The sequence below is a fragment of the Dryobates pubescens genome, chromosome 4 (assembly GCF_014839835.1).
Source record: "Dryobates pubescens isolate bDryPub1 chromosome 4, bDryPub1.pri, whole genome shotgun sequence".
Taxonomy (NCBI): domain Eukaryota; kingdom Metazoa; phylum Chordata; class Aves; order Piciformes; family Picidae; genus Dryobates; species Dryobates pubescens.
The window spans coordinates 18,740,532-18,878,571 of NC_071615.1; the positions used below are offsets into that span (position 1 = coordinate 18,740,532).

General features: G+C 59.7%; 1 protein-coding gene across 2 annotated transcripts; it reads left to right on the plus strand.

Moving 5' to 3' along the window:
* The first annotated feature begins 10,385 nt into the window (after nt 1–10,385).
* On the plus strand, nt 10,386–107,281 carry NTN3 (netrin 3). Of its 2 annotated transcripts, none has more exons than XM_054161367.1 (7): nt 10,386–10,524; nt 22,940–23,935; nt 36,129–36,317; nt 47,027–47,176; nt 49,399–49,452; nt 55,500–55,574; nt 56,690–57,052. In XM_054161367.1, exons 2-7 carry the CDS (start codon nt 22,969–22,971, stop codon nt 57,016–57,018), a joined length of 1,764 nt encoding a protein of 587 aa, XP_054017342.1. In that variant the 5' UTR covers nt 10,386–10,524; nt 22,940–22,968; the 3' UTR covers nt 57,019–57,052. The 2 variants fall into 2 exon arrangements, with proteins under 2 accessions (XP_054017342.1, XP_054017341.1); XM_054161366.1 differs by lacking the exon at nt 56,690–57,052 and adding an exon at nt 107,236–107,281 and having other exon boundaries at nt 10,508–10,524.
* The last annotated feature ends 30,759 nt before the right edge of the window (nt 107,282–138,040 follow it).

The window sequence follows — 138,040 nt, forward strand, 5'->3', positions numbered from 1 at the left end:
TCATCCCCCTCCTAGTCCTGAGCTTCATCCCCCTTCCAGTTCCCTCCCACTTTTCCTCTCCCTCTCTTGCTTCCTTTTCTCCCTCTTAGCCCCAACCCTTCCCCTCAGATGCTGGCTCCCCCCAGCCCTCCCTGTGGCTGGGGGCCAGGTACCTCCATCACTTACTTCCCAGAGAGACTCATTTCCAGGACAGCTTCAGCCAGAGACCTTTAGTCAGTTCAGCAAAGACTGTACTGCTTGCTCTGTGTGACAGAGCCACATCAAGTGACCCCCCCTAGGCTTCCCCTGGTGGGAGCTCAGCCCCAAGAGCAGCAGTGGTGGCTGGGTGGAGAGGTCACCTTCCCAAGCAGTGGCTGGGGCCGGAAGGGAGCAGCCACAGGAGAGCAGCATCCACCACAGCCTGAGCACCCTGGCCGGCTGTGGCCACAGCGAGTGCCACAGCGAGGGGCTGAAGCTGCCGCGCTGAGGGAGGGGCTTTGGAAGGTGGGCAGAGCTTGGGGAAGCCCTGCACATCCCATCCACACAGCTGCCTTCAGGGAGCCTCCTGCTGCACCCCGCCGCTGGCGGCAGGGATGTCCTCCGCGCTCCCCGCTGGGTGTGCCGAGCTGGCAGGGACAGGGGCCGGGTCCTGCCGGCACATCTGGCTCACCAGGTGCTCCTCCAGGAGCTGCCTTCATCCCTGTGGGCCTGCCCGTGTGCCAGCACTCCCCAGGAGGCCAGGGCAGCAGGCACTCAGCACCGCTTCCGATCCCTGCGCCGCAGGGGGGCTGCTGCCCAAAGGCTGTGGAGTTGCAGGGCCCCAGGGCTCTGCCTGGGGCAGAGTTTGAGCACTAACAGCTCTTTGAACGCCTCCAGGGATGGGGACCCCACCACCTCCCTGGGCAGCCTCTTCCAGTGTCTGAAAACCCTTGCTGGGAAGAAGTTGTGCCTTGGGTCCAACCTGAACCTCCCCTGAGGCTGTTTGCTTTTGTCCTGTCGCTTGTTGCACGTAAGGAGAGGCTGACCTCCCCCTGGCTGCAGCCTCCCTGCTGCAGAGGGTGATGAGGACTCTCCTCAGCCTCCTCCCCCGACAGTTCCATGATCCTGTGTCAGGCCTTGCTGCTCAGGGACCTGGGCTGGCACCTCTGTGCTGTGCCTCCAGGCCCAGCAGCAGGCTGGGGACAGACCAAGGGCTCCCCACACTGAGCCTGACTGAGCAGCAGAGGTGCAGCTGGAGCTGTTGCCACTTCTGGAATCCCAGCCCAAAAGCACCCAAGCACTAAGGGCTGAATTGCTTTGGAGCAAACACGAACCAAGCTCAACCTCAAGCCCAGCCATTCCAGGGCCAGCCTAATGAGCTGCTTCTGGCTTACAGAACAGCCTCCATCTGCCAGGCAGCTGTGTGCACCTCTCACAGAATCACAGGCAGGGGTTGGAAGTGACCTCTGGACATCCTCAAGTCCAACCCTCCTGCCAGAGCAGGGGCATCCAGGGCAGGGCACACAGGGACACATCCAGGTGGGCCTTGAAAGTCTTCAGAGCAGGAGACTCCACAACCTCTCTGGGCAGCCTGCTCCAGGGCTCTGCCACCCTCACAGGGCAGTTCTTCCTCATGTTTAGATGGTCAGGTTTGTGCTCAATGCCTCTTGCCCTGTCCCTGGGCACCACCTAGAAGAGTCTGGCCCCAGCCTCCTGACTCCCCTTAGATGTTTGTAAGCATTGATCAGAGCCCTCTCAGCCTCCTCTTCTGCAGGCTGCCCAGCCCCAGCTCCCTCAGCCTCTCCTCAGAGCTGCTGCAGTGCCCTCAGCAGCTCAGTGTCCCTGTGCTGGACTCTCCCCAGCAGTTCTTTGTCCTTCCTGAGCTGGGGAGCCCAGAACTGGAGGCAGTACTCCAAGTGAGACCTCACCAGGGCAGAGTAGAGGAGGAGGAGAACCTCCTTCTACCTGCTGGCCACACTCTTCTTGATGCACCCAGGATGCCATAAGAGCAGACTCTGGCTCATGGTCATCTTATTGTCTACCAGGACTCCCAAGTGCTCTTGTTGGAGCTGCTCTCCAGCAGGTCAGTCCCCAGCCTGCACTGCCCTGTGGGGTTGTTATTCCCCAGATGCAGAACTTCACACTTGCCCTTAGTGAATTTCCCTGGGAACATCCCTGTGGCACCAGGAGCATTCTGAGCTCCAATTGCAACCCCAGCAGCCACCTTTGCTGGTGCTGGTCCTCAGTATGGCCAAGGTGTTACCCATCAGTTGGCACAGCTGAGATTTGAGGAGGAGCAGAGGGCTGGAGCTGCTCTGCTCTGAGCACAGCCTGAGAGAGTTGGGGTTGTGCAGGCTGGAGAGGAGAAGGCTCCCAGGAGACCTCATTGTGGCCTGCCAGGATCTGCAGGGGGCTCCAGGAAAGCTGGGGAGGGACTTTGGAGGGTGTCAGGGAGGGATAGGACTGGGGGGGATGGAGCAAAACCAGAAGTGGGGAGCTGGAGATTGGCTGTGAGGAAGAAGTTGTTGGCCAGGAGGGTGGTGAGAGCCTGGCACAGGCTGCCCAGGGAGGTGGTGGAAGCCTCCTGCCTGGAGGTGTTTGCAGCCAGGCTGGAGGTGGCTGTGAGCAACCTGCTGCAGTGTGAGGTGTCCCTGGCCATGGCAGGGGGTTGGAGCTGGCTGAGCCTTGAGCTCCCTCCCAGCCCTGACAGTTCTGTGGTTCTGTGATTCCTCCAATGCACAAGGACTCCTCCCAGCTCCTGCAGATCCATGGAGTGAGCTTCAGGCTGGCAGGCACCTGACTGGAGCTGGGAAGTGAGAGCAGGCAGGAGTTGAGTCACCTGAAGATGCTGAGGTTCCTGCTGAGCTTTGTTGGCTTAGCAAACACCAGAATAAGGAGGTGGTTGAATCCCCATCCCTGGAGGTGTTCAGAAGCTGCAGTGAGGTGGTGCTGAGGAACATGGTCTAGCACCAGCCTTGGCAGAGTTAGAGAAGGGTTGGACTGGAAGATCTGGCACAGTGGCTGCCTCCTCCCTGGAGGTGTTCAAGGCCAGGCTGGATGAGGCCCTGAGCAGCCTGTGCTGGTGGGAGGTGTCCCTGCCCATGGCAGGGGGCTGAACTGGATGATCTTTGCAGTCCCTTCCACCCCAACCCATCTGATGATTCTGTGATCTTCAAGATCTTCCCCAGCCAAAACTCTTCTGTGACTCCATGACCAGTGCTAAGCCAGAGCCGCTGGCTTCAGGCCTGTGGCAGCGTTTGGGTCGCTGCAAAGCAGCTCTCCAGGGTCAGAGGAGATGCTCTGCAGCGGAAACCTTTGCTCCGCACCCTCCCTCCCCACGCCGCTCAGCGGAGGTGCTGCCGGGGGGCAGCTGAGCCACGCGTGGGGCGTGTGGAGGCTCCCGCAGGGCGCAGCGTCCTCCCGCCGCTCCCCCTCCCGAGGACGGGGACCCCAGGGTGCCGGAGCCTGCCCCCCGCCCCAGCCCCGCCGCGCCGGGGCCGGTGCTGCGCCGCAGAGGTAGGGGAACGGCACCACCTCGCGGCCGCCGGCCCGGCCCCGGGCCCGACACACGCGTGACCCTGTGCCTGCCGTGGGCAGGGGACACGCCGGCTGCTGCCAGTGCAGAGCAGGAGGTGGCCGCAGGCTGGGCTGAAAGGTGGGGTGAGGTGGGTCATGGTGGGGTGCAGACATGGGAGCTGAGGCTGCACCTTGAGCACTGGGTTCAGGTTTGGGTCCCTCTCTTCAAGAAGGACATTGAGGAGCTGGAGCAGGTCCAGAGACGGGCAACAGAGTTGGGGAAGGGTCTGGAGAAGAGGGCTGGGGAGGAGCAGCTGAGGGAGCTGGGGGTGGTGAGCCTGGAGTAGAGGGGAGACCTCATTGCTCTCTACAGCTCCCCAACAGGAGGCTGCAGCCAGGGGTGGGGTTGAGCATTCAAGGAAGAAGAAATAACCTCAGGTTGCTCCAGGAAAGGTTCAAGTTCCATATCAGAAAAGTTTCTTTGCTGCCAGAGGGGTCAGGGATTGGAACAGGGAGGTGGTGGAGTCCCCATCCCTGGAGATGTTCAAGAAACAATTAAAAGGAGCAGCTGGGGGCAGGGTTTAGTGGCCATGGTGGTGTTGGGTTGATGATTTGACTTGATGATCTTGGAGGTCTTTTCCAACCCAAACAATTCCATGAGTCTATGATTCTGTGAGCCCTGGTGTGGCTGGAGAGGGCCAGGCTCAGGGCTTGCAGCTCAGAACGCTGCCAGGAGAGGGAAAGAGGCACAAACTCCATCCCTGACTCCCACTGACAGCTGCTCAGTGCCCAGGGCATGTCTTCACCATGGCCATCAGCAGAGAGGTGCCAGAAAGAGACTCAGAGAACTGTTTTGGTTGGAAGAGACCTTTAAGATCTCTGAGTCCACCATGAACCCAGCACTGCCAGCTCACCACTAAACCATGGCCCTCAGCACCACACCTGCATGGCTTTGAAACCCCTCCAGGCATGGGACAGCTCATTTGGCTTTGAAACCCCTCCAGGCATGGGGACAAATCATTCATCCCAGGGCAAGGCAGCCACAGGGGAATGACATAGAGACAGGTGGAAGAGCAGGATCTGAGGTTCCTGCAGAGCTGCAACCTGCTGGGGGCACAGAGGATATTTAGGGAGGTGTTGTACATCTTTCCTGGCCTCTGCACCCTCCTCCTCCTCCAGCATCCCTCCAGCCCAAGGCTGAGAAGGGCAATGGCACCAGCACCTGGCCTTGGCACAGACTGCTGTGTGCTCAGCATCCCTCCAGCCTCCCTCAACTCCATCTTGCTGGGGAGACTGCAGGGCAGGGTGTCCCTTGCTCTGCCCATGCTTGGTCTTGTGCTCCAGCTCCACACCTGTCCCATGCAGGGCCAGTGCACAGCATCCTCTGGGTGGGAGAGGCAGGGTGGGCAGGGACACCTCTGAGTAACATCCCTGCAGTGCTGCTGTGTGTTGGACCTTGCTGTGACCTGGCACCTTGTTCCTTTACCCCAAGCCATGTTCACTGCACACCTTCCAACCCTGTCCCCACCAGGCTCTGGTTCCCATGCCTGCTTGTGCCTGGAAATGGTGGCTGTGTCATGACCTGGGTACACGTGAGGCTCGAGCCCCAGGTGCTTGGCTTTCCCCAGGAGCTGACAGGAGGAGGCAGAGGTATCTCTTTTTCTGTCTGTCTGTGCTTCTGTCCCACTGATTTTGCACAACCAGGGGCAACCAGGCCTGAAAAACTCACTGGGAGTTGTCCCCATCAACCCTCCCAGGTGGCAAAGAGCTGTTATGGCACAGAGCAGTGCTCCTGGTCCCCAGGAGTGGCCCATTTGGACTACCCCTACACCCCAGGGTGCACAGGCAGCCTGGAAGGTCTCTGTTCTCCAGCTGAGCAGAGGAAGAGGAAGGACCCAAATGCACCTATTGGACCTGCAGGAAGGGTCTTGGTGAGCAGGTGACTCAGGGCTGGAGGGACAGACCCCTAGGGGCTCACCATAGAACCAAAGAATCAGCCAGGCTGGAAAAGACCTCAGAGATCATCAAGTCCAACCTGTCACCTAGTACCTAACACCTCCTGACAACTCAACCATGGCTCCAAGGGCCACATCCAAACCCCTCTTGAACACCTCCAGGGATGGGGACTCCACCACCTCCCTGGGCAGCACATTCCAGTGGCCAATTACTCTTTTTGGGTAGGACTTTCTCCTCACCTCCAACCTAAACTTCCCCTGGCACAGCTTGAGACTATGTCCTCTTGTTCTGGTGCTGGGTGCCTGGGAGAAGAGACCAACTCCCTCCTGGCTCCAACCTCCCTGCAGGGAGCTGGAGAGAGCAAGAAGGTCTCCCCTGAGCCTCCTCTTCTGCAGGCTAAGCAACCCCAGCTCCCTCAGCCTCTCCTCACAGGGCTGTGCTCCAGACCCCTCCTCAGCTTTGTTGCCCTTCTCTGGATACTTTCAAGTGTCTCAATGTCCTTCTTAGATTGAGGAGCCCAGAGCTGGACACAGGTGAGTCCCATGTTGGTGACATGATGCTGGTGCCATGATGGAACAATGACAAGATGCCTGGAGTGAGGAACACCCCATGAAGCAGGGTGTCCCTAGCTGCTGCAGCTCCTGAGAAGAGCACCTGTCAGCTCCTGGGGACAGCTGGGGTGACCAGCAGTGCAGCAGAGACCAGGAGTGGGGACAGGCTCTGAACAGAGTGCAGGAAGGGTGAACTGCCTGCCAGAGGCTGGCAGCCTGGCAAAGGAGGCAGGTGAGGCACAGAAAGAAGGGAGTGCTGAGAATTATGGACTCTTCCCAAAGATGATCCAGTGGCTAAAATGGGATCCTCTTCCCTCACAGCACTGGGGCAGGGGCTACTGAGACCAGCCAAAAGGAGAGTCCTCCCTTCTGCAGCAAACTTCTGCCTTCTCCAGTGAAGAGATTAAAGAAGGGCTTAGGGAAGGCAGCAGATGGGGTCTCTTCTCTTCCTACCCAGCAAGGTGAATGGAGCTTGCCTGGGAACGTGAACCTGCTCTTTGAGCCTTTCCTGCATGCTGGGATGCAGGGGCAGTGAGGGGGCTGCTGCCTGGTGCCAACCCATTCTGCTTCCTCTGGCAGGGCTGGGCCCATCAGGACTGGCAGGCAGTGCAGCCTTAGGGCTCCTGGCTCTTGTATCCCTCTGTTTTCCTGCTCCCTCTTGTCCTACCCCATCTTCAGGCAGGCAGGAGGGTGACCTATAACATGCATCTTGCTTGCCCAGGGGTCTGGGACAGAATTAGAGCCTGGCTCATCCCCTGCAGCAGGTTGGGTTTTGCTGGGCATGGTTCCCCACTGCACAGACACAACCCTTGACAGCCTCAGGGTATGCCAGGGGAGGCTCAGGTTGGACATGAGGAGCAATATTTCTTCCCAGCAAGGGTTCTCAGGCACTGTCCCAGGCTGCCCAGGGAGGTGGTGGAGTCCCCATCCCTGGAAGGGTTTAAAAGATGTGTTGGTGTGGTGCTGCGGGAGGAGGGTTAGCGGCAGCGGCTCAGCAGCGGTGGTGGGGTTGTGAGCCCTGCTGAGTGGTTGGACTTGATGGTCTCAAAGGTCTTTTCCAGCCTCGACAGGTCTATGGTTCTGCGATTCTCCGATGCCTAGGCAGGGGAAGCCCAGCAGAGGGCAAGCGACGGCCGCGCATCGTCCCCTGCTCCACTCATCATCCCCCGGACAAGAGACTGCTCCGGGGAGACCTTCTGGTGGCCTTTCAGGACTTAAACGGCCTATAAAAAAGCTGGGAACAGTCTTTTGAGCAGGGCGTGTTGTGACAGGACAAGGGGTGATGGGTTTCCACTAAGTGAGAGAGATTCAGGCTGGACACAGGGAAGAAATTCTTCACTGTGAGGATGGTGAGATGCTGGAACACGTTGCCTGTGAAGGCTTTGGGTGTCCCATCACTAGAAGTGTCCAGGGTCAGGTTGGGCAGGGCCTGATCTACTTAAAGATGTCTCTGCAGTGGGGCTGGATCAGATGATCTCTAAAGGTCCCTTCCAGCCCAAACCATCCTGTGATGTTGTATCACAGCTGCCTCCCTGCCAGAGCCACAGCTTTTGCTCCAGCAGCTCACAAACATCTGTGTCCCTCCAACAACCCTTGGTTAAATGAGAACCTGGGCTGGCAGCAGGCATGGAGCCTGCACATGGCAGGAGGAGCAGGAAGGGCTGTGCACACATAACAGGACCTTGAAGGGGGCAGAGCCTGCTGCAGACCCCAGGGTGAGAGAAACAGCACAGAGCATTCATCATCTTCTCCCACCAGCCCTCACAAACCTGCCCAGGGGTGCAGTGCTCCTTGGACACATGGGTCATGGTGGTCATGGTGGTCATAGTGATGCTGTTGTGCTGAGGGACACCCAGCAGGGTCTCAACAGTTCAGCTCCTGCTACAGTGGCTCTTCCACTCCTGCTGATGTCCTCAGCATCCCCATTTGCCACACCCAGATCCACACTTTCTCTTTCACTCTCCATCCTGCAAAGAGGGAAGGTGCAGGGAACAGTGGGGATAGGGAACCAGGAAACAGCTCCTAGCCATCTCAGCTGGGCTTTCAGTGCTGTGAGGCCTGTGGACAGCAGTCCCAGGACTTCCCTGTAGCATGGCCAGCACCACCAAGCTCCTGTTCAGGTCCCAGGGCTGAGGGTTAAATATCATCATTTGAGTGTGAAAGAGAGCAGAAGCACCAAGCCTGCTCTGGGGCTGCAGGTGGTGGCACAGCCCCGCAGCTCAGCACTACCCTGGGGCAGCCAGGCCAAGCTGGCTCAGAATCATGGCTCATGTGCTTTCTGGTGAGGAAAATGCCTCCAGGTCCATCCCTGGGACAACTGCTGCTTTGGATCACCTCAGGATCATGGAGCTGAGCCCCTTTTGGCCCATGGCCTTGGTCAGCCCAGCCTGCAGTTAGCTCCACACCAAAGTCCCAGATCATCACTGGCCTCACTCCCATCTGGCCCCACACAAAGCCAACACTGGCCCTGCACTTAACCTCCTCTCTGGGCAGCTGAGGCTTTGTGGCTTGGCCTCCTGGATCTCCAAAGGCACAAATGTGCCCAGGAGAGACAGGGGGGCTACAGTACACCTGTGGCATCAGACTTAGAGAAACTTGAGGTTCCCCTGTGCCTGGCCCAGGCCTTCTCTGCCCTGTCACCTGGTGGCTTTGCCTTTGTTTATCCCCATTCCTGCTGCTGGAGTAGAGGGGAAATGTTTTGTGCAACAAAGCTGAGAGCAGCAAACAGACTTTCCCCTGGGACTGGTGGCCAGCTGGGGTCTCCTCCTCCTCCAGCATCTGCTGGCCGGCTGGGCCAGCACTTCTCCTGCAACCTGCTGCCCTGAATCAACAGGATGTGGGGAACCAGGGCTCCTCCGGCAGCAGGAGGATGCTGGGCAGGGGCCTTGAACACGGTGGGTGAGCACCACACTGGCACCATGCCCTTCTCTCCCCTCTGGTACCCTTCTAGGGGCATCTGGAGAAAGGATGTCCCCAGGCCAAGCTGGAAGGTGTGGGTCTGCAGTGCTGTGAACAGGACCACAGGGGGGGCTTGGGGGAGGGGTCTAGGGCCAGATTTTCTGCTCCACTCCACCTCACACAGATGCTGATTACAAGTTTCACCTTTATCCTGCCCCACTCACAGGTGGCCTGGCGATGATGGGTGGGGGGGACACACAGATACTCTTTGGGGAGCCTGGAGGCATCTGTGCTGGGCAGCCTCCTGCAGTGGAAGTGCCCCCTTTTCTCCCCCTCCCCACCCCCTGCAGTGGAAGTGCCCCCTTTTCTCCCCCTCCCCATCCCCTGCAGTGGAAGTGCCCCCTTTTCTCCCCCTCCCCACCCCCTGCAGTGGAAGTGCCCCCTTTTCTCCCCCTCCCCATCCCCTGCAGTGGAAGTGCCCCTGCTTCTGTCCCTCCCCACCTCCCCGACCAAAACCCAAAGGCCGAGGCTGGCCCCACGTGAAAAGCCTCCGCACCACGGAATGGAGCAGCCTCCATCCTCCTCCCTGCCTGGTAAATCCCTCATTTCTCCTGCTTTAGGAAGCAGGGGCAGGATTATCCTCCGTGCCTTCCTTGCGGCACTGGCTGAGTCCTTGGCGGCCCGTCCCTGCCTCTCCGCAGCCAGCCGGGGCGGATGGACCCGCCGCGGGCAAAACCCGCTCCCGGGGCCGCGGTGGCCGGGCGGCAGGTGGGAGCTGGCGGCCACCGGGGCACCTCCGCGGCCATGCCCATTCCGGGGTGGACTGTCGAACGGTGGTGGAACGGCCCCTGCTCCCCGCTCCCCTCCCGTGCCGCTGGGCTCCGGCCCCTTCCCGCTCCGCTCCGGTGCCGGCGGGGCGGCGGCGGGCGGCGGGAGGCGGAGGCAGGGCTGGCAGCGGCGCGGCGGGCGGTGCACACACGCACACACCTCCCTGCATGTGATTAAATGGCTCGAAATCTGCTTCTGATTTCCTCGGGGAGGTGACTTTTCCCTTCTTTTCAAGCCGGGATTTATTGGAGCCTTTTTACTCCGCTTCCAGCCAGTGCTCGCGGCTCAGTTTCTCCACTTCTTGCCCTTTTTTTCTTCTTCTTCTTCTTTTTTTTCCCCCCTTTCTTCCTTTTTTCCCTTTCTTCTAATTTATTTGTTTTGGTTTGTTTGTTTTTTCTCTTTCCTCTCCATTTCTCCCCTCCCTGCCGCCTCCCTCTCTCCCTCCCTCCCGCAGTCGGAGCAGCCGCGGGCGGTGCGGCGGAGCGGGAGCGGGCGGGAGCGCGGCCGGCGGCGGGCACGGCGCTGGGACCCGCCTGCACTACCGGCAGTAGCGCTCCCGCTTTGCGCCGCTCCACCTTCTTTTCCTTTCTCTTTTTCCTCCCCTTCCCTGGAAATTTGTTATTACTTTTTTTTTTTCTTTCTTCTTCTTCTTTTTTTTTTTTTTTCCCCCTCTCTTCCTTTATTGCCTTGCGATCAGCCCCGGGCAGGGGGAAGCTGCCCCCCGCCCCGCTGCTGCCGCTGCTGCGCGGCCCCGGCTGCTGTCGCCGCCTCGCCCCGGACCTGCCGCCCGGACTGGCCCCGCTACCTGCCCTGCCCGGTAAGCAGCCGCTGCTCCAACTTCCCAGCGCTGACGGCCCCGGCTCCCCGCTCCCCTCCCCGCCGCTGCCTCCCTCCTGGCCTTTTATTCTCCACTTCCTCCCCTCCCCGCTCCTTTATTTCCATCCTTTCACCGCCGAAAACGGAACCTCCCCGCCGCGGGGCCGGGAGTGCCGCCCGCTGCCGGGCACGGCCGAGCCCCGCTGCTGGCCCTGGTGCACCTCCGGCCGCTGCTGCTTTGGCCCTGACCGGCAGAGCCTGGCGGGGAACGCGGGGTGTTCGGCGCTGTACCGAAACCTGGCGCTGTCGCAGTTTCCCCTTTGCCCGGGAGGACCTGAGCCACCCAAGGAGCTGAGCCCCAGCCCCACGGTGGGTGCGGGTGCAGAAGCGGGAGCTGTGCCAGGCTGCTGCCCGCCGTGCCAGCTCTGGCTGAGCAGGCACGGGGCACACACGTGCTGTCCCTGCCCACATCTCCTGCTGAGGCCTTGATCTGCTCGGAAGGTCTCCCCAACCACAAAGCCAGCGGGCACCTTGGCAAGGTGGCTTTGCCCATGCCACCAGCTCGGGCTCGGGGCCCATGGCCGGTCCTGCCCCAGCAGAGCTGTCTCAGAGAGACTCTTCTGCGGGGCGGCTGGCAGGGTGCCTTCCCTCCGGGAACAGATCCTGCAGGATACACTCAGCTGCACTGCAATGCTGAGGCCATGCCGAGCGGGACCTGTCGGCACCCACCAGCCGCTGCCCAGCCCACAGCTGGGGTGGGGGTTGGTGCTCCTGGGCAGGGCACGGGCAAGTGAGCGGTGGCACAGGGAGAGGCAGGCTGGGCTGCTTTCGGTGGGCCTGCTTTTGCTTTTCCCTAAGAGAGGGTGGATGGAAATACCCTCCCCTGGGTAAGGCGTGATGGGGATGTGGTGCTCGGCAGTCTGCTGCCTGCCTTGGTTCTCACCAAGCAGTGCTGAGGGCCCTGTAGGCAGGAGAGGGAGCTGGTCCTGCTGGCTTGGTGTTCAGCCAGGCAGTGCTTGTGGCGGATCCTTCTCCCCCAGCTGAGAGCACCTCGTGAACGTAAGGGGCATACGCTGGGCTGAGCATCCTCACCTCTGTTTGGGTCAGGCCTGCAGTTGGGCTGAGATGATGCTGAGCGTAGACCTGAATGTACAAACCCTGGGCAGCTGGAAACGGCACAGAGCCTTCTTCTCCAGCCAGGTTCTCCAGCAGGTTCTTCTTTGCTCTCCAAGCTAGGGGAGGCTGGAGCTGCCTGTGGGCAGTGCAGCAGGGCTGTGGTTTGAGCCCTGCTCCCAAGGTGTTGGGATGAATGGAGGCAACTTACTTTCTTTTCTTTCTTTCTTTCTTTCTTTCTTTCTTTCTTTCTTTCTTTCTTTCTTTCTTTCTTTCTTTCTTTCTTTCTTTCTTTCTTTCTTTCTTTCTTTCTTTCTTTCTTTCTTTCTTTCTTTCTTTCTTTCTTTCTTTCTTTCTTTCTTTCTTTCTTTCTTTCTTTCTTTCTTCCTTCCTTCCTTCCTTCCTTCCTTCCTTCCTTCCTTCCTTCCTTCCTCCCTTTCTTCCTTTCTTCCTTTCTTCCTTCCTTCCTTCCTTTCTTTCTTCCTTTCTTCCTTCCTTCCTTTCTTCCTTTCTTTCTTTCTTTCTTCCTTCCTTCCTTCCTTTCTTCCTTTCTTTCTTTCTTCCTTCCTTCCTTCTTTCCTTTCTTCCTTTCTTCCTTCCTTCCTTCCTTCCTTTCTTCCTTTCTTCCTTTCTTCCTTTCTTTCTCTTTCTTTCTTTCTCCTTTTTTTTCCCTTTCCTTTTCTTTTCTTTTCTTTTCTTTGCTTTTTCTTTTTTCTGCAATATCCCATTTACAAAAAGAGGGAGCTGCTGTGCTTTGCTGACCACCTGGTTGGAGTCAAGCCGGTGGGAGGACAGGAGGTCCAGCAGTCCAAGTGCAGGGTGGGCTGGCAGGGTCTTAACATCCCTTCCTCCTTCTCCTCCACCTGCACGTGGAAGGAGGAAGAGGAGTTGGATCTCTGCAGAGAAGAGGGCAGATGGAATGCCAGGTTGGAAGGAACATAGGTGAGCCTGCAGCTGGGGGTGAGAAGGAAGCCAGGCCTAGGGATGCAGCTCAGCTATGCCTTGAAGCAAGGAGCCCACCAGAAATGCAGGCTGCTGGGAGTCCTGGCTGAGGAGCATTGCTGCTAGTCCCTGGGCACCAGAACATGATATCTTAGAATCATAGAATTGTTAGGTTTGGAAGAGAACTCAAGGATCATCCAGTTCCAACCCCCCTGCCATGACCAGGAACACCTCACACTACAGCAGGTAGCTCAGCACCACATCCAGCCTGGCCTTCAAAACCTCCAGGGATGAGGCTCCCACCACCTCCCTGGGCAACCTGTTCCAGTGTCTCACCACCCTCATGGGGAAGAACTTCTAACTAACATCCAGCCTGGGCCATCTGGAGCAGCAGTGCCACCTTGGGTGGCAGCTGGTGGCCGTGTGGCTCTGAGGCAGGGTTTCCCAACCCTTCAGGAGCTGAACACCAGCACAGGCCCCTGGGGCACGTGTCGAGATGCCTTCACCTTCCTTCGGCGGCCGCCGTGCCGAGGGTGTCTGCGCCACCTCTGCCTCCCGTTTCCCCCACCCTGTTAGTCAGGCCCTGCTCCATAAGGAAGCAATTATTTGGTGCCCCCAGCAGCCCCTCCCTGAGCCTGCACAGGACACTCTTGCTCCGCATGGAAACGCGACAGATTTTCCATGTTCCGCCTTGCCCCGTGATGCCGAGGAACGTACGTGCCGGCCTCTTCCCAGCGCTGCAGGCTCGGCTGGCACGCAGCCTCCAGCAGCCTCTGCGACACCACCGCCACCCAGGGCATGAAATATTGGACCCATGGCCGGGGGAAAGGGGAAAGGGGAAGGGGGGGAGGGGATGGAGCAGGGGGGGTGGGAAACGAGATGTCCAAGTGCAGCCCGCTTCCGGCCCCGCTGTCGTGAGCCGTCCTCTGTCCGATGTGAAGGACCTTTCAGAGCCGGCCAAGTGTTGTCATTTCTGAATACCATTTTAAATATTCATCCCGGGCCATTTTTCAACATCTGTGCCCAGCATGTTGGGAAAAGGCAGCAAAGGGAGGTTATGGAAACCAGATCGCTGTATTTCCGTGTGGAGTGGAGAAGGGGCTGAAGCAATGAGGGCTCCTGGGCCAGGGCTGCCTGAGTCCTGGGCATCCGCTGGGAGCGGCCGGAGGAAAACCCTCTGCACCCCGAGGGATGCTCTCTAGAGCACACAACAGAGAGGAGTCGTGGGGTAGGAATGGGCCAAGGGATCGGAGAGCTGAGATGGGGTTAGAGTTGGAGGCACTGGAACTGGTTCTCCAGAGAAGCTAAGGGGGCTCCAAGCCTGGAAGGTTTGACAGGTTGGATAAGGCCTGGAGCAACCTGGTCTAGTAGGAGGTGTCCCTGCCCAAGGCAGGGGGGTTGGAACTGGATGATCTTTAAGGTGCCTTCCAACCCAAGCCATGTGCCTGCCCATGGCAGGGGGGTTGGAACTGGATGATCTTTAAGGTGCTTTCCAACCCAAGCCATGTGCCTGCCCATGGCAGGGGGGTTGGAACTGGATGATCTTTAAGGTGCTTTCCTACCCAAGCCATGTGCCTGCCCATGGCAGGGGGGTTGGAACTGGATGATCTTTAAGGTGCCTTCCAACCCAAGCCGTTCTAGGATTCTATGAATGTGACAACTTGAGCAGCAGTAGCAGAGGTTATTCAGCAGGGTAGTGTCAGTGCAGCCATGCTTTCAACTCCTGCAAGGCCAGGGGCTCCAGATGCCTCCTTGAGCTGCAGCTGTGTTGAGAGGACAAGGAGGAGATCTTCACTGGCCAGGCAATGCACGAGAGAGTGTTGCAGCAAGAGATTCAGCTCCAGAGCATGTGGGTGACACCCTCCTTCAATCTCCTCTCCTAGGAGCAGGACCACCTCTGACCTGAGTGATCTCACCAGGGCTGCTGACGAGCAGAGCAGAGCAGAGCAGGCAGGGGGGACCCAGCAGGACCCCTGTGATGGATGTTGGTCCTGCCCTCCCGTGACCAGCGTGGCTCATGAGCTAGCAGAAGGGGCGAGCCGGGCTGGATGTGAGCGTCCGGGCTTTGACAGCTCCGTGCACATGGCTGAGCAGCCCGGGGACTGTTTGCTTCGTGGTGGATTCCTCTTTGCTCTGTTGTTGTTTTCGATAACCTAGGAAATCTGGGCTGCCTTTCTGCCTTTTGTAACATCAGGCTGCGACTAATTCAAGCCAGGCCAGATCCTGACCACAGGTATGCCAGTGTAAATTTGAATGGAGTCGCTTACGTCTTGGTTTGGCCCGATCTGAATGGAGTTACTTCTGGCTGATGCCAAGGGGGCTGAGGTCAGAATCTGGCCCATCCTTTCCTGCATGCAGTGTAATTTGTATGTGTCTCTTGGCACCACTGGGATATCGTATGGCTTGTGTAATGCTGGCTCCAGCCTGCCAGAGCTCCTTGCAATATCCATGGCCGGCGGTGCCTGCTGCGCCGAGACGCGGCTGTGCCCACATCAGCTGCACCTACTTTGGGGAGCAGGAATCATGGGGGGGGGGAGGGAGGGGATGTCTATACAGAGCGGGCCCCAATGCACTCAGAAGCTTCTGATATTGAAAGATCAGAAGGCAGGAGGAAGCTCATAAAGAAGAGGGAGGCATCTCCTCCCTGCCATTAGCCGCGTCCCCAGTGGGCACTGCTGGCTCCATTAGTGGCCGGGAGGGTGATTGGTGCTGCCCACCCCGCTGCGGCCCTCCGGCCTCTCCCTGCCACGCTCCCTCCCTCCTTCCCTCCCTGCCGCCGGAGAGCCCAGCCCGCTCCCAGCCCCTTGGCTGCCTGGGCTTTTTCCTTTCATTTTAAATACTTCTCAGCTGTGTTTTTGTGTCCCAGTGACACATGGAATGATTTATCCGTGGCCGGAGCTCACTCTGGTCCTGATGCGTTCTGCTCCTTGGGTGGGGAAACGAAGCATCGCCCTGCTGACATCGGGGTGTGTAGGGGGGGAGGGACCGGTGCCCACGAGGAGGAGAGAGGTGGGGGGGGGGTCCCAAGAACTCCCCAGGATGGATCCTGTTTGTGAGGCTGGAGCAAATCTGCAGTGGATGGCTCCCACAGCACGTGTGGCAAGGGAGCATAGAAACATAGAATCATAGAACCGTAGCATCAGGGAATCACAGAATGGCCCAGGCTGGAAGGGACCTCCAATGGTCACTCAGTCTGACACCTCTGCAGGCAGCAGGGACATCCCCAGGTAGATCAGGTTGCCCAGGGCCTCATCAAGTCTTACCTTGAATATCTCCAGGGAAGGAGCCTCAACCATCTCCCTGAGCAACCTGTTCCAGTGTTCCACCACCCTCATGGTGAAGACCTTCTTCCTCTGCTCTTCTTCCTCTGCTCTTCTTCCTCTGCTCTTCTTCCTCTGCTCTTCTCTAGTTTGAAGCCATTGCTCCTTGTTCTGTCCCTGCAGGCCTTTGGAAACAGTCTCTCCCCACCCTTCCTGTAGGCCCCACTCAGGTACTGGAAGGCTGCTATCAGATGTCCTCAGAGCCACCTCCTCTCCATGCTGAACACCCCCAGCTCTGTCAGCAGGGATGCCCACATTAGAAAGGGGAATTGATGATGTCTGGTAGCAGGTACGTCCTGGTTGAGGGCCCTGCTCTGGGCCTTTGTGCCCAGGTACAGCTTCTCTGAACACATCAATTCTTCTGCTTCTTTGGGTTTTCTTCTGTACCCTCCTGCTTGGAGGACACCTAGGCTGCTGGTGAGATTTACCAGGGGTGGCACAGCTCTGGGGCAAGCAGTCCCTGTGGATCAGCCCTATGCAAGCCCTATGCAAGCCCTTTTGGATGCAGGTACTAGATTTCATGTACTTGGTTCCTTTGGTCCTTACCTGGGGTTCTTCTGCCCACTGCTCCATGGTTGTGCCATGCCATGAGGAGCCTTTTGGTGCCCCTGTTTGTGTGGATTACTCTGTCACTGCTGGCACCCAGGGACTCATCCCTGTAGACAGCACCTTGTGAGGAACGGGCATCCCCATCTCAACCAGTTCCAAGTCAAGCCATGAGCTTCCCTTTGGTGATGTGAGCATCCCATACACCATGCTGCCCTGGCCTGGAGGAAAAACCCATCCCACTGCACCGTGCCAGTGATGCTGGAGGGGCCCTGGGGGAGCAGTGCCGGTCCCTGGCAGGAGGAGAGCACCATTTCCCTCTCATCCACTTTTCCTCTCAGGCAGTGCCGGCTGCTCGGCTTTAGCCATCAGCTGCTCTCAACCCCCCACGTGTTTCGGTGGCCGCAGCAGACGACAGAGCGCTGCTGGGGCTGCTCATGCTTTCCCCCCTCGGCTTTAATTAGAGCAGGCTGCTCCCGTGCAGCAGAGGTCCTGGGATCAAATCTGGCTAATAACCTCCTTCCCTCCCCGCTCCGTGTTGTTCCACTTAATCCTGTAATTACCTCTGCAAAGCTGCCGCTGCCCCGGGGCTGCTGGGTGGTGACCCTGGGCCTGCTGCAGGCACCAGCATCCGTCTGGGGGGAAGTTTGCTCTCTCTTTGCCCTGGCTCACCTGCTGCACCTGCCTCCTGCCTTCAGTTTTGGGGGGTGGGGCCTCAGCACCCACCCGATGGCTCGGCACCGGCAGACCTGGAGCTCCGGGCACGCAGCTGCGCCTGGCACCACAGCACCGCCTCCCAGCAGGGCGATGGGAAGGGGAACCCACAGAGGGCTGGAGCGCGGCCCCGAGCAGCCTCCCGCAAGGCAAGGAGAGGCCGCCGGTAGCCCTGGGAAGTGTGTGGCTGTAAGGGTGGAGGGGTGTGGAGGCCTTGGATGCGGTAGCTAATTTTTCTGAAGCACTTCTGAAGTGCTGGGGCGGCGTGACTTCCTTCCAAACCGCACGGCTGTTAGCGTTCCCGGAGCCGAGCGGCGAGGAAATCGCCCACCTCAAAAATGCAGCCGCCGCTGGGGACGAGCCAGGAGGGCGGCTGCTTCCTCAGGAAGGGTGAGCCCCACGCCAGCGTGGCCCCCCCCAACCCCGTGGGTGCTGCTGTGGGCCACCCGAGCGCCTGGCTGGCGACACCTTAGAGGTGCTGGCCCTGGCACACGCACCCCATCGCTGACGCCCCTCCTGGCGCTGGACTGGGCTGGGTTGGGCGCCGAGGAGCTCTGCCTGCCTGCTGTCAGCAGCGTCTCCCCTTGATCCGAACCGGGGCGGGGCGAGGGGGCAGTGAAGATGGGAAGTGCAAAAAGGCGGGGGGCAGATGGGGGCCGAGGAGAGAAAATACCCACCGGCAGGCCCCTCTGGCAGCTTGCCCGCAGTCCCGGGGTCACGCTGAATATGCATAAAAAGGAGCAGATTGCAGCTTGCCCTCCTCTCCGAGGCGGAGGTGAGGCCCGCGGAGACCACCGGCCCCGGCTCTCTTTCAGCAGGATGCTGTGGGGAGCGGCGAGCGGAGCGTGCGAGCCTGTGTGTGGTCTGCCCATGAGAATCATTTCCATTCATGCCCGCCCGCCGCAGCGCCGGCGTGCTGCTGCCACAGCGTGGGCTCCCCGCCGCAGCCTGGGCTCCTTGTGCCAGTGTGGGCTCCCCGGGACAGCGTGGGCTCCCTGCACCAGCCTGGGCTCCTTGTGCCAGTGCGGGCTCCCTGCACCAGCCTGGGCTCCTTGTGCCAGTGTGGGCTCCCCGGGACAGCGTGGGCTCCCTGCTCCAGCCTGGGCTCCTTGTGCCAGCGCGGACTCCCTGCACCAGCCTGGGCTCCTTGTGCCAGTGCGGGCTCCCCGGGACAGCGTGGGCTCCCTGCCCCAGCCTGGGCTCCTTGTGCCAGTGCGGGCTCCCCGGGACAGCGTGGGCTCCCTGCCCCAGCCTGGGCTCCTTGTGCCAGTGTGGGCTCTCCGGGACAGCATGGGCTCCCTGCACCAGTCTGGGCTCCTTGTGCCAGTGCAGGCTCCCCGGGACAGCGTGGGCTCCCTGCCCCAGCCTGGGCTCCTTGTGCCAGTGTGGGCTCCCCGGGACAGCGTGGGCTCCCTGCACCAGCCTGGGCTCCTTGTGCCAGTGCGGGCTCCCCGGGACAGCATGGGCTCCCTGCACCAGCCTGGGCATCTTGTGTCAGTGTGGACTCCCCATGCCACTGTGGGCTCCTTGCATCAGCGTGGGCTCCCCGGGACAACGTGGGCTCCCCCATGCCAGTGATGGGCTCCCTGTGACAGCATGGGCCCCTTGTGCCAGCCTGGGCTCCCCATGCCAGTGTGGGCTCCTCGTGTCAGCATGAGCTCCCCATGCCAGTGTGGGCTCGTGTCAGCATGAGCTCCCCATCCAGTGTGGGCTCCTTGTGTCAGCATGAGCTCCCCATGCCAGTGTGGGCTCCTGTCAGCATGAGCTCCCCACATCACCATGGGCTCCTTGTGCCAGCATGGGCTTCCCTGCCACTGTAGGCTCCCCACATCACCGTGGGCTCTTGCCCTAGCATGGGCTCCCCTGCCACTGTAGGCTCCCCACATCACCATGGGCTCCTTGCTCCAGCATGGGTTCCTTGCACTAGCATGGGCCCCGCACACCAGCAGAGGCTCCTTGTGCCAGTGGGCTCCCCACACCGGTGTGGACTCCTTGCACCAGCATGGGCTCCCCATGCCAATGTGGGGTCCCCACAACAGTGTGGGCTCCCTTAGCCAGCATGAGCTTCTTGCACCAGCATGGGCTCCTTGTGCCAGTGTGGGTTCCCCAGCAGCTGCTCCCTGGCAGAAGCAAAGCCCCAAGAAGCTGGGCACCCAAACCTCCAGAGGCTGTGCTTCGATATGGGTGGCAGGATGGACAGTTTCCCACCAGACTGGGGAGGCCAGGCAGGAGGTGCTTGTGGCCTCCATATGCCCTGAAAGCAAGGAAGAGAGGTGGTGGAGTCTCCATCTCTAGAGACCTTCAAAACCTGTCTGGATGTGTTCCTCTGTGACCTTCTCTAGGTGACCCTGCCTTGGCACAGAGGTTGGACTCAGTGACCTCCAGAGGTCCCTTCTAACTCCTAACATTCTGTGATCCTGTGAACCCCCAGCCCTGGTGCTAGACCTGCTGCTCCAGACCTGCTCAGAACATCTCAGAGCATCTCTGAGCTCTCCCCTGGCCACCACTGGGTGCTGGTGCTGTCTGCCCTGGGCAGAGGTTTGCCCATACCTATGTGTCTTGCCAAACAGGGAATTAAAAGGGCTTTGCAGTTGGCATGATTGAGCCTGGCCCTATTCCTGTCCCCTTGCTGCCATGGAGCAGAGAGGAGGTCAAGGAGACTCCTTCCTGACAGGGTTTATGGGGTGCCTGGTTTGCTATAACCAGTCTGCCACTGGAGTAGATGGACACGGATGCTGAGGCACGCCTGGGGTTACACTTCTCCCCTCTCATCACAGAGGTCCTCCCACAGGGTTGTCTTCATGCCAGGTGCTGCCCTAGGGCTGGTGGGATGGGAGGTGGTGGTGGCTGCACCCAGCTGGGTCCCACTCTGCAGGGTGTGTGGTAGGATGGGGATGATGAGGGAGCTGGCAGCACTACAGGACCAAGGGGGCCTTGCTGGTCCCACCAGGATTGTGCTGAGGGGGTTGCTAGGCACTGTCCTCATTCAACAGCTCCTGAGCAGGCAGATGTTGGGCAGCTTGCAGAACTTCTGCCCAGGATGCAGCTGCCTGCAGTGGGGCTGGGGTTCCCCACAGAGCCCTGTGGGCTGGTGGCAGTGAGGGATGCTCTTAGCCACCGTGCTGATCACTCTGCCCAAGCTGCTCCTCCTTCTGCTCCTGCAGCTCTCACCTGCATGCCACAAAACTCGAGCAGGGGGTTCCAGGGGCTCTGGGTGCTTCAAGGACAGCATCCCTTGGCTTGCAGCCTGCCAGCTGCCAAGCCACCGAGCCATGGGCTGCTGTGTCCCCTAAAAGCTCTGCAGCACTACCAGATAAAGGGGGACACGCTGATGGGGCAAGGCAGAGACCACCACGGCAGCTGCAGGTTTCTCAGCAGTGAGCATCAGCAGTGAGGGAACAGTGTGGAAGTGGTAGTGCCAGGATTTGTCCTGGGGGAACGTGTGCAGGGATGGGCTGAGACCCTTGTCCCTGCTCCCCCCTCGGCAGGCACGGACTCCGGGGCTGGCTGCTGGGCTGAGCATGGCTGGGAAGGGAGGAGCTTCCCCCCATTAGCGGTTTGGCAGCCCGGGGTGAGGCAGCTTTTCTTCCACAGCCACGGCTCCTTTTTATTGTTGAAGGGGAAAAACAACAAAGAAATTCCTGGACCCAGCCTCCTTCTGCTGGAGTGCGTGGCTGGAGAGGCTGGAGCAGCACTGGGGAGCAGAACATCTGCTGTGCTGGGTCGTGCTGCTGGCCCAGGGCTTTGTTCCTGAGAGGGAAGCACAAACCCAAGTCATCCTGAAGGTTTTACTGGTGGGATCTCATCTGCCTGCCCTGACTGGGGCATGGGCAGGCAGAGGCCAGAGAACCTGGCTTGTTGGCTCAGGTGGGCAGTGCTCAGCTTGAGCCCTGCAGCCAAGCCCATGGGATGGCAGGGCTGATGCTACCTGCCCTCAGCTCAGGGGTCTGGCACCAGCCGCAGCACACAGGGCTGTTCTCCAGCACAGGTCTGAGTCCTGCATAATGCTGATGATGGGGCATGGCCTATCTGCCTCTTGAGGGATGCTCCTTCTGTGGCCAGAGCCAGCAGGAAGGGACATGACTTCCAGTCTCTCTTCCATCCTTCCAAGCCACAGAGGTGGGAGATGGGCCATGACCCCTGGGAGCCACCCAGCCCTGTGCTGGGAGAGGAGCTGAGCCAAACCCTGTGTTTAGTCCTTGTCTCTCCCTCCATTAATAGGCCAGACCCAGAGCTGGGTTTCTTGGAGGTGAGGCCAGAACAATCTCCTTTGGGCAGTGGGAATACTTGGGGAGTGTGAAAGGATACCTGAAAGCAGGCTGTGGTGAGGCTGGTGGTGTCCTCTTCTTCCAAGTAACTAATGACAGGACAAGAGGAAGTGGCCTCAAGCTGCACCAGGGGAGGCTTAGGTTGGAGATTAGGAAGAATTTCTTCACTGAATAGGTCAGGGATTGGAACAGGCTGCCCAGGGAGGTGTGGAGGTGTTCAAGAACCAAGTAGACGTGACATGGGCTAGGATGTGGTCATGGAGGTGTTGGGTAGAAGGTTGGACCTGATGATCTTAGAGGTCTTTCCCACCCCTAATGATTCCATGATGGTGGGGTCTGGAGGGGATCCAGCCCCTGGCTCTGAGAAGCCACCATGCCTGTGGCCAGAAGGATGCTGCTGGGACTGTGACACGGCAGGCAAAGTGGTGCTGGAGGCAGGAGCCTCAGGGCTTCACCCTGGTGAGCTCCTGCCTGTTACAAAATCTTCCCATAAGGTCTCGGGGTCTGCAGCTACTGTCACAGCTGAAAGGTCATCCCAGCCCTTCCACATCACCTGTCCTCTTCAGCTGTGCAGGGACAGGGGGATGTGAGCTGTGAGTGGCAGCTGGGCCTGCTGCCAGGCATGGACATTCCTGCCATAGAATCACAGAACCGACCTCAAGGATCATCCAGCTCCAACCCCCTGCCATGGCCAGGGACACCTCACACTGCAGCAGGTTGCTCACAGCCACCTCCAGCCTGGCTGCAAACACCTCCAGGCAGGAGGCTTCCACCACCTCCCTGGGCAGCCTGTGCCAGGCTCTCACCACCCTCCTGGGCAACAACTTCTTCCTCACAGCCAAGCTCAATCTCCCCACTTCTAGTTCTGCTCCATCCCCCCCAGTCCTATCCCTCCCTGACACCCTCCAAAGTCCCTCCCCAGCTTTCTTGGAGCCTCCTTCAGATCCTGGAAGGCCACAATGAGGTCTCCTGGGAGCCTTCTCTTCTCCAGACTGAACAGCCCCAACTCTCTGTCTGTCCTCACAGCATAGCAGCTCCAGCCCTCTGCTCATCCTGGTGGTGCTTCTCTGGACACCTTCCAGCACCTCCAGATCCTTCCTGTAATAGAGGCTCCAGAACTGGACACAGTGCTCCAGGTGGGGTCTCAGCAGAGTGGAGTACAGGGGGAGACCTGAAACAGTTTGTAAGAGGCTGGGGAAGGGCTGATCCCTGATTTCAACCCTGATTGCATCCTCCTCCTTCCAAAGCTCAGCTCCTTCACCATTTCCTGTGGCATTTCACTGCTGCTGAGTGGCAAGGGACTGGTGTGGGTAAGGCAGAGCAAAGCAATCACCTCCCTGCCCTGCTTCCAGGGTGCCATAGTAGACATGGGATGGGGAAGTGGGCACAGGTCAAGGGCCAGACGTGAGGGTGTTCCCCATCCCTTACCAGCCTCCCCACGTGGGCTGTGCCACGGCCACGCTGCTCCCGGTGGGGCTGCCGCTGCCATTCACTCTCTTTGCTCTCACCCCAGGGAGGAGCCCCTGCCCTCGCCCCGGGAGGATGGAGGTCCTGCAGCTCCTGCGCCTGCTCCTCACCACCACTATGCTGGGCCTCTCCCAAACGGTGAACCCCTTTGTGGCCCAGCAGACCCCCCCAGACCCTTGCTACGACGAGAACGGGGCCCCTCGCCGCTGCATCCCCGAGTTTGTCAACGCCGCCTTCGGGAAGGAGGTGCAAGCCTCCAGCACCTGCGGGAAGCCCCCGACGCGGCACTGCGACGCCTCGGACCCCCGCCGCGCCCACCCCCCCGCCTACCTGACCGACCTCAACACCGCCTCCAACATGACCTGCTGGCGCTCCGAGACCTTCCACCACTCGCCCCACAACGTCACCCTCACCCTCTCCCTGGGCAAGAAGTTCGAGGTGGTCTACGTCAGCCTGCAGTTCTGCTCGCCCCGGCCCGAGTCCACCGCCATCCTCAAGTCCATGGACTACGGCAAGACCTGGGTGCCCTACCAGTACTACTCCTCCCAGTGCCGCAAGATCTACGGCAAGCCCAGCAAAGCCACCGTCACCAAGCAGAACGAGCAGGAGGCCCTCTGCACCGACGGCCTCACCGACCTCTACCCTCTGACGGGCGGCCTCATCGCCTTCAGCACCCTCGACGGGCGGCCCTCCGCCCAGGACTTCGACAGCAGCCCCGTGCTGCAGGACTGGGTGACGGCCACCGACATCCGCGTGGTGTTCAGCCGGCCGCACCTCTTCCGTGAGCTGGGCGGCCGGGAGGGCGGCGAGGAGGAGGGAGGCACCGGCTCGACGCCCTATTACTACGCGGTGGGGGAGCTGCAGGTGGGCGGGCGCTGCAAGTGCAACGGCCACGCTGCGCGCTGCCTCCGCGACAAGGAGCAGAAGCTGGTCTGCGACTGCAAGCACAACACCGAGGGACCCGAGTGCGACCGCTGCAAGCCCTTCCACTACGACCGGCCCTGGCAGCGGGCCAGCGCCCGCGAAGCCAACGAGTGCCTGGGTAAGGGGGCTGGAAATGTTTGGGGGGCGGGGGCTTTGGAAACGCTTGCAATGTCTGAGCCAGCTGAGGTGCCAATGTTTTGGGGTCTTTGGGGCTGGTTTTTTTGGTTGGTTGTGTTTTGGTTTGTTTTGTCTGGGGCGGAAAGCCTAAAATGGGTTATGGAGGGAGGGAGGAAGGGAGAGAGGGAGGGATGGGGAGAGGCAGAGGGAGCTGGGGTTGCTTAGCCTGCAGAAGAGGAGGCTCAGGGGAGACCTTCTTGCTCTCTCCAGTTCCCTGCAGGGAGGTGGTAGCCAGGTGGGGGTTGGTCTCTTCTCCCAGGCACCCAGCACCAGAACAAGAGGACACAGTCTCAAGCTGTGCAGGGGGAAATTTATGCTTGATCTTAGAAAGCTCTTCCCAGCAAGAGTAATTGGCCATTGGAATGTGCTGCCCAGGGAGGGGGTGGGGTCAGCGTCCCTGGAGGTGTTTAGGAAAAGCCTGGATGAGGCACTTAGTGCCATGGTCTGGTTGATTGGTTGGGTGATCAGTTGGACTTGATGATTATGGAAGTCTCTTCCAACCTGGCTGATTCTGTGAAGCGCTGGAGTGTGCTCGTCCTGAGATGCCAAGGAGCATCCCTCTCACTGGGAGGTTTGGGGAAGGCTCAGGCAGCTGCCTTGTCTCTGCTGTGGGTGCCCTTCCAAAGGGGCAGTGGTTTGACCATGAGCCAAAGAACCCAAAGGCTCTGAACACCACTGGTGTCTTCCAGCTGGGCAGCAAATCTTGGTGTGAGATCACAGAACGTCAGAGCTCGGAAGGGACCTCCAGAGACCATCGAGTGCACTGCCCCCCCTGCCAAAGCAGGGTCACCCAGGGTAGTCCACGCAGGAGTGCACCCAGGTGGCTTTTGAAAGTCTCCAGAGAAGGAGACTCCACAACCTCTCTGGGCAGCCTGCTCCAGGGCTCTCTCACCCTCACTGGATGCCTGTGCTGCCATCATTTCCCTTAGGCAGCAAACCAGCTCTCTGGCACAGGACTGGCAATGGTGGAGGTCTCCTGTGTGAGATGTGCTTTGGGGCAGGGAGGAGGCAACAGAACCTGCCAGGGGTGAAGGTAGCCCTTGAGATACCCCAGTTCACCATGGCTCTAGGAATGGTGCTTGGCACAGCGGTTTTACCTTGCTTGGCCTTGCAAAGGTTTCCATCCTTTGAAAATGTCATTGGAACAAAACATTTTAGGCTGGAGGTGAGGAGAAAGTTCTTCACAGAGAGAGTTAGCTGTTGGAATGTGCTGCCCAGGGAGGTGGTTAGGGTGTTCAAGAGGGGATTGGATGTGGCAGTTGGAGCCATGGTTTAGTAGTCAGGAGGTCTTGGGTGACAGCTTGGACTTGATGATCTTTGAGGTCTTTTCCAACCTTACTGATTCTATGATTCCCAAACCAGCCAACTGGCATGGCCTGGCTGTCCTGCTTGCAAGTTTCTGGGGGATTCTGCTGGAGGTTTTTGCTTTTTTGCCTTGATTTGGGGTGGGCCTGGGAGATGCCAGAGCCCCCTGCAGCTTTAGGAGAAGGGGGAGCAGGCTCTTCCTTCACCGGGACCAGCGCCTGGGTCCCAGGAGGTGGCAGCAGGGTGGGGACAAAGGAAAGCTGTACCCATTAATCAGCCCCTGGAAGGCTCAGAGGATGAGCCAGGGGTCAGAGGGACTTGTTGGTATCAGTGATCAATGTCTTGTTGAGGTCCCAGCTGCTGGCTGTAATGTGCCGGTGTCACCCTGGGTTTCTCCCGAGAGTGGCTGGAAAGGCAGCAGACCCAAAGCAAGCACTGCAGCCGATGCCTCCCAGCACCTCACCTCCTGTGGGAAGCTGCCAGCTCTTTGGGCTCAGAAAGATGAGGTTTGGAGCAAAGAGCAGAAAGCCACCCCTCAGCTCTGCACCTTGCCTGTGGCTGCTGCCTCCAGGTCAGGCAAAGGAGGGCTCCAGCTGGTGGGTGAACCCACGGAGACCCCCTGGGACCAGAGGAGGACCCAAGGGCTGGCTCCCCTGTGGCCTCTCCCTCATGCCACGTCTGTCCCTCCACTGAGCCCTGGCAGCATGGCAACGCTGCCGGCACAGAAGGGGTTAAACCAGAGGGCGCTCATTGCGAGGGAGCGTCTGCAGATCTATCCTCCTTGTCCGTGGCAGGGGGCAGGTCCCACTCTGCAGGACATCCCTGCCCCCAGCTTCACCACCTTTTGGCCAGATGGGGCTGCGAAGGTAGTGGAGGGGGAGCAGAGGAGACAGGGGCACAGCACGCTCCCTTCAAGACACACAACCCCCCCCCCCCCCGCGACAAACCCCTCTCACAAAGCCCCTTCCCCAGCTGCGTGTGAAAGTGCTGCCCGGTGCTTTGCTCCCCTTCTTTCTCGCTTTCCCCTCTCGGGCTTTGTGCCCTCTCTGAAGGGACCTGAAAGAGCTTCTCCATCAGCCGCCTCCAAAGGGCTTAGCGCCTGAAAGCTGGATTAGCTCCCCCGGCCTTCCCCAGGCTGCCTTTCAACAAAGCCACCTCCCCAGCCCGCACCAACAGCCGCACCAATTAGCACCAATTAAAAGGAGAGGCCGCCCGGGAAGTTGCCTTTGCTCAGCCCCGGGGGCTGCGGGCTGGTGGAATCTGTCCTGTGGCCCGGGATCCCTGATGCCGATAGCGATGCTGTCACCTGGGGCTGGAGAGGGGGGAGGAGGAAGGGGGCTGGATTCAGGAGCTGGGCAGTGCTGGCTGAGGGTCAGGGCTGGGGACTGCTGAGGTTTTAAGGAAGCCAAGGCCTGGATCCTGCCCTTGGGTCACAGCAACCCCAGGAAGGCTCCAGGCTGGGCAGAGTGGCTGCAAAGTGCCCAGCAGATAAGGCCCTGAGGGTGCTGGGTGCCAACAGCTGAAGAGGAGCCAGGGGGTGCCCAGGGGGGCAAGAAAGGCAGCAGCAGCCTGGCCTGGAGCAGTGATGGTGTGGCAGCAGGAGCAGGGCAGGGATTGTGCCTCTGGGCTGGGAAGGCTGCAGCTTGAATATTTGGCTCAGTTTTGTCCCCCTCTTTCCAAGATGGACATTAAAGAGCTGGAGCAGGGCCAGAGAAGGGCAACAGAGCTGGGGAAGGGTCTGGAGAAGAGGGCTGGGGAGGAGCAGCTGAGGGACCTGGGGGTGTTTGGTGTGGAGCAGAGGAGGCTCATTGCTCTCTGCAGCTCCCTGTGAGGAGGCTGCAGCCAGGTGGGGCTTGGGCTCTTGTCTCTTTGCTGCAAGAGTGGTCAGGGACTGGCAGAGGCTGCCCAGGGAGGTGGTGGAGTCCCCATGCCTGGAGGTGTTCCAGAACTCTGTGGCCATGGCTCTTGGGGACAGGGTTTAGTGGCCATGGTGGGGTTGGGTTGATGTTGGACTGGATGACCCTGGGAGGGCTTTTCCAACCCAAACAATTCCATGACTCTGTGATTCCATAAAGTGGGTCTGGGTGGAGCCATGGGGCTGGCACAGTTCCAGGTTATGCTGGGATGTCACCTCTTGGCTCTGTGCTGCCCAGTGCCCTGCATGGTGCATGGGAGCCTGTGCCAGCTCTGGGGACAAACTGATGGCCTGTCCCCTATCATGCTGCTGGGACATCCATCCAGGCAGCCCAGGATGAGCACAAACTTTTCTTCCCTCACAAGAATTCCTGCCTCTGGCTGGGGCAGGGAAATGCTGAGATGAAACAGCCCAGTGATAACTGAGGTCTGAGGGTGGCATGGTCCCACCACAGCGGCCATGGGGTGGCCATGGCGTTTGTGGGGACGTTGCTGAGCTGCAGCCTTGCAGGGATCAGTGTGACTTTGGCAAGCAGGAAGGCTTGGGATTGTCACAGCCAGGATGGCTGCAGTGGGTCTGCCGTGCTGCTGGCTTGGCACAAGGGCACGGTGCCAGCACGGTGCTGCAGGGCCGGGGGCCCACGCCAGGTGGTTAGAGAACAATGCCATCAGCCCATGGGCACAGGAGGCTCTGCTGGGATCCCAAAAAAGGCTCTGTGTCCCGTGGGGAATTTGCCCTGCCAGCACTGGAATGCTCTGTGTGTCCCCTGACGTGCCCTGCTCCAAAGGAGGAAAAGAGAAGGACAGGGGAGAGAGAGAGACCTGTCCCCATCCGTGTGTGCCCAGGGCGGGCTCAGTGAAGGGCAATGCCAGCAGAGTGCCCAGCAGGAGCAGGATGGCCAAACTCCTGTCCCCCCAGGTGATGCATCAGGGTGCCACCTGGCATCATACAATTGTTAGGGTTGGAAGGGGCCTCAAGGATCATCTAGTTCCAACCTCCCTGCCCTCTCCTTCCCACCAGCGCCGCTGGTCCCTGCCTGCCCAGGCGGGGCGGCGGGGGGCAGCTCGGTCACCCCTCGGCAGGCTGTCCCCAGAGCCCCGGCCCCGGGGGAAGCGGATTAGCAGAGGGCAGCCACTGGAAGTAATGGATGCAGTGGCTGGGAATGCGGGAGCTCTTGTTCCCATTGTGGCCGCCGCGGCGGGAGCGCTCCCGGAGCACCGGCAGAATGTGCAGGGAGCGCTTTGATCCGGGGCGCTCGGCGGGGAAGGGACTGCGCGCTCCCGGGAAGACTTCGCTGGCTGCTGCTCGCTCGGCTCGGTGCTGGGAGGGGGGGCTCTGGTCACCCAGCTGGGATGCCAGAGCCTGGAAACACCGATCCCTGAAGTGCAATGGGGTGTAGGGGGGGATCCCATCTGCTCCCCCTGTGTCCTTTGCTCTGGGCTGCACCTCGAATCCTGGGGTCAGTTTTGGGCTCCTCACTTCGAGAAGGACCTTGAGGAGCTGGAGCAGGTCCAGAGAAGGGCAAGAGAGCTGGGGAAGGGTCTAGAGAGCAGGGCTGGGGAGGAGCAGCTGAGAGAGCTGGGGGGGTTGAGCCTGGAGAAGAGGAGGCTGAGGGAGACCTCCTTGCTCTCTGCAGCTCCCTGAGAGGAGGCTGCAGCCAGCTGGGGCTTGGGCTCTGCTCCCTAGGCTCAGGTGGCGGAAGGAGAGGCAATGGCCTGAAGCTGTGCCAGGGGAGGGTGAGGTTGGAGAGGAGGCAAAATGTCTTTGGTGGCAGAGTGGTCAGGGCCTGGCAGAGGCTGCCCAGGGAGGTGGTGGAGTCCCCATGCCTGGAGGGGTTGCAGAACCCTGTGGCCAAGGCACTTCGTGCCATGGTTTAATGGCCATGGTGGGGTTGGGTTGATGTTTGGATTGGATGCTCTGGAAGGGCTTTTCCAACCCAATCCATTCTGTGATTCTATGACTCCTGTTCATGTTTCCTTTCTATTTTCTATCTCAGTGCTTCCCAGGGAAAAATTATCTCAGGAATCTCCCAGTGAGCTGCCCCAGGCTGTTTTACCCCAGGGAGCAGGATCCCTGCTGCTGGTGGTCTTTGGCTGTAGCATCTGCAGCCCCTTCCCTTGCTGCAGCCCCCACAGTGGGGTACCCCTCACTGTCTTCCCCAAGGCTGTGCTGGAAACCAGCAGGTTCCCAGCAACATTTGCCACAGGGAGAGCAGGGGTGGGTGAGGGCTAGGTGATGCCTTTTGCAGGTGGACAAGAGGGCAGCATCCCCCTGCCACCCCTGCCTGGGCACCTGCTCCCCATGGGGTGCAGCATCCCAGTGCATCTGAGGTGAGGCAGTCACAATGGTGGAGGAGATGAGCACTGACTGAACATCCTGAGTCCTGCTGCCCCGGGATGAGGCTGGAGTGGCACAGCTTTGCCCCTCACAGCCCTGTTCTTAGCTCACAGCACCTCATGGAAGACTCTCTGCCTCTGGTTCTTCTCCTGTTGTTTAGAGGCAGAGGTACAAGCCCCTGCCCCACTCTAGGGACACCTTTCCATGATGGAGGGTTGGTGTGGACAGGAAGGAAGCTAAGATGAGGGCCACTAAGGTGCTGAGGGGACTGGAACATCTCTCATTCAAGAGAGGCTGAGAGCTGTGGCTGGTTAGCCTGGAGAAGAGGAGCCTGAGGGAGTCTCTAAGGGGTGGGTGTCAGGAGGATGGGGCCAGACACTTCTCAGTGCTCCCCAGTGACAGGACAAGAGGCAGTGAGCACAAACTCGACTGTGGGAAGCTCCATCTAAACATGAGCAGGAACTTCTTGGCTGCAAGGGTGGCAGAGCCCTGGAGCAAGCTGCCCAGAGAGGTGGTGGAGTCACCATCTCTAGAGGCTTTTGAGACTCACCAGGATATGTCCCTGTGTGACCTGCCCTGGGTGCCCCTGCTCTGGCAGGGACTTGGGCTGGATGATGTCTGGAGATCCCTTCCAACTCCTACCAGTGTGGCCTCAGTTCCCTTTCCTGGGGTGGAGGTACAGCCCCATCCTGCCCCACCACCCTGCCTGAGCTCTCCTCCAGCCAAAGCAGAGGCGTAGCTCCAGTCTGCTGTGGGTTGGCAGCAGCAGCAGCTCTAGGGTTTCACTGAGCCAGCTGCCTTCCCTTCCCTAATTATTCCCAGGGAACTTTTAGGGGTGAGGAGCCCCACTCCTGCCCTGCCAGCTCCATCTCCCACTACATGTGTGCCCCAGTACATGGTGCTGCCCATCCTGTGCCAGATCCCTGCCCCAAGCCCCCTTCATGCCATCTCTCCAGGCTCCTCCATCTACAGCATCCCAGAGGAGAAGCAGTTGTGGCCGAGGCCTGGGCAGGGGTTCAAACCCCAGCAAGAGAAAGGGACAGAAGGTTGATCCATTGCAAGGTGTGGGTGTTTTAATTAGTCTATTATTGCAAATTATTAGATCTTGTGATTGTTTAATTGATCATATGATTGTTTAATGGGGCAGGCTGCACAGGAGCGGAAGCGAGCCGCCACCTAATTAGCCCCAAACTGTGTAATTAAATGCTTATTAATACCCCCTGAACAGCAGGGAACATTCAAGCCTCTAATTAGTGATTAACAGGAGGCCGACAGAGCCTGCAAGCCAGGAACACTGTGAGCATTGAGCTGGGCCAGGGGGGGCCCTGCCTGCCCCCATTAGTGCTGGGTGGCTGCGCCGGGAGGGCGCGGGGACGGTCACGCCTGCTGCTGTGACCCCAGCCACGAGCAGGGGACAGCCACCTGCCCCAGCGTGCTCAAGCCCAGCCAGGGCCCCCCACCCCGTGTTGCCTGAGCAGCATTGCTCCACAGTCCCAGCTTGGCACCTGCTGAGATGGCAGCAGTCTGTTGAGCAACAGCTCGCGGTGGGCGCCGTCGCTGCCTGTGGGCAGAGAGGACAATCAGAGAGTCACAGAATGCTCCAGAAGGGAGCTCCAAAGCTCATCCAGTCCACCCCCCTTTCAGTCAGCAGGGACATCCTCCACTAGATCAGGTTGCCCATGGCCATGTCCAGGTGGTGGAGTCCCCATCACTGGAGGTGTTTAGGAGGTGCTTGATAGGGTGCTTGGTGCCATGGGTTAGTTGATTAGATGGTGTTGGATGATGGGTTGGACGTGATGGTCTCGAAGGTCTCTTCCAACCTGCTCTGGTCTGGTCTATTCTATTCTGTCTCCAGGGATGAAGCCTCAGCCACCTCCCTGGGCAATCTGTTGCAGTGTTCCAGTAGCCTCCTGGTGCAGAGCTTGTTCCTCACATCCAATCTCAATCTGCTCTGCTCTAGGTTGAAGCCATTGCCCCTGGGCCTGTCCCTGCAGGCTTTGCAGTCTCTCTTCATCCTACTTGTAGTTCTCTTCAGGTACTAGAAGGCTGCTATTAGGTCTCCCTGGAGCCTTCTCCAGGCTGAACACCCCCAGCTCCCTCAGCTTTGTAGCAGAGGAGCTCCAACCCCCTGATCATTTCTGTGGTCCTCCTCTGGACCCTCTCCATCAGGTCCAGGTCTCCTTCCTGTATTGAGGGTCCAGAGCTGGACACAGCCCTGCAGGTGAGGTCTCAGCAGAGCAAAGTGGCAGAATCACCTCTCTGGCTCTGCTAGATGCTGGGCAGCAAGAGGAGGTTTCTCCCCAAAGGTGGCTTCTGGGAGGATTTGTGGCAGGTTCCCAGGGAAGGGGGCCCCATGATGGGGACATGGCAGCCAGGAGGGCCCCAGCCCACAGCAGGGCTGAGGAAAGGCCCTGGCCAGTTACTCTTTCACCAATTAAACTGGAGGCAGAGAGGGACACGCCAAGAGCAGCGAATAATTTACCTGACCTTTCTCTTCCACTGCCCACCCACATCCCCTCTGGGCTGCCATCCCCTCTCAGTGCCCACAGGATGCCAGGGACTCATGGGGGCAGCCCCAAGCACTCTCGGTGGGACAGCAAAGCTGCCTTTTGGGGTCACCCCACTGGCATTTGCTGGTACCAGGGAATAGTGAGGCCACTGAACCCCTCTCCTTTGCTCAGCTACACACAAGTGCCTCAGCTTGGTGGCATGAGCCACCCTGGCTGGTCCCTGGCCCTTTATCTGGTGAGTGCAAGAGCAGCCTGGATGTCAGGGTTCTCACTACCTATCTCCTGGCTCCAGCAAAGCCTGGCTGAGCGTGGGCATGCCTGTCACAGCAGTGTCCCTTTCACAGCAGTATCCTGGGCTGCCAGGGACCATGGGCTGTATTTCACAGACCCCCAGCAGGGAGGGGCTGGAAGGGAGCTCTGGAGCTCACCCAGCAGCTTGCCCAGCAGCACAGTGCCCAGGGGGGGTTGGAAGCTCTCCACACCAGGACACTCCACAACCTCTCTGGGCAGCCTGCTCCAGGCCTCCAGCAGCCTCACCCCAAACAACTTTCTCCTCCTGCTCAGCTCCAACCTCCTGCCTGACACTTGCTGCCCCTTGCCCCTTGTGCTGGCCCTGGGCAGCACTCAGCAGAGCCTGGCCCCAGCCTCTTGGCCCCCACAGCTCCTTTAGCTCTTGCTGAGCATTGCTCAGCTGCCCTCTGGGGCTGCTCTTCTGCAGGCTCTCAGCCCCAGGGCTCTCAGCCTTTGCTGCTCCCAGAGCTGCTTCAGTCTGCATTTGCTGTTCTCCCTCCAAGGTGCCACATCCCAGTTCTGAGCCCTGTGTCACAGTTTATCTCCACAGTCCTTATTTTCCACCAGCACCAGGGAGGAAAAACAAATGGCCAAAACAGTCACTGAAAGGGCAGCAGTCCCCAGAAGCAGCTCCCACCACCCCAGGGGGTGTTTTGATGCCTGCCATGGGGTTGTTACACTCATCTCATACACAGGGGAGCTCAGGGTAGGAGCATGTGGTGCCAGCACTAACCTTTCACTCACCTGCTTCACAGTTACAGATTGCATTGGGTGGGAAGAGACCCTCAAAGCTCATCTCATCCAACCCCCCTGCACTCAGCAGGGACACCTCCAACTAGATCAGGCTGCTCATGGCCACACGGAGTCTGATCTTGAATCTCTGCAGGGATGGGGCCTGAACCACCTCTCTGGGCAGCCTGTTCTAGTGTCTCACCACCCTCACTGTGCAGAACTTCCTCCTGATGTCCAAACTAACCCTTGCCCTGTTCCAGTTTCAAACCATTGCCCCTCGTCCTGGCACTCCAACCCCTTCTTAACTGTCCCCCCCCAGCTCTCCTGGAGCCCCTTCAGGTACTGTGAGGCTGCTCTGAGGTCTCTCTGCAGCCTTCTCTGCGCCAGGCTGAACAGCCCCAGCTCTCTCAGCCTACTCAAGGGTTCTTTCTGGGGGCTGGGGGCTGCCCTGGCTTTCTTCCCTCCACGTCCCCCAGGCCGCAGCAGTGGGGTGGGCGAGGGCACATTTGATCTGCGTGGGCTGAGGCTGCTGCCAAGGGGAGGCAACTTCACCAGCTGCCAAGCCAGGCCCCAGCACTTACAGCTGGGCTGACACCTTAATGAATTTCACAGCATGCCTGGAAAAACTCTCACCCAGGCTCAGTGGAAGGGCTGGGGAGGGGGCTGGGCTGGGGAGGGGGCCGGGCTGGGGAGCCAGAGGAAATCTTGTTCCCATTATCCCTGTGCCAGAGCCCTCAGCAGCAGCAGCAGCAGCCTTGGCTTTGCCTTTTCATCTCCCACACGTGGAGTCTGGTGGGGGCTGCCTGGGGCTGCTGAGAGGACTGGGTGTGCCCTGGGCTCATGGGGGCACACAGGGCTGCGTGGGCACCACAGCGGGGTGTGGGGGGCAGGCTGTGTGTGCACACCCATGAGTGGCTGTGAACCTGAAGGCTCCCAGGTGTAAGCATGGAGTCATAGTCACAGACTGGTTTGGGTTGGAAGGGACCTTCAAGATCCAGTTCAACCCTCACATGGGCAGGGAGACCTCATTGCTGTCTACAACTCCCTGAAGAGAGGTTGTAGCCAGGAAGGGGTTGGTGTCTTCTCTCAAGCAACCAGCACCAGAACAAGAGGACACAGTCTCAAGCTGCACCAGGGGAAGTTTAGGCTGGAGGTGGGGAGAAAGTTCTTCCCAGAGGGAGTCATTCATCATTGGGATGTGCTGCCCAGGGAGGTGGTGGAGTCCCCATCCCTGGAGGTGTTCAAGAGGGGATTGGATGTGGCACTTGGTGCCATGGTTTAGTCATGAGCTCTGTGGTGCCAGGTTGGACTCAGTGATCTTTGAGGTCTCTTCCAACCCTGGTGATTCTGTGACACCTCCCACCAGCCCAAGCTGTCCAGGGCCTCATCCAAGCTGGCTTTGAGGAGACATCCCCAACCAACCTCCCTGGGCAACCTGTTCCAATGTCTCCCCACGCTCACTGTGGAGAACATCCTCCTCATGTCCAACGACCTTGATCTAGTTTCAACCCATTGCCCCTCATCCAATCCCCAGAGGGCCACCAGAGGCACATCTGTGTGCACCTGCTGGTGAGTGCACACTCAAGTGTGCACCACTGGGTGTTTGCTGTGCACATAGAACCACACACCTCTGAGACCCTCGAGTCCAAGCACTCACCCAGGGCTCACAACCCCAACACTGCTGCTGAGCCACTGCCCCAGCACCACCTCCCTCAGCACCACCTCCAGGCTGGGCACCCCCCTGGGCAGCCCGTTGCACACACCTGTGTGCAGATGTCTTGGTGTGTGGATGTTGGGGTGCCCCTCTCTGTGTTCATGCTCAGGTGTGCACATGAGCTGCTGTGTGTGCCCAAGCACCTTTGTGCCCTCTCACAGTGTGTGGGGGGTGTGCACCCATCTCCTCTCTGGGCATCTTTGTGGGTGTACCTGGGGCAGAACCTTCGCTGTAAGGAGTCTGGCGGCTGCGTGGTCGAGGCTGACAGCCTGTGAGGCTGCAGGACACACGGCCTGTGAGGCTGTCACATCCCTGGCGCAGGGCAGGAGGTCCTGCTGCGAGGTCTGCCAGGTTCTGTCACCAAAGCCAGCTGCTAGGGAAGGCAGAGGGGTGCCAACAGGGCTGCAGGTGCCCGGCTGGTGTTGCCAAGCCCCTGCCCCTCTATCCCACACTTGTCTGCCTTCAGCTGAGCGCTGTCCCTGCACGTGCCCTTTCTCCGCTGCACCAGCCTCCTGGCACCAGCCCCTTGGGCCAGTGGATGCTGCACATCTGGATGGCACACTGGGACCAGCCATGGCCTGGTGAGGCCACTTCTGGAATACTGTGTCCAGTTCTGGGCTCCTCAGGTCAAGAAGGATCTCAGGGACCTGCTGGAGCCACAAAAATGCTGCAGGCAGTGGAACATCTTCCGTATGGGGAGAGCCTGAGGGAGCTGAGGGCTCTGTAGCTCAGAGAGGAGGAGCCTGAGGGTGACCTCATTCATGTTGGTAAAGCTGTGCAGGGGCAGTGCCCAGAGGCTGGAGCCAGGCTCTGCTGGGGGATGCCCAGTGCCAGCACAAGGGGCAGTGGTGGAAGCTGAGGCAGAGGAAGTGCCATGGAAACAGGAGGGAACATTTTGCCACTGTGAGGGCGACAGAGCCCTGGAGCAGGCTGCCCAGGGGGTGTGTGTAGAGACTCAAAATGTGCCTGGATGTGTTCTGTGTGAGCTGCCCTGGGTGACCCTGCTCTGGCAGGGATGGGACTGGATGAGCTCTGGAGGTCCCTTCCAATACCTAACGTTCTCTGCTGCTCTGCTTCTCCACCGGGATGTGCTGCCCAGGGAGGTGGTGCAGTCCCCACCCCTGGAGGTGTTTAGGAGGAGCCTGGCTGAGGCCCTTGGTGCCATGGTTGAGTTGCTCAGATGGTGCTGGGGGAGAGGTTGGACTTGGTGATCTCTGAGGTCTCTTCCAACCTGGTTAATTCCATTCCATTCCATCCCATCCCATTCTACAGTGGGGCAGCTGCAGCCCACCCCAGCTGCTCACCTCCCTCCTCCTTCCCTCTCTTGCAGCCTGCAACTGCAACCTGCACGCGCGGCGCTGCCGCTTCAACATGGAGCTGTACAAGCTGTCGGGGCGGCGCAGCGGCGGCGTCTGCCTCAACTGCCGCCACAACACCGCCGGCAGGCACTGCCACTACTGCAAGGAGGGCTTCTACCGCGACCTCAGCAAGGCCATCACCGACCGCAAGGCCTGCAAAGGTGAGCGGCAGCTCCCCCTGCCCCAGCACTGCGGCTCCCCCTGCCCCGCGCTGCGGCTCCCCCTGCCCCAGCACTGCGGCTCCCCCTGCCCCAGCACTGCGGCTCCCCCTGCCCCGCGCTGCGGCTCCCCCTGCCCCAGCACTGCAGCTCCCCCCTGCCCAGCACTGCAGCTCCCCCCTGCCCAGCACTGCAGCTCCCCCCTGCCCAGCACTGCAGGCTTTCCTTTTCTCCAGGCTGAACAGCCCCAGGTCCCTCAGCCTGACAAGGACCTGGGCTGCTCAGGCTGCTGCCTGGGAGCAAGGCAGTACCTGGGCGGTGGGGGAGAGGCAATTGGTGCTCCCCACTGGGAGGCTGAGGGCTGTCAGTACCTGATCCTGGGTTGCCTGTCTGTCCCAGGAGGATCCTGCTGTGGCTGCAGTTATGGTCTCCACAGTTGGTGTTTGGAGAGATGCTGGGCAGGTGCTGGAGAAGGCAGAGGCCTAACCATGCTAGAAAGCTGTCCCTGGTCTTGGCTGGGCCATAGACACACTTGGAAGAGTTCAGCCTGCCCATGGTGGTTTTCCTGCCCTCCCTCCAGATGCTGCTGGGGTTTTTCACCTCCCTGCTGTGGAACAGGACCCCATGGTGTATGTTGTGGCTGTGGGGTGGCTCTGGGGACCTGTTTTGGGGACAATGCTGAGCACTGTGGCTCCCAGTGCCTGCAGACAGGGTGGCTTGTCTCTGAGCTGGCCAGGAGCCATGCTGGCTCCAAGCCATCAAGCTGCAGCTTGACCTTGGAAGGTCCCCAGCCTGTGCTCTGTGTCGTGGGCCCTGCATCTCTCCTCTCCCTCCTCTAGCTCCTGGCTAAGGCTGTCTGGTTTCTCTTCTCTCTGCCTGCTCAGCCTCCTCTGTGGAGCCTCAAACCAGCAGTTTCACCCAAGAAGCTAAGAAAACACCTTGCCTGTCCCCAGGGACTGGCAGGATCCAGGCTGGAATGCTGGAGCAGGCAGGAGGTTGCCCACATCTCCTCTGAGGCTGGGAATTCCTCTCTGATCCTTTAGTTTTTTCCAGCTCAGGTTGCCAGTACCTCGTGGAAGGGATCACAGCTTCCTGGTGCCTGTGGTGCATTGCACAGCCCCATGGGCACTGAGCACTGCTGCTGCCAGGATGTGAGGCTAGCGTGTTTATGTAGGGCCTGCAGGAACTGCTGCAGCTGGGTTTGGACCAGGATAGAGTCCTGCTCCTGGGGAGGAACAGCCCCATGCAGCAGTGCAGAGGAGGGACTGACCTGCTGGAAAGCAGCTCCATGGAGAAGGACCTTGAAGTCCTGGTGGGCAGCAAGTTCCCCATGAAAGAGCAATGTGCCCTGGTGGCCAAGGAGGCCAATGGTGTCCAGGGGGGCACTCAGAAGAGTGTGGCCAGCAGGGCAAGGAAGGTTCTCCTCCTCCTCTACTCTGCCCTGCTGAGACCACATCTGGAGCATTGTGTCCAGTTCTGGGCTCCCCAGTTCAGGAGGGACAGGGAGCTGCTGGAGAGAGTCCAGGGGAAGCTGTGAGGATGCTGAAGGGACTGGAAGAGCTGTGTGATGAGGAGAGGCTGAGAGCCCTGGGGCTGTTGAGCCTGGAGAAGAGAAGGCTGAGAGGGGATCTTATGAATGTCTACAGCTGTCTGAGGGGTTGGGGTCTAGGAGGGGCCAGGCTCTTCTCAGTGGTGTCCTGTGACAGGACAAGAGGCAATGGACACAAACTGGAACCCAGGGAGTTCCAGCTCAACAGGAGAAACTTCTTTGGTGTGAGGGTTGCTGGAGGCCTGGGGCAGGCTGCCCAGGGGGGTTTGGAGTCTCCTCTGGAGACTTTCAAGCCCCACCTGGCTGTGTTCCTGTGTGAGCTGCCCTAGGGGGGTTGGACCTGATGATCCCTGGAGGTCCCTTCCAACCTGCTCCATTCTGTGACTCCCTGCAGGCTCTGAGCTGCTCAGGGCCAGTGGTGAGGGAGGATGTCACAGCCCTCTGCTCACAACTGGGGACCTACAACATCTGCAGACCGATCCTGCTGAGCTGTGTGGACATGGCCGGGGCTGCTTGGAGCAGAGAAGGCTGAGAGGGGATCTGATCAATGTCTACAAACATCTGAGGGATGGGGGGCAAGAGGAAGGTGCTAGAAGAAGGTCCTGTGATAGAACAAGAGGCAATGGACACAAACTGGAGCCCAGGGAGTTTCACCTCAATATGAGGAGAAACTTCTTTGGTGTGAGGGTTGCTGGAGGCCTGGGGCAGGCTGCCCAGGGGGGTTTGGAGTCTCCTGGTGTGGAGACTTTGAAGCCCCACCTGGCTGTGTTCCTGTGTGAGCTGCCCTGGGTGACCCTGCTCTGGCAGGGGGGCTGTGCTGGGTGATCCCCAGAGGTCCCTTCCAACCCCTCCCATTCTGTGAGTCTGTGGTTCACACTGTGGCCACAGCCCCCCCAGGCTGGGCTGTAGAGCTTCCCCTCTCAGGTGCATTGGTGTTGGCTGTGGCTTGGTTTGACCCAGGCTGTGAGAGGTAAAGTCCTGCTGCTGCCTGTGCTGCAGAGCCACCCCTGCCTCTGCCCACCCTTGTTCCCTTGGGAGAGATGGAGAGGAATAAACTTCCTACATCTTCCCACATCCTCAAGAAGGCTGGGGAGGGACTTTGGGCAAGGGCTGGGAGTGCCAGGCCCAGGGACAACGGCTTGGAGCTGGGAGAGAGGAGACTGAGAGTGGAGAGGAGGAAGAAATTCTCGGCAGTGAGGCTGGGGAGACTCTGGCACAGGCTGCCCAGGGAGGTGGTGGCTGCCTCCTGCCTGGAGGTGCTGAGGGCCAGGCTGGATGAGGCCCTGAGCAAGCTGTGCTGGTGGGAGGTGGGCTTGGTCTCTTCTCCCAAGAAAAAAGTGATAGGATGGGAGGAAATGGCCTCCAGTTGCTCCAGGGGAGGTTTAGGTTGGACATGAGGAACAATTCCTTGCCCAGGAGGGTTGTCAAGGCCTGGCCCAGGCTGCCCAGGGCAGTGGTGGAGTCCCCATCCTTGGAGGGGGTTAAAAGCTGTGGAGAAGTGGTGCTGAGGGCCATGGTTTGGTGATGGGCTTGGCAGTGTTGGGCTCATGGTTGGACTCAAATTGCTTGTAGGTCTTTTCCAGCCTAAACAGTTCTCTGGTTAGGGTGATGGAAAGCATCTCAGATCCAGGGTGGCTCCTCTGGAGGGCATGGGGTGGGCAGGGCAGGGCAGCCCTGGGGTGCCCAGCAGGTGGTGGGACAGGGTGAGGGCTGCTGCTGTGTGCAGAGGGAACCCCAGCAAGCAATGCCCAGGCTGTGGCAGGGCAGAGGAGCAGGGTGCAGCAGGTCCTGCCTGGCAGACAAGCATCCCTCCCCTGCCTGCCCCTGTGCCAAGCCATGGGCAAGTCTCTGCCAGCCTGGCCCAGGCTTTTCCAGAGGGCTGCCAGGGCTTGCCCATGGCTTGGAGATGCTGCAGAGGCTCAACCCCACCAGATGAACACAGGCACCAGGGCTGGCCCCCACTGTGGGGCATATGTTGAGAAGGATCTGGCAGCGAAGGCACTGCCCAGGGCCTCGGGAGCCAGCTCCTGGCACTGCCCCAGGGAACAGAGGGAGCCAGAAAATCCCTTCTGCTTCTCTGCTGCCCCTCCCCCACTGAAGCAGGAGTGTTTCCATCCCTTCCTTGTGCTTATCCAGAGGTGGATCCATTGGGACTGAGAGCTGCCTGGGGCAGGGCCAGCGCTGGGATCCTGCCTGCCTGGTGCCATGAATGGGAGCGGGTGCTGCCAGAGAGATCCATGGGTGCAGGGAGAGGTGGCATGGGGGTGCATGGGTGCAGGGAGAGGTGGCATGGGGGTGCATGGGTGCAGGGAGAGGTGGCATGGGGGTGCATGGGTGCAGGGAGAGGTGGCATGGGGGTGCAGGGAGAGGTGGCATGGGGATGCATGGGTGCAGGGAGATGTGGCATGGGGATGCATGGGCAACAGAGCTGGGGAAGGGTCTGGAGAAGAGGGCTGGGGAGGAGCAGCTGAGGGAGCTGGGGAAGGGTCTGGAGAAGAGGGCTGGGGAGGAGCAGCTGAGGGAGCTGGGGGGGTTGAGCCTGGAGAAGAGGAGGCTGAGGGAGACCTCCTTGTTCTCTGCAGCTCCCTGAGAGGAGGCTGCAGCCAGCTGGGGCTTGGGCTCTGCTCCCAAGGAACCAGGGACAGGACAAGAGGCAATGGCCTGAAACTGTGCCAGGGGAGGGTTAGGTTGGAGAGGAGGAAAAATGTCTTTGGTGGCAGAGTGGTCAGGGCCTGGCAGAGGCTGCCCAGGGAGGTGGTGGAGTCCCCATGCCTGGAGGGGTTGCAGCACCCTGTGGCCATGGCACCTGGTGGGGTTGAGCTGCTGCTTGGCCTGGCTGCTCTGGGAGGGCTTTTGCAACCCAAACAGTTCCCTGATTCTATGATCCCCTGCTGGCAGCTGAGCTGAGCCCTTGGCCGTGGGCTGCTGAGCAGGGAGGTGAGCTCTGCCCTGCAGCCACCAACCCACCAGCAGCCAGCATGACCATGGGCCTCTGCAAGCTGGGAAAGCTGGGAGGGTGGGCAAGGCAGAGCCTGCAGGGTTCACCCAGTGCTGGTGCCTGAGAGGTCACAGCAAGGGTGGCCCTGCAGGGCTCCCTGCAGCTGCAGCACAGCTCTGAACCCTGAGCTGTCTCCAGTGAGAAGCGGTGAAGCAGCAGCAGCTGAGCCTTGCGACGCACAAAGCCCTCAGCACGAGGTGCCAGACCCCTCCTGGCAAGCATCACTCCAGGAGTTAAGCTCCAAGCTCCTGAGCTGCTCCTCCATGCAAGGCCTGCAGGCCAGCTTCTGGCAGCAGGGGCTGCGAGCGGCGGCAGGCACGGAGCGGTGCTGCGCCCCCAGCACTGCCCTGGGGCTCCCCAGCCGCAGCCCCTGAGGGTCACCTCGGGACAGGGAGGGTTGGGGGGGCTGCAGCTGAGCACTCTGAAGCAGCTGAAGGTGCCAGAGGGTGGTGGTGGCAGGGGTGGCCAGCCAGGCAGGGCACACACAGGCCCAGCGCTGCCAGCTCTCAGCCCACACCGTGGGCTCAGGGGGTGCCAGGAGGGGCTGGGGCTGGGCATGAGCAATGCTTCCTGCCCCAGAGAGCTGCAGCAGGCTGCCCTGAGCGCTGCTGCAGTGCACAGCCCTGCAGGGCACGGGAAGATGCAAGGGCTGGGCTGCGCCTTGACCTCAGGACCCCTGGGGATCTGCTAGGGGTAGACCATGCCTTGGCCTCAGGACCCTTGGGGATCTGCTAGGGCTGGACCATGCCTTGACCTCAGGACCCCTGGGGATCTGCTAGGGCTGGACCATGCCTTGGCCTCAGGACCCTTGGGGATCTGATAGGGCTGGACCATGCAATGACCTCAGGACCCTTGGGGATCTGCTAGGGCTGGACCATGCCTTGACCTCAGGACCCTTGGGGATCTGCTAGGGCTGGACCATGCCTTGACCTCAGGACCCTTGGGGATCTGCTAGGGCTGGACCATGCCTTGGCCTCAGGACCCTTGGGGATCTGCTAGGGCTGGACCATGCCTTGGCCTCAGGACCCTTGGGGATCTGCTAGGGCTGGCCCATGCCTTGGCCTCAGGACCCTTGGGGATCTGCTAGGGCTGGACCATGCCTTGACCTCAGGACCCCTGGGGATCTGCTAGGGGTAGACCATGCCTTGGCCTCAGGACCCTTGGGGATCTGCTAGGGCTGGACCATGCCTTGACCTCAGGACCATTGGGGATCTGCTAGGGCTGGACCATGCCTTGACCTCAGGACCCCTGGGGATCTGCTAGGGGTAGACCATGCCTTGGCCTCAGGACCCTTGGGGATCTGCTAGGGCTGGACCATGCCTTGACCTCAGGACCCCTGGGGATCTGCTAGGGCTGGACCATGCCTTGGCCTCAGGACCCTTGGGGATCTGCTAGGGCTGGACCATGCAATGACCTCAGGACCCCTGGGGATCTGCTAGGGCTGGCCCATGCCTTGACCTCAGGACCCTTGGGGATCTGCTAGAGCTGGACCATGCCTTGACCTCAGGACCCCTGGGGATCTGCTAGGGCTGGCCCATGCCTTGGCCTCAGGACCCTTGGGGATCTGCTAGGGCTGGACCATGCAATGACCTCAGGACCCCTAGGGATCTGCTAGGGCTGGCCCATGCCTTGGCCTCAGGACCCTTGGGGATCTGCTAGGGCTGGACCATGCAATGACCTCAGGACCCCTGGGGATCTGCTAGGGCTGGCCCATGCCTTGACCTCAGGACCCTTGGGGATCTGCTAGGGCTGGACCATGCCTTGACCTCAGGACCCTTGGGGATCTGCTAGGGCTGGACCATGCCTTGACCTCAGGACCCCTGGGGATCTGCTAGGGCTGGACCATGCCTTGACCTCAGGACCCTAGGGGATCTGCTAGGGCTGGACCATGCAATGACCTCAGGACCCTTGGGGATCTGCCAGGGCTGGCCCATGCCTTGACCTCAGGACCCTTGGGGATCTGCTAGGGCTGGACCATGCCTTGACCTCAGGACCCTTGGGGATCTGCTAGGGCTGGACCATGCAATGACCTCAGGACCCTTGGGGATCTGCTAGGGCTGGACCATGCAATGACCTCAGGACCCTTGGGGATCTGCTAGGGCTGGACCATGCAATGACCTCAGGACCCTTGGGGATCTGCTAGGGCTGGCCCATGTCTTGACCTCAGGACCCTTGGGGATGTGCTAGGGCTGGACCATGCCTTGACCTCAGGACCCCTGGGGATCTGCTAGGGCTGGACCATGCAATGACCTCAGGACCCTTGGGGATCTGCTAGGGCTGGACCATGCCTTGGCCTCAGGACCCTTGGGGATCTGCTAGAGGTGGACCATGCCTTGACCTCAGGACCCCTGGGGATCTGCTAGGGCTGGCCCATGCCTTGACCTCAGGACCCTTGGGGATCTGCTAGGGCTGGACCATGCCTTGACCTCAGGACCCTTGGGGATCTGCTAGGGCTGGACCATGCCTTGACCTCAGGACCCCTGGGGATCTGCCAGGGCTGGACCATGCCTTGACCTCAGGACCCTTGGGGATCTGCTAGGGCTGGACCATGCCTTGACCTCAGGACCCTTGGGGATCTGCTAGGGGTAGACCATGCCTTGGCCTCAGGACCCTTGGGGATCTGCTAGGGCTGGACCATGCCTTGACCTCAGGACCCCTGGGGACCTGCTAGAGCTGGACCGTTCCTTGACCTCAGGACCCTTGGGGATCTGCTAGGGCTGGACCATGCCTTGACCTCAGGACCCCTGGGGATCTGCTAGGGCTGGACCATGCCTTGGCCTCAGGACCCTTGGGGATCTGCTAGGGCTGGACCATGCAATGACCTCAGGACCCCTGGGGATCTGCTAGGGCTGGACCATGCCTTGACCTCAGGACCCTTGGGGATCTGCTAGGGGTAGACCATGCCTTGGCCTCAGGACCCTTGGGGATCTGCTAGAGCTGGACCATGCCTTGACCTCAGGACCCCTGGGGATCTGCTAGGGCTGGACCATGCCTTGACCTCAGGACCCTTGGGGATCTGCTAGGGCTGGACCATGCCTTGACCTCAGGACCCCTGGGGATCTGCTAGGGCTGGCCCATGCCTTGACCTCAGGACCCTTGGGGATCTGCTAGGGCTGGACCATGCCTTGACCTCAGGACCCTTGGGGATCTGCTAGGGCTGGAGCATGCCTTGACCTCAGGACCCCTGGGGATCTGCCAGGGCTGGCCCATGCCTTGACCTCAGGACCCTTGGGGATCTGCTAGGGCTGGACCATGCCTTGACCTCAGGACCCTTGGGGATCTGCTAGGGGTAGACCATGCCTTGGCCTCAGGACCCTTGGGGATCTGCTAGGGCTGGACCATGCCTTGACCTCAGGACCCCTGGGGACCTGCTAGAGCTGGACCGTTCCTTGACCTCAGGACCCTTGGGGATCTGCTAGGGCTGGACCATGCCTTGACCTCAGGACCCTTGGGGATCTGCTAGGGCTGGACCATGCCTTGGCCTCAGGACCCTTGGGGATCTGCTAGAGGTGGACCATGCCTTGACCTCAGGACCCCTGGGGATCTGCTAGGGCTGGACCATGCCTTGACCTCAGGACCCTTGGGGATCTGCTAGGGCTGGACCATGCCTTGACCTCAGGACCCCTGGGGATCTGCTAGGGCTGGCCCATGCCTTGACCTCAGGACCCTTGGGGATCTGCTAGGGCTGGACCATGCCTTGACCTCAGGACCCTTGGGGATCTGCTAGGGCTGGACCATGCCTTGACCTCAGGACCCCTGGGGATCTGCCAGGGCTGGCCCATGCCTTGACCTCAGGACCCTTGGGGATCTGCTAGGGCTGGCCCATGCCTTGACCTCAGGACCCTTGGGGATCTGCTAGGGGTAGACCATGCCTTGGCCTCAGGACCCTTGGGGATCTGCTAGGGCTGGACCATGCCTTGACCTCAGGACCCCTGGGGACCTGCTAGAGCTGGACCATGCCTTGGCCTCAGGACCCTTGGGGATCTGCTAGGGCTGGACCATGCCTTGACCTCAGGACCCTTGGGGATCTGCTAGGGGTAGACCATGCCTTGGCCTCAGGACCCTTGGGGATCTGCTAGGGCTGGCCCATGCCTTGACCTCAGGACCCCTGGGGATCTGCTAGGGCTGGACCATGCCTTGGCCTCAGGACCCTTGGGGATCTGCTAGGGCTGGCCCATGCCTTGACCTCAGGACCCTTGGGGATCTGCTAGGGCTGGACCATGCCTTGACCTCAGGACCTTTGGGGGTCTCTGCTGACCTGAGGCCAGGTGTTTGCAGGGGAGCCAGGCTTTGCTGGCTGCCCTGGCAGGTGACAAGGCTGCTGTGGCTGAAGAAGGCCTTCCTGTTGCTGCCAGCCCTAGGCCATGCCAAGGCTCCCTTTGCTTGCTGCCCTGTGTTAGCACAGCTGAGCCCCCAAAGCACCCTTCTCAGGAAGATGTCCACTTGCAGGCCCAGGCAGGGTCTGATAAGGAGGCAGCATCTGGTCCCCATTAGGGGCTGCTGGTGGTGCAGGAGGGGCTGGGGGAGCAGTGCTGCAGTGCTGCCACCACAGCCAGCTGGGGAAGATTAGGGAAGGATAACCTCAGGGGGCTGCAGGGGCACAGGGGGCTGCAGGGGCACGTGGGGCTGGGGATTGTTTGTGTTTGGCCTTGGAATTACCTTCAGCTCTAACGCTGATGGGGGCCAAGATAACCTCCTCCAGCTCACAGCCAGGCCAGCCCCAGGCAGGCCGATGGGGAAGGTCCTCTCCTGAGGGAGCATCTTCCTCCCACAGCCCTCCTCCTCACGTGCAACCCGTCCAGCATCCAGGGAGAGTCAGTTCAGGACTGCTTTGAGGATGGAGACCCAGCTTTGACTCACCCCAGCTAAGGCTTTCCCTCTGGGGGTGCTGTGGTGGAAGGCCATGGGGACATCCTTTGCCTGCAGGAGGCAGGATGAGGCTCCTGAGCTTGGGAAGCTCCAGGAAGATCCACTTCATACCATCCTGAAACCAAACCAAGGCTGAGGTTTGGTCAAGGTTGGTTCAGCTCTGTGGATTGGAGAGCTCAGAGGCAGGGAGCAAGTGGAGAAAAAGGCTTTTGCTGCTGCCACAGAAGCATCTCCCCAGGGCTCACAGAATCCCAGAGTCAGGGGCTGGAGGGACTCAGGAGCTCATCCAGTCCAACCCCCCCTGCCAGAGCAGGGTCACCTAGGGCAGATCATACAGGAACTCAGCCAGGCAGGTCTTAATCTCTCCAGAGAGGCAGACTCCACAACCCCCCTGGGCAGCCTGCTCCAGGGCTCTGTCACCCTCACAGGGGAATAATTCTTCCTCCTGTTTCCATGGCACTTCCTCTGCCTCAGCTTCCACCACTGCCCCTTGTGCTGGCACTGGGCATCCCCCAGCAGAGCCTGGCTCCAGCCTCTGGGCACTGCCCCTGCACAGCTTTATCAGCATGACTGAGGTCACCCTCAGGCTCCTCCAAGCCACAGAGCCCTCAGCTCCCTCAGGCTCTCCTCATCAGGAAGATGTTTCACCTCCCTAATCATTTTTGTGGCTCTGTGCTGGGCTCTTTCAAGCAGTTCCCTGAGGTCCTCCTTGCCCCCAGGGGCCCAGCACTGGGCACAGTTCAGGTGGGGGAAGAGCAGACCTGGGCAAGTATCCTTCTGCCTTGTGCCCCTGCAGTGGCCTCAGTGCCCCCCTGGCCGTGAAGAGCAGTTTGCATGCTCCCATAGGAGCCCCTCTCCCTTTGCTCGTGCAGGGCAAGGCTGGCAGCAGGCAGGGGGCTGGCAGCAGGCAGGGGGCTGGCAGCAGGCAGGGGGCTGCCAGTGGAGATGCCCTCCCTGCCTGCCCACGTGCCACACGTCCCGGAGCCAGCTGCCTGCCAAGCGGGCAGGAAGAAAGTGTTCTGCTGCCGGCCAGACCCTCGGTGCCAGCTGGCAGCTGGTGCCTGCGTGAGCTGCGGAGCCTCCAGGGGCTCATCCTGAGCATCCCCACGCCCTGGCCAAGCCCTGTGTCCACCCAGCCTCCCGCCCTGGGCTCAGGGCCCGGCCCCGCGGCTCTGGGCTGCGCCAGCCCGAGGCCCCGGCTCCTCCTCGCCCCTCCGGGGGGGGCAAGTCAGGTCCAGCCTGGGATTCGTGCCGGGCACCACCTCGTGTAACCTTCTCCCTCTCTCTCTCCCCCAGCCTGTGACTGCCACCCCGTTGGGGCAGCTGGCAAGACCTGCAACCAGACGACGGGGCAGTGCCCGTGCAAGGACGGCGTCACCGGCCTCACCTGCAACCGCTGCGCCAAGGGCTACCAGCAGAGCCGCTCCCCCGTGGCCCCCTGCATCAGTGAGTGCCCTGCCCCTGCCCACCCCCTCCCCACAGGGGCTGCTCTCCTCGGGCTGCCTTCTGCTGCCCGCAGCCTGAGCCAAGAGCTGCCCACCCCCCAGAAGCACCCCAGGCAGGGGCTTGGCTGAGCTCTGGGGGGCAGGGGGGCACCCGTGCTTTGCCCCACATAGCCCAGGGGGCTCCCAAGGAGCCTTGGGCTGGTGTTGCCAGCTGGCTGGAGCAGCTCTGCTGGGCCATGGCTTCTGCTGCACCCAGGTGCCCTCCTCAGCCAGCAGAGCCCTGAGCGTGGCCAGCTGTGGGGCCAGGGCAGGCTCTGTGCTTAGCACAGAACCAGGTTGGTCGTGGCAGGGAGTTTGGGGCTCTGTGGGGCTCCCAAAGAGCCTTGGGCTGGTGTTGCCAGCTGGCTGGAGCAGCTCTGCTGCACCCAGGTGCCCTCCTCAGCCAGCAGAGCCCTAAGCATGGCCAGCTGTGGGGCCAGGGCAGGCTCTGTGCTTAGCACAGAACCAGGTTGGTCGTGGCAGGGAGTTTGGGGCTCTGTGGGGCTCCCAAAGAGCCTTGGGCTGGTGTTGCCAGCTGGCTGGAGCAGCTCTGCTGCACCCAGGTGCCCTCCTCAGCCAGCAGAGCCCTAAGCATGGCCAGCTGTGGGGCCAGGGCAGGCTCTGTGCTTAGCACAGAACCAAGTTGGTCGTGGCAGGGAGTTTGGGCCCAGCAGCAAAGGGGCAGCTGGCTGCCCTGCAGGACTTGCTGCTGCTTCCTGGAGTGGTGGCAGTGGGAGTGACCTGGTGGCTCCTCTCCCTCTGCTGTTCCCCAGACCTGGGGCTGGGATGGAACTTCCCCCAGGTTTTGTGGCCAGGAGTCCCACGAGGCTGCTGCCTGTGCTGAGCCTTCTCCCTGTGCAGCCCAGAGCATCCGTTCCTCTGCCCAGCCCTGGGCACCTGTGCCCTGCAGCAGTGGATGAGGGCCCTTGGGGGGGCAGCATCCCAGCCTCTCCCAGTTTGCTGAGCACAGTTGGGGCATAGAATCCTAGAATGGTTTAGATTGGAAAGGAGCTTCAGGATCAGCCAGCTCCAAGCCCCTGCCATGGGCAGGGACCCCTCCCACCAGCACAGCTTGCTCAGGGCCTCATCCAGCCTGGCCCTCAGCACCTCCAGGCAGGAGGCAGCCACAGCCTCCCTGGGCAGCCTGTGCCAGAGTCTCCCCAGCCTCACTGCAAAGAACTTCTTCCTCCTCCCTGGGTCTGTTTAATGCCCTGTGATGTCCAGGTCAGACTCATCTCATGCATCTTCCTTAAGGTGCTGCTGGGGGGGGAGCAGCAGGGCAAGGGGTAAGAGGCACAAACCTGACCATCAGAAATTCCATCTAAACATGAGGTATGGCCTGCAGCAGGCAGAGTGTGGCCAGCAGGAGCAGGGAGGTCCTTGTGCCCTGTGCTCAGCACTGCTCAGGCCACAGCTTGAGTCCTGTGTCCAGCTCTGGGCTCCTCAGCTCAAGAAGGACATTGAGAGACTTGAAGGTGTCCAGAGAAGGGCAACAAAGCTGGGGAGGGGTCTGGGGCACAGCCCTGGGAGGAGAGGCTGAGGGAGCTGGGGTTGCTTAGCCTGCAGAAGAGGAGGCTCAGGGGAGACCTTCTTGCTCTCTGCAACTCCCTGCAGGGAGGTTGGAGCCAGGTGGGGGCTGGGCTCTGCTCCCAGGCAGCCAGCAGCAGAACAAGAGGACACAGTCTCAAGCTGTGCCAGGGGAGGTTTAGGCTGGAGGGGAGAAGAAAGTTCTTCCCAGCAAGAGAGATTGGCCCTGGGGATGTGCTGCCCAGGGAGGTGGTGGAGTCCCCATCCCTGGAGGTGTTCCAGAGGGGCTTGGATGTGGCCCTTGGAGCCATGGGGCTGTCAGGAGGGGCTGGGTGACAGCTTGGACTTGGTGATCTCTGAGGTCTTTTCCAACCTCATTGAACTTCTTTAACTGAAGGCTGCCAGAGCCCTGGAGCAGGCTGCCCAGAGAGGGGATGGAGTCTCCTTCTCTGGAGACATTCCAGACCCACCTGGACATGGTCCTTGCTAAACCTTCCCTGGCAGGGGAGTTGGACTCAGTGATCTCCTTCCAACCCCTTCTAATCTGGGACCCACAGAGTCCCCTCTGCACCTCGCTTGCAGGGGGCTGTCATCCAAGAGACCCCCAGGAGCTGGGGAGCCCTGTCCTGAGGAGCTCTTTCTCCCTTTCTCTTGCAGAGATCCCTGCCATCAACCCCACCTCCCTCATCACCAGCACCGAGGCACCTGCAGGTGAGTGCTTCCTGCCCCAGCCCTGCCCACAGAGGTGCCAGTCCCACCTGCCCCAGCCCTGCCCACAGAGGTGCCAGTCCCACCTGCCCCAGCCCTGCCCACAGAGGTGCCAGTCCCACCTGCCCCAGCCCCAGCCCTGCCCACAGAGGTGCCAGTCCCACCTGCCTCAGCCCCAGCCCTGCCCAGAGGTGCCAGTCCCACCTGCCCCAGCCCCAGCCCTGCCCACAGAGGTGCCAGTCCCACCTGCCTCAGCCCCAGCCCTGCCCACAGAGGTGCCAGTCCCACCTGCCCCAGCCCTGCCCACAGAGGTGCCAGTCCCACCTGCCCCAGCCCCAGCCCTGCCCACAGAGGTGCCAGTCCCACCTGCCCCAGCCCCAGCCCTGCCCACACAGGTGCCAGTCCCACCTGCCCCAGCCCCAGCCCTGCCCACACAGGTGCCAGTCCCACCTGCCCCAGCCCCCTGAGCCCTGGCACACTCTGGGGCAAAACTGCTTGTGGCAGGAAGTGCTGGCAGAGAGCTCTGGGGAGCTGAGAGGTGGCATCCTGGGTGCTGCAAAGGGACTGGCAAGGCCTGAGGCTTCCTGAGGGAAGGGTTTCTCCAGCCCCTCTGAGGGCTGCAGCCTGCCAGGGGCTCAGCAGGGTGCTGGGGCACAGTACCTGTGGCTTGCTGGGGGCTTGGGGCAGGATCTTTTTCACCTCCTTCTGCTGCCAGCACAAGAGGTTTCTCCTCAATGCCTTTTGCCTCCAAGCAGTGCCAGGGTGGGGGGGGTCCAGCCAGGTGCCAGCTGCAGGCAGCCCCTGGACAGGCTGCCAGGTCTCCCATGGGGCATGGGTGACCAGGGGCTCACTCCAGCCATGCCCAGAGCAGTGTCTGAGTCTGAGCTGCTTGGCCCAGCAGCTGCAGGCTGACAGCACCATGAGGTGATGGCACCATGGGCAGGTCAATGCCACTGCTGCTGTCACCCAGCTGCAGAGGGGGGCAGCCCTAGTGCCAGGCTGCAGGCTTTGCATGGGCCAGGGAGGAGTCCCTGCTGCTGCCCTCTGAGCTCCCTGAGCCACAGTAGCTTCTCCAGGCTGCAGAGGGTTGTGTCTCCTCTGCTGCAGCCCTGGGACGTGCTGCAGCCCCATCCCAGGCACTGCTGCACCCCTGGGGTGTGCTGCAGCCCCATCCCAGGCACTGCTGCACCCCTGGGGTGTGCTGCAGCCCCATCCCAGGCACTGCTGCACCCCTGGGGTGTGCTGCAGCCCCATCCCAGGCACTGCTGCAGCCCTGGGACGTGCTGCAGCCCCATCCCAGGCACTGCTGCACCCCTGGGGTGTGCTGCAGCCCCATCCCAGGCACTGCTGCACCCCTGGGGTGTGCTGCAGCCCCATCCCAGGCACTGCTGCAGCCCTGGGACGTGCTGCAGCCCCATCCCAGGCACTGCTGCACCCCTGGGGTGTGCTGCAGCCCCATCCCAGGCACTGCTGCAGCCCTGGGGTGTGCTGCAGCCCCATCCCAGGCACTGCTGCACCCCTGGGGTGTGCTGCAGCCCCATCCCAGGCACTGCTGCACCCCTGGGACGTGCTGCAGCCCCATCCCAGGCACTGCTGCACCCCTGGGACGTGCTGCAGCCCCATCCCAGGCACTGCTGCAGCCCTGGGACGTGCTGCAGCCCCATCCCAGGCACTGCTGCACCCCTGGGGTGTGCTGCAGCCCCATCCCAGGCACTGGCCACTGCACCCCTGGGACGTGCTGCAGCCCCATCCCAGGCACTGCTGCACCCCTGGGGTGTGCTGCAGCCCCATCCCAGGCACTGCTGCACCCCTGGGGTGTGCTGCAGCCCCATCCCAGGCACTGCTGCAGCCTTCCCCCCTGCTGGAGGCCATGCTCCTGCAGAAGCCCATCTGAGGCTGGGCACTGGTGGCTGCATGGATGCTGCCTGCAGTGCTGGGTTAGGTTCCCTCTTCTAGCCCCACTGAGGTGCCCACAGGTCTCACCCTGGCATGGCACAAGCTGATAGCAGCCCCATAGTGCTGTGCTGGCCCCTGGCCCCTGTGCCAGGGTGCTCAGCCCTCCACAGTGCTGCAGGATGTGACCCAGCAGATGCCAGGGCAGACAGGCCACTTTGCATCTCCTCCCCAGCCACCCTCTGCCATCTCAGCTCTGTGCCCTGCCTGGTGCTCACCTCTGGTGGGAGCAGATGGTGCTGCCAGGCCAGCTCCTGAGCAGCAGGCAGGACTGGAGGGGGCTGGAGCAGAGCTGTTCTCTCCCCACTCTCCTTCCACAGCCCCAGCAGCAGTGCAGGGAGGCTGTGCCTGGCCATCCCACTCTGCAGGGCCCTGGCTTGGCTCACAGCCACCCCAGCAAGGCTCCAGGCTGGGGGCAGAGTGGCTGCAAAGTGCCCAGCAGAGGAGGGCCTGAGGGTGCTGGGTGCCAGCAGCTGGAGAGGAGCCAGGGCTAGGGTTAGGTGCTGCCTGCACCCTGCCTGCTGCCTGTACTCTGCCTGCACCCTGCTCTGCTGCCTGTACCTCTCCTCACTGCCTGCACCCTGCCTGCTGCCTGTACTCTGCCTGCACCCTGCTCTGCTGCCTGTGCCTCTCCTCACTGCCTGCACCCTGCCTGCTGCCTGTACCTCTCCCCACTGCCTGCACCCTGCCTGCTGCCTGTACTCTGCCTGCACCCTGCTCTGCTGCCTGTACCTCTCCTCACCCCCTGCACCCTGCCTGCTGCCTGCACCCCTCTGCCCTGGGAGCTCTCCAGGCTCTCCCACAGGCAGGGCCCTCTCAGATGGGTCTCAGCCCCCCAGTGCCTCCCAGCCCAGGCAGCCTCCCAGCCAGTTCTTCCCCCCCTCCCCATTTCCCCCTCCCTCCCTGCTCTGGGAGCAGGTGCTGGGCTGCAGGAACAGGGGCACATTGTTTGGGGCAGCTGTGCTCAGGTGCTGGCCTTCCCCCACCCCTCCCCATCCTCCTCCTCCCTGCTGGGGTCCTGTCTCCAGGTGCATCCAGGCTTTTTGCTGGGGCAGCCATCCCTGCCCAGCTTTCTCCTGCCTTTCTGACCCTCCTGAGACTCTGGGGTCCAGCTTTGATCCTCCTGCTCCAGCAGCCAAGGGGCTCAGCAGGGCAATAGCCCAGCACCACCTCTCAGCATTTTTATGATGGTTAATGTCTCACAATATTTTCCACTGAGCAAGAAAGTGGAGGCTGAGCTGGCTGGCAGCCCTAGCACCCACCTGGCCCCTTCCTCAGCACCCACCCCCACCCAGCACTGCAGGCCACAGAATCAGAGGCCCAAAGGAAGGGAAATGCTTTGAGGTACTGCCCGAGTTCCTGACATGAATTCAACAGGAACTGATTTTGCATCTGCAGAATGTTCCTCAGCACCAAGGCAAGGTGAGAAAGGTCCCAAAACTGGTCCCAGACTTCTCACTGTTATTTTCTGGCTGGTTTTATTCACACAGGAGGGGTGCAGCAGTGCCTGGGATGGGGCTGCAGCACGTCCCAGGGGTGCAGCAGTGCCTGGGATGGGGCTGCAGCACGTCCCAGGGGTGCAGCAGTGCCTGGGATGGGGCTGCAGCACGTCCCAGGGGTGCAGCAGTGCCTGGGATGGGGCTGCAGCACACCCCAGGGGTGCAGCAGTGCCTGGGATGGGGCTGCAGCACGTCCCAGGGGTGCAGCAGTGCCTGGGATGGGGCTGCAGCGCGTCCCAGGGGTGCAGCAGTGCCTGGGATGGGGCTGCAGCACGTCCCAGGGGTGCAGCAGTGCCTGGGATGGGGCTGCAGCACACCCCAGGGGTGCAGCAGTGCCTGGGATGGGGCTGCAGCACGTCCCAGGGGTGCAGCAGTGCCTGGGATGGGGCTGCAGCACACCCCAGGGGTGCAGCAGTGCCTGGGATGGGGCTGCAGCACACCCCAGGGCTGCAGCAGTGCCTGGGATGGGGCTGGAGCACACCCCAGGGGTGCAGCAGTGGCTGGGATGGGGCTGCAGCACGTCCCAGGGGTGCAGCAGTGCCTGGGATGGGGCTGCAGCACGTCCCAGGGGTGCAGCAGTGCCTGGGATGGGGCTGCAGCACGTCCCAGGGGTGCAGCAGTGCCTGGGATGGGGGGCTGCAGCACGTCCCAGGGCTGCAGCAGTGCCTGGGATGGGGCTGCAGCAGTGCCTGGGATGGGGCTGCAGCAGTGCCTGGGATGGGGCTGCAGCACGTCCCAGGGCTGCAGCAGTGCCCCTCAGCAGCCACCAGTGCCGTGCAAGGGGCAGGGCTGGGCCAGGGCAGCTCTGCCAGCCCCACGGCTGAGCCGGGGGTCGGGAACCAGCTGCTCAGGCAGACGTGGACCATGCGGCACCGGGGCCCCGACAGAAGGAGCTCGGGCAGAAGGGAGAGCGGCAGAGCCCAGGGCCAGCCTCTTCTCCTGGGCTGCTTCCTTCCCTGCTTTCTCCTCCTCCCCTCGGCACAGGCCGCCCTGATGCCCCCTGCCCCTCGCCTCCGTCCCCGGTGGCTGCCCTGGGCAAGCCGCAACCAAAGCCAGCTGGAGGGCTGCTGGCTCGGGGCCGGGACGCGGGGCCAGGGCGGAGAGGAGCTGCGAGAGGCAGAGAAAAGAAGAAAGATGGGCTTAGGGAAACAAAACCACGCCACTGGAGAGAGACAAATTGAGATGTTCAAAGGAGGATGGCAGGGGGAAAAGAAAGGAGGAGAACGGGGCTGCTGCGGGCGATTGTTGGATCAAAGGCTTCGGGGAGAAGGAAGGAGGCATTCCCTGCCCTCCCCCTGCTTGAGATGCAAATCGAGGAGCTTTAGAAATGCGCAGAATAAAGCCTCGGTGAGGACAGGAGCTGCGGCTGGAGCTGGGGGGCGGCAGGGAGGGATGCTGCTGGGCTGCAGGACAGCCTGCCGGCCCCCCCAGTCCCTCGGCAGCAGCCTGAGCAGGGAGCCAGCGGCGATCCGCAGGGGCACAGCCTCTCCCCTCGCCCACCTGCTCCCCCTGCCCTGAGACCCCTTCCCCACGTGTGGGACATGGCTGAGGTGCAGGTCTCTGGAGGGGCTGCCCCATGAGGCTGCATCCCAGCATCCTGGCCCCTGAGGGCTGAGCTGCCCCTGAGGCTCATGCCCTCCTTGGGCTAGATTCAGGCTCTCCTTTGGGTCTTCTTCCAGCGGTGGGGCTGGTGGGGGTTGTCTCTTCCCCACATCACCAGGTTTGCAGGGTCCCTCTGGCCATGTTCTCTGACCATGACCCCTGCCTGTTCTCCATGGTGGCCACCATCATCTCACCTGCTCCATCCTGTGGCCCAGAGGAGAGTCCCTTGGCTCCCTCCTGTGCCTCAGTGTTGATTTCTCCATCACCATCAGCACAGGGGTCTGGGGCACAGCCCTGGCAGGAGAGGCTGAGGGAGCTGGGGTTGCTTAGCCTGCAGAAGAGGAGGCTCAGGGGAGACCTTCTTGCTCTCTGCAACTCCCTGCAGGGAGGTTGGAGCCAGGAGGGGGTTGGGCTCTGCTCCCAGGCAGCCAGCAGCAGAACAAGAGGACACAGTCTCAAGCTGTGCCAGGGGAGGTTCAGGCTGGAGGGGAGGAGAAAGTTCTTCCCAGCAAGAGAGATTGGCCACTGGGATGTGCTGCCCAGGGAGGTGGTGGAGTCCCCATCCCTGGAGGTGTTTAGGAAGAGCCTGGCTGAGGCCCTTGGTGCCATGGTTGAGTTGCTCAGATGGTGCTGGGGGAGAGGTTGGGCTTGGTGATCTCTGAGGTCTTTTCCAGCCTGGTTAATCCTATCCCATCCCATCCCACTCCCTGTCTACTTGATGTGCCCAAAGCCACTTAGTTTCTCTTCCCTGCTGGTGTGGTGTCAGTGTGCAGGGTGGGATTTGAGCCCTCAGCCCCTGTGAGCTTTCAGAGGAGGAGCTTTCAGCCCAGGCCCTGGCTCAGGAGCCTTCTGGAGGGTGCTGGGATGTGGAGTAGCCTCTGCCAGGCTGGGTCTCGCTGCTGTCACCTCCACCCCGTTCCCTCTTGCCCCGCGGTGGGGTGGGACCTCGTGTGCTTCGAGCCCCTGGGTGCTCAACCCTCTGCTCTTCCTCTGCAGACTGTGACTCCTACTGCAAGCCAGCGAAGGGCAACTACAAGATTAACATGAAGAAGTACTGCAAGAAGGACTATGGTAAGGACCTCTTCCTCCCTGGGCCACACTGGGCTTGGCCAGCTGCAGGCTGGCCCTGGGTGGGGGGAGAGGCTGCTGCTGGTCTCTCCTCACAGGTGGTTAGGGATAGAGGAAGAGGGAATGGCCTCAAGCTGCCCCTGGGTAGGTTTAGACTGGACATGGGGAGAAGTTTTTTCTTGGCAAGAGTGGTCAGGGATTGGGATGTGCTGCCCAGGGAGGTGGTGGAGTCCCCAACCCTGGGTGTGCTTAAAGGTGGTTTGGATGTGGTGCTTGGGGATATGGTTTAGGGGTGACCCTTGTACAGTAGGGTTCATAGTATCACAGCATCAGTCAGGGTTGGAAGGGACCCCAAGGATCATCTAGTTCCAACCCCCCTGCCATGGGCAGGGACACCCCACACTGGATCAGCCTGGCCAGAGCCTCATCCAGCCTGGGCTTAAACACCTCCAGGGACAGGGCCCCAACCACCTCCCTGGACAACCCATTCCAGGGCTTCACCACTCTCATGGGGAACAACTTCCTCCTCACCTCCAGCCTCAATCTCTCCACCTCCAGCTTCAGTCCATCCCCCCTAGTCCTATCACTGCCTGAGATCCTGAGCAGTCCCTCCCCAGCCTGCTTGCAGCCCCCTTCAGATACTGGAAGGCCACAATGAGGTCTCCTGGGAGCCTTCTCTTCTCCAGACTGAACAGCCCCAACTCCTTCAGTCTGTCCTCACAGGAGAGCAGCTCCAGCCCTCTGCTCCTCCTCCTGGCCCTGCTCTGGACACCTTCCAGCCCCTCCAGACCCCTCTTGTCCTAGGGGCTCCAGAACTGGAGGCAGTGCTCACCAGAGCTGAGCAGAGGGGGAGAATCCCCTCCCTTGGGTCCTGGGTTGGACTTGGTGACCCCGAGGGTCCTTTCCAACCTGAGTGTTTCTGTGCTTGTGTGGGGTGCAGATGTCCCAGGGCATGGGGAGCACCCAGCACCGAAGGGGGGTCCCCACCTCGGCCCTCCCAGAGCAGCCACGCAGGAGGCAGGTGGGGCTGCTGGGGCCAGGCACTCACCAAAGCTGCTTCTGCAGAGCAAGGCAGAGCACCCCCATCACCGTGCCTCCCCTTTTGCCTTCCCCCCCAGTGGTCCAGGTGAACATCTTGGAGATGGAGACGGTGGCCAACTGGGCCAAGTTCACCATCAACGTCCTCTCCGTCTACAAGTGCCGCGACGAGCGGGTCAAGCGCGGCGACAACTTCCTCTGGATCCACCTGAAGGACCTGTCCTGCAAGTGCCCCAAGATCCAGATCAGCAGGAAGTACCTGGTGATGGGGATGAGCGAGAGCTCCCCGGACCGGCCGGGGCTGATGGCCGACAAGAACAGCCTGGTGATCCAGTGGCGCGACGCCTGGACGCGGCGCCTGCGGAAACTGCAGCGGCGCGAGAAGAAGGGCAAGTGCCTCAAGCCCTGAGGCCTCGCCCCCTCGCCCTCTCCCACCCCCAGCCCGCCTGGGGGCTGCCCACAGCCCCTGTACATACCCAGAGTGGGAAGGACCCTCTGCCTAGAGTGTATATTTTGGGATGGATCCCCGTGGCGGCGTCCCCCCCCTCCCCCCCGCCGCGGCTCTCCCTCTCCGGCCGTGCCCTGAGCGCGCCGCAGCGACGACAAAACCTTTCACGAGGAGCAAAGGGAAGTGAGAGCTGCTGGCTGCCTGTCTCCTGAAGGAGTTTAGAGGGGATTGACCTGCTCTGGCCTGCCAGGCTTTTCCCTCCTGGCCTGGTGTGGACCAGCTGAGCTTCTTTAGCCTTCAGGACCTGCCTCTTCCTCGCTCCCCGGGAGCGTGCTGCTGTCAGACCTCGCCCAGGAACAGCAGGGCAGAGCCTGCAGGGCTACAGGCAGGCTGAGTGGAAGCCACCCAGTGCTGCAGAAGGACCAGGAGCTCCACCAGGGAGAACAGATGGACTGTTTGCAAGGCCTGGTGCTCTGGGGACCTGATGTTTACATGGACCAGTGCTGCTGCTGGGGGCAGGACCCACGCCGGTGCTGCAGTGCTGTGGGGAGCAGTGGGGCCCCGGCAGTGGGTGGACATTTCCAGGCTCCACAACCCCCTGGATGTTACCTGTCCTGGTGCATAGTCCAGATGACCCAGCAGGAAAGACCTGGAGACAGCCATTTTCCCCTCCCACATCCACCAAGGCTGTAGCCTGCCCTGCCAGCCAGGCCTGGGCTGGGGTGGACAGGCTGAGCAGAGCCATCAGGTAGCATCATCCAACCACCCAGATCTATGTCCCTGTACTCTGACATCATTCCACCTGTTTCTGTTGAGCTGCCACCAAGTGACCTCCTGTCCTGCCTTGGTGGGCAGCCCTCAGAGCTGGCCTGGGGAGCAGTTCTGTGGCCAAGGCTGTCCGAGGAGATGCACAAGGCAGAGGTGGCAGGAAGAGAGAAGAGCTTTTGCTCACCCACCTCTAGTCTGTTCTTTCTTCTTGGTCTCCAAGTCCCACCAGACATCAGTATCTTCCCATGGTGAGGTTGTGATGGTCTTGGCATAATAAATATGAATAGAAAGCCTTGGTGAGCTGACAGGAGATGTTCCTTTCCCTGCACCCTTGCTCACTGCATGGCTCTGTGGGGAACTGCAGCCTGCATCACAGCCTTCCAGTGCTCTAGGCTGATGCTTGGCCCATTTGGAGCCCAGGGCAGCTTGCATGGTCCCCCCATGCCATGGATGGCCTGGTGCTTTGGGGCTCCAGTTCCCCAGTATAGTGCTGGAGCCTGCAGCTGAAGAGGCTGAGGGAGCACTGGTGGGGTTCAGGGCAGGGGAGTTTGGGGAGTGAGGATCTAGGGGCTGGGGGATGTCTGTGTGGACATGCAGGTGCCCTGGCTGGGGAGCTCAGTGCACTGATGAAGCTGCTGGAGGGGCTGGAAGTGTCTTGCCAGAGGTGCTGCTCTCAGGTCCCATGGATGCTTGGGTGCCTACACAGGGCACAGGCAGAGAGGGCTGAGGGAAGGCCAGAAGCTAAGGGACCAAGAGTATGTGGAACCACTTGGGCCTGGATGAGCTGGTCCTACACCACACTCCTGACATAGACCCTTCCTTCTCTCCTCCCCCTGAGCTGAGGGGACACTCCTGCCCCTGGCTTCTCTTCTTCTGGATGTCAGAGGCCTTTGCCACGAGATGCCTCTTGAATTCCATGGGGCACTCAGCCCTCCTCTTCCTCCCATGTCTGCTTGCACTCAGGTGCCCAAGAAGCAGAGCTGCTGCCCTTCCCTTGTTCTCCAGAGGTCCCTTCCAGCCCCCTCCATGCTGGGATTCTGGAATTCTCAGCAGCTGCAGGGCTGCACCACAGCTGCAGGGCTGCACCACAGCTGCAGGGCATGGATGTTCCTCAGGGAGGGCTACAGAAGGGAGGAAGTTTCTCATGCAAGTATCACAGTATCACAGTCTCACCTCGAAGCTCATCAAGTCCAACCTGGCACCACAGACCCTATGACTAACCCATGGCTCCAAGGGCCACATCCAATCCCCTCTTGAACACCTCCAGGGATGGGGACTCCACCACCTCCCTGGGCAGCACAGCCCAGTGGTGAATGACTCCCTCTGGGAAGAACTTTCTCCTCACCTCCAGCCTAAACCTCCCCTGGCACAGCTTGAGACTGTGTCCTCTTGTTCTGCTGCTGGTTGCTTGAGAGAAGAGACCAACTCCCTCCTGGCTACAACCTCCTTTCAGGTAGTTGTAGAGGGCAATGAGGTCTCCCCTGAGCCTCCTCTTCTGCAGGCTAAGCAACCCCAGCTCCCTCAGCCTCTCCTCCCAGGGCTGTGCCCCAGACCCCTCCCCAGCCTTGAGACCCCTCCCCAGCCTTGTTGCCCTTCTCTGGACACCTTCCAGCATCTCAACATCTTTCCTAACCTGAGGAGCCCAGAGCTGGACACAGGACTCAAGGGGTGGCCTGAGCAGTGCTGAGGGCACAAGGACTTCCCTGCTCCTGCTGGCCACACTCTGCCTGCTGCAGGCCAGGATGCCCTTGGCCTTCTTGGCCCCCTGGGCACACTGCTGGCTCATGTTCAGGCAGCTGTCAACCAGCACCCCCAGGTCCCTCTCTGCCTGGCTGCTCTCAGCCACTCTGCCCCCAGCCTGTAGCTCTGCCTGGGGTTGCTGTGGCCAAAGTGCAGCCCCTGGCACTTGGACTTGTTGAATGCCATCCTGTTGGCCTCTGCCCATCTGCCCAGCCTGGCAAGGTCCCTCTGCAGAGCCCTTCTGCCCTCTAACTGACCAACATCTGCCCCCAGCTTGGTGTCAGCTGCAAATTTGCTGATGCCTGACTCAATGTAATTCAGTAATTCAGTATCACTAAGGTTGGAAGAGACCTCAAAGATCATCGAGTCCAACCTGTCACTACTGCCCACTGCAGGCTTGAACTCACAACCTTCCCATTAAGGGTCTTATATGCTACCAACTGAGCCACTATGTGGCTCTAATGCCCTCCTCCAGATCATCAATGAAGATATTGAACAGGCTGGGGCCCAGCACTGCTCCCTGGGGCACACCACTGGTGCCTGGCTGCCAGCTGGCTGTGGCACCATTCACCACCACTCTCTGGACTCAGCCTCCAGCCAGTTCCTAACCCAGCTCAGAGAGCTGCTGGCCAAGCCAGGGGCTGACAGCTTGGCCAGGAGTTGGCTGTGGGGGATGGTGTCAAAGGCCTTGCTGGAGTCCAGGTAAACTACATCCACAGCCTGCCCCACATGCACCAGCACCAGCCCTCAGGTGTGGTGCTCAGGAGAGGTGCAATGTGTCTGTGCTCCCCAAAAAGCACTCTGCACAGCCTGCTGGGGCAGGAGGCTGCAGGAGATCCTTTGGCACCTGATTTCCCCTCCCTTGAAGTGGTGCACCCAAGCCTTTGTGAGGACTGTGACACCTCCCACCAGCACAGCTTGCTCAGGGCCTCATCCAGCCTGGCCTTCAGCACCTCCAGGCAGGAGGCAGCCACAGCCTCCCTGGGCAGCCTGTGCCAGAGTCTCCCCAGCCTCACTGCAAAGAATTTCTTCCTCCTCTCCACTCTCAGTCTCCTCTCTCCCAGCTCAAAGCCATTGGCCCTCGGCCTGGGTGTCCCTGCCCATGGCAGGGGAGTTGGAACTGCATGAGCTTGAAGGTCCCTTCCAACCCAAACCACTCCATGTGTCTTTGATTCATGATATGTTCATGAACAAGGAGAAGAAGCATTGATGGGGGAGGATGTCCTGGGTACCACCCAGCAGACAAAGGTGTTGCTCCTGCTGCTGTGCAGCTCTGTACAGGCAAGGAGGTGCTGGTGCTGGTGCTGGTGCTGGTGCTGGTGCTGGTGCTGGTGCTGTGCTGCCAGCATCCTTGCTGCTGCTTTCTTGTGTGCTCCAAGAAGCATCATTCCTTGCCACACAGCATGGACCTCTCTGGTTGCTCTTCTCCCAGGCCATGCTGCTCTGGTGGAGGGTGTTGGGCTAGATGATCCTTAAGGTCCCAGGTTGCCCAGGGAGGTGGTGGAGTCCTCGTCCCTGGAGGCATTCAAGAAACCTGTGGCCATGGCACCTGGGGCCATGGTTTGATGGCCATGGTTGTGTTAGGTTGATGGTTGGACTCAAGGTTCTTGGAGGTCTCTTCCAACCAACTCAACTCTGTGATCCTGTAAGAGATGTATCAAGAATAGTGTGGCCAGCAGGAGCAGGGACTCATCCTGCCCTGTGCTCAGCACTGCTTAGGCCACACCTTGAGTCCTGTGTCCAGCTCTGGGCTCCTCAGCTCAAGAAGGACATTGAGAGACTTGAAGGTGTCCAGAGAAGGGCAACAAAGCTGGGGAGGGGTCTGGGGCACAGCCCTGGGAGGAGAGGCTGAGGGAGCTGGGGTTGCTTAGCCTGCAGAAGAGGAGGCTCAGGGGAGACCTTCTTGCTCTCTGCAACTCCCTGCAGGGAGGTTGGAGCCAGGTAGGGGTTGGGCTCTTCTGCCAGGCAGCCAGCAGCAGAACAAGAGGACACAGTCTCAAGCTGTGCCAGGGGAGGTTCAGGCTGGAGGGGAGGAGGAAATTCTTCCCAGCAAGAGAGATTGGCCACTGGGCTGTGCTGCCCAGGGAGGTGGTGGAGTCCCCATCCCTGTAGGTGTTCCAGAGGGGTTTGGATGTGGCACTTGGAGCCATGGGTTAGCTGTCAGGAGGTGTTGGGTGCCAGCTTGGACTTGATGATCTCTGAGGTCTTTTCCAACCTGGGTGATTCTATGACTCTGTGCTGCAGTGCAGGCTCACCTCAGCAGGGGGGAGGTGGACATTCTCCACAAGGGCTCTTCCAGGTGAACACATCCATTCAGCACAGGAGCTGCAAAGCCTTCAGCATTCTCCTGGCCCAGCTGCTGCCCTCCCCACGTGGCAGGGACCAAGCTGACCACGCACTTTTGGCACCAACTGCTCTCTTTTTAAGCCCACCTTCCCCCAGTGCTCAGCCAGGGCAAAACCATCTGAGGGTGGAAGGCAGCTGAAAGAGAGGCCAGGCCTGCAAGTTCCCCCCTGCTTTGGGGACTGAATTTTGCAGCTGGTTGGAATTTTTCTCATTTCCAAAAGAAGAAGAAGAAAGAAGAGGGAAAAAAAAAAAAACCCAGCTAGCAAGTACTGCACATTTTTCATGGAAAGCAGGACTGTGGCCAAGGAAAGAGGCAAACTGTGAGCACAGGACAGAAAACTCGATGCTCTTTTTCCACGTTGCCCAGCCAGCTCTGCTCACCAGAGATCCCAGCAGCTCAGACAGCTGAACCCCAGCCTCAGTGGCCAGCCAAGGGGGGATGGGGCAGACAGACAGATGCAGGCACAAATCATTTGCCATCAGTTTGCTCTTGGTAACCAAAAAATCCACATAAATAAAGCTAGAGCTGAATCCCACAGGAGAAGCCCTCCCTTGGCTGGAGCACGCCTTTTGCTTGTCTAGAGAGGCACAGCTCCGTGCTGGGCTCTGGGAACAGGCTACCTGGTGAGGAGCTTGGTCTGTAAGGAGGAGCAAGACCTATGCAAGATCTGCTTGCTTGGCCCCTTGGCACGGCCTGATGGAGTCTCCTTGCTCCTGTTGCTCCCCTGGTACACAGAGCAACCTCTCTCCCTCCTGTGCTGCTGGTGTTAGTTGTGGTTCCAGCTGTAGGAGAGTGGTGGTGGTGGCCCTGCCAAGCTGTCCTGCCCTTGCTTCTGTGGTTAGTAACGTGGAAAAGTGGTTCTTTATCTCCTGTGGATGTGATGGACCAGGGGATGGTGCTCTGCTGTCAGCCCTCAGGTGTGGCGCCCTGCGCAGCCCCCCAGCTCAGTGCCACGTCCTCCATCCTGGCAGCCCTCAGGGACAGGCAGCAGAGGCAGTGGTGTCCCAACAGCAGCCAGAGTCCTACAGACAGAATCTGCTCCTGTCCTGCTGAGGACAATGCCCCTGCCCTTCCCCAAGGCCCCAAAACTCCATCTCTCATCTGCCTTCCCCAAGGCATCTTCCAGCACTCACAAGCCTCCCTCACCTCCCAGATTGCGCTTCCTGAGCAAACCTCAGCTCCTACATTCCCCAGCTCTGCTCTTGCCATCCCAACGCCGATCTGGGGCTCTGCCACCCACCCAGGCAGAGCCACCCAGGCCCTTGCAGCAGGAGCGGGGCAGGCCACGCTTTTCCCCCGCGGGGCCGCGGCAGCCAAGCGCGCAGGGGGCTCTGCCGCTCCAGCCACCCTCGCCCTGGCAGAGCGGCCTGGAATGTGCTGCTCTTCCAAACGCCCAGCGAACTTCCACAAGCCCCGGGGGCCCTGATGACATCAGAGTTAACCACCCTGGCGCCGTTCCCTCACCCAGGCCATCTCTCTCCCGGTCCAGCCTCCCCAGGGCGCGGATATCCTCCTGGCCGAGCGCAGCGCGCCCGGCGCCCCGGGGCTGGCACCGGGAGGCAGGGGCTGTGCTCGGCAGCGCCGGGGGAGCAGGGAGGCAGCTTCCCGGTCGGCGCGCAGGGGGAACATGAGGAAAGCATTACTGGCTGGGCTGGCCCACGCCGTGTTTTCCTAAGGAAGAGCCAAAGCCGGGGAACGGCCGGGGTCAGCGGGGCACCATCTGGAGCGAGCCGTCCGCTCCCTCCTGCCGGGGCTTTCCCACCTCTGCAGCCACGGAGAGGATGAGGCAAAAGGGAAGAGTGGTCCCCTGAGGAGGGGGGCGGGGGGGGTGTCTCATCTGCACCCCAGCACTCGCGTCTGTGCTGTGCTGTCCCTAAGGCATGGCTGTGAGGTTGCACCAGCATGTGTGCCAGAGCGAGCATCCCAGCCAGGGGTGAGGAGAGAACATCCTCCCTGGGAATGAGATGAGACCACCCCTCAGGAATGAGATGAGACCACCCCCCAGGAATGAGATGAGACCACCCCTCAGGAATGAGATGAGACCACCCCCCAGGAATGAGATGAGACCACCCCTCAGGAATGAGCTGAGAGCATCCTCCCCAGGAATGAGATGAGAATATCCAACCAGCAATGAGATGAGACCATCACCCACCCAGAGATGAGGTGAGACCACCCCCCAAGGATGAGATGAGATGAGATGAGATGAGATGAGATGAGATGAGATGAGATGAGACCACCCTCCAAAGATGAGGTGAGACCATCCTCATCATGAATGAGATGAGACCACCCCCTCAGAGATGGTGCTGCCCCACAGAGCCATGCTGGTCCGACTTGGTCTCAGCACCACTCTGTGTCCTTCCAGGCTTTTGCTGCTCAGGTGCCACCATGGCCTCATCCATCCCTTCCGTTTCATCCTCTGCTATTCATGTCCCCAGCCCACGAGGCAGGGCCCTGGGTGGGATTGCTTGTTCAGGGAGGTGCTGCAGCTCTGCTCAGTCAGTGACTGCCAGGGAGCCTCCACATGGGGCAGGATCAGGCCCTCAGCAGCCAGCATCTGCTGCAGCAGGTGCTGTGTTTACACAGCGTGGTGAAACTCAACCCAGCAGCCTCTGCTCTCCTCTTGGACAAGGCCTGCAGGAGCAGCCTCTCTGCTGCCTGGGTGAGCAGCACCCCAGGGATGGGCACCATCAGCCCTCAGCTACTGGGAAGGGCAGGGAGAGGTGGCACTCCCAGGAGGTGGGGGGAGCTCCAAGGAGTGAGTGCCCATGGTGCCAGCCCAGGCACACACAGCCACCAGCTGCCCTCTGGCTTGGTCACAAAGAGACAAAGAACTCTTGAGGCTGGAAGAGATCTTTGAGCTCATCCAGTGCAAGCACTCACCCAGAGCTCCCAACCCCAGCACTGCTGCTGAGCCACTGCCACTGCACCCCCTCCCTCAGCACCCCCTCCCTCAGCACCCCCTCCCTCAGCACCCCCTCCAGGAGGCTTTTAAACACCTCCAGGGATGGGGACTCCACCACCTCCCTGGGCAGCCTGGGCCAGGGCCTGAGAACCCCTTGTTGGGAAGGAATTGTTCCTCCTGTCCATCCTGAGACTCCCCTGGCACAACCTGAGGCTGTTTCCTCTTCTTCTGTCACTGCTGCATGTGAGCAGAGCCCAAGCCCCAGCTGGCTGCAGCCTCCTCTCAGGGAGCTGCAGAGAGCAAGGAGGTCTCCCTCAGCCTCCTCTTCTCCAGGCTCAACACCCCCAGCTCCCTCAGCTGCTCCTCATAAGGCTTGTCATAAGTTCAAGGCTTCTTCTTCTAGGGTCCTGCTCAGGGTGCAGGGAGAGAAGGGATGGAGATGGGGCTGAGTGAGCCCAGCTTAGCACATCTGAGGGGTCCAGAGCTGCCTGGGTCAGGTCTCTCCCTGGAACCAGCATCCCCACAGACAGCTCAGCAGCAGCAGCAGCAGCAGCTTAAATCTGGGTGCTGCCTGTGCCCTGTCAGACAGATGACAGCAGGAGCAAAGCTCCTCCAGTGCTGGCAGCTCTGAGGCTGTGCTGTGGGTCACTCACCCCAACCCATGGCCGGCTGAGGCCTTTGGTATGTGAGGACTCTTAACTATCCCTTCCCAGTGCTGATGGCCACCCATGCTGTGATCCCTGCAGCCCCAAGGCCTGGGCTGGAGCTGGGATGGTGCTGCTGGGGTCAGTGCTGCCAGAGTCATTACCCTGGGAGTCCTCCATGCTCTCCATGCCATGCCAACAGGAAGCCCAGCAGAGCTCAGCAGGTTCTGGCTCACACAGGACTTTGCTGCAGCCCACCCATACGGACCTTCCCACTGCCCCTTTGTCAGCAAAGCCTGCAGCTGGCTGGCTGAAGGGAGCTGCTGGGGTGGCTGGCAGCACTGTCACCCTGTCCTGCCCAGCTCCAAGCTGGGCAGCAACAGCCCTGTGGGTGCTGCTCCCCACCTCCATGCCCACCTGGCACTGCAGTGCTCAGGTCACACTTCCACAGACTGCATGGGGCTGGAAGGGACCCTCCAAGGTCATCTTGTCCAAGCCCCCTGCTGCAGTCAGCAGGGACACCTCCAACCAGAGCAGGCTGCCCAGGGACACAGCAAGGCTGATGTTGAATGTCTCCAGGGATGGAGCTTCAACCACCTCCCTGAGCAACCTGTTCCAGAAAAGAAGAGAAGAAAGAAATGAAAAGGAAAGAGGAAAAAAATAGGAAAGAAAGGGGGGGGGGGGGGGGGGGGGGGGGGGGGGAAAGAAAGAAGGAAAGAAGGGAGGGAGGGAAGGAAGGAAGGAAGGAAGGAAGGAGGGAAGGAAGGAAGGAAGGAAGGAAGGAAGGAAGGAAGGAAGGAAGGAAGGAAGGAAGGAAGGAAGGAAGGAAGGAATGAAGGAAGGAAGGAAGGAAGGAAAAGAAAGGAAGGAAAAGGAAAGAAGGAAGGAAAAGAAAGGAAGTAAGGAAAAGGAAGGAAGGAAGGAAGGAAAAGAAAGGAAGGAAGGAAAAGAAAGGAAGGAAGGAAAAGAAAGGAAGGAAAAGAAAGGAAGGAAGAAGGAAGGAAAAGAAAGGAAGGAAAGAAAGGAAGGAAGGAAAAGAAAGGAAGGAAAAGAAAGGAAGGAAGGAAAGAAGGAAGGAAGAAGGAAGGAAAGAAGAAGGAAGGAAAAGAAAAGGAAGGAAAAGGAAAGGAAGGAAGGGAAGGAAGGAAGGAAGGAAGGAAGGAAGGAAGGAAGGAAGGAAGGAAGGAAGGAAGGAAGGAAGGAAGGAAGGAAGGAAGGAAGGAAGGAAGGAAGGAAGGAAGGAAGGAAGGAAGGAAGGAAGGAAATAGGGAAAGAAAGGGAAATAAAAAAGGAAAGGGGGAAAAAAGAAAGGGGGTAAAGGAAAAAAGGGGGGGAAGGAAAGAAAGGGGAAAAAGGAAAGAAAGGGGGGAAAGGGAAAGAAAAGGGGGAAAAGGAAAGAAAGGGGGGGGGGAGGAAAGAAATAAATAGGAAAGGGGGGGGAGGAAAGGAAAGGGAAAGAGTCCATTTTCCAGCTGTTCCATTTGACAGGAGGAGCTGCTCCTCCACTTCAGCCCCAGGTGAAGTACCTGCGGCACCCGGGGGCCGCAGAGCAGCCCAGATCTTGCAGGAGCTGGAGGAGCTGCGGCGCAGGCAGCCAGGCGCAGCTGCAGCCGGCTCCTCTGCTGCGGAGTCCGAGGGGCTCAGGCCGGCGCAGCTGGCTCCTGCCCCGGGTCCCTCTTGCCACAGCCAGCCGAACGAGCTGGGCAACAGCCTGGCGGCTGCTTCTTCTTGCTCTTTTTCCTTCTTCTCGTTTTTAAGGCGCAAGTGCAAAGCTCTGCCTCTCTCTTCCTTCCATCTGAGCCTTCCTGGGGAGCTCGCAGAAGATGAATGGCGGCGCAGGGAGGAAGCGCCGGGGCGGGAGGCGGCGGCCGAGATTTATGGCCATCCCCCCGGTGGGTGCCAGGCTAAAAGCAGAGCCCGGCCTCGCCCTCCCAACAGGCACTTCCCTCGGAGCTGCTTTTGCATCACAGAGGAGAGGGGGAATCTCCCCAGGCAGGGGGCAGGGGGCTGGGAAGGGATGGGATTGAAGGCCAGGATCTTGAGCCCAGAGAGGAGAAGGCTCCAGGGAGACCTTAGAGTAGCCAGGTGGGGGCTGGTCTCTTCTCACAGGCAACCAGCACCAGAACAAGAGGACACAGTCTCAAGCTGTGCCAGGGGTGGTTTAGGCTTGATCTGAGAAAGAAGTTCATCCCAGCAAGAGAGATTGGCCACTGGGATGTGCTGCCCAGGGAGGTGGTGGAGTCCCCATCCCTGGGGGTGTTCAGAAGAGCCTGGCTGAGGCCCTTGGTGCCATGGTTGAGTTGATCAGATAGTGCTGGGTGAGAGGTTGGACTTGATGATCTCAAAGGTCTTTTCCAACCTGGTTAATTCTATTCTATTCTATTCTATTCTATTCTATTCTATTCTATTCTATTCTATTCTATTCTATTCCTGAAGAGGACCTCCAGGCAGGCTGGGGAGGGACTGTTCAGAAGGGCCTGTTGGGATGGGATGAGGGGCAGTGGTTTGAAACTGGAGCAGGGGGGATTTAGGTTGGACGTCAGAAGGAAGTTCTGCACAGTGAGGGTGGGGAGACACTGGGACAGGCTGCCAAGGGAGGGGGTGCAGGCTCCATCCCTGCACCCTGGGCAGCCTGCTCTGGTTGGAGGTGTCTCTGCTGACTGCAGAGGGGTTGAACAAGATGACCTTGGAGGGTCCCTTCCAGCCCCATGTGAGCAATCTGCTCCATGCCCCTGCAAACAGCCCAGGGATTCAGGTGTTCAGAGCTTTGCCTCACTCCTGTGCCTGCCTGGTTGGTTCCTGCCTGTGGGCAGCACAATGCCTCCACCTCCCCTGTGCCATGGCCTTGAGCCCTGGAGGCTCTGCAGTGTGGGGGCAGGGTGAGGACCTGGTGCCCACAGCCACCGTTCCATGGGGCAGGAGAGGGTGGTGAGCCCCTAGCTCTGCTCCCTGATGCCAAGAGGAGCAGCTGACACTGCAGGCAGTGCTCACAGGTGGTGCTGTGGGCAGAGAGCATCCCTGGAAGAGGTATCACCCTCAGGTCCCCAAACAAGATGCTCTGCCAAAGGGTCATTACCCTGGGAGTCCTCCATGCTCTCCATGCCGTGCCAACAGGAAGCCCAGCAGAGCTCAGCAGGTTCTGGCTCACACAGGACTTTGCTGCAGCCCACCCATATGGACCTTGCCACTGCCTCTGTCAGCAAAGCCTGCAGCTGGCTGGCTGAAGGGAGCTGCTGGGGTGGCTGGCAGCACAGTATCACAGAATCACAGTCTCACAGTCTCACAGTCTCACAGTATCACAAAGGTTGGAAGAGACCTCGAGGCACCACAGACCTCATGACTAACCCATGGCACCAAGTGCCACATCCAATCCCCTCTTGAACACCTCCAGGGATGGGGACTCCACCACTTCCCTGGCCAGCATATCCCAGTAGTGAATGACTCTCTCAGTGAAGAATTTTCTCCTCACCTCGAGGCTAAACCTCCCCTGGCACAGCTTGAGACTGTGTCCTCTTGTTCTGCTGCTGGCTGCCTGGGAGCAGAGCCCAGCCCCCACCTGGCTCCAACCTCCCTGCAGGGAGTTGCAGAGAGCAAGAAGGTCTCCCCTGAGCCTCCTCTTCTCCAGGCTAAGCAACCCCAGCTCCCTCAGCCTCTCCTCCCAGGGCTGTGCCCCAGACCCCTCCCCAGCTTTGTTGCCCTTCTCTGGACACCTTCAAGTCTCTCAATGTCCTTCTTGAGCTGAGGAGCCCAGAGCTGGACACAGGACTCAAGCTGTGGCCTGAGCAGTGCTGAGCACAGGGCACAAGGACTTCCCTGCTCCTGCTGGCCACACTCTGCCTGCTGCAGGCCAGGATGCCCTTGGCCTTCTTGGCTACTTGGGCACACTACTGGCTCATGTTCAAGCAGCTGTCAATCAGCACCCCCAGGTCCCTCTCTGCCTGGCTGCTCTCAGCCACTCTGACCCCAGCCTGTAGCTCTGCCTGGGGTTGCTGTGGCCAAAGTGCAGCCCCTGGCACTTGGACTTGTTGAATGCCATCCTGTTGGCCTTTGCCCATCTGCCCAGCCTGTCAAGGTCCCTCTGCAGAGCCCTTCTGCCCTCTAACTGACCAACATCTGCTCCCAGCTTGCTGTCAGCTGCACATCTGCTGATGACTGACTCAATCCCCTCATCCAGATCATCAATGAAGATGTTAAAGAGGATGGGGCCCTGCCACCCTGTCCTGCCCAGCTCCAAGCTGGGCAGCAGCAGCCCTGTGGGTGCTGCTCCCCACCTCCATACCCAGCTGGGCACTGCAGTGCTCAGGACACACCTCCCCAGACTGCATGGGGCTGGAAGGGACCCTCCAAGGTCTCCTTGTCCAAGCCCCCTGCTGCCAGATGTGCCCCCACATCCTTGCATCCCCTCCAAATTAACATTTGGGAGATTAGGGAGCAAAGGGAGGGTGAAGGGAGAGTCAAGGATGCTGAGAGGCAACTAACAACAGGGCTGTCCCCAAACTGTCCCCATCACTGCCACAAGCACCTCTCTGCCACCCCTCCCCAAGACAAGGCAGGCAGAGTGGCACTCTGGGCAGTTTTGGACTCCAGCAGCCCTTTTTCTCCCAGCAAGGTCCTGGTTTCTCATCCCCTCTGTGGTGCTCACTGATGTAGGGGTTAAGGGAAGGACTCCAGGGGGACCCTGCCTGCTGCACCCACTCCCTGCCTTGCCCTTCCCACAGCACCCCCTCACACAGTCTCACAGTCTCACAGTATAAGGTTGGAAGAGACCCCAAGGATCATCAAGTCCAACCTGTCCCAACAGACCTCACCAAGTGCCACATCCAATCCCCTCTTGAACACCTCCAGGGATGGGGACTCCACCACCTCCCTGGGCAGCACAGCCCAGTGGTGAATGACTCTCTCAGTGAAGAATTTTCTCCTCACCTCGAGCCTGAACTTCCCCTGGCACAGCTTGAGACTGTGTCCTCTTGTTCTGTTGCTGGGTGCCTGGGAGAAGAGACCAACCCCTTCCTGTCTACAACCACCCTTCAGGTAGTTGTAGAGGGCAATGAGGTCTCCCCTGAGCCTCCTCTTCTCCAGGCTAAGCAACCCCAGCTCCCTCAGCCTCTCCTCCCAGGGCTGTGCTCAAGGCCTCTCCCCAGCCTTGTTGCCCTTCTCTGGACACCTTCAAGTCTCTCAATGTCCTTCTTAAACTGAGGGGCCCAGAACTGGACACAGGACTCAAGGTGTGGCCTAACCAATGCAGAGTACAGGGCACAATGAGCTCCCTGCTCCTGCTGGCCACACTATTCCTAATGCAGGCCAGGATGCCCTTGGCCCTCTTGCAGACTGTGGTCTGCGCCCCTGTATGGGCTCATGGTGGTGGCTCCATACCCTCTCTGAGGGACAAGTGTCCCCCCACAGCCTGGAAGTCTCCTGCCCCCCTGCCCTGGCTGAAGGGAAAGTTCCCCCCAAAAAAAAGGGAAAAGCAAAAGACACCAAGACATAAACCTTGAGGGTTTGTTCCTGGATGAGCTGGTGGCTCCATCCCAGCCAGTCCCACTGGTGGGCTGTGGGTGCACGAGTGCCAGGGTGCTGGGTGGCTGTGGGCACTCGGAGGAGGTGCTGGGGAGCCCACCTGCAAGCCTGGTGCAGCGCTGTGGTGCCAGGAGCCAGAGCCCCCCACGCCTGCCAGCTTCAAACAGCGCTGCTGGGCTGCTCTGGCCAGACTGTGGCCCTCCCTCATCCTCTGAGCATCCAGGGGGGTGGAGAAGGGATTGTTTGAAACGTGAATAACTCAGGGCATTCCCTTCAGGCAGAAGCAAGAACCCTCCAAAACACAAACCTCAGTGAGAAAGAGTCTGAGTGGTTTGGTTGGAAACTTTTGAGGTCCTGAGGAGAGCCAGGATGGCCTCTTGGCCTCACTCTCCAGAGCCAGCAACCAAGAGCCAAGAGCCCAGCTCCAGGGCAGCAAGCCCAACAGAGCTGCTGAGCCAGGACCAGGACCTCACAAGCCCACCTGGAACCTCACAAGCCCACCTCACACGGCAGCTGAGCCAGGACCAGGACCTCACAAGCCCACCTGGAACCAGAGCTTCGCCTCACAGAGGGTCTCTGGATGTGGGGGTCCGGCTTCCCTGGGGCTGGGCTGGGTGCTGGGGACAGCCACCTGGCTCAGCTCAAACTGCCTTTCCCAGAGGATAAAACCAGGCTGGGAACTTTCTAACTAGCCCTTGCTCATGACCCATGGTGCTGGCCATGGCTGAGACACAGGGGCTGGTGCATGGCAGCTGCTGGTGTGGTTACTTCTCCTGGGCACCCCCTGCACACAGAATCATAGAACATTGGAGCTTGGAAGGGACCTCCAGAGATCATAGAACCACAGAACTGTCAGGGCTGGGAGGGAGCTCAAGGCTCAGCCAGCTCCAACCCCCTGCCATGGCCAGGGACACCTCACACTGCAGCAGGTTGCTCACAGCCACCTCCAGCCTGGCTGCAAACACCTCCAGGCAGGAGGCTTCCACCACCTCCCTGGGCAGCCTGTGCCAGGCTCTCACCACCCTCCTGGCCAACAACTTCTTCCTCACAGCCAAGCTCAATCTCCCCACTTCTAGTTCTGCTCCATCCCCCCCAGTCCTATCCCTCCCTGACACCCTCCAAAGTCCCTCCCCAGCTTTCTTGGAGCCTCCTTCAGATCCTGGAAGGCCACAATGAGGTCTCCTGGGAGCCTTCTCCTCTCCAGCCTGCACAGCCCCAACTCCCTCAGGCTGTGCTCACAGCAGAGCAGCTCCAGCCCTCTGCTCCATCTCGTGGCCCTGCTCTGGACACCTTCCAGCACCTCCAGACCCTCCCTGTAAGCCCTGTGGCTTTCTCTAAGTTGTCTATGAGGCCCCAGGATGAGGATGCCAGAGGCTGGGAGCACTCAAACCCAAGCAAAGCATCACTGGCAAATGGAGCTGGAGGTGATGGCTCAGGAGGAGATAGTGCAGCTAATGGGAGCCAGGCACAGCTCTGCCTGAGCAGGCTGCAGGTGGAGCAGCTCCAGGCCACGAGGGGCACATGAGGCATTGTCTGTGTGGCACAGGGTGGGCACCACGCCGTGGGGCTGAGCAGCACAGAGCAGCTCTTCAGCAGGGCTCAAGAAGCCCGGCAGAGAAACCACACCTCTGCACCTCTGCATCTTCTTTTCACCTCCTCCTCCCCCTTCCTCTTGTTCATCTCTCTCACCTCTAGCCTCTCCCCTCCTCCTGCCATACTTTCCCTTTCCCCAGGGCTCTCCCTGCTTGGCTGCTGGCTCTCCCATCCCCACCAGGGATGACAAATCACCTCTTTGCATGAGCATCAGCAGCACACCGGACTCAGCCTTCTTTTCGCCTCCTTGGCTCTGAGCCACTTCCAGGAGGTAAGAAATGGACCCAGTCATGCTGGAGAGGGGATCACCAGGCCCCGTGGTGAGACAGGAGCTGCTCCACTCCCCCTTTGCCCCCTCCAGTCACAAGTCCTGCCCTTGCCAGTCCTGCACGTTCAGTGTAGGCTGCACATCCCTCTGGGGCTCGTGCTGTGCACCCAGCTGGGTCCCCTCCTGCTCAAGAGGTGGCCATGCACACGTGCCCCTCACTTTCTCTTGGTTTCCTTCACCTTGCTTCCCTCTCTCCCTCCCCCAGCACACATCTGCTCGCAGGGTCCCAGGGATCCGTTTCATCTCACCACCGAGCCAGAGACTTAAAAGCCTGTCTCCCTTGATTTACTGAGTCTAGAGTGGCTGGGGGGCTGCAGGGGGGGAGGGGAATAAGAAAAGAATGAAACCAAGAACTGAAATAATGAAAAAAAGCTCTCGAGAACATCTGGAGCTGCTCTGAAGCAAGACGCAATATTGCCGGCCAGATGCGGGGAGCTGGGCTCCTGCTTGGGAAAGCTCAACGTGTCAGATGTGCAAATCCCACCCCACACCACCTTCCCTTCCTCCCCCCTTCCCCTTCTCCTTCTCCTCTTCCTTCTCCTCCTTCTCCTTTTCTCCTTCTTTTCTCCTCCTTCTCTCCTTCTCCTTCTCCTTCTCCTTCTCCTTCTCCTCCTCCTTCTCCTTCTCCTTTTCTCCTCCTCCTTCTCTCCTTCTCCTTCTCCTTCTCCTCTTCTCCTTCTCCTCCTTCTCCTTCTCCTCCTTCTCCTTCTCCTCCTTCTCCTTATCCTCCTTCTCCTTCTCCTCCTTCTCCTTCTCCTTCTCCTTCTCCTTCTCCTTCTCCTTCTCCTTCTCCTTCTCCTTCTCCTTCTCCTTCTCCTTCTCCTTCTCCTTCTCCTTCTCCTTCTCCTTTTCTCCTCCTCCTTCTCCTTTTCTCCTCCTCCTTCTCTCCTTCTCCTTCTCCTTCTCCTCTTCTCCTTCTCCTCCTTCTCCTTCTCCTCCTTCTCCTTCTCCTCCTTCTCCTTCTCCTTCTCCTCCTTCTCCTTCTCCTTCTCCTTCTCCTCCTCCTTCTCTCCTTCTCCTCCTCTTCTCCTTCTCCTACTTCTCCTTCTCCTCCTTCTCTTTCTCCTTCTCCTCCTCCTTCTCTCCTTCTCCTCCTCCTTCTCTCCTTCTACTTCTCCTTCTCCTTCTCCTCCTTCTCCTTCTTTCTCCTTCTCCTCCATCTCCCCTTCTCCATTCCTCCTTCTCCTTCTCCTTCTCCTCCTCCTTCTCTCCTTCTTCTTCTCCTTCTCCTTCTCCTTCTCCTTCTCCTTCTCCTTCTCCTTCTCCTCCTCCTTCTCTGTCTCCTTCCCCTTCCCCTCCTCCTGCTCTGCTTGTGATGCCCACACCACCACCATGGGATGGCACCAAGAGGAAGATGTGGTTTGTCTGGAATCATGGAATCACAGAGCTGTCAGGATGGGAAGGGAGCTCAAGGCTCAGCCAGTTCCAACCCCCTGCCATGGCCAGGGACACCTCACACTGCAGCAGGTTGCTCACAGCCACCTCCAGCCTGGCTGCAAACACCTCCAGGCAGGAGGCTGCCACCACCTCCCTGGGCAGCCTGTGCCAGGCTCTCACCACCCTCATAGGCAACAACTTCTTCCTCATAGCCAAGCTCAATCTCCCCACTTCTAGTTTTGCTCCATCCCCCCCAGTCCTGTCCCTCCCTGACACCCTCCAAAGTCCCTCCCCAGCTTTCTTGGAGCCCCCTCCACATCCTGGAAGGCCACAATGAGGTCTCCTGGGAGCCTTCTCCTCTCCAGCCTGCACAACCCCAACTCTCTCAGGCTGTGCTCACAGCAGAGCAGCTCCAGCCCTCTGCTCCTCCTCCTGGCCCTGCTCTGGACACCTTCCAGCCCCTCCAGAGCCTTCCTGGCACAGAGGCTCCAGCACTGGCCCCAGAGCTCCAGCTGTAGTCTCAGCAGAGTGGAGCAGAGGGGCAGAATCCCCTCCCTGGCCCTGCTGGCCACACTTCTCTTGCTGCAGCCCAGGACACAATTGGTTTTCTGGGCTGCAAGTGCTCACTGAATGTTGATGGCTGTCACTGAGGGGTGTCAAGAGGCTGAGCCTGGCACTTGGAAGCAGCTGGGTCACCAAGCAGAGGGGTGTGGAGAGAGCTGCTGAGCTCACAGTGGTGCTGCCTGCCTTGGATGAAGCAGAGCCAGGCAGCTGAGGAAGCATCTGCAAGCAGTTCTGAATAGCTGGGAGCAGTGCTGCAGCAGGATGGTCCTGGTGGTGAAGCCATCTGAGGTCTCTGGCAGCAAGGCTTTCCCCACAAGACAAAGCCCAGGCTTCTCTCAGTCCCTGAGTGAGCACAGCTGAGCAGCCAGCTGCCAGCAAGGCAGGAAGGGCACAGGCACGCTGGTGGCCACGGGGTCACTACTGCAGAGAAAGGAGCTCTTGAACAGACCATTCACTCTGAATCATCCTTGTCACTGCAGCTGGACTGTGAGCATTAACAGCAGTGCCAGAGCTGGCTGGAAGAGCCAGGGTGGCACAGCACTGAAAGCCACTGTCAGCAAGGGGGAGGATGTCCACCCACACAGGACACGCTCCACAGCACCCTGCTGCAGCCAGGAGGGCAGCTGCTGGAGGCCTCAGCCCTCAGGGGCTCCATGTGGAACATCTATCAACTGCCCAGGTCACCAACACAGAGCCCTCTGCTCCTGGGGGGTCCTCCCTTGCAGAGGGCTGGATGTGATCCATTGCCCCCCAGCCCCGTGGTGCCCATCCATCAGTGAGCATCCAGCAGAGCCACCCAGGGATGCTCAGGAATGAAATACTCCTGCTGGCCACCCGTGCTCTATAAATCCTGACCCATGACAGGAGCGAGCAGAGCTGGGAGGCAACCAGAGGAAAAGCCCCAGCAGGCTGCTCAGGAGCAGCACTGACACCCCAGGACAAGAGCAATGCTTGGTGGCAGCTGTCCAGCTCCTTCCCCGGCCTGGATGCCCTGCAGAGGCTGAGCTCCATCCGTAGCATCCTGACCCCCTCTTGCCTTAGCTCCTGGTGCTGTTCTCTAGGGCCAAGCCATGGCCCTCTCGAGTCCTGGGCCCCTCAGGTTAGGGAAGATGTTGAGATGCTGGAAGGTGTCCAGAGAAGGGCAACAAAGCTGGGGAGGGGTCTGGGGCACAGCCCTGGGAGGAGAGGCTGAGGGAGCTGGGGTTGCTTAGCCTGCAGAAGAGGAGGCTCAGGGGAGACCTTCTTGCTCTCTGCAACTCCCTGCAGGGAGGTTGGAGCCAGCTGGGGGTTGGGCTCTGCTCCCAGGCACCCAGCAGCAGAACAAGAGGACACAGTCTCAAGCTGTGCCAGGGGAGGTTCAGGCTGGAGGTGAGGAGGAAATTCTTCCCAGCAAGAGAGATTGGCCACTGGGCTGTGCTGCCCAGGGAGGTGGTGGAGTCCCCATCCCTGGAGGTGTTCAAGAGGAGCTTGGATGAGGCCCTTGGTGCCATGGTTGAGTTGCTCAGATGGTGCTGGGGGAGAGGTTGGACTTGGTGATCTCTGAGGTCTCTTCCAAGCTGGTTAATTCTATTCTATTCTATTCTATTCTATTCTATTCTATTCTATTCTATTCTATTCTATTCTATTCTATTCTATTCTAACCTGTTGCACTTCAGCTTCCTACAACCCAGAGCCTGGGCTTGGCTGACCTAGGGGAGTAGCCATGGCCAGGACCATGCACCTGCCTTCATTCACACCATCCTGGAGATCAAGAAGGAAAAGCAGCAGTGCTGCTGCCACTCAAACCCAAGCACTGTCCAGGGTTTCATCTGCCCTGTCTCAGTGCCAGCAACCCAAGGTTTACAGCCAGCTGTAGGCTTTTTCAGGAGCTGGAAACCATCTTCATGCCTTTATGGTGTCCAAGTACCATGGCAAGCTCCCCAGGGATCATCCAGGCCTTCCCCACACCTCAGAGGTTACTCTGGGTGCACAAAGCACCAGCACTGAGCTGGGCCAGGCTAAGCAGAGACCTCCTTCCCCAGTGAGAGTGGGCAATGAAAGGCAGAGAAGTAAAGGCCACCTCTCCCATCACCAAACCCAGCCTGCACATGGGTACCTCAGCAGGTGCTGCATGGTGTCACAGGGCTGGGATGGCTGGGACCTGCCTGCAAGAGGCTCCAAGTCGTGCCAGGGGTGCCCATGCCCAGGCAAACCCTTCAGCTCAGAGAGGGGTCCCTTGGAGTGCTGCTCCCCCTGCCTCCCTGCCAGCTGCATGGTCACAAAGGCTGCTCATGCCCCTCAGGCATTGCCTGCAGGAGCTGAGGAGCCACAGCCAGGAACATCTTCTGCCTGTTAGGGCAGCACCAAGCACCCTGTGTGAAGGGAAGATGCAGGACCAAGGAGCATGTCTGGGTCTGCCAGCAGCCTTCCCTGCACTCCTTCAGGAGTAGGGCAGGGACTGTGCCCCTGGACTGGGCACTGGGGAGGCCACACCTCCAGTGCTGTGTCCAGTCTGGAGCAAACTGGTCCAGTCTGCAGTGTAAGAAAGACATTGAGGGGCTGGAGCAAGTCCAGAGAAGGGCAACCCAGCTGGTGAGGGGGTTGGAGAAGAGGGCTGGGGAGGAGCAGCTGAGGGAGCTCAGGGTGTTCAGGAGGCTGAGAGGAGACCTTCCAGTTTTCCACAGCTCCCTGAGAGGAGATTGGAGTGAGGCTGGTGTTGGCTGCTTCTCCCAAGTAACTAACAACAGAACAAAAGGAAATGGCCTCAAACAGCTTGAGGGAAAGGTTTAGGCTGGAGATGAGGAAACATTTCTTTGCTGCAAGAGTGGTCAGGGATTGGAAGAGGCTGCCCAGGGAGGTGGTGGAGTCCCCATCCCTGGAGGGGTTCAAGAACCAAGTAGATGTGGCACTTTGGGGCGTGCTCTAGTGGCCATGGAGGTGTTGGGTGGAAGGCTGGACTTGGTGGTGGTCTCAGGAGTCTTTCCCAACATAAATGATTCTATGATGATTTCCTGTTCCTGGAAGCAAAACAGCTGAAATGGATCTGCTGAGAGTACCACAACAGCCCAGCCCCTGGGCTTTTCCCTCTGCCCATGCCCAATAGGAAGGACACATGGTTGCCACATCTCTGCTGGGGCCCCAGCCCTGGCATCCCCATGGCCAGGGGAGAGGGGACCTGCTGAGGAGATGTCAGCTGTCCCTGCTGCTCAGTGGGGGTCTGCAGCAGGAGGGGATGAGCCTCAGTGTGCCCCACAGCATTGTCAGAGAAGGTTGAGGGCAGAAGATGCACTGCCTGGAGCAAGGTGGCCTTCTCTGCATGCCCAGAGCCTTCATCCCCACGTGGCATCAGAGTTCCATGCTATGGTCCTTAATCCTGGGCAGAGTGACCAGGACATGAGCTGCACAGAGACAGGAGAAGAGGAGGCTCAGCAGAGACCTTATTGCTCTCTACAACTCCCTGCAGGGAGGTTGGAGCCAGGTGGGGGTTGGGCTCTGCTCCCAGGCACCCAGCACCAGAACAAGAGGACACAGTCTCAAGCTGTGCCAGGGGAGGTTTAGGCTGGAGGGGAGGAAGAAATTCTTCACAGACAGAGTTGTTGGCCAATGGGATGTGCTGCCCAGGGAGGTGGTGGAGTCCCCATCCCTGGAGGTGTTCAAAAAGAGCCTGAATGAGGCCCTTGGTGCCATGGTTTAGTTGATTAGATGGTGTTGGGTGACAGGTTGGACTTGGTGATCTCTGAGGTCTTTTCCAACCTGGTCTACTCTATTCTACTCTATTCTACTCTATTCTATTCTATTCTATTCTATTCTATTCTATTCTATTCTATTCTATTCTATTCTATCAAGAAGCACCCCTGACCACTAAACCAAGCTCTGGTGTGCTCTCTGCATCAGCATCCCTCCCCAGGCTGACAGGGGAGCCCCTGACCCTCTACCCCTCCACAAGGGGTGGGCACAGCCAGGTCAAACCCCACATCATGGAGAGTTGGAAGGGATCCTCAAGGTCATCTCATCCAGCCCTCTCTCCCAGGGTGGAGCAGGGTGACAGTGCCAAAACCAGCTTCATGAGGCCTCCCAGGGCATCCCTGCTCCCCCAGCCCAGGGCAGGGGGGCTGGGTACCTGCCGCGAGCGGGGAGCGGAGCGTGGGCAGCTGGGGCAAGGGACCTGCAGGCTCAGGTGGCCGCAGCAGGGCCGTGGGGCTGGGGTAATGAGAACCAGGTGAACGGGGGGGGGCTCGGCCCCCAGGAAGGTGTTGGCAGGGCTGGCTCAGGCCCGGGGAGGGCCAAGCCAGCAGGGAGAGGGCTGGGAGCGCGGGATCAAAGCCGGCGCGCGTGGGCTGCGTTTGTTTGGGAAAGGTCAGAAGCTATTGGCAGAAGCCTTCAAGGGGAGAGGAGGAAAAATCCTTTGGAAAACATTGGCCCCGATCTGAGGTTTCCTGAGGGGTGGGACAGGGCTTTCTTCCTTTGCTTTCAGGCCACGGGTGGGTAGGAGGGCTGGCAGCGCACGAGGTGGGTGGGAAGGGCACGTCCAGCATTCCTCCCCGTGCCAGGCTCACCACCCCTGCCCACCTGCCTCCTGGCCCCTCTGTCAGCTGCACCAGCCCCAGACACGGGGGTCCCTCTGGCTCAGAGCCCTCACCGCGTCACATCACACCAGCTACGGTCCTCTGCACCTGGCCCCTGTGCTGTGGTCCTTCAGACAGCCAAGGAGAGGCTCTCCGAGGTGGACCTGATGGGCTCTGCTCCACCACTTCCCTTCCTGCCCCTCCCAGCAGCTCCCCCGGTGCTGGGCTCAGCACCTTGGAGGGATGTCACTGCCCACCCACTGCCACCAGCACTGTCCCTGGGCACCCCAGGTCCCTGTCCCACTACCGCTCTGCTGCCTCTTTGGTTTCCCATCTCATCGAGGTGAAAAGCCCACCAGAGGAGTGCCCTCGAGCAGGGGCAGGGGAGTGCCCAGCATGGCCTCACGCTGCCCATTCTGCTCACAGCGGGCAGGGAGACCCCAGGATTACCCTTTCTCAGCGAGCCCGGGGGCAGTCCCGGTGCCATCAGCACTGCCAGCAGGGTTCCCGAGCTGAAGCCCAGGCGAGGGCTGGCCGGACTCCCCCCGGCTCCTCCTCCAGGTCACCCCCTCCCCATAGGTGCTCGCCCAGCACCCCAGCACCGCAGACGGGGACGGGCATCAACTCTTTCAGCACTCCTGAAGCGCAGCAGGGCCGCGCAAACCTCCGCAGCCCACATTCCGCATCCCCGCAGGCTTTGCTCCGCTTCCTAGGGGCAGCCTGAGGGTCCCAGCTGGGGAAACTGAGGCAGGGGGCGGGGGATGGGGGACACGGCGCAGGCAGCATCCAGCAGCAAGGTGGGACGGCGGCGGCAGGGACCTGCGCTGGGGCAGAGGAATTCGCGCAGCCGGCAGGAAATGGCTGGGCTCGGCGAGCGGGAGCCGCCTGCTAAGAAAACAAGCGGGGGCTGAGCGGCTGCGGGGGCGCAGGGCCCGCCGGGGGGGCAGGAAGGGGACTGCAGGGGCAGGAATGCCAGCTATGCCCCGGCTGGACCTGCTGCTGGACCCACTGCCCGGCCCGCTGCCGGACCTGCTGCCCACCCCGGTGTCCTACTCACTGCCCACCCCAGTGTCTGACCTGCTGCCCACCCCAGTGTCTGACCTGCTGCCCATCCCAGTGTCCTACTCACTGCCCACCCCGGTGTCTGACCTGCTGCCCACCCCAATGTCTGACCCACTGCCCACCCCAGTGTCCTACCCACTGCCCACCCCAGTGTCCAACCTGCTGCCACCCTAGTGTCTGACCTGCTGCCCACCCTAGCGTCCTACCCACTGCCCACCCCAATGTCTGACCCACTGCCCACCCCAATGTCTGACCTGCTGCCCACCCCAGTGTCCTACCCACTGCCCACCCCAATGTCTGACCTGCTGCCCACCCCAGTGTCCTACTCACTGCCCACCCCAGTGTCTGACCCACTGGCCAACCCACTGCTGGCCCTGCTTCCTGACCTGCTGCTGGCCCACCCCAGAGCTGCAGCTCAGCAGCAGGAGCCCAAATTCCTCAGCACAGGCAGGCTTGGAGCAGAGCATCAGCCCAAGAGCTGCTGCAGCTCCTTCTCCAGCCTTGGCCTGGCTCTGCCTCAGTTTCCCCAGCCTGAAACCCACCCTGTGCCACACGTGGCACCAAGCCCCACCTCGGAGGTGCTGAGGCTGGCACAAGCCATCACCAGGGCTCAGAGCTGCAGGGACAGGATGGCACTTGGAGCCGTGCCCAAGGCAGCTTCTGATCCTCAACGTCCATGGCTATGGAGAAGCCAACCCCTGCTGAGTGCCAGGCACTGCAGGGCCCATGGGCTGTGAAGGAGAACCCCCAGGGATGGGAGCAGATCAGGCTGGGAGGAGAGAGAGAAGCCAGGAATGGTCCTTCTGGAAAGGGCTTGGTGCAAGGGGTATGGCCACAGGGGTGCAGGGGGTCCCCCGTGTTGGCAGCTGCCCACTGCCTGGTGCCCCAGGAGGCTGCCACCCCAATCCCCTGCCTTGCCTTGTCTGTGCCGAAGGATGCTCAGAGCAGTCCAGGATGGGTTTGCAGCACCAGGGACATTGCTGGGTCCTTCCTGTCCCCTTTTCAGGACAGCAGGGCATGAACTGCTGCCTGGAAAGCCCCTGGCAGGTAACACAATATCTGGCTGGGGCGCCTACAGCTTTATCTGCAGCAGATCGGGTGGGAGCAAACCCTTCTGAGACAGCATCTGGAAGTGGTTTAACCTTCACCAAGTTTTGCATGAAATACCAATTTTCCACCTCTTTCATTTAGTTTATTGAAATTAGGAGGGGAAACTCTTCCCTCCTCCCTTCTTCCACTCCCCCCCACACCTCCCCACCCCAGCCCCACAACCACCACCCCCCCCACCAGGGTTCTCCTCTGGGGCAGCTCAACTTCTCACAGTTCCTCTGGAGCAGCTGAAGACCTCATGGAGCTGCTGCTCAGGCTGGGGAGAACCTCCCTGTGCTGCAACAAGCAGCAGGGGCTGCTCCTGCTCAGCTGTGTCCGAGGTGCCTGAGGTGAAGGCACCAGGCCAGGCTGCAGGCAGCAACGGGAGCAGGGTGGTGCTGGGAGAAGCTGTACTGATGAGCACTGAGAATGATGGAGCAGGGATGAGTGCATCCTGGAGTGGGGAAAGTCCCTTGGTGCTGAGCAGGGACACGATTCAGCACGTGGGACCTGAGCAGGAGCTGAGCAGAGCAGTCAGCAGCACCACGAGCTGGCTGTGCCAGCCTGCTGCTGGCACCGAGGCTGCAGGAGAGGGATGTGCTAAGCAGCTCTGGCATTCATAAGGTGATCAAAGAGCTGCAGAACCTCCCCTGTGGGCACAGGCTGAGGGAGCTGGGGCTGTGCAGCCTGCAGAAGAGAAGGCTCCAGGGGGACCTCAGAGCAGCCTTCCAGTACCTGAAGGGCTCCAGGAGAGCTGGGGAGGGACTTTGGACAAGGGCTGGGAGTGCCAGGCCCAGGGACGATGGCTTTGAGCTGGGAGAGAGGAGACTGAGAGTGGAGAGGAGGAAGAAATCCTTGGCAGTGAGGCTGGGGAGACTCTGGCACAGGCTGCCCAGGGAGGCTGTGGCTGCCTCCTGCCTGGAGATGTTCCAGGCCAGGCTGGGTGAGGCCTTGAGCAACCTGGGCTGGTGGGAGGGGTCCCTGCCCATGGCAGGGGCTTGGAACTGGATGATCTTTAATGTCCCTTCCAACCCAAACCATTCCATGACTCTCACCCCAAGCTCTGGCCCTGTGCCCTCCCTGCAGAGCCTGTGTCCAGGAGCAGCCAAGGAAACCTTCCCACGCTGCGCATCCGGCCAGGCTCTGGGCTCGCTGCAGCCTGCTCCAGCAGCTGCTGGGCTCCACGCCCTCTGCCTGACATGCTCCTTTACCGTTTGTCACCTGAGGCTCGGGGACATCTCTGGGAAGGGCAGGCCCAGCCTCGCCACCAGCAGGCTGCCAGCGGGGTGCCAGGCGGTGCCCGGGCGGCTGGCGCATGTGCCACGGCTGCAGGGCCCAAGCAGGTGTGTGGGGCTGGGGCTGGCACGGCAGCTCTGGGCACACTCTCGCCTGTGTTTGCCATGCAAGGTGGGGGCTGGGCTGTTCCTGGCACCGGGCAGCAGCAGTATGTTGTCCCAGGGGAGAGCTGGCAGGGGACAGGGAACTGGCTCCAATCCCACCACGGGAGGATGGGCAGGGCATAGGGACATGCCAGGGCCACTGGCAAAGGGGAGATGTCCTGGAAAACTGGGAGCTGCTCTGCCTCCCCCAGAAACTGGGGATTAAAACAACTTCCAGTTTGGAAACACATCCCAGACCCTGGCCGGCAGGAGGTGGTGCGGGCAGGTGCCCAGCTACCCGCAGCTCCCGCTGGCACAGGTCCATCCTGCTGCGGCCACAGGCCTTGCAAAGCTCTTCCCTGGACATCCAAGGGGCATGGGGAGTGTATCAGGAGGTGGCAGTGCCTCGGGTGGCATTACACAGTGTGGACATCCCCTCCAAGGAGAGAGGCAGGGGTGCTGTGAGGCTGCTTGCCCCCTGCTGCCCTGAGCACCTGGGCTGGGGGCCTCCAGCACGGCACAGCTCTGCAAACTGGACCGAGGTGCAGGCTCAGACCTGCAACGTCCCAGCCCCACCAGTCCCAGCACTCGGGGGCTGAGGCTCTGCTCTGGCTCCCTGCTTGTCACGCAGCTCCAGCCCCCTCCTGGCTGCAGCTCTCACTGGGCTGCAGCGTGGCCAGCACCATATGTCCCTGCCACGTCCCTGCCATGCTGCTGTGCTGCTGCTGCCAAGGCTGAGCACTGCTTCCCACCACTCCCCAAAGAGGGGCACGGAAGGGGAGGGGTCCCTATGTGCCCATCCTTAGGGCACAGGGGGGTGAGGGGGAGCCTTTAGCCCCGCTATGCCCAGGTTTGAGCTTTCACCCTATCCCAGGACCTGCTGCAGCAGGCATGGAGCAGTCCTCCCTTTGGGCGGGCTTTAGGGTGTCCTTTCCTCCCACTCAGCCCCCCAACCCTTGCTCCTCCACCCTCCCATCCTGCTGCACTCCCTGAGGGCCTGGAAGGGCATTTGTTATCCCCTGGCATGGCTCCACACGGAGCCCGGCTGCCAGGCGGGGCCAAGCCAAGAGCTACAGAGCCAGGCACTTGAAGCTCAAGGCTCAGCTGTCCTTGTCCCTGGCCTTCTCCTGCCACCCCATCCCCAGAGGACTGTGCCTTTCCCATATGCTGGCAGGGCTGGGCGGGTGGGCACAGGGCCAGGATGGGGCAGTGGGGACACCCTGGCAGCAGCCCTGGGCTCAGGGGCTGCACAGGAGCCCCTCTGCTCTGGCAGGAACAGGTTGGCTCTCAGGGGCTCCAGGCCCAAATCCAGGCACTGCCCAGCCTGTGCTGCTGCTTCAGCATCCGTCCACCCTGTGTCCCATCCAGCTCTGACCCTGCGAGGGTTAGGCACAGCCTGGGGCTGGACTGTGGTGCAGAATGTGACCCCTGGGGGTAAGCCCTGCCAGGCACTTGCCCTGGGCACGGTGCTGGGCTCTGTGACTGGTAGGACACATCCATCCTTGCTGCTGGTGTCATGGGATGGCAGCCAACCCTGCCACCAGCAGTCTTGCAGAGCGGAAGGGCAGCAGAACCTTTGGGGACCCCAAGCCCTGTTTTGGGGAAGGGGGCAGGATACAAGGAGAGCCAGACCCACCCCTCCCAGATGGATTTTGGCTCCTCCATTGCAGTCTCCCAGCACTCCTCACATTCCCCAGCCTGAGCAGCAGAACTGGGGAAACTGAGGCTCTGCATGTGGAACATCTTCCAGCTGGAGCACCTTCCAGCCTAGCCTCAACCCGCTGCCACCAGCATCCCCCTGGGATCTGGAGACCTTCTGCCCTCCTGGGGACATGGCAGTGCAGAGGTAGGATGCAAGAGTCCCCTACACCTGAGCAACCCCTCTGAGGTTCCTTCCACACACTCAGTGACAGCTCCATCCCTTTCCCCAGGGCTGAAGCCATCCAGCACAGCTGCAGACACCAGCCCTGCTCCTCCATCCCCCAGCTCCTCTGGCCTGCAGACCTCTGGGGTGTTGCAGTGCCCACAGCCTCCTCCCTGCATGGAGCTGCACCTCTTTAATTAAAGGTGTGAAATGATCTCATTAAGCCAGTGCTGGGCTCTTGGTCCAAACTGCTCTGACAGCTTACCAATGGCTCCTTTCCAGGTTCCTTGCTTCCTTCCTCCCTTCTTCCTCCTTCCCTTCCTCCCTTCCTGTCTCTTGCTTCCCAAAGCACAGGAGGTTCCATCACTTGTGGTGGGTGTGGGTATGTCTCCCTGCCCAGCTCTACAACTTGTTAGTCAGAGACAATCCTTCTGTGGTGCAGACCAGCCAGTTTCAACCACAGCCAAAGGAGGGATGGAGAGCTCAGGGATGTTCTGTGCCCAGTGTTCCCCGGGGCAGGGTGGGAGATGTGGAGTCCCCATCCCAGCTTTCACTGCACACTGGAGGAGCCAGATGGGAGACAGCCTTGAGTCACAAACCCTCAGGTGGGGGCTCACCCCCACCAGCCCCAAGACCAAAGAAATGTGTTCTTTCCTGCTGGAAATGTTGGCTGCATCACTGCTGCTGAGGTTGAGTCACTGCAGGAGTCGCCTTGCCCCAAATCCCCACTTTAAACCACTCTTCCCATTTAATAACCACCAAGGAAGAAGGAAGGAAGAGCAAGAGCCAAGCTGCACAGGGCTTGGCCAGGGCACTGCCCAGGAGCCATGAGGGTGCCTCCAGCTCGTGCCAGGCTGCGCAGCTACGACGAATCCCTCTGGATTAGCACTAAACCCTGCCCATAAATCAACCATGGAGGCTTCCCAGCCTCTTTCTCTCCTTAAGAACCTAGCAGGCAGAGGGATGCTGTCACATGAGGATGAGGATGTTGACCACAGCCTCTTTCCCCTGCACCATCACGGTGGGCATCAGGGCTGCCTGGCACCACGGGCTGGCAGCAGCAATACTGTGAGGCCCTGGAGGTGCTGCCTGGTCCCAGCCCTTGCTCTTCTGCTGCTGCCCTTCACTGCAATCCCTTCACCCCCTCCTCGCTCGCGGCTCGGTTCCTCTCTCCCCCCCTCTCTTGGCGGGGTGTTTGCCAGCGCAGGTGCGGGCTGGCTCCCCCTGCCCCCCGCCGCTGCCCGGGTTTTAATTAGCTGATAAAGAAAGCGTCCTTTTGAAGCAGGCAGGGGATTCCTCGCATCCCTGGCATTGCTGGGCTGCCTGGCTGTAACTCTATTCCAGTTAAAAGCTTTCTGCACCCAGCCAGGGCCCGCCGGCCCTCCGGCTCTCCCCACACCTGCAGGCAGGTCCCTGCGGGCTGCCCGCTCGGCCACTCGCTCAATTACCCAACCTGATGATTAACTGCGGGAGCGCGGGGCGGGCGGCACCGGGCGCTGCCAGCGCCGCCTGCCTTCGCCCCCGGTGGGGGCAGCCGGCTCCTCCCCGCCTCGGGCAGCCCCGCACCCAGCGCTGCCCCCAGGGCAATCCCCGCAGCGCAGCGGGGACCTGGGTCTCGGCAGCAATGTCCCCTGCCTGGCACGGCTGTGCCATCACAATAGGCGCTGTGGGGCACGGTGCCGGTAGCTGCAGCCCAAAGCTCCGCTGATTCCTCTGCCCCTCACAGCCCTCAGGCAATAGGTCACGGCTCGGACAGGCAAAACCAGGCGATGGTTCTTGGAGTCCCCTGCCGGGCAAGGTCTCTGCTCCCTGGCCTCCAACAGCCTGGAAGCCCTTGGTTAGGTTGGGAATCCCAATGCATGCCCTCCTGCAGCTTGATGTATACATTGCCCCCATGCAGATCCCCTCTGCAGCCCAGCAAAGGTTCCCTTCTGCAGCCCCAGGCATGTCCTGCTGCAATGCACATCTCCTTCATGCATGTTCCCTCCTGCAGCCCCAGGCATGTCCTGCTGCAATGCACATCTCCTTCATGCATGTTCCCTCCTGCAGCCCCAGGCATGTCCTGCTGCAATGCACATCTCCTTCATGCATGTTCCCTCCTGCAGCCCCAGGCATGTCCTGCTGCAATGCACATCTCCTTCATGCATGTTCCCTCCTGCAGCCCCAGGCATGTCCTGCTGCAATGCACATCTCCTTCATGCATGTTCCCTCCTGCAGCCCCAGGCATGTCCTGCTGCAATGCACATCTCCTTCATGCATGTTCCCTCCTGCAGCCCCAGGCATGTCCTGCTGCAATGCACAATTCCTCTATGCTCCTGTAACCCAATGTATATTCTCCTGTAGCTCAATACCTGTCCCCCTGATCCATGTTTCCCCTGCAGCTCAATATGTATCTCCTGGATACCTTCCCCCAATGAACATGCCCCTGATGCACATCCTCCAGAGGCACACCTCCCTGATCCAAGCTCCTCTGATGCTTGTCTCCTCCTGCAGCCTGATGGATGTCCTCCTGATGTACGTCCCCCTGCTGCATGTCCCTCCTGGGGCCTGATGGATGTCCCCCTGACACATGTCCCTCCCGGGGCCTAATGGATGTCCCCCTGCTGCACGTCCCTCCCACAGCTGCTGATCCATGTCCCCCTGCTGCACGTCCCTCCTGCAGCTCGATGGATGTCCCCTTAACACTCGCTCCCCTGCTGCACATCCCTCCTGCTTCCTGATGGATGTCCCTGCTGCAGCCCAACGGCCTGATGGATGTCCCCGCTGCAGCCCGGTGACATCCCCGCTCAGGCAGCCCTGGGCAGGCCCCAGGGTGTGCCAGGCAGGCTGCCAGCCCGGCAGGGCTCCCAGCCCCACACTCTGCCCGAACGTTACACTGCGGAACCAATAAAAGTGACTTCAGCGTGTGCCTGTGTGGTCTGCAGCCCTGCCCCAGCTCCAGATAACCCAGCAGAGGAAGCCCCAGGCTGGGCTTTAAATCTTCCTGGCCTTTACCAGCACCCCCAAGTGCCTGAGTGCCTGCTCCACAGCCAGCACCTCCTCCCATAGCAGGGGGGGATGGCTGGGGGAGAGCAGCAGGGTGAGCCCCACACCCCACAGTGGGGACAGGGTCTGGTCCTGCTCTAAATCAATGGCTGTGCCCTGGCAGCTCTGCTTGCACAGCTCCACTGGGGCATGGGGAGTCTGCCTCTCGGCAGCTGCTCCAAACCCTCCTGGGTGCGTTCCTGTGCGATCTGCTCTAGGTGCTCCTGCTCTGGCGGGGGGCGAGGGGGGTTGGACCGGATGAGCTTCCGAGGTCCCTTCCAGCCCCTAAACATTCCGTGGCTCCGTGCGATGGGGAGAGCGACTCTGCTTTCCTTCGGCAGCTTGCTTTCCCCCCTGCTCTTTCCCTCCTCCTTGCTTTCCCAGGGCGGAGGATGGGGTCGGGGCGAGCGCTCGTTTGAGGGTTCCAGCTCATTGAGAACAATGCCGGCAGTAAACAGAGGGCAGCATTGCTCAGGAATGCGAAGCATTTGCCTGCGGTTGGAAATGACTCGTTTTCTTTACAGCCCAGAGCGTGTGTGTATATATACATACACGTTTTGAGAGACCTTTAAGGACAGCTCACATTCTGCTCCCCCACATCATGCCCCCAGCACCCCCTCCCCGTCCTCTCCTCCCCCCCCGTCCCCCCTCCCCTCACGTTTATTGCAAACCCCTGCTAAGAATGAGCAATGATGGAGGGCCTGGGGAGGTAGGGGGGAGTCCTGCAGGGAGGAGAGACCTGAAATCACCAGCTGAAGCTGCAGGAGTTGGACCTGGAGTGTGAAGGTTTGGGGAGTGGGCACAAAGGTGCTGCTCTTGTGCCTCTCCCCAAGCACAACAGAAAGTGGAACGTGGCACAGGGCGACAGTGGGGAGGGGATGCTGCTGTGGGCATCGCTGGTGGTGGTCCGGCCTGCAGGGCAGGGGGACCTGCCAGGAAATGCTGTGTGATGAGAAGACCTGCCAGGATATGCTGTGAGGACAGGGGACCTGCTGGGACACGCTGTGTGGCAACAGAACCTGCTGGGACAGGCTGTGTGGTGAGGGGAGATGCCAGGACACACATGCCCTTCCGGAGGTGCTGCAGGCCCAGGCCAGGCTGTCCTCACACAGGGGTCACAGTGCTGCTCTCGGGCCTGCTGCTGCCCACCAGGAGTGAGGACAAGGACACCATGGATGCTGGAAGCAAGGGGGTAGCAGGGTTGTCCCTGGCTGCCCCCCAGATAGCCACAGTTAGCGGCTCCCATCCCCCTGCCTGGCCACAGAGGGCCTTCCCAGTCCTACTGGGACAATTCCCATCTCTGGGAGCAGAGCAGGTACCATTGTCCAGAGGTGCTGCCCATCCAGCTTCAGTACCACCCATGCTGGCTTAGAGCCTGGAGGTGTGCAGGGCCAGGCTGGATGAGACCTTGAGCAGCACGGTCTAGTGGAAGATGTCCCTGGCCATGGCAGGGGGTTGGAACTGGATGATCTTGAAGGTGCCTTCCAACCCAACCCATTCTGTGGTTCTGTGACTGTGATCCCCCTCCCCCTGGGCACAGTGCAAGCCCTGCTGCTGCTTCCCCTGCAGCAGGAGCTGCTCTGGGCAGACCGAAGCGGTGTGAGGCGGTAGGGACGGAGGTCTTCACTGCCTAACCCCAGAGGCACCTGAAAATCCCCAGCTCTAGACCTGCTCAGCTGCCCAGCACCACAGCCAGCACCCAGCGCAGCGAGCTTGCCCTGGGGGCACCGGCGCTGGGCGATGCAAAACCACGCAGGCTCCGACTCCGGCATCTCCATCAGTGCCTCGCTCGGAGGAGGCAGGAGGACCGGGAGAGTCAGCTGAGGACGTCCAGGCTCACAGCTTCACTTCCGAAGGCAGCGGAGGAGGGAAGCATTGTTTTATTGAGAGCAATTGCTCCGCCTGCCCTGCCCCAGCAGACACACACGCATCCTGTCCCGGGGCTGATTAGCTCCAGATCTGCACGCCCTGCCTGTGTGGGGATGGCTGCCTCCCACTCGCCGCTCCTGCAGCCCCCCACGCCCCCACCCCTCCCCAGGGCTGCCCCCCGCCGACCTTCCACCCCACGTCCCCGCAGGCAGGCAGGCTCTGTTCGCGGGGAGCAGCTGCGGTTCCTCCCATCTGGATCCTCTTTGCAGATCCAGCTCCCAAACGTTTTGCTGCTCACCCGGAGGCTGAATGGAAACATTTGGGCTCCCTTCGCTCTCCTCTTCCTCTCCGTGGCTGTGAAACCCTCTCTGCACCTTCTGTGGGGGCTGCTCCGGGGTGCTCACCACAATGCTGCTCTGCCCCCCGGGACCCTGGGCAAAAGCCATTGTAGACCCCAAGGTGGGATCCTGCAACAGGACCAGCCTGGGCTGAGGGATAGGTCTGGGGTCTAAACGAGGCCCTGGCTGATGCAGTTTGCTTCCATGGGCCTTTTACAACAGCCAAGCAGCTTGAAGAGTCACAAACCATGAAGGCATATAGAAAAACCCCATAAATCAAGGGAGAAGGCAAAGACATAATGCTGGGAAGACATTTGTCTTTTATTGTCTCTTTGGACAGGCTGAGCATTGAAAGGCTTTTATCTCCTCTTTATGGCTTTTGGGGTGGGCTCCAAGCCAATAGGTACCTCCTGGCCTTGCTCTGCCTGCAGTCACATCAGGGAGGGAGGAGGCTGGGGAGCAGAGCGCAGGGAGGGTGCAGCCAATGCCTACCTGCCGCCAGGGGGGACTGCAGCTTCCCTGCCCTGAAACCTCAGCCTGTGGTCCACCTAGGGACCACTGTCCTCTCTAGGACCTAAAGATGCTTTGCAACAAGCTAATGGGACAACAACACCTCTGGGGTTTGGTCCAGGTCACAGCTGTGCCTGCACTAAAAGCCTGGATCCAAGCACTCAGGTGCTGGAGGTTTGGATTGGGCACTAGGAAACATTTCTTTATGGAGGGAGTGGTCAGGGACTGGCAGAGGCTGCCCAGGGAGGTGGTGGAGTCCCCATCCCTGGAGGGGTTCAAGAAAAGGGTGGCCATGGCACTTGGGGACATGGTTTAGTGGCCATGGTGGGGTCAGGTTGCTGGTTGGTCTGGATGAGCTTAGAGGCCTTTTCCAGCCAAAACAACTCTGTGGGTCTATGGGGAGGAGTCCCAAAAGTTCCAGGGCTTCTACAGGCAAGTTGGGGAAATGCCCTCTTCCTTCTTACAGACCCTTAGTGCCTCCTGCCTCCACCCACCTGCCAACACAGACCCCAAATCTGCCTCCTCCGAGGCAACAGCAGGGTGCAGTGAGCCAGAAGCTCCCAGCTGATGGGACCAGAGGAGCCCCAGTGGTCTCCAGGACCTCCCCCCGCAGCCAAGGTGTGTTCCAGAGGAGGGATCTGTGGAGGGGAGGATTCAACTTGTATGTCCCTTTGTTGCAGTGAGGCTGGGGAGACTCTGGCACAGGCTGCCCAGGGAGGCTGTGGCTGCCTCCTCCCTGGAGGTGTTCAAGGCCAGGCTGGATGAAGAAGCAAGCTGTGCTGGTGGGAGGTGTCCATGGCAGGGGGTTGGAGCTGGATGAGCTTTGAAGGTCCCTTCCAACCAACCCATTCTATGAACCTGTGATAAATGAGATCAGCCCAGGGGCGAGGCTGCCCTGGCTGAATCCCCCCCACAAGCCAGGCAGGAGCAGGAGCTGGCAGCGAGCTGGGGGTGAGCGTGAGGCAGAGGCCCCGGCGGTGCTGGGGAGGGTACACAGCGGCCCTGGCACCGCAGGCAGAGCCCCTGGCGGGGTGACAGGGCCAGCTGCAGTGACCCAGGGTTCAGGACAGGCTGTTCGTGCACAGAGCTGGGTTTGCTTAATAGCAGGCATTGAATTGAATGTGCTTTTTGTGCAGCTCCCTGCTGACACCAGGCCTTGGCTGAGTGATGAAAGATTTCTGCTCCCCCAGCCCAGCACCCTGTGGCGTCCCAGATTTTCCCCTGGAAAGCTTCCTGTCCCCCCTGTCCTCCCTCCCACCCCACCCCAGAAGCACCTGGAGGGGCTCAGGGCACTGGGAAAGCAAAGGTGACCTTTGGAACTCATCATAGACTCATAGAATGGGTTGGGTTGGGTTGGAAGGGACCTTAAGGATCATCTAGTCCAACACCTTCCACCAGAGCAGCATGGCCTGGGAGAAGAGCAACCAGAGAGGTCCATGCTGTGTGGCAAGGAATGATGCTTCTTGGAGCACACAAGAAAGCAGCAGCAAGGATGCTGGCAGCACAGCACCAGCACCAGCATCAGCACCAGCACCTCCTTGCCTGTACAGAGCTGCACAGCAGCAGGAGCAACACCTTTGTCTGCTGGGTGGTACCCAGGACATCCTCCCCCATCAATGCTTCTTCTCCTTGTTCATGAACATATCATGAATCAAAGACACATGGAGTGGTTTGGGTTGGAAGGGACCTTCAAGCTCATGCAGTTCCAACTCCCCTGCCATGGGCAGGGACCCCTCCCACCAGCACAGCTTGCTCAGGGCCTCATCCATCCTGGCCTTGAGGACCTCCAGGGAGGGGACATCCACAGCCTCCCTGGGCAGCCTGTGCCAGAGTCTCCCCAGCCTCATTGCAAAGAATTTCTTCCTCCTCTCCACTCTCAGTCTCCTCTCTCCCAGCTCAAAGCCATTGTTCCTCCTCCTGTTACTCCAATCCCTTGTCCCAAGTCCCTCCCCAGCTCTCTTGGAGCCCTTCAGGTACCGGAAGGCTGCTCTGAGGTCTGCCTGGAGCCTTCTCTTCTCCAGGCTGAACAGCTCCAACTCTCCCAGCCTGTCCCACAGGGGAACTTCTCCAGCCTTCTGATCATCTTCATGGCCTCCTCTGGCCCCTCTCCACCAGCTCCAGGTGCTTCTTGTGCTGGGGGCACCAGAGCTGGAGGCAGTGCTGCAGGTGGGGTCTCAGCAGAGCAGAGCAGAGGGGCAGAATCCCCTCCCTTGCCCTGCTGGTCACACCATCTCACTCATCCCTGCATCAGTTCTCCCCAGAGTGAGGTCAGAGTCCCCAGAAGATCATGGCATTAAGGGTGGGCTCAGGAGTGGCACAGGACTGTGCCCAGAAGTGGGGCTGTGGGCACACAGTGGGCTGTGCTCCAGCAGCTCCCTGCCCTGCCCCTGGGGCCAGGCAGGGTGGAGGATGGACAGGGACCTCTGCAACTTCAGGTGGCTGCTCCCTGCTCCTTGCATCCCCACACCCTTGCTCCCCCAAATCTCTGTCTCCCAGGGTGTCTCCCACCCCAGCTGACAGCCCTTGGGATGGGTTGCTGGGGGGCCAAGGCTCCTTCCTCTAGAGGATTCCCACCCCCAAAAGCTGTGGTGAGCATCTCTGCCCCTGCCCTGCTCAGCCTCCTCACCCAGCCCTAGTTCTCAGCAGTAAGTGGGTGCCCTGGTTTCTCCTGTGGAGTTGCAAGCTCTGCTGAAAGGAGTGGCTGCTGGGACTGCAGGACACTTCCCAAAGTTGGTCTTGTGCTTGCAGGCAGGGATGGAGGGGTCTAGACACAGCTGCAGGCAGTGGGGCCCAGAGGAGTTGTGCTCTCAGTGGCCCCAGAGCAAGGACCTTGTGGTCAAGTGGAAGAGCATTGTTCATGAAACAATCCCTTGCAGCACTCCAGGCTTGGGGATGAGTGGCTGGAGAGCTGCTTGTCAGAGAAGGATCTGGGGGTGCTGGTTGACAGCAGCTGAACATGAGCCAGTGTGTGCCCAGGAGGGCAAGAAGGGCACCAGCAGCCCGGCCTGGATCAGCAATGGTGTGGCAGCTACTGGGTACTTGTGAGGCCACACCTCCAGCACTGGGATCATTTTTGGGCACCACAATATAAGAAGGACACTGAGGGGCTGGTGCAGGTCCAGAGAAGGGCAATGAAGCTGGGTAAGGGTCTGGAGAACAGGGCTGGGGAGGAGCAGCTGAGGGAACTGGGATCATTTAGCCTCAAGAAGAGGAGGCTGAGAGGAAACCTCATTGCTCTCTACAGTTCACTGGAAGGAGGTCATGGTGAGGCAAGAGGACAAGAGGAAATGGCCTCAAGCTGCATGAGGGGAGGTTTAGGTTGGAGATGAGGCAAATTTTCTTCACTGCAAGAGTGGGGAGGGATGGGAAGAGGCTGCCCAGGGAGGTGGTGGAGTCCCCATCCCTGGAGGTGTTGCAGAAACCTGTGGCCATGGCACTTGGAGACAGTTTAGTGGTCATGGAGGTGTTGGGTGAAGGATTGGACCTGATGACCTTAGAGATCTCTCCCAACCTTAGTGAGCCTCTGATTCTGTGATTCGATGCCCTGCTCACACCAAGCATCTTCAGGCTTCTAAGCACCCAGCTGGGGGTGCTGGTTGACAGCCACCTAAACAGGAGCCAGCAGTGTGCCCAGGGGGCCAAAAAGGCCAAGGGCATCCTGGCCTGCAGCAGGCAGAGTGTGGCCAGCAGGAGCAGGGAAGTCCTTGTGCCCTGTGCTCAGCACTGCTCAGGCCACACCTTGAGTCCTGTGTCCAGCTCTGGGATCCTCAGCTCAAGAAGGACATTGAGAGACTTGAAGGTGTCCAGAGAAGGGCAACAAAGCTGGGGAGGAGTCTGGGGCACAGCCCTGGGAGGAGAGGCTGAGGGAGCTGGGGTTGCTTAGCCTGCAGAAGAGGAGGCTCAGGGGAGACCTTCTTGCTCTCTGCAACTCCCTGCAGGGAGGTTGGAGCCAGCTGGGGGTTGGGCTCTGCTCCCAGGCAGCCAGCAGCAGAACAAGAGGACACAGTCTCAAGCTGTGCCAGGGGAGGTTTAGGCTGGAGGGGAGGAGAAAGTTCTTCACTGAGAGAGTTGTTGGCCATTGGAATGTGCTGCCCAGGGAGGTGGTGGAGTCCCCATCCCTGGAGGTGTTCAAGAGGGGACTGGATGTGGCACTTGGAGCCATGGCTTAGTCATGAGGTCTGCGGTGCCAGCTTGGACTCGATGATCTTTGAGGTCTCTTCCAGCCTTGGTGGTTCTGTGACGCTGTGAGCTGCAGAGCTGGCGGAGAGACGCTGCAGGGGGGGCGGCCGCCGGGGGCCAGGCGGGACGGCCGGCAGCCCGCGCAGGGTTAACAGCGCCCTTCCCACCCAGCCTCTGCCGTGTGCCAATCCTCCCAGCCATGTGTTTGAAATCCTTTCTGCTATCTCCTGAAAATATTTACAGTAGAGGCAGATAAATTAGCTGCAGCGCTTATTGAGTCTCCCTGGAAATATATACAGCAGCTCGGGATGTTTAAAAACACCAGCGGCCGCCGGCGCTTTACTATATCTGGAAGAGATTGCAGAGCGCACAGGGCCGGCGCTGGGGAGCTCACATTCATTTTCACTCAAGTAGAGAAAGTTAAAGGACCCTTCACCGGAGTTTATTTTCATCTCTGCTTGCACAAGACGAGGAGCCAAGGCTGGCTGGGAGCGAGCCCGGGCGCGCCGAGGAAGGGCGCAAGGGCAGGTCGGGGGAGAGCGGGGATGGAGAGCAGGAGCCTGGGGGCACGGGGAGCTTCCAGTGGCAGCCTGGGCAGAGGGAATGTGTCACTGCAGGCTGCGAGGCATGGTGCAGCCTCTGGCTGTGCTCCCAAGGAAACCTCTCTTCCCCCGGCAGAGGGCTTGCACCGGGTGATCTTGCCAGGTCTCTTCCGACCCCGACCCTTCTGTGAGTCTCTGAGAAGGTGTCCAGAGAAGGGCAACAAAGCTGGGGAGGGCACAGCCCTGAGAGGAGAGGCTGAGGGAGCTGGGGCTGCTTAGCCTGCAGAAGAGGAGGCTCAGGGGAGACCTCATTGCTCTCTACAACTGCCTGAAGGGAGGTTGGAGCCAGGTAGGGGTTGGTCTCTTCTCCCAAACAACCAGAACAAGAGGACACAGTCTCAAGCTGTGCCAGGGGAAGTTTAGACTCGAGGTGAAGAGAAAGTTCTCAGCAAGAGAGATTGGCCACTGGGATGTGCTGCCCAGGGAGGTGGTGGAGTCCCCATCCCTGGAGGTGTTCAAGAGGGGCTTGGATGTGGCACTTGGAGCCATGGCTTAGTTGTCAGGAGGGGTTGGGTGACAGCTTGGTCTTGGTGATCTCTGAGGTCTTTTCCTACCTGATTGATTCTATGATTCTATGAACAGCTGAGGTGGAGGTTTGGGGACACCATCAGCAGGTACCCATGGGACACCTCTGGTAGTCCAGGCTGCCTGCTCCAGGGTGGAGGGCTCTCCTCCTGTCAGGGGGATCTTGGCTGATCCAGCTCCTCACAGAACTTCTGCCAAAGAGCTGCCTCTTCCCTTGCCCCTGAACACACATTGCTGAGGCTACTGACAGCTCTTTGAAGTCCTCGTGGTGCCAGCAGAAGAGTAATGTCCTCCACACTCTTATCCACAGCCCAGGCACCCTGAGATGGTGCTCCTGTTCCCAGTGCCAGGTCAGGAAGCTGTGCCAGGGTAAGGTGATGGACGTTGCCACACCTGATGGCTGCTTTGTTGCTTCCTGTCTGCCAGGGAAACGAGAAAGCTGCTGCCATCTCCGTGGGCAACTTCCTTCATGGCTTCTAGGTGAGAAGCAAGATAGAGTAGAATAAACCAGGTTGGAAGAGACCTTCAAGATCATTGCATCCAACCCATCGTCCAGCACCATCTAATCAACTAAACCATGGCACCAAGCACCCTATCAAGCCTCCTCCTCAACACCCCCAGTGATGGTGACTCCACCACCTCCCTGAGCCTGTGTCCTCTTGTTCTGGTACTGGCTGCCTGGGAGAAGAGACCAACATCTGCCTGTCTACAACCTCCCTTCAGGGAGTTGGAGAGAGCAAGAAGGTCTCCCCTGAGCCTCCTCTTCTGCAGGCTAAGCAACCCCAGCTCCCTCAGCCTCTCCTCATAAGGCTGTGTTCCAAGCCCCTCCTCAGCTTTGTTGCCCTTCTCTGGACACCTTCCAGCATCTCAACATCTTTTCTGACCTGAGGAGCCCAGAGCTGGACACAGGACTCAAGGTGGGGCCATGGCAGTGCTGAGCACAGGGCACAATGACCTCCCTGCTCCTGCTGGCCACACTGTTCCTGATGCAGGCCAGGATGCCATTGGCCCTCTTGGCCACCTGGGCACACTGCTGGCTCCTGTTTATGTGGCTGTCAATCAGCACCCCCAGGTCCCTCTCTGCCTGGCTGCTCTCAGCCACTCTGCCCCCAGCCTGTAGCTCTGCCTGGGGTTGCTGTGGCCAAGGTGGCACTTGGATGTGTTCAGTCTCATGATCGTTAAACCCACAGCAGAGCCCCCAGCTGCCAGGGACTCTCCCCTTCTCCACACTTTGAGGCTGACCCTCCTCAGGGGTCCTTTTCAGGAGTCCCCAGATCTCCGCTGGCTTGTGGCGGAAGATCTCCGTCTCCTGCGGCCGCCGCCGCCCTGTCTGCTGGGAGCCCAGGGATTAAATCATTCTCTTCCCATCTGTTCTGGCTGAGGTTTCCCATGGGGCAGACACCTGCCAGCAAGCACCAAGGTCTTCCAATGCACTTCTTGACTCTTGGTCACTGACCCCGTGTGAGATGACAAAGTCTTCTGGGCCACTGGCATCAAAGGCTGGATTCAAGCTGCTGGCCTTGACGTAAAAGGCTTTGGGAAGCCATTTGCTAATTCCCCTGAGTCACCCTCTGCCCCTGGCTGTTTTGAAATTCATATCTAATGAGTGGTTTGGGTGAAGGAATTCTGCAAAGATGCAAACAATTGCTTTGCCAAAACAAATGGAGCCAGAGCTGGGCTTATAAACATATAAATCATTGCTAGTTTTTAGCTTGCAAACAAGATCTTTCTTTCTCTGTATGGATTTGGGGGAGAGCAGGAGGAGGAGAGGGGAGAGCCAGCTGAAGCTCCTTTCCAAAGGCAGGCCCATGCCTTCCTCAGAGCAGCACATGGGGTACCAGGCACCCTCCAGAAAGCCTCCAGGAGGAAGGAGCTCCAGAAAGTCTCCGAGAGTCTCCAGCAGGGAGGGAAGCCGGGCACCCCACCAGCTTTTTTGGTTACTGGCTCCTCAAACAAGAATCTGCAGCAAATTAACTCAACCAACTCTTAATTTTCTCTCCAAGTGAGGCATGCCATGTGCTGGGCCAGGGATGGAGAAACACCCTCGGGCCTGGAGGATGTCGCACAGAGGACAGCCTCCCCGCGCCGCTCAGGGCCGGCCGGCCATGCGCTTGGCTCTGCACCACTGCCGGGGGACAGGACAGGAGGGACAGGAGGGAGCAAACCCACCTGAATATCAAGCTCTGGAGGCTGGAGCTCACCTGGCTGCAGAGTCCCTGACAGCTGGGGGCTCTGCTGGGGTTTAAAGATCATCTTGCTTCTCACCTAGAAGCCATGAAGGAAGTTGCCCACGGAGATGGCAGCAGCTTTCTCGTTTCCCTGGCAGACAGGAAGCAACAAAGCAGCCATCAGGTGTGGCAACGTCCATCACCTTACCCTGGCACAGCTTCCTGACCTGGCACTGGGAACAGGAGCACCATCTCAGGGTGCCTGGGCTGTGGATAAGAGTGTGGAGGACATTACTCTTCTGCTGGCACCACGAGGACTTCAAAGAGCTGTCAGTAGCCTCAGCAATGTGTGTTCAGGGGCAAGGGAAGAGGCAGCTCTTTGGCAGAAGTTCTGTGAGGAGCTGGATCAGCCAAGATCCCCCTGGCAGGAGGAGAGCCCTCCACCCTGGAGCAGGCAGCCTGGACTACCAGAGGTGTCCCATGGGTACCTGCTGATGGTGTCCCCAAACCTCCACCTCAGCTGTTCATAGAATCATAGAATCAATCAGGTAGGAAAAGACCTCAGAGATCACCAAGACCAAGCTGTCACCCAACCCCTCCTGACAACTGAACCATGGCTCCAAGTGCCACATCCAAGCCCCTCTTGAACACCTCCAGGGAAGGGGACTCCACCACCTCCCTGGGCAGCACATCCCAATGGCCAACAACTCTCTCAGTGAACTCCTCCCAGGGCTGTGCCCCAGCCCCCTCCCCAGCTTTGTTGCCCTTCTCTGGACACCTTCTCAGAGACTCACAGAAGGGTCGGGGTCGGAAGAGACCTGGCAAGATCACCCGGTGCAAGCCCTCTGCCGGGGGAAGAGAGGTTTCCTTGGGAGCACAGCCAGAGGCTGCACCATGCCTCGCAGCCTGCGGTGTCTCCCCTCTGAGCCTGGGACGCAGGTGGCTGTTGGCTTTCGGCAGCTGCTTGGCCCAGGGGCTGGGAGGAGCCAAACCTGCGCCCGGAGCTGCTCCTGCGCCCGGAGCTGCTCCTGCGCCCAGCTTGTGCTGACCGCATTTTTTCCCAAATAAAGCGTCCCAGCCCGGTCAAATTTGGGCATATTCCAGGGACACAAGGCAAAGGAGCTCAGCCTCTCCTCCCTCCCCACTTGCCAAATGGCTTCAAAAGGCCGAATTTTCAAACAAAAATAAGGACAAATGCTTTCTTTGCCTTGATCCCCGTTCCTGGAAAGAGCCGTCGCTCTGCGGCCGAAATTTCCTCCTTCCCCTCCCCCCAGATTTCACCGGAGGCTGCAACCCACCCCGCAAGCGATTGCCACCCAGCCGGCGCCGCCTTGGCAAAGCTGGCAGCGTCGGCAGCAGCTTGCAGGCAGGGCAGGCTTGTGGGGAAGGCAGCACCGAGCGGCCTTGCAGCGGCGGCCATCCCCCCCAGCCCCAGCACATGGAGCCCGTCTGCAACACGCCGGCAGCGCAGGCACTTTATTTACAGGAGGCTGCGGCTGTGCCTCTCGCCCTTGCAGGGGGCTCTGCTTTGGGTTGGTTTTGTTGGGTTCCTCCCCCCCGCCCCTCCCGGGCCTGCGGAAGCCAAGCAGATAACCAAAGCCGTTCCTCACTTTCACAGCAGATAAGCTAATTGTCGGATGTGCCCTTTGAGATAAGCAGAGCCGGGGGTTTACGAGGGAACATGTGTGGTGGGGAAGCGCCGGCAGCCGCCGCGGCCGCGCACCGCAGCCCAGCGCCGCCCTGCCCCGCGAAACCCGGCTGGCCCTCGGCGGCAGGGGCTCCAAGGCAGCCCGAGGGCCACAGTCAGCGCCTTTCCAGGGGGCGTGGGGGATGTCTGTTCCCTTGCTTCCCTGCTCCTTGGCTTCCCTGCTCCTTGGCTTCCCTGCTCCCTTGCTTCCCTGCTCCCTGGCTTTCCTGTTCCCTTGTAGATGGTGTTGGGTGATAGGTTGGACTTGATGATCTTGAAGGTCTTTTCCAACCTGGTTAATTCTATTCTACTCTGTTCTATTCTTTTCTATTCTTGCTCCCCTGCTCCCTGGCTTCCCTGCTCCCTGGTCTCCCTGTTCCCTTGTAGATGGTGTTGGATGATAGGTTGGACTCAATGATCTCAAAGGTCTTTTCCAACCTGGTTAATTCTATTCTATTCTATTCTATTCTATTCTATTCTATTCTATTCTATTCTTGCTTCCCTGCTCCTTGGCTTCCCTGCTCCCTGGCTTCCCTGCTCCCTGGCTCCTCTGCTCCCTTACTTCCCTGGCCAGGATGGAGACTGCCTTTGCACAAGGAGTCTCAGGATGAGAGAGGCTCTACTCCACTGCACCCTGTGATAGACCAAGGGGCAATGGATATAAACTCCAGCACAGGAGGTTCCACCTCAACAGGAGGAGGAACTTCTTCACTGTGAGGGTCACAGAGCCCTGGAGCAGGCTGCCCAGAGAGGTTGTGGAGTCTCCTTCTCTGGAGCCTTTCAAGCCCCATCTTGATCTGATCCTATGTGACCTGTGCTGGATTCTATGGCCCTGCTCTGGCAGGGGGTTGGACTTGATGATCTCTGGAGGTCCCTTCCAACCCCTAGCATCCTCTGATCCTATGATTCTGCCCCTCTGCTCTGCTCTGCTGAGACTTCATCTGCAGTGCTGTGTTCAGCTCTGGAGCCCTCAACACAAGAGACTGGAGTGGCTCCAGAGGAGGCCGCCAAGATGATCAGAGGGCTAGAGAACCACTGCTGTGCAGACAGGCTGAGAGAACTTGGCCTGTTCAGCCTGGAGAAAAGAAGGCTCCAGGAAAACCTTAGGGCTGCATTCAATATCTGAAGGGACCTGCAGGAGAGCTAGGAAGGGACTCTTCAGAAATGTCTGTGGGGATAGGATGAAGAGCAGTGGTTTGAAACTGGAGCAGGGCAGATTTGGGTTGGACATCAGGAGGCAGTTCTGCATAGTGAGGGTGCTAAACTACCAGGACAGGCTGCTCAGAGAGGTGGTTGAGGCCCCTTCCCTGAAGACACTCAAGATCAGCCTGGATGTGGCCCTGGGCAGCTTGATCTAGTCAGAGGTGTTCCTGCTGCCTGCAGGGGGGTTGGGCAAGGTGAGCTTTGAGGGTCTCTTCCAACCTGATGCTGTCTGTGAACCTGTGAAAAGGCAAGGGATGATGGGGACAAGTTACTGCTGGGGAGATTCCCATTGGACTCCAGAAGAAAATGTTTCCCCATGGGAACAGCCAGACATTGGAATCACCTCCCAAGGGAAGCAGTGGATTCCCCCCACTGGGCAGTTTGAAGACTCATCTTGATGGGGTGCTGGGCCAGCTCATTTCCACTACACTATCACCTAGAAGGGTTGGACCAGAAGACCCTTGGAGTCCCTTCCAAGCTGGCATTCTGTGAGATGTTGCAGAGCAGACCATGCCAGGACTTCCCAGAGGCAGACCCAGCCCTTTGGCTGCTCTGCAGTTCAGCAGAGAGCTTCACACCTCCTGAAACCCACAAAACCTCTGCAGTGAGTTCAGGAGGGGTCAGGTCAGGCTGGCAGTGGAGAGGAGATTCCCCAGCAGCACAGGAGGGTGCTGAGCCCCTGCCCAAACACTGAGGTTTCCCTCCAGTCCTATGGACACATGCAGCTCCATCACTGGTGTGGCAACAGCTGAGCACTCATCTGTGCTGAAATAAGCCAGGACACCAAGGGCTGAGGCTCAGCCCAGGCAGAGCAGAGCAGAACAGAGCAGTGGGAAGCCCTGGGTAACCCCACAGATGGGTCACTGCTGGGCTCCTGTCCTGTAGAAAAACATCCTAGTGAGGGCCTGTTGCCCACCCAGCCTCCAGACCAAGGCTGGGGCCAGATGTCCCCAGATGTTCACAGAAATATCACAGAATCCAGGAATGGGTTGGGTTGGAAGGGCTCTCAAAGAGCCAGCCCCCTGCAGTGTCCCTGCCTGGGCAGGGAGCCCTCCCACCAGCACAGCTTGCTCAGAGCCTCATCCAGCCTGGCCCTCAGCACCTCCAGGCAGGAGGCAGCCACAGCCTCCCTGGGCAGCCTGTGCCAGAGTCTCCCCAGCAAAGAATTTCTTCCTCCTCTCCACTCTCAGTCTCCTCTCTCCCAGCTCAAAGCCATTGTCCCTGGGCCTGGCACTCCCAGCCCTTGTCCCAAGTCCCTCCCCAGCTCTCCTGGAGCTCTTCAGGTACTGGAAGGTTGCTCTGAGGTCTGCCTGCAGCCTTCTCTTCCCCATGCTGGACAGCCTCAACTCTCTCAGCCTGGGGATATCCTTTGAGGACAGGAGAGGTGCTCCAGCCCTCTGATCATCTTTGTGGCCTCCTCTGGACACACTCTGACAGTCAGGGGACCCCTTGGAGGCTTTTCACCTGCCCCATCCTGCCCTGACCATAACCAGCCTGACTGGGAGCAGTGGAGTCCCTGACTCTGCTGCTGGGGACACCAGGGGCTCCCACAGCACATTGTGGCTCACCTGGCAGGAGTGAGTGTGCTGGCAGGAGCTTGCACTGCTCAAAGGAGCTGTACCCAAAGCCCTCCCACAATGTCCCCAGTCCCCCTTGACACAGGGAGAGAGAAACCCTGCTCAGAGTGAGCACAGGAGGGCTGTCACTGGGGGTGCTCAGTCCAGTGTGGCTCCCAGCACTGGGGATGATCTCTCCAGTCAAGCTCTCTGTGATGGGGAGTTCAGCTCCCAGTTCTGGAAATGTTCCATCAGCTCCAGCTCCCAGAACTGGGGGTGCTACATCCAGGCCAGCTCTGGTGATGGTCCTTCCAGGGCTTGTGCTGTTTGTGTTCAGTATTCAGTATCACTAAGGTTGGAAGAGACCTCAAAGATCATCGAGTCCAACCTGTCACCACAGACCTCATGACTAGAGTAGGGAGGCCACTACTGCCCACTGCAGGCTTGAACTCACAATCTTCCCATTAAGGGTCTTATGTGCTACCAACTGGGGGTGCTTGGTCTGTTGCAGCTCCCACTGCTGTATGAGTTCAATCCAGTCCAGCTCTCAGCATTAGAAATGGTCTGAGCCAGCTCCCTGCATGGAGGATGCTCCATCCAGACCAGCTCCCAGCTCTGGGGATGCTCCATCCAGACCAGCTCCCAGCTCTGGGGATGATCTGCTCAGTCCATCCCCCAGTGCTTGGGGTGCTCAGTCCAGTCCAGCTCTGAGCACTGGGGAAGCTCAGCCCAGTGTGGCTTTCCAGAGCTGGAGATGCTCCATCCAGACCAGCTCACCCAGCCCCCGTGATGCCATCCTGTCCCCCAGCAGCTCTGTGGGGCCGTGCTCCCTGCCCCCCCAGCGGGAGAGCCACCCTCGCTGGGCTGTCCCTTCCCTCCCTCCGTGAGCAGCCATCACTCACCAGGCTTTGATTAGGGCCACAAAGGAACCTTGGAGGAACCACGGGGAGGCTGGAGGGAGGCAGGCAGATGATGAAAGAGCTGTCAAATGGGATTAAACAGGAACCGTCTCCCCTACTGCTGGGCAGCAGGAAGGGGGACAGATTGTCCTGGATTGTAATGCAGGAGCCCTCCTGCTGCTGGAGCCTGCCAGGCCCAGCCTCCCGTGGCCAGCGGCCAGCCCTGCCCCGGCAGCGGCACAGCGCCGGCAGCGGCACGGGGCCGGCAGCGCTGGGCGATGCGCGATGGCTCTCCACACCTGCACCCACCCCGAGCCCTGAGTGAGACACCTTCCCCCATCTGCTCCGGGGCTGGGGAAGCCATGCCCCTGGTTCCCAGGCACTGAGAGCCCCAAGTGGCCTCAATGAAGGCTGTGCCCATCCCCAGCCCGCAGCTGGTGATGCCTCCTTGTCCCCACCGGCACCTGCTGCTACCAGCAGGGCCCTTTGCTCCCCTGCCAGCCATTCCCCAAGGGCAGATGGTCTGGCAGGGAACACCTTGCTCACATTATCCTTGTTGCCAGCCCCTGGGTAAAACTCCTTTCTTCCCCTAGCCTGGCCTCCAGGCAGAGGATCACAGAGCTGGGTGGAGGTGCATGTCTCATAGCTCAGGGGCAGCACCAGGGCTGCAGGGCACTTTCTGCAGCTCCCCAGGGGTGTGGGTGCTGCTCATCCCTCCAGGCCTCTGAGGGCAGGGCTCTGCAATCCATACATCCTCCTGCCAGCCCCTGAGGAGCAGCACAGGGAGCAGGGCACAGGGTGCCACAACCTGTGCAGCCATCCCATGCATGGCAAGGGCATATCTGGACTTTCCCAGGGGTGCCTGGCTTCGAGAACCTCAGCACATGGGTGCCAGCAGGTGGGTGTGCTGGGCATCAGCAGGGACCTGCAGGCAAGGGACAGGCAGGGGGACAGGACAGGAAGATAGGCAGGGGGACAGGACAAGAGGACAGGCAGGGGGACAGGCAGGAGAACAAGCAGTGGGACAGGCAGGGGGACAGGACAAGGAGGAGGAGAAGGCAAGGAGCTGATCCTTGGCTTTCCAAGCACCCAGGAAGCAAGGCCCTCGAGGAGCATGTATGACCCCACCACCACCCCGTCGCAGCTCCCTGCCAGGAGCTGGCAGGCAGGACCCCACCCCCCACCCCCGGCCCCCTGAGCGCCGAGTCCTCACCACCCACTCTGCCAGCAGCAGCTCCAGTTTCTCACAGCACCCTCTTTTCTGAGCCATTCGTCACGGCCCCGGGCACAAAAGCCAGGGAGAGAAAGAAACAAGGAGTAGGAAAAGGAAGGAAGATAAAAAAAATTGGGGGTGGGGGGAGGGGGGGGATGGGAAGGGAAAAAAAGAGAGAAAAGAAGTAGAGAGAGAAAGGGAGCAAGAAGGAAAGAAAGAGGGAGGACAAGGCGTGAAAAAGGGCCAGGTCTGTCGCCGGGAGGGGAGGAGGGGCAAGGATGAAATAAATGAAGCACCTCGGCGGTTCGGGGGGCACTGGAAGGCAGCCCGACCGGGGCTGAATTTTAAACGCCTGCCGCACAATCGCTCCCATTTTACGCAGAGAGGAAGCTGTGTCCAAAGCCCCTCATGTTTATTCATGAGCCGCCTCGCTGGCCCCGCCCACCCCATTGTCTGGGGGTATTTATTTGGGGGGCATCTGTCTGGCCCGATGAATGGCGGAGGGGTAATAAATGGGAGGCTGGGGCCAGGGAGGGGAGCTGGCGCGGCAGGGCTGGGCGGTGGGCTGCCACCCAACCCCCTTCCCACCCCTCCTCTTCACCCTGTGCTGCCTGAGGGGTGTTTCTGCTCCCCACACCGACCCCAGGGCTCCTGCAGCCCCGTGGCAGCCCCGGTGGAGTGGTGGAGGGAAGGGAGTGGGCAAGTGTGGAGGCGCAAGGAGAGATGGGCTGAGGCGTTGGCATCCCCAGGATGCCAGCAGCAAAGCCAGGAGAGGACGTGGAGCAGCTGCGTGGGATGGAGCTCCTGGGGGGCTTGCCATGCCTGGCTGGGAGCAGCAACCAGCCCCTCCGAGGGCAGGCAGCCCAGGGGCAGGCAGGGCCACGTCAAGAGGAGGAGGATTTGATTCATCTACACAGAGGGACAGGACGAGCAGCCTGCGGCAGAGACAGCTGTGTCCTATGTCTGTTGGGCCAGGCCACCACCCTCCCACCTCTCCTGCTCAGCAGCCTCCTCCATCCTCCCTCAGTGGGACACAGTCTTCATGGGGAGCAAGGAACTGCATCAAAACCAGCCCTGGTCATGTCAGGGGGCTTAGGCACTTCACAGCCCAGAAGCAAGGCCCTGTGGTGTCCTGGAGACATGGAGACCCATGGGGCAGAGCAGATGCTGGCCAGCCTGCTTCTGAGGGAGGAACACCACACCAGAGAAACCCAGCAGCTCTCCTGCCAGTGGGGCTGGTGGAGGCATGGGGCCAGAAGGGATGAGCTGTTGCAGGGGGCTTGGCTTTCTCCATCCCAGCCTTTCCTTCACCTTGAGCTCAGGGGAGCTGGAGTCCAGCCTGCCCCTTGGCCAGGGAATGCCTGCAGAACGCAGGCGCCAGGCTCCTGTGCAAAGTCATTGCAAGATCACCCGGCTGGAAGCTGGAGCTCATCACATTCAACCTTGGAACAGAAGCTACAGCCTCACAGCTGCCAAGAAGAGGAGCAAAGAGAGGAGATGGCTCTCGACAGCACAGCCACCAGAGCCACTTCCCCAAGCACACACTGGCACCCAGCTGCTGGCAGCAGTGGTGTGACGTGGGGAGGGAACCAGGGCTGCCTGCCGGTCACCTCCACCACGGTGACAGAGCCCAGCCAGATGCTCCTGCCCGGGCACAGAGTGTTTGAGGAGGGCTGGGAGGCTCTGGGCAGGGAGAGCAGCCAAGAAGAGCCAGCCTGGCCAGCAGCTCAGGGAGCAGATGGTGCAGTCAACAGGGGAGCACAGCCACCTCCCCGTGTGGGACAGGAGCCAGGGCCGTGGCACAGCTCCCTGCCGGCGCCCGTGGGCCGTGCTGGGCTGGGGAGGCAGCTGGGCAAGGGGGGTCCCCACACTCCAGCTCCCCCCTCAAAATGCCCTCAGGGCCAGGCAGGCCCTGAGCCTGGTGGGCAGGAAGATGTCAGAGCCGTGGCTCCATCTCAGCTGCTGGCAGGAGCTGGCTCAGCAGCTTGCTTGCAGGCTCTCTCCAGGAAAGTCGTTCTGGAAGGACGTTTGGTTATTGGCAGAGAAGTCACCTCACAGCCATGTAATCCCAAACACAGCTGCCAGTTGCACTTCCCTTGTCTCTCCCATTCCCAAACCTCAGCAGAAAACCCCTCTGTAGTCACAGCCAGTGCTGCCCAGCTCCCTTCTCCCGCTGCCCCTGTGCTGGGTGACTCCTGCCTTGCCCCTTCTCCATGTCTCAACCCCTATGCCAGTTTGAATCCCACCCAGACCAAGTCTCCAGCAAGTTTTGAGACCATGCAGGCTCCACATAGGTCCCTCTGGGGTAAGTCTCTCCAGGAGAGCTACATCAGGGAGCAGGTCTCTTGGAAGGGCAGGTGAGGGATGTCCCCTGGTCACCAGCCTCTTGGGACAACAGTGTCAAGAAGGACCAGCCCAGCAGTGCTGCTGAGGATCCTGCTTTCAGCAAGGTCATTAAGTGCTTGTCACCACCATCCTCAGGACTCTGCCACTAGACCTTCACCTTCCCCTGGCCTGGGTGACACCACACAGCCTGGGAGGAAAAGCAGAAGAAGGTGGCAGGAAAGGAAAGCGTTGGTCAAACCAGCCCAGCCTTCGGCCCAGCAAAACCCAGCACCCCCTGAGCCAAAGCAGGAGCAGGAAAGTGATGTGATGAGCCTCCAGAATGCCATCTCCTCTCCACTCAGGTGCCACAGGAGAGGCTGTGCACGGGGAAGATTAGCAGGGCCATGAGAAGATGATGAGCAGGTAAGCTCCTCACCCTCTCACATGCCAGCCAGGCCACTTCCCCACACCGCTGGCAGGATGGTTTGTGCCCCCTCTGTGCTTTGGAGACCTCACTTCCCACTGGTGAGATGCTCCCTAGGTTGTAGTTCAGACAAGTTGGCTTCAGCTGAGGGAAAACCAGAGGGAAAATCCTGCCAGTCCTTCCAGCCTCTGGAACTGCATTCGAGCTGCTGGGCAGATCGCTGCAGCCACCAGGGCACCCCATGCCCCTGCAGAGACGGGTTCCACCACCAAGGGCTGATTTGCCAGGCATGCACACTTGGCTCCTCGTGACAAAGGGAGAGAGCTGGGGGACACATCCCTGCCCAGCATCAGCTTTGAGTCATGGAGGGGAGGACAGGGTGGGCAGCACGTGTGTGAGGGGCTGTGATCCCACCCGTTGCTGCCAGCCCTCCCTGCCTGCTGGCCACATGCCCCGGGGGGGTCCTGCAGGGAGGGTGAGATGGTGATGGAGAGATGGTCCTTGGGATGGGAAACAATCTGGGTGAAGGCAGGGAAGGCAAAAGGGAAGAGGCTGGGAAGAGAGGTCACCAGACAGGTGCTTCCTTATCTGTCAGGAGCCATTTGGGCAAGGAGGGTCCTGTTGAACCCTGGAGTCCCTTGGCTTAAAGGAGCCACAGCCAGGCTTAGGGCACTGCCCTGCCCAGGCCACAGCAGCCCCCTCGCAGGGCCACCTCACTGCAAGCAGGGAGAGCCATCCCTGCAGGAGTGGTCAGGCATCAGAACAGGCTGCCCAGGGAGGTGGTGAAACCACTGCCCCTGGGGGTGTTCAAGAAATGTGTGGCTGTGGCCCGTGGGGACATGGTTTGGTGGCCATGGTGATCTTCAGACTGACAGCTGGACTCAATGACCCTAGAGGTCTTTCCAGCCAAACAGTTCTATGATCCTGTGGTGCTTCATCCAAGCCTCAGGAATGCCTTGTCCCCAAGCCCAAGGTGAAGGACAGTGTCTGAGCTGGGCCCCACCTGCCCTCAGGGAGAGGAAAGGGCCTCACAGCAGTGCTGGTCCCTACCCTCTCCCACCACCCATGGTGGATCTGCACTGCTTCATCCAGCCCTTGGCCTCAGGCCAGCCACCCACCCATCCCTCCATCACCCAACACTTCCCAACAGTGGAAGAAGCATCTTCAAGAGCCTGGTGTGACCTGCTGGCTCTGAGCAAACACTGCAGCATGGAAAGCTGTGGGCACCTCTGTGTGCAGACACAGACACCTGTGCTAAGATCCTCAGCTACACAAACATGCTCCTGGGGGCAAGGGGAAGGGCCCCATGTGCCCCTGCTTGCCAACAGACAGATGCAAACCCTGAGCAGGACACTGTGCCCATGACATCTGCACACAGCCTGCACAGGACCTCACCAAGCATGGCCTTCTACAGACCCAGGTTAGGCCTGGCTGGGCTCTGGGCACCCAGCCAGCCCAGGATCAAGAGTCAGCTTCAGCCTTGACAAGTCCTGAAGTCTCACAAGCTGTTCTTGTGGGATTCCTCTCACCCTGGCCTGCCTGAGGGCACAGAGGAACAGTCCTGAGCTGGAATCAAAAATGCTCATCCAGTCCTAAAAGCAGGTTCAGAAGCCCTCAGCCTGTTGTGGTTGCCCTCGTAGATTCCCCCATCACTGGAAGTGCTCAAGATCAGGCTGGACAAGGCTTTGAGAAACCTCATCTAGTCAAAGATGGACAGGATGGAGTAGATTCACAGAGTGCATTGAGTTGGAAGGGACCCTCCAAGGTCATCTTGTCCAACCCCCTGCAGTCAGCAGGGACACCTCCAACCAGAGCAGTATGTCCAGGGACACAGCAAGTCTGATCTTGAACACCTCCAGGGATGTGCTTCAACCACATCCCTGGGCAAGGAACCTGTTCCAGCATCTCCCAATCCTCATTGTGCAGAACTTCCTCCTTCAAACCTGAATCTCCCCTGCTTCAGTTTCAAAGCATTGTCCCTCGTCCTGGCACTCCCAGCCCTTGGCAAAAGTCCTTTCCCAGCTCTCCTGGAGCCCCTTCAGGTACTGCAAGGCTGCTCTGAGGTCTCCCTGGAGCCTTCTCTTCTCCAGGCTGAACAGCCCCAACCCTCCCAGCCTGTCCCCACAGGGGAGGTTCTGCAGCCCTCTGAGCACCTTGGTGGCCTCCTCTGCCCCCACTCCCCCAGGTCCATGTCTCTCTCGTGCTGGGGGTCCCACAGCCTCTTTGGAGGTCTCTTCCCACCCAACCCATTCTCGAGTTGGCGGTGCGGGGATGGAGCCGGCGCCAGCCGCTGGTGGGACCTGCCGGGTCCCCGCGACCCCCGGCCCGGCCGTCCCAGGGCCTTTGCTGCCATCTCCCCGCGCTGCCGGGAAGCACAGCCCGGCCCGGCCCCGGGGCAGCCCTGCCGAGCTCCCGGGACGGGAAGGCAGCTGAGGGCGGCTGAGGGCAGCCGCTGGCCCCTGCGGGCTGCCTGCGGGGCGCCGCCGTTTGCACTGCTCCTCATAGCCTCCTCCTGCCGAGCACTGACAATTGCGCTGCTCCTTGCTCCGAGGAGGCGCCGGGGGCACGGGGCGGCGCTGAGCCCCGCCGGCTCCTCTTGCCACGGCTCCCATCGGTAGCTGAAAGGCTTTCCAGCCCCTCCCGCTTCCTAAGGTCTACCTCACACCCAGACCACCAGTGGTGGTGCCTTGTGGGTTCCAGAAGGTGCCCCCCGTGAGATCGGCAAGGTCCCCCCCACCGTGCAAGCGCTCCTCACATGTCCCTCTTGCCCCACACCAGCAGCAATCCTCATCCCACTCCCAGCCCTGCTACAGCAACACACCTGAGACCCCTGTGCCCAGCCCTTCTTCCTAGTGCCATGAAGTGTCCCAGCTCGCACTGGGAGAGCTTCCATGCAGCCCTGAGCTGTGCTGTGCTCCCCACCCCAGGGCAATAAGTCCCCCACAGAGGACAGGGCAGGGGAGGTCAGGCATGGGCGAAGCACTGCAGCAGCTTCTGCCTGCAGCGCAGCTCTGTGCAGTCCTGAAGGGGACCCCACGGCTGTCCGAGCTGGCAGCTGGTGGGATGGGGCTTGGGAGACCTTCTCAAATGGTTGGTTGGGTTCTGGGGGCCAAGAGGCCCAGCACACAAGTTAGGCATCCTTGTGGGCAGAGATGAACATGGCACAGAACCTCGGAATGCCAGCTTGGAAGGGACCCCAAGGATCATCTGGCCCAACCTTCCCAGGTAGCTGTCTAGCTGGAATGAGCTGGCCCAGCACCCTGTCAAGCTGAGCCCTAAAACTGTCCAGTGTAGGGCAATCCACAATGATTCCAGTGGCTGGCTGTGCTCATGGAAACGTTTTCTTCTGGATGTGATGGTCCAAACATGCTTCTTTGGGCAGGTGATGGACTGGAGCAAGAGATCCCCAGATGTACTGCAGGCACGGAGCAGTGGCTCCTTCTCCGTGACACTTCTGAGCCCAACCATCAGCTCTGAGCAAGCCATCAGTCCTGAGCAACACCTCTCCCTTCAAATGCCAGATGGTCCTCAAACTCCCTAGGGGCATCCTGGAGAGAGGGAGCGGCAGAGCGTGCCCTGAAACCAAACCTCCAGAGCCAGGCCTGGGAAAGAGGAACACTTCCCATCTTCATTGTGTCCTCAGCTGTACATAGCAACAGGGAAACACAACTCTGGGGAAAAGGCAGCTGCCTCCCACATGAGGGAAGCAGAACTGGTCAAAGCTGGGCAGCTCAGGAGGGGGGAGGAGGAGATGTTCATCAGATGCTGCTGGTGGCGAGAGCGGCGCGCGGCGCACACGGGCACCCGCACAAAACAAACAGCACAAAAGCCCTGACACACACTGAGGTCCTCCAGTCGTGCCTTGAACCCGCTGGGGGGAGGGCCTCCCTACAATGCCACCATCTCCAGGGCCACCCCTCTCCTGAGCTGACAAAAGGCAGCGTCACAGATGCCTGCAGAAGCCGGTCCCAGAGCCCCTCTGCTGTTCTTTCCATTGTTTCACTGTAATGAGTTGCTAGCCAGGGCTGACCTTTTCCTCTCCCTCCCCAACAAAGAAGCAAATGAGCTTCTCCAAAAGAGGGGGCAAAGAAAGCATCTCAGAAAGCACCAGAGCTGCCAGGCCACCAAACGTGCCAGCCACACAGACTGCGGCCAGCCAGCATGGCAGAGGGTCTGTGGAGCTCAGGAGGGCATCAGGAGGGCTTCAGGTGGAGGGGATGCTCCTGAGAGTCTGAGGCTGCAGATGTAAGCTGAGGCTCCAGGAGGATCAGGCTTTCATCAGGACCTGCACAAAGCAGATTGCAAAGCTCTCCTCTGGCTTGCAGCTCGACCTGCCAGCCAGAGAGGGTCTCAAGTCCCTCCTGAAGAGCTGACACCCAAGGAAAAAGCAAGAGCTGCTCATACTCACACACCAGAGCTGAAGCTCATGGGCTCCACAGAGACTCTTCAGTTCCTGTGACCTCATCACCCAACAGCCTTGGGTGCAGCAGCAAAGGGCTGGGAGCTTGTTTTCCCCAGCAGAGGGAAGCTCCAGCAGCACAGCCAGGCAGGTCCCTGCCCATCCCTGTGCCAGGGAAAAGGCACAATCCCTGCATGCTGAGGTCAGTGCAACCCTAACTGTGAGCTTCAGCCTGGACTTACCCTGATGGACCTTAACCTCTCCACAGTTAATGGAGAAAGGCAGACAGCTCCTGGGCAGTGCCTTGGCTCAAGGCTGACCACACAGACCTCTGTCTTCTTCACCACGGAGGGGGAGGGGATGCTGCTCCCCATTCTGGCACAGCACCCACCACTGCTTCAGCTCTGGGAGTACAGAGACTTTTGCCTCCCCAGCGAGGTCAGCACAGGCCTGTGCCCCCTCCCAGCCTCAGCTAGAGAAACCATCACATCACCAAGCCATTGTCTTGACAGACTAGCTGCCCTAGACCTGCCCAGATGGCTCCTCCTGGGGCTCTGATGGAGAGGGCCCGGGTGGCAGTCAGCCCCAGCAGCAGCTGGTTTGTTTTTAAGGCTCCCACCACCCCTTTTCCATGGCACCCCTGAGCTCCAGGAGGAGACAACCCCAGGCATGCACTCACCTGAGACACCTGCACCAGGGAGGGCTCTGAAGCGCTGCCAGGCTCTAGGGAAGGGACAGGTTCTCCCTGCGCTTCCCACCCCTCAGCCTGCTGCAGACCATGGTGTGCATCAGCAGCTCCACCCAAATCCCTGCCAACATCCAAACATCTGCAATTCCTTAGCACAAGGCATTCCCTCTCTTGATTTCACTGGTGTTGCTGGAGTTAACCTTCCCCTTCCCTGGCTGTGGCCTCGCATCCACCACCCAGAGTCTGGTCTGGAAGCAGCGGCTGCTGGTGGGTGGCTGTGTGGCCTCCCAGGCATTAAAGCTGCTGAGCTGTGGCTGTGGGAGCAACAGTTGGACCCTTTCCTCACACGGCCTTTTTAGTCCTTCTTGCTCTTGAGACGTTTTCCTGTGCATTTTGGAGCCTTGCAGGATGTTTAAGCTGCCCACTGCTCAGTGTGGAGAGGCTCAACCTCTGCCAACAGCCAGTGGGAACAGTGGGAGGATTTCTCTCTGTTTTCTGTGCTCCTGGTGGCAACAGTCAGCTCCTTCTCCTCATCCTCTGTGCTGCTGGTGGCAGCAGCTAGCTCTTCCTCTCCCTCCCATCTTGTTGAAGTCCACCCATCTCATGGGGGCTGGGCATCCTCCCATAGAATTAAAGACACAGTAAATAAGTCATAAATAACCAAGCAATCAATAAAACCTCACTGACCTTGCCATGCTTGCACACAAGCACCCTCCTTGTCCTCGTGCACCAGGCCCTGTCATGCCATGCCCATAGCTAAGCCTCTGCTCTCACCTCTCCCACTGAGCAAAGCCTCCTCAAAAGTTCCTCTTGCCCTGTTTTCACCTGTGCTGGCTCCAGGAAGGGCAGGGGGCATAGAATCACAGATTGCATCAGGCTGGAAGGGACCCTCTGAGGTCACCTCCTCCAAGCCCTCTGTAGTCAGCAGGGACATCTCCAACTACATCAGGTTGCCCAGGGTCACGTCAAGTCTGATCTTGAATGTCCCCAGGGGTGTGACCTCCACCACCACCTCTCTGGGCAACCTGTTCCGGGGTTTCACCACCTCCTTGTGCAGAGCTTCCTCCTGATGTCCAACCTGAACCTCCTCTGCTCCAGTTTCAGATCATTACTCCTCATTCTATCACCACAGACCCTTCTAAACAGTCCCTCCCCAGCCTTCCTGTAGGTTCCCCTTGTCAAAGCTCCCTCCCCAGCTCTCCTGCAGCCCCTTCAGGTGCTGGAAGGCTGCTCTCAGATCTCCCTGGAGCCTTCTCTTCTCCAGGCTGAACAGTCCCAACTCTCCCAGCCTGTCTTCACAGCAGAGGTGCTCCAGCCCTCTGATCACCTCGGTGGCCTCCTCTGGACCGGCTCCAGCGGATGTGCTGTTCCAGTCGCTCAGGTTGCCCCAGCTGGAGCGCGGCCAAGCGCAAGGACCAGAACCTGCCCTCCGCGGCTGCATAGTGATAGGAGAGAGTCGGGGAAACTGCCGTGGGAGGCTTTGGGTTGGAGCACAGCCCTTTCCCTGCGCGGCACCGGGGCTGGAAAGCTCTCAGAAAGCGAGAGGGGCTGACACTTGTGCTGGCAGCCGGGTTCGGCAGGGGTCAGGGCTAATCCAAGCAGCGCCGACGGGAGCGGAGGGAGGTGGCCGGGGCGGGGAGCCGAGCCTTGACGCGCTGAGAGGTAAAAGCCGTGTCAGACACTCCCAGGAGGAGGAAGCAAACCTCTAACCAAAACAAAACCGGCTGGGGCTCCCCTGCTGCACGCCGGCTCTCGGCGGGACTCAGATGTTAACCTTCAGCTGATGCTGAACGGGCTTGGGGCTGCTGCTGCCAGGGGCCGCGGTCAGCTCACACGCCTTGCAGGCAGCCAGGTAGGTATCCTCCTGGCCTGACCCTGTCAGGATGCCTCATAGCCCTCAGGTCAGCCTGCTCATGGCTCATCCTAGGGCCACTCTCCAAGGGGGAGTTTGGTGAGAGGGTAGGTTGACAGATGCCTGGACAGGACTGCTGTGACATCCCAGAAACACTCCTTCTCCCCTGCCCTGTGTTTGCACAAACCCCCAGGCCCTGGAAACTCACCCAGCAGGCAAACCTCCCCACCCCAGCCTGAGCAGAGACCAGGAGCCACTCAGCAAAAGCAAGCTGTCAAAGTCTGGACAGCTCTCACCCTGCCAGCCGTGCAACATCGCTTTCCATCCTGGCTGGAATAGGGCTTTGGACCAGGTCCTGCTGGGGTCCTGGAGGTCCCAGGAGACCCACACTGATCTGAGCTGGGGGTAGCCCAGGATCCAAGGCACCACAGCCATGTGGAGCACCAGCATGTATCTGGAGCAAAGGGGAGATCTTTGCCTGCCAGTAGATGATTGACTCAACGTTGGGTCCTAGGCACGAGTCCAAGCCATGTGATGAGCCTAAGCAGTGTCTGATAATAAAATCAGCAGCAGACAGCAGAGCCCATTTGTTTCAGATCAAGGGGGTTGCCAAGATTTTTACAGGTTTGCTAACAAACTGGGGGGTATCTGTGTGGAGTTGTCCAGGCCAAATCCATCTTTCATCCAGCAGTCTCCCCTCAGCTCTGACACGGCGAGCCGGGGGAGCCGAGCACCTCCTTTTTACCAGGCATGCCTTTTCTTCATCTAAAGAGGATGCAGGCCTGAAAAAGATGGAATTCTCTCATCAACATCCAGCAGCCATGCAGTGGGGTCTAGAGCTGTGGAATGGTTTGGTTGGGCTCTTAACTCGGGGATTGAAATCGCTCATTTCGGAAGCATTGGCCAGGGGATGCTAGGGGCGTGCGGGGGCTGAAGGGCACATGGTGCCCTGCTCCTCCAACCAGAGAATCAGAGACTGGTCTGTGTTGGAAACGACCTCCAAAGGTCCAGTCCAACCCCTTCCACACTAAGGGACATCCTCCACCAGAGCAGGTTGCCCATGGCCTTGTCCAGCCTCACCTCGAATAGCTCCAGGGCTGGAGCCTCAGCCACCTCCCTGGGCAGCCTGTGGCAGTGTTCCAGCAGCCTCCTGGTGCAGAACTTGTTCCTCACATCCAATCTCAATCTGCTCTGCTCTGGTTTGAAGCCATTGCACCCCATCCTATCAGACCAGGCAGATCACAGCCCTGGGCAGTCCCCCAGGATGGGTTCTGCATCTGTGGTGTTGGAATTCATGTTCCTCACTGAGCTCCCAGCCCTGACCCCTCCTTCACACTGGTCCTAGGACTTGAGCTGGGACTGGGAACCCCAGGAACTGAAACCTCCAAGGCAGGCTTTCCTTCAGTGGCCCCCTGATCATGGAGAATTAATGGTGTGTGCAGGGAAGGAGCCTTCACAAGCCATCAGCCTGGGGCATTTCAGTTTCTTGTAATGTGTCTTAAGTGTCCTGAGTCTCCAAGTCACACTAGTATCATGTTTGCAGGTTTTCTCCCTGGTGGTGGCAGCCCAAGACTTCCTTCTTCCTTGCCAACCCTCCCAAACCAAGCAAAGTGGAAGCTACCCAGGCACTCTGACAGTTAAGAGCTTGGCCCTTTGGAGGAACATCTGAGACTCAGAGGGGACAGGCTGGCAGAGCTGCAGTGCAAAGCTGTGTCATCCATCTCCCTGATGGATGGGTTGGAGGAGATGCAGGCTGCTCCAAGGGCAAGCTGAGTCACACTGCCACCATTTCAATCACTCCCTCTCCAGCATGCCCAGCACCACTGATAGATCCAAGAAGAGATGTGCTGCTGATGGATGTGTTGCCTGGAGGCAGCCCTGAGCAGCTGCTTGAGGCCAGCACGATGCTGCAGCCTGGTGAAGAATTGCAGCTGCAATTTCTCCATCCAGAGAACCCTCAGGGTTTGGATCACCCTGAGCCTCTCCTCCCAGTGCCCACCAACAGCACTGGGGTGGCTGTGTCCATTTTGCAGGCAGGGTCTGAAGACACCAGTGTGTCCCAAGCCTGGCAGGGACATTTGCCTGTTCATTGGCAGGACACAGTGGCACTATGAGTGCCTCAGCAGAGAGGGCTCTGGCTAGGGACCAGAGCAGCCAACCCCCAGCAGGGCTCTGAGAAGGGGGTAGAGGAGATGTAAAGCAGAGGGGAATGGAATGGGGGCTGCTTGTGCACCAACCTGCCAACAAGCTGCCTCTCCAGGCCTCAACATCTCTCCAGGGTCTCTTTCTGCAGGGAAGTCAACTTGGTGTGAGGTGTGGGAGAAGAGGAGGCTGAGGGGAGACCTCATTGCTGTCTACAGCTTCCTGACAGGAGGTTGCAGTGAGGTGGGGGTGGGTCTCTTCTCCCTAGTCTCAGGTGATAGAAGGAGAGGCAATGGCCTGAAATTGTGCCAGGGGAGAGTAAGGTTGGAGAAGAGGAAAAATGTCTTTGCTGCAAGAGTGGTCAGGGCCTGGCAGAGGCTGCCCAAGGAGGTGGTGGAGTCCCCATCCCTGGAGGTGTTCAAGAAACCTGTGGCCATGGCATTTGGGGCCAGGGTTTGGTGGCCATGGTGGGGTTGGGTTGCTGGTTGGAATCAAGGCTCTTGAAAGTCTCTTCCAACCCAAACAATTCTATGATTCTATGTCCCTGTGCCCTCATGCCCAATTGGCAGAGCCCCTCCCAGCACATCCCTTGTGTTGCCCCCTCCCCCCCCCCCGCAGCCAGCAAAACCTTTTCCCCACCAAGAGCATGGCAGAGCCAAGGCTGCCAACTGCACAGCATCTGAGGGGTTAAGAAAACCCAACCTGCCACGGGAGATTTGAGCAGAAACTCCACCAGAGACCTTGAAATGCTGTTAATTGATGCCACACATGTGCTGCGTTTAACCTCTGCCCCCTGCTGTGGTAGTTTACACAAGTGGCACAAAGGCTGCAGCCTGCGGGGCGAGGGGTGGCCAGCGCCAGCCCCAACCTGCTGCACACACACCGGGCACCCTCCCGGCCAGGCTCACCTCCCCAGCACCCAGCTCCTCCCCCTCAGAGCTGCTCAGCAGCTTCTGGCTGGGAGAGGTGAGAGGAGAAGGCTGAGAGGGGATCTTACCAATGTCTGCAGGCATCTGAGGGGTGGGGGTCAGGAGGAATCAATCATAGAATTGTTGGGGTTGGAAGGGACCTCAAGGATCATCCAGTTCCAACCAGGAGCTGGGTTGCCCCTCTGAAAGCACTGCTCCAGATGTGGGCTTCAGGCTGTGCTAGGTCACAGAGCTTCACAGATGCTCACCAGGATCCTTCCTGTGTGACTGTCCAGTGAGACCTGCCCCCCAAACCAGAGGCAGTGCTGCAGGTGGGGGCTGAGCAGAGCAGAGCAGAGGGGCAGAATCCCCTCCCTGTGCTGCTGCTCTCCCTGCTCTGGCTGCAGCCCTTTATTAAACCATTCTTGCAGGCCAGGGGCAAGCAGGGATGCTGAGGTAACTCACAGTTATTGCTGGAGGAAAGGTTGCCCCTCTGAAAGCACTGCTCCAGATGTGGGCTTCAGGCTGTGCTAGGTCACAGAGGCTCACAGATGCTCACCAGGATCCTTCATGTGTGACTGTTCAGTGAGCTCTGGACAGACTACAGAGCTGGGCAAAGGGGAAGCTGATGAGGCTCAACAAGAATAAGTGCAGAACCCTGCACCTGGGGAGGAGCAACCCCAGGCACCAGTACAGCTTAGGGGTTGAGCTGCTGGGGAGCAGCTCCATGGAGAAGGACCTGGGAGTCCTGGGGACAAGAAGTCATGCATGGGACAGCAAAGTGCCCTCATGGCTAAGAGGCCAATGGTGTCCTGGGGTGCATTCAGGAGCCTGGTGCCAGTAGGTTCTCCTCCCCTCTACTCTGTCCTGCTGAGACCATATCTGGAGCATTGTGTCCAGTTCTGGGCTCCCCAGTTCAGGAGGGACAGGGAGCTGCTGGAGAGAGTCCAGTGGAAGCTGTGAGGATGCTGAAGGGACTGGAAGAGCTGTGTGGTGAGGAGAGGCTGAGAGCCCTGGGGCTGTTGAGCCTGGAGAAGGCTGAGAGGGGAACTCCCTGGAACCCAGGGAGTTCCAGCTCAACAGGAGGAGAAACCTCTTTGGTGTGAGGGTTGCTGGAGGCCTGGGGCAGGCTGCCCAGGGGGGGTTGGAGTCTCCTCTGGAGACTTTCAAGCCCCACCTGGCTGTGTTCCTGTGTGAGCTGCCCTAGGGGGGTTGGACCTGATGATCTCTGGAGGTCCCTTCCAACCTGCACCATTCTGTGACTCCCTGCAGGCTCTGAGCTGCTCAGGGCCAGTGGTGAGGGAGGATGTCACAGCCCTCTGCTCACAACTGGGGACCTACAACATCTGCAGACCGATCCTGCTGAGCTGTGTGGACCTGGCCAGGGCTGCTTGTGCCCAGTGACAGGACAAGGAGCAATGGACACAAGCTGGAAGCCAGGAGGTTCCACCTCAACACAAGGAGACACTTCTTTGGTGTGAGGGTTGCTGGAGCCCTGGAGCAGGCTGCCCAGAGAGGTTGTGGAGTCTTCTACTCTGGAGACTTTCAAAACCTGTCTGGCTGTGTTCCTGGGTGACCTGCTTTGGGTGACCTTGCTTTGGCAGCAGGATTGGACTCAATGGTCTCTGGAGGTCCCTTCCAACCCTTATGATTCTGTGATTCCAGCTGAGGAGCTCTCCTGCAGGAGTCAGCTGCTGTCTGCAGCCAGGTGCCAGGCAATGGAGGAGTCTGAGTGTCATTCCCCAGGGATCTGCAGCAGAGCTGCTCTGAGGTCACCATGGTCCTTCCAGCTGCTGCCCAAGCAGGCAGCGTGCCTGCCCTGCTGAGTCTCACCCAGGAGTGCTCAGAGGAGCTGCTGCTCCTTGTGGTTAACACCAAAGGGTGGGACCAGCTCTGTGAGGTTTGTTCTTTATCACTCAGGAAAGAACCTGCAAAGTCAAGACTGAAAAGAAAGATCAGAAGAGTTGTGGCCATTGCTATCTCCTGTTAAAGCCACGTGAAGGACAGAGGGAAGTCCTCCTGGGTTTACCCACCTTGAAAACACCTGAGACGGTGAAAGGTTCAACAGGAAGAGCCTCAGGAGTCCCACCAGGTATGGCTCTTGCTTCTTGTTTCTTCCAGTGCCCAGACTTCAGGGTTGGACACAGGGTGCTTTGCCATCAGGGCACCAGGGGGAACGAAAACGAAGTCTCCAGGACAAGGCAAGAGACACCAGGACTTGACACTGATGGGAGGGGTCCAAAGGCCATGGGGACTTGCAGTTACCAGTGATGATCTCAGGCTCACAGGAGGTCAGGGGTTGGAAGGCACCTCCGAAGATCATCGAGCCCAACCCCCCTGGCCAGAGCAGGAGCACAGAACCCAGCACAGGTCACACAGGAACACAACCAGACAGGGCTGGGAAGGCTCCAGAGAAAGACACCCCACAATCTCTCTGGGCATTCTGCTCCAGTGCTCAGCATCCTTGCTCCTCAGCCTCAGGAGGTGATACCTCACCCAGGAGGACAGCTCCCACTTAACACATCAGCCATGGCAGTGGGAGCCAAATCCCAGCTGACACTGGCTGGAGTCCACCAGACTCCCCAGGCTGGATCAATTGGGGTACAGCACTCTTGGATCACCAGGGCCATGCCAGCAGCAGAACAGCTCAGCAGCTTTCCACTCATGAAGCAGATACACACTGGGCCTGCAGTACAGCTAGCCATGAAAAAGGTCATCTGCTCTTTGACAGGTGGATTTATAGAACCATGGAATTGTTTGGACTGAAAAAGCCCTTCCAGAGCATCCAGTCCAACCAGCAGCTCAACCCCACCATGGCCACCAAAACATGGCCCAGATGCCGTGGCCACAGGTTTATGCAGCACCTCCAAGCATGGGGACTCCACCACCTCCCTGGCAGCCTCTGCCAAGCCCTGACCACTCTGGCACCAAAGACATTTTGCCTCCTCTCCAACCTAACCCTCCCCTGGCACAGTTTCAGGCCATTGCCTCTCCTTCTGTCCCCTGAGCCTAGGGAGTAGAGCCCAAGCCCCAGCTGGCTGCAGCCTCCTCTCAGGGAGCTGCAGAGAGTCAAGACTGAAAATAAAGATCCTGCTCTGGCAGGGGGCTTGGATTCAACAATCTCCAAGAGGTCCCTTCCAACTCCTCCCATTCTGTGACCCTGTGAGGGTGCCTGGGAGCTGCAAGGCAGGTGGCTGCCAGGTATTGGTTGATAGTAGCTGAACAGCAGCCAACAGTGTGCCCAGGTGGCCAAGAAGGCCAAGGGCATCCTGGCCTGCATCAGGAAGAGTGTGGCCAGCAGGAGCAGGGAAGTCCTTGTGCCCTGTGCTCAGCACTGGTTCGGCCACACCTTGAGTCCTGTGTCCAGCTCTGGGATCCTCAGCTCAAGAAGGACATTGAGAGACTTGAAGGTGTCCAGAGAAGGGCAACAAAGCTGGGGAGGGGTCTGGGGCACAGCCCTGGGAGGAGAGGCTGAGGGAGCTGGGGTTGCTTAGCCTGCAGAAGAGGAGGCTCAGGGGAGACCTTCTTGCTCTCTGCAACTCCCTGCAGGGAGGTTGGAGCCAGGTGGGGGTTGGGCTCTGCTCCCAGGCAGCCAGCACCAGAACAAGAGGACACAGTCTCAAGCTGTGCCAGGGGAAGTTTAAGCTGGAGGTGAGGAGAAAGTTCTTCCCAGAGAGAGTTGTTAGCCATTGGAATGTGCTGCCCAGGGAGGTGGTGGAGTCCCCATCCCTGGAGGTGTTCAAAAAAGGCTTGGATTTGGCACTTGGAGCCATGGTTTAGTTGCCAGGAGGTGTTGGGTGACAGGTTGGACTTGATGCTCTCGGAGGTCTTTTCCAACCTCATTGGTTCTATGATTCTATGATTGTAGGATGCTGCAGGCAGGGAACCTGCGGGCAGCTCAGCCTGCGGGCGGCACACGGGAGAGCAGCTGCCAGCGCTGCCCGGCCTTCGGCGCAGCGAGAGGGAGACAGAGGAGGGGCTGAGGCTGTGCCGAGCAGCCAGGCCCTTGTTTTATCTCGGCTGCTGCCGCACGCAGGCAGCGAGCGCCGCGGCCGCGCTGCCAGCGCCGCTGGCTTTGAAGGGCCGCTCCGTCTGGTAACTTTATTTACACTTTTGATGCCAATGTTTATCCACTCTTTAAAAAGCTATTCAGAGCGTCTCCCAAATTAACTTCAGATGTGAGAGCAATGGGAACATTCCCTACATCATATTTCATACACTTTCATGTTATTTAATTCTTGGAAACTCTTTTTTCTCTCTTTTTTCCCCCTCCCTTTCTTTTTCTTTCTTTTTTTTTTTCTCTCCCTCTTTTTTTCTCTTTTTTTCTCTCTCTCTTTTTCTCTTTTTTCTCCCTCTCTTTCTTTTTTCTCCCTCTCTATTTTCCTCCCTTTTTTCTCCCTCTCTTTAATTCTTTTTTCCTCTTTTTTTCTCTCTTTCTTTGTCTCTTTTTTCTCCCTTTTTTCTCCCTCTTTTTTCTCTCTTTTTCTCTTTCTTTTTCTCTCTTTTTTTCTCCCTCTCTTTCTCCCTCTCATTTTTCTCCCTCTCTTTTTTCTCCCTTTCTCCCTCTCATTTTTCTCCCTCTCTTTTTTCTCCCTTTCTCCCTCTCATTTTTCTCCCTTTTTTCTCCCTCTCTTTTTTCTCCCTTTTTTCTCCTTCTTTTCCTCTTTTACCCTCTTTCTTTTTCTCTCTTTTCTCTCCCTCTTTTCTCTCTTTTTTCCTCCCTCTCTTTTTCTCCCTTTTTTCTCCCTTTTTCTCTCTCTTTTTTCCTTTTTCTCTCTTTTTTCTCCCTCTCTTTCCTCTTTTTTCCTCCTTTTTTTCTCCCTTTCTTTTTCTCCCTTTTCTCCCTTTTTTCTCCTTCTCTTTTTATTTATCTTTTTCTCTTTCACTCTTTCTTTTTCTCTCCTTTTTCCCCTCTATTTTTCTCTCTTTTTTCTCCATTTTTCTTTTTTCTCCCTTTTTTGTCCCTCTCTTTTTTTTTCTCCCTCTCCTTTTTCTCCTTCTTTCCTCCCTCCTTTTCTATCTTTTTTCCTCTCTCCTTTTTCTCTCTCTCTTTTTTCCTCCCTCTCTTTTTCTCTCTGTTTTTGTCTCTTTCTTTTTTCTTTTCATTTTTCTTCTTTTTTTTTTTTTAATAGGATTTTTTTTTTCCTAAATCTCCAAGGTTTTGGGAGCAGAGTAGAACCTCTCCCTGTGTGGTCTGCAAAAGTCTGGCTGTAAAGCTCTTTCCTAAAGTTCACAAACTCCATTATAAATCGTCTCCTTATCTTGCTTGTTGGGTTTCTGCTTTCACTGACATCCATCCTGGATAAGAAAATGCTCCAAGGAGCCTCCACCACCACCAGCACCAGGCCTGCTCCGCTGGGGAGAGGAGCTCTGAGTGGGGATGGTTGGCACAGATACCCAGAAAAGCTAGGGATGGAGAGGAGTGGATGAGATGGGGTGGGATGAGATGGGGTGGGATGAGATGAGATGGGAGGGATGGAAAGGGGCCAGTGGGATGGGATAAAATCTGAGATGAGATGATGAGATTGAGATGATAGTTGAGACAATAGGTGTGATGATAGGTGAGATGAGATGGTGAGAGAAAATGGGCTTCAGCTGCACTAGGGGAGGGATAGGTTGGAGAGGAGGAAAGAATTTTTCGCTGCAGGAGTGGTCAGGGACTGGAAGAGGCTGCCCAGGGAGGTGGTGGAGTCCCCATCCCTGGAGGTGATCCAGAACCCTGTGGCCATGGTGGGGTTGGGTTGCTGGTTGGACTGGATGCTCTTGGAGGGCTTGAGGAGAGGAGAGGTTCGGAGAGGAGAGGTTCAGAGAGGTTCAGAGAGGAGAGGAGAGGAGAGGTTCAGAGAGGAGAGGTTCAGAGGGAAGGGGAGGGGAGGGGAGGGGAGGGGAGGGGAGGGGAGGGGAGGGGAGGGGAGGGGAGGGGAGGGGAGGGGAGGGGAGGGGAGGGGAGGGGAGGGGAGAGGAGGGGAGAGGAGAGGAGGGGAGGAGGGGAGGGGAGGGGAGAGGAGGGGAGAGGAGAGGAGGAGAGCCTTGAGCAACCTTGTCTATTGGAAGATGTCTCTCCCCATGGCAGAGGGTCGAAACTAGATGACCTTTACAGTACCTTCCAACCCAAACCAATCTATGAATCAATGAACCGATGAATCAATGAATCGATGAGATGAGGTGGGATGAGATGAGATGAGGTGGGATGAGATGGGATGAGATGGAGCTGAGTGCACTTGCTTTCTCCATTTCACCACAAACCATCCCTCAGATTTTAATCTTTTTCCTTAAGAGGACTTAGAAGAACAAAGCTGACTTTCTGTACAGGAAAAGGAAGTGCAGAGCAGCCTGATCATTGAGGGGCTTGCTGCAGACTCATGGCTGAGCCCCTTGTGGGTTAGCACAAGGAAGCTAACTTCCACATGGAAGCAGCTGCAGTAGCCTCAAGCCCCATCTCTAGAACCTCAGGAATTGGCTGCTCCATGCCTGGAGCCAGCCTAGGTGCCCATGAAGGTTTGTGCCCTGACTCTGCCAGCAGTGACCAGCTGGAGCTGGAAGAAGGCATCATATACAGCCAGGATTAATCTGTCCTTTCCCCATTCCCTGTCCCACCTCTCTGGGTGTGGATCAGGCCACAGGCAAGCAGGTTCCTCCCCTTGCTGGCAAAGAGCCTTCCCAGCCATCATTCCAGGGGCTGTGAGGGTCGCCCCGGAGGCTACAGCAGAGCTGGCAGCACCACTGCCTCCCAGACAAAAGGCGTCACTGCCTCCGGTCAGGTCCTGGGCTGCGGCTTTGCAGCTGTGAGAAAAGTTAAAAGGCCTCTTCCCAGGGGGGCAATTTTCGGAACAATCCAGTAGGCAGCTGGAGACTGCTTCCAAAACCAGCCCGGGGGGGGGCCAAAAACCCCTCCTGAGCGCAGGTATTGCATCAGCAGCCGAGGGCCCGGCAGCACACGGCAGCCTCCCTGCCCGCGCTGCCCAGCCCAGGAAGCCGGGCAGCAGAAGGGCCCCGGGCACCCTCCGGCAGGGCAGCTCCGGCAGGGCAGCTCCGGGAGCAGCTCAAGGAGGGAGCGCAGCTCTGGGAGAACACCTCGGGGAAGGAGGGCAGCTCCAGGAGAGAGGGCAGCTCCGGGAGGGAGGGCAGCTCTGGGAAGGCAGCTCCGGGAGGGTAGCTCCAGGAGGGAGGGCAGTTCCAGGAGGGCAGCTCTGGGAAGGCAGCACCGGGAGGGAGGGCAGCCCACAGCCATGCCTAGCCCAAGCAGTGTCCAATGAAAACTGCTGCACCTCCTGGGACACTGCAGCTGCAAACAGACCTCTGGACAGGACTAGGAAGGACCTGATGACAGCAAAGGGAAAAGGGAATCCTAGACCCTGTGTAACTTGGACTCATTAGCAAGCAAGGCTTCCAGGCGGTTAGCTCCCGCCCTGCTCCAGCCCCAGCGCCCAGCCAGCCAGACAAATCCACTCCTGACCTAAGAAACAGGGGTCTGGGAATGTGGAGGGTGGCTTTATCACTGCCCTGCAGCCATGCTGTGAGCATAGCCGTGGTGTGAGCATAGCCGTGGTGTGAGGATAGCCGTGGTGTGAGCATGGCCGTGGTGTGAGCACAGCCGTGGTGTGAGCACAGCCGTGGTGTGAGGATAGCCGTGGTGTGAGCATGGCCGTGGTGTGAGGACAGCCGTGGTGTGAGCATGGCCATGGTGTGAGGATAGCTGTGGTGTGAGCACAGCCGTGGTGTGAGGATAGCCGTGGTGTGAGAATGGCCGTGGTGTGAGGACAGCCGTGGTGTGAGCATGGCCATGGTGTGAGGACAGCCGTGGTGTGAGCATGGCCATGGTGTGAGGATAGCTGTGGTGTGAGCACAGCCGTGGTGTGAGGACAGCCGTGGTGTGAGCATGGCCATGGTGTGAGGATAGCCGTGGTGTGAGGACAGCCGTGGTGTGAGCATGGCCATGGTGTGAGGATAGCCGTGGTGTGAGGACGGACGTGGTGTGAGGACAGCCATGGTGTGAGCACAGCCGTGGTGTGAGGATAGCCATGGTGTGAGGACAGCCGTGGTGTGAGGACAGCCGTGGTGTGAGGACGGCCGTGGTGTGAGCACAGCCGTGGTGTGAGGACAGCTGTGGTGTGAGCATAGCCATGGTGTGAGCATAGCCGTGGTGCGAGCATAGCCGTGGTGTGAGGATAGCCGTGGTGTGAGCACAGCCGTGGTGTGAGGACAGCTGTGGTGTGAGCATAGCCGTGGTGCGAGCATAGCCGTGGTGTGAGCATAGCCGTGGTGTGAGGATAGCCGTGGTGTGAGGATAGCCGTGGTGTGAGGACAGCTGTGGTGCGAGCATAGCCGTGGTGTGAGGACGGCCGTGGTGTGAGGATAGCCGTGGTGTGAGGACAGCTGTGGTGCGAGCATAGCCGTGGTGTGAGGACGGACGTGGTGTGAGGACAGCCATGGTGTGAGCACAGCCGTGGTGTGAGGATAGCCATGGTGTGAGGACAGCCGTGGTGTGAGGACAGCCGTGGTGTGAGGACGGCCGTGGTGTGAGCACAGCCGTGGTGTGAGGACAGCTGTGGTGTGAGCATAGCCATGGTGTGAGCATAGCCGTGGTGCGAGCATAGCCGTGGTGTGAGGATAGCCGTGGTGTGAGCACAGCCGTGGTGTGAGGACAGCTGTGGTGTGAGCATAGCCGTGGTGCGAGCATAGCCGTGGTGTGAGGATAGCCGTGGTGTGAGGATAGCCGTGGTGTGAGGACAGCTGTGGTGCGAGCATAGCCGTGGTGTGAGGACGGCCGTGGTGTGAGCATGGCTGTGGTGTGAGGACAGCCGTGGTGTGAGGATAGCCGTGGTGTGAGCACAGCCGTGGTGTGAGGACAGCTGTGGTGTGAGCATAGCCGTGGTGTGAGGATAGCCGTGGTGTGAGCACAGCCGTGGTGTGAGGACAGCTGTGGTGTGAGGACAGCCGTGGTGTGAGGACAGCCGTGGTGTGAGGACAGCCGTGGTGTGAGGACGGCTGTGGTGTGAGCATGGCCATGGTGTGAGGACAGCCGTGGTGTGAGGACGGCTGTGGTGTGAGCATGGCCATGGTGTGAGGATAGCTGTGGTGTGAGCACAGCCATGGTGTGAGCACAGCCGTGGTGTGAGGATAGCCGTGGTGTGAGCACAGCCGTGGTGTGAGCACAGCCGTGGTGTGAGGATAGCCGTGGTGCGAGCATAGCCGTGGTGTGAGCATAGCCGTGGTGCGAGCATAGCCGTGGTGTGAGGATAGCCGTGGTGCGAGCATAGCCGTGGTGCGAGCATAGCCGTGGTGTGAGGATAGCCGTGGTGCGAGAATAGCCGTGGTGCGAGCATAGCCGTGGTGTGAGGATAGCTGTGGTGCGAGCATAGCCGTGGTGTGAGCATAGCCGTGGTGTAAGGATAGCCGTGGTGTGAGCATGGCCGTGGTGTGAGGACAGCTGTGGTGTGAGCATAGCCGTGGTGCGAGCATAGCCGTGGTGTGAGGATAGCCGTGGTGCGAGCATAGCCGTGGTGTGAGCATAGCCGTGGTGTAAGGATAGCCGTGGTGTGAGGATAGCCGTGGTGTGAGGATAGCCGTGGTGCGAGCATAGCCGTGGTGTAAGGATAGCCGTGGTGTGAGGATAGCCGTGGTGTGAGCATAGCCGTGGTGTGAGCATAGCCGTGGTGTAAGGATAGCCGTGGTGTGAGGACAGCTGTGGTGTGAGCATAGCCGTGGTGCGAGCATAGCCGTGGTGCGAGCATAGCCGTGGTGTGAGGATAGCCATGGTGTGAGCATGGCCGTGGTGTGAGGATGGCCGTGGTGCGAGGATAGCCGTGGTGTGAGCATAGCCGTGGTGTGAGGACAGCCGTGGTGTGAGGACGGCCGTGGTGCGAGCATAGCCGTGGTGTGAGCACAGCCGTGGTGTGAGGACGGCCGTGGTGTGAGGATAGCCGTGGTGGGAGCATAGCCGTGGTGCGAGCATAGCCGTGGTGTGAGGATAGCCGTGGTGTGAGCACAGCCGTGGTGTGAGGACGGCCATGGTGTGAGCATGGCCGTGGTGTGAGGACAGCCGTGGTGTGAGCACAGCCGTGGTGTGAGGATAGCCGTGGTGTGAGCATGGCCGTGGTGTGAGGACGGCCGTGGTGTGAGGACGGCCGTGGTGTGAGCATGGCCGTGGTGTGAGCACAGCCGTGGTGTGAGGACGGCCGTGGTGCGAGCATAGCCGTGGTGTGAGGACAGCCGTGGTGTGAGCACAGCCGTGGTGTGAGGATAGCCGTGGTGTGAGCATGGCCGTGGTGTGAGGACGGCCGTGGTGTGAGGACGGCCGTGGTGTGAGCATGGCCGTGGTGTGAGCACAGCCGTGGTGTGAGGACGGCCGTGGTGTGAGCATGGCCGTGGTGTGAGGACAGCCGTGGTGTGAGCACAGCCGTGGTGTGAGGATAGCCGTGGTGTGAGCATGGCCATGGTGTGAGGATAGCCGTGGTGTGAGGACGGACGTGGTGTGAGGACAGCCATGGTGTGAGCACAGCCGTGGTGTGAGGATAGCCATGGTGTGAGGACAGCCGTGGTGTGAGGACAGCCGTGGTGTGAGGACGGCCGTGGTGTGAGCACAGCCGTGGTGTGAGGACAGCTGTGGTGTGAGCATAGCCATGGTGTGAGCATAGCCGTGGTGCGAGCATAGCCGTGGTGTGAGGATAGCCGTGGTGTGAGCACAGCCGTGGTGTGAGGACAGCTGTGGTGTGAGCATAGCCGTGGTGCGAGCATAGCCGTGGTGTGAGGATAGCCGTGGTGTGAGGATAGCCGTGGTGTGAGGACAGCTGTGGTGCGAGCATAGCCGTGGTGTGAGGACGGCCGTGGTGTGAGGATAGCCGTGGTGTGAGGACAGCTGTGGTGCGAGCATAGCCGTGGTGTGAGGACGGACGTGGTGTGAGGACAGCCATGGTGTGAGCACAGCCGTGGTGTGAGGATAGCCATGGTGTGAGGACAGCCGTGGTGTGAGGACAGCCGTGGTGTGAGGACGGCCGTGGTGTGAGCACAGCCGTGGTGTGAGGACAGCTGTGGTGTGAGCATAGCCGTGGTGCGAGCATAGCCGTGGTGTGAGGATAGCCGTGGTGTGAGGATAGCCGTGGTGTGAGCACAGCCGTGGTGTGAGGACAGCTGTGGTGTGAGCATAGCCGTGGTGCGAGCATAGCCGTGGTGTGAGGATAGCCGTGGTGTGAGGATAGCCGTGGTGTGAGGACAGCTGTGGTGCGAGCATAGCCGTGGTGTGAGGACGGCCGTGGTGTGAGCATGGCTGTGGTGTGAGGACAGCCGTGGTGTGAGGATAGCCGTGGTGTGAGCACAGCCGTGGTGTGAGGACAGCTGTGGTGTGAGCATAGCCGTGGTGTGAGGATAGCCGTGGTGTGAGCACAGCCGTGGTGTGAGGACAGCTGTGGTGTGAGGACAGCCGTGGTGTGAGGACAGCCGTGGTGTGAGGACAGCCGTGGTGTGAGGACGGCTGTGGTGTGAGCATGGCCATGGTGTGAGGACAGCCGTGGTGTGAGGACGGCTGTGGTGTGAGCATGGCCATGGTGTGAGGACAGCCGTGGTGTGAGGACGGCTGTGGTGTGAGCACGGCTGTGGTGTGAGGACAGCCGTGGTGTGAGGATAGCCGTGGTGTGAGCACAGCCGTGGTGTGAGCACAGCCGTGGTGTGAGGATAGCCGTGGTGCGAGCATAGCCGTGGTGTGAGCATAGCCGTGGTGCGAGCATAGCCGTGGTGTGAGGATAGCCGTGGTGCGAGCATAGCCGTGGTGCGAGCATAGCCGTGGTGCGAGGATAGCCGTGGTGCGAGAATAGCCGTGGTGCGAGCATAGCCGTGGTGTGAGGATAGCTGTGGTGCGAGCATAGCCGTGGTGTGAGCATAGCCGTGGTGTAAGGATAGCCGTGGTGTGAGCATGGCCGTGGTGTGAGGACAGCTGTGGTGTGAGCATAGCCGTGGTGCGAGCATAGCCGTGGTGTGAGGATAGCCGTGGTGCGAGCATAGCCGTGGTGTGAGCATAGCCGTGGTGTAAGGATAGCCGTGGTGTGAGGATAGCCGTGGTGTGAGGATAGCCGTGGTGCGAGCATAGCCGTGGTGTAAGGATAGCCGTGGTGTGAGGATAGCCGTGGTGTGAGCATAGCCGTGGTGTGAGCATAGCCGTGGTGTGAGGACAGCCGTGGTGTGAGGACAGCTGTGGTGTGAGCATAGCCGTGGTGCGAGCATAGCCGTGGTGCGAGCATAGCCGTGGTGTGAGGATAGCCGTGGTGTGAGCATGGCCGTGGTGTGAGGATGGCCGTGGTGCGAGGATAGCCGTGGTGTGAGCATAGCCGTGGTGTGAGGACAGCCGTGGTGTGAGGACGGCCGTGGTGCGAGCATAGCCGTGGTGTGAGCACAGCCGTGGTGTGAGGACGGCCGTGGTGTGAGGATAGCCGTGGTGGGAGCATAGCCGTGGTGCGAGCATAGCCGTGGTGTGAGGATAGCCGTGGTGTGAGCACAGCCGTGGTGTGAGGACGGCCATGGTGTGAGCATGGCCGTGGTGTGAGGACAGCCGTGGTGTGAGCACAGCCGTGGTGTGAGGATAGCCGTGGTGTGAGCATGGCCGTGGTGTGAGGACGGCCGTGGTGTGAGGACGGCCGTGGTGTGAGCATGGCCGTGGTGTGAGCACAGCCGTGGTGTGAGGACGGCCGTGGTGTGAGCATGGCCGTGGTGTGAGGACAGCCGTGGTGTGAGCACAGCCGTGGTGTGAGGATAGCCGTGGTGTGAGCATGGCCATGGTGTGAGCATGGCCGTGGTGTGAGCATGGCTGTGGTGTGAGCATGGCTGTGGTGTGAGGACAGTCACAGAACCACAGCGTCACAGAACCACAGAGTGGTAGGGGTTGGAAAGGTCCTCTACAGATCACCAAGCCCAACCTCCCTTCCCCAGCAGGGTCACCTCGGGCAGGTCACACAGGAGCAAGCACAGGCAGGTCCGGGGGGATGTCCGCGGGGCGGTTCGGGCGGGAGGAGAACCAAAGAGCTTGCAGGGGCGGCTGCCATGCTGACCCCAGGCAGGCAGGTGAGAGCAGGGGAAGGGCTTCTCACCTCGCCTGGGTGGCAGGGCAGCAGAGGGGGTGGCGCTGCGTGCCGCTGGCAGGCGAGGAGACACCCGTGATTTATGGCGCACTTGGGGATGCTCAGAAGCGAGGCGCCACGAGCAGGGGATGTCATGACAAAGGCGGTGATTTAAGGGCGGGCAGGGCCGGCGGGGGAGGGGGATGCAGCCTCTGCGGAAGACTATACAAAATAAATCCTGTCCCAGAGGCTTCCCGCCTCCGCAGCGGCCAGCGGGGCTGCAGCCGCCCCGGCCCGCTCTCCTTTTGCCTTTTACAGGCATCAAGAGGCTTTTTCCCCCCTCAGCTTTGTTGCAAGACACTCTGGGCCCTGCCAGCTGAGCCATGGCCAAAGGCAGTGGCAAAGGAGCCGGGGGAGGGGGGAGGAACAAAAGGATTCAGCCCTCCTCCAAGGTGGTGGCTCCACAGCCACCTCTGCGCTCAGCTAGGCACCCTGCAGGGTCACCAGAGGGATGTGGTGAGTGGAGGGTCACAGCAGGGACACCAGTGGGGACATGCAGCAGGCAGGAGCGAATGCAGGAGGAGAGAAGCTGCTGAGACAGAAGCTATGTCCCCAGTGGGTCGCTGCTCTGCTTCCCCCAGCACAGCCAGGCCCAGGACTGCACCTCTCAGAATCACAGTCACAGAGTCACAGGATCAACCAGGCTGGAAAAGACCTCAGAGACCATAGAATCAGAGAATCAATAAGGTTGGAAGAGACCTCAAAGATCATCAAGTCCAACCTGTCACCCAAGACCTCCTGACTACTAACCCATGGCTCCAAGTGCCACATCCAAGCCCCTCTTGAACACCTCCAGGGATGGGGACTCCACCACCTCCCTGGGCAGCACATTCCAGTGGCCAATTACTCTTTTTGGGTAGGACTTTCTCCTCACCTCCAACCTAAACCTCCCCTGGCACAGCTTGAGACTGTGTCCCCTTGTTCTGATGGTGCTGGTTGCCTGGGAGAAGAGACCAACCCCTTCCTGGCTCCAACCTCCATGCAGGGAGTTGTAGAGAGCAAGAAGGTCTCCCCTGAGCCTCCTCTTCACTTGCCCCAGGTACCCATGGCAGCACATCTGCTGCTGCTGGTGTGCTCAGCCTGAGTGTCTGCTCAGGGAGCAATCTGACCAAGCTCTTCTTTCCCACACAGGATCACACAGACTACAGCTGCTTGGAAGAATCCTCCAAGATCATCCAGTCCAATTCTCAACCCAGCACTGAAGGGCTGACTCTAAACCATGCCCCTAAGAGCCAGGTCCACACATCAGACAGCTCCACCACCACCACTTCCCATCTCCAGTGACAATGCCAGGCCATGCTCCCAGGGCTGCCAGTGCCACACAGTGCAAGAGCACCCAGGTGCCAGCATCCCTGCCACTGCCCCAAGAGCTCCAGAGAAGCTATAGGAAGAGCACTGCTGAGGCCCTCAGCTGTCACAGGCATGCACATGGGCAGGAAGAGCTGAGCAGGACCCAGCCATGGGAGAGTAACCCGTGGCTTGGGGAGGGACTGTGTAGAAGGTCTTGTAACAATAGGATGAGCAGCAAGGGTGTGGAACTGAGCAGGGCAGACGTAGGTTGGACATCAGGAGGAAGCTGAGGGTGGTGAGGGTGATGAGACACAGGGACAGGCAGACCAGAGAGGTGGTGGAGACCCCATCCCTGGAGACATTCAAGGTCAAACCTGATGGGGCCCTGAGCAGCCTGACCCAGTTGGATTTGTCCCTGCTCATTGCAGAGGGGTTGGACAAGATGACCTTGGAGGCTCCCTTCAACCCAATGCTTTCTGTGGCTCTATAAAGCCACCGGTGGAGTGGAGGCAATGGGGAGACACAGGATGGTGCCCCACTCCTCTGTCCCCAGTGATGGCTCAGGCAGATCTTGCTGGTGCAGCTGAGGACATGACTGGATGCCCACCCTACACCTCTGCCAGAGGTCAGGAGCCCCCACAGACCATGTCTGTCCCTCACCAGGCTCCAGGGGCTGCAGCAGGACGCTCAGGCCTCACTGCCTCATGTCCCACCTGCCCAGCCGGAGCTGCCCCAGGTCAGGGCTTGGTCCCACGCTGCCAGCAGAGCAGAAGCAAACCAAAGCAGTGTCCAGTCAGCAGGAATCTGCCCCCAGGACTTCCCTCCTTTGCTGGGAATGGGACAAAAGCAAAGTGTGGCCAGCAGAGTTTGCAAAAGCTTCCTTTCCAAAAGCAATTCTTCCCTGTTCAGGGAGATTCCCAAATGAGAATTCCTCAATTTCAGCTTTCCTGTGAATCCTTCCTTCTCCCTCAGCCCACAGCAGCAAGAGCAGCCAAGAGCCAGTCCCAGGGGAAAGGGAATTTCCTTCTTTCCCCTTTCCCTTGCATTTTCTAGGAAGGAGAAGAAACCCAACCCAGAGCTGGGAGAAGGGGAAGCCCACTGAAATAAATCAGCCAGCAGCAAAGCCACTGGGAGAGGTTAAACGAACAAACAGTGGTTTGCTGCTCTTCTTCAACGTCAAGCTGAGCTGGCTGTGCACAGGACAGGGATCTCCAGCCCCCAGGCAGAAGAAGAAGAGGTCCTCTTCGGCTTGGCAGCCCCACCTAAAGCCCTTCACAGCTCCTGCTCTCCACTTCTCACTGTAGAGAAGGGGAAAACCTTTTCCGGGGACAGCTGCCCCTGAGGTCTGGATCTTTTCTTTCATCCACTGGCTCTGGAGGAGGGAGGAGATCCAGCTCCAAGCCCAGATACCTCTGTGATTTGTCCTTAAGTCAAGCAAGACAAACCTTGGCCTGCAGGCAGCTTTGCCGAGGAATTTGCGAGCCTAATGAGAACAATCAGAGCACATTCACGCAAGGCAGCCACGCAGAGCCGCGCAGCTCCGGCGTTCGGCATCTAGACAGAAGCTAAACCAGAGAGGCCCCAAAGTTTCCGAGTTCCTGTTGGCTTTGGAGAGAGGTCCACGCCTGGGGAAGTTCAGGCTCCTCCAGATCTCCCTCCAGGCTCTGCAGAACCTGGGCCCAGGCTCTCCGGCGAGCGGCTTCGCTCCCACGGTTTCCGGCGTTCCCTTCGCGGGGGAAGGGCTGGGAAAGGCTGCAAGCGCAGCCCTGCCCTGGAGGGCTCTGGCACCTTTGCTTCCCAGCAGGGATGCAGAGAGCACAAAGGCTGCAAAATCTCCGAAGCAGAGCGTGGGGGGCGGGGGGGTCACTGACCAGAGGCTCTGGAGGGTTGGCAAGTTTGACTTGGGTGTGGTTCAGGCTGGAGGGGCAAGTCCAGGTGAGGTGCTCACCTGCAGCAAGCAGAGCATCTGCATGCATCCAGTGGTCACAGGAGGGAGACACAGGGAGCTGAGGATCCTGAGGTGGCTGTCGAGGGGCAGGACTTGTAGTCAAGCCGGGCCCCGAAGCTGGAGCTGAGCTCCCCCCCAGCTAGGGCAGGAGCTGGACTTGGCCCTGTGCAAGGTGTTGGAGCATGGATGGGGGGTGACAGACCAGGCAGCACATGAGCCACCCCAGCGTGGGCTCGGGGGTCAGGCATCCTGATGGGAGTCCCCTCTCCAGTTTGGCAGCTGGAGAAGGTCCTAGGATGACCTGGAGAAGAATCACAGAACCACAGAATCAGCCAGGTTGGAAGAGACCCCCAAGATCACCAAGTCCACCTGATCATCCAACCCTAACTAATCAAGTAGACCATGGCACTAAGTGCCTCATCCAGGCATTCTTAAGCACCTCCAGGGACATGGACCCCATCCCCTCCCTGGGCAGCACATTCCAATACCAATCTCTCTTGCTGGGAAGAGCTTCTTTCTAAAATCAAGCCTAAACCTCCCCTGGCACAGCTTGAGACTGTGTCCTCTTGTTCTGCTGCTGGCTGCCTGGGAGCAGAGCCCAACCCCCACCTGGCTCCAACCTCCCTGCAGGGAGTTGCAGAGAGCAAGAAGGTCTCCCCTGAGCCTCCTCTTCTGCAGGCAAAGCAACCCCAGCTCCCTCAGCCTCTCCTCCCAGGGCTGTGCCCCAGACCCCTCCCCAGCTTTGTTGCCCTTCTCTGGACACCTTCCAGCATCTCAAGATGGTTTTCCTCCTACCAATCTGCCTCCTCCACCCACCACAGAGCCAGACATGCCCCCTGAGATGTGGCACCATGCAGCTGATGCCCTCAGACAACCCAACAGAGCTGCCCATGGAGCCACCTGAGCCCCAGACATGGTGCTCAGACTCACTAGAGAGTGGGACAGGAGAGCAGGGTAAAGGATGTTAAGGAGGCTCCAAGAAAGCTGGGGAGGGACTTTGGAGGGTGTCAGGGAGGGATAGGACTGGGGGGCATGGAGCAGAACTAGAAGTGGGGAGATTGAGCTTGGCTGTGAGGAAGAAGTTGCTGCCCAGGAGGGTGGTGAGAGCCTGGCACAGGCTGCCCAGGGAGGTGGTGGCAGCCTCCTGCCTGGAGGTGTTTGCAGCCAGGCTGGAGGTGGCTGTGAGCAACCTGCTGCAGTGTGAGGTGTCCCTGGCCATGGCAGGGGGTTGGGGCTGGCTGAGCCTTGAGCTCCCTCCCAGCCCTGCCAGCTCTGTGGTTCTGTGATGGGGAGCAGGTGTTGCTGGCAGCAGCCCTCACCTAGCAGCTCCAGCAGCTGCTGAAACTCTCCAGCAACCACAGAATCACAGAATGGTGGTGGCTGGAGGATCATCCAAGCCAACCCCCCCTGCCAAGGCAGGTTCACCTAGAGAAAGTCACACAGGAACACTTCCAGGGAGGTTTTGAATGCCTCAGACTGCTCCAGTCTGGAAAATTCCTTCCTTTTGCCCTAAAACAAACCAACCAACCCACAACCAACCAACCAACCAACCACAGCAAACCCAAACAAAGAGACACAAAACCCAAGCAAACATCAAACCCCCAAAGCAAAGCAAAGACCCAAAGCCTCCCTTGGGCAGAAGGCTTTGTGCTGCACTCTGCCTCTCCTGGGTGTTGCCTTGGCCTTTGTGCCTCGTCACAACGCAGCAGCAAATTCAAACACAGGATGAAGGCTGCTCCTGCTTGCCCCAGCACCACCAGCACACATCACTGGAAATGGTTAGAAACAAACTGGGAGGTGTTATGAGGTCCCAGAGGAAGCTGCAGTGCAGTGGAGCCTGGTGAAGGACTTGCCCACAAGGCTCAGTGTGGTCTTGAGTCTCCAAAATGGTGCAGCCTGAAGCCTGTCCTGAAGCCTCCAGCCCATCAGAGGCACAGAATTCTGGGGTGCCTTAAGTTGGAAGGGACCTGAAGGATCATCCAGTTCCACCCCCTGCCATGGGCAGGGACACCTCCCACCAGCACAGCTTGCTCAGGGCCTCATCCAGCCTGGCCCTCAGCACCTCCAGGCAGGAGGCAGCCACAGCCTCCCTGGGCAGCCTGTGCCAGAGTCTCCCCAGCCTCACTGCCAAGAATCTCTTCCTCCTCTCCACTCTCAGTCTCCTCTCTCCCAGCTCAAAGCCATTGGCCCTGGGCCTGGCACTCCCAGCCCTTGTCCCAAGTCCCTCCCCAGCTCTCCTGGAGCCCTTCAGGCACTGGGAGGCTGCTCTGAGCTCTGCCTGCAGCCTTCTCTTCTCCAGGCTGCACAGCCCCAACTCTCCCAGCCTGTCCCCACAGGGGAGCTTCTCCAGCCCCATATCATCTTGGTGACCTCCTCTGTCCCCTCTCCAGCAGCTCCAGGTCCTTCCTGTGCTGGGGGCCCCAGAGCTGGAGGCAGTGCTGCAGGTGGGGGCTGAGCAGAGCAGAGCAGAGGGGCAGAATCCCCTCCCTGTGCTGCTGCTCTCCCTGCTCTGGCTGCAGCTCAGCACTCAGCTGCCTCTGGGCTGCCAGGGACCAGTGCTGGCTCCTGGGGACTCTGTCACCAGCTGACCCCCCCAAGGCCTTCTCCTCAGAGCCTCCTGAAGCTGTGCTTGCCCGCAGGGCTGAGACACCGCAGCTGGAGCTCAGTGCAAGCAGCTGGAGCTCAGCACCAGCAGCTGGCACAGGAGCATCCCTAAAGAGACCTGGGCAGGTCCTCCCCCAGCCTGCCCTGCTGGGTGAGCCCAGTGGCAGCCCCCTGCCTGCACAGCAGCAGCCATTCCTTCAGGAAGGCTTTGAGCAGGGCAGCCCAACACCATGTGCGACCCAAATCACACAAAACAAAGCCCAAACAAAGGCCATAAACTCTGGTAATTAACAGAGCAAATAAGCTGAGACACCCATTAGCTTGCACATATTAGGTACTGACAAGTAGCTTGCCATAACCACTTCTGAATGGACTTCACCCAATGTGCCTTTAATTAGGCTTTAATAAAGCACCAGCATGTTCTTAAAGGCCAATTAGAAACATATTCACTGAGGTTTAGAAGCTATGTAATAGATGCCTGTAGGAACCAGATCCGTGCTGATTACACAGCTATTAATCCTCAATAAAGGCTCTAATAATCATTTGGTGCTTCAGGAGCAGGCAGCTGCTTTATTAAATCTTAATGAAACGCATACTTGGGGGCTTGCCTTCAAAGCCAGCCCCCGTGAGGAAGATGGGCTTAGAAGTGGCAGTCTGCTGAGAGAAAAGCCCCCCTCCTTGTCACCACCTCTGCCACCAGCAGCCTGGCTGGGAGGCCAGCCCGGGCCCCAGAGCAGCTGGGAGGGAGGCAGCTGAGTCCCCCTCCTAAAGGAGCAAAGAGAGCTCTGGGGGCTGGGAGGGGTCAGAGCCTCAGAGAATCAACCAGGCTGGAAAAGCCCTCAGAGAGCACCAAGTCCAAGCTGGCACCCAGCACCCCCTGACAGCTAACCCAGGGCTCCTGTGGCCACATCCAAGCCCCTCTTCAACACCTCCAGGGATGGGGACTCCACCACCTCCCTGGGCAGCACATCCCCAGGGCCAATCTCTCTTGCTGGGAAGAACTTTCTCCTCACCTCCAGCCTGAACCTCCCTTGGCACAGGTTGAGACTGTGTCCTCCTGTTCTGCTGCTGGGTGCCTGGGAGCAGAGCCCAAGCCCCACCTGCCTCCAACCTCCCTGCAGGGAGTTGCAGAGAGCAAGAAGGTCTCCCCTGAGCCTCCTCTTCTGCAGGCTAAGCAACCCCAGCTCCCTCAGCCTCTCCTCCCAGGGCTGTGCCCCAGACCCCTCCCCAGCTTTGTTGCCCTTCTCTGGACACCTTCAAGTCTCTCAATGTCCTTCTTGAGCTGAGGAGCCCAGAGCTGGACACAGGACTCAAGCTGTGGCCTGAGCAGTGCTGAGCACAGGGTACAAGGACTTCCCTGCTCCTGCTGGCCACACTCTGCCTGCTGCAGGCCAGGATGCCCTTGGCCTTCTTGGCCCCCTGGGCACACTGCTGGCTCCTGTTCAGCTGCTCTCCCCCAGCACCCCCAGGTCCCTCTCTGCCTGGCTGCTCTCAGCCACTCTGCCCCCAGCCTGTAGCTCTGCCTGGGGTTGCCGTGGCCAAAGTGCAGCCCCTGGCACTTGGCCTTGTTGAATGCCATCCTGTTGGCCTCTGCCCATCTGCCCAGCCTGTCCAGGTCCCTCTGCAGAGCCCTTCTGCCCTCTAACTGACCAACATCTGCCCCCAGCTTGGTGTCCTCTGCAAACTCACTGCTGATGGACTCAGTGCCCTCCTCCAGATCATCAATGAGGATATTGACCAGGCTGGGTCCCAGCACTGACCCCTGGGGCACACCACTGGTGCCTGGCTGCCAGCTGGCAGTGCCAC

What these genes read in the sequence shown, in the direction of transcription:
- NTN3 (XM_054161367.1), top strand. Translation starts at nt 22,969, where the DNA reads ATGGAGGTCCTGCAGCTCCTGCGCCTGCTCCTCACCACCACTATGCTG. An exon ending in CGAAGCCAACGAGTGCCTGG is followed by an intron (nt 23,936 to 36,128) that starts GTAAGGGGGCTG and finishes CCTCTCTTGCAG; the next exon opens with CCTGCAACTGCAACCTGCAC. An exon ending in CCCCGTGGCCCCCTGCATCA is followed by an intron (nt 47,177 to 49,398) that starts GTGAGTGCCCTG and finishes TTTCTCTTGCAG; the next exon opens with AGATCCCTGCCATCAACCCC.